We start from the raw sequence: 144179 nt of genomic DNA on the forward strand, positions 1-144179 counted from the left end.
ATCTTCCATTAACTTCAGCACCAAATTAATACACTCTTACACTGAAGCTGACATTGGGTGCATAGATATTACAGTATAGCAGTTAAGTTGTTCGCTCTCTCAGTCATCTTCTTTACTGATCGCACTGCTCTTATCATTTTCTTTTTTTTTCTCCTTCATGTGCTAGCTGCTACGTGACACGCCATTCAGCACATTTCAGTCTGCACTTAAAATCCGAATGAGTCATTACTCCATCTGCTTCGAAGAAATGATCTGACTCCAAACACCTTGTTTTCCGGTGTAAACCTGTGTCGAAATATTTGTGCTGGATGTCAACCGGCGCAGGCGTCGGATAAGCAGGAAACGAGCGTATCCGTAATAGCAATTTCTTTGAACTCGAACAAAGAATGAAATGAAAATCCAAGCACATGATTTCTAATAATGAATACTTTGAACCCACCATGAAATACTGCTAGTCTTAAACATGATATGAATGCACACCCTGAATAATGATTTGTTCATTAATCATCTATTTCACACTGCAGACCAGACATAAAGGAGAAACCTGGCATGCATTCGAATATTAGACATCTTAAGACAAACATGAGAGGATTAATACTAGCCGGATTATCATTATCTAATGTGAACATACGGTCAAATCCCAACTGGCTCTCTAATCCATGTCCAAGTGTGCACTCTGTCGAGGTGCAAACATAGTGTAAGATCAAAGCAAACATTTTGGACAGTATTCAGTATTTTACCACATTGCATGTTGTCTGGATGGAACAATCAGTGAAACAAATCAAGTTTACAGCCATTTTGTCCATTCCTTTATTAAAACATTGTACCACATAATTTATTCCTTCATTTTTTTGTACCACAGCATTTACTAACAATTTACAACATAAATAATGACAAATCATACATACATTTAATTAATTTACTGTTATGTCTTTTTTTTGTAGGTACAAAAATCTCCTTGGTTGTCCTTTATACAGTAGTTAATAAGGCAAATAAATTGCGGCTTTTCGTGTTAACAAGAAACCAAAAGCACTCAGACTTAAAGACTTTTATGCGGTGGAAAACTTAAGACTCGTTTCAAAAATAATAGATAAAATAAACATCTCTTTAAAGAAAAGTTCATATTACCAACAATTTCAAACTTTTTTTTATCCGTTTCGGTGGATCGTCTGTTATACAAGTGAGTTCCTCTAAATTGTTCCCATGAAGACAATAACATACTGGCTTGCAGTCAAAACAATTCAAGGTAATGTTAGCAAAAATAAATAAATAAATATAAATATAATATCAACACCCAATCAGATTTGAGAATTCTAAAGTCCTGTGTTATAAGACTGATATATATCATTAGCTACTTTTACACAGAATCAGTTGAGGTGTATATTGTTAGCTCTGGAAGAAATAAATAAACTACTTTCACTTGAGTTGTTGATCAGCGACAAGACAACAGAAAACTTCGGCTTTGACGTCACTACCTTGTTGTTTCTGTTTTGATGCGACAGGCTCACTGATGTGTGTTTGGGACAGGCTGTGGCTTTCTCCAGCCCTTCTTAGCACATCTCTATCTACCTGCCAGGATCAGCCACTTTGGCCTTAGCTGCACTGAAAACACAGAGAGACAGCACCTGTCTGTTTGTCTTCCAGAGAGTGGCAGGCGTCACAGACGATTTAGATCTAAACCACGTGTCTCGTCACCTTCACCAAGATGAAACCAAGAAGCAAAATATGTCAGAATGAAATGGAGACTGAGATATGGGATGACATTGGGGTCAAGTGAATGCCCGAACGGTCCAAAATGAATCAGAGCATCTCACGAAGGTAGGCTTTCACTCTCAAGCTTGATCTGGAAGGTTTTAGTCACAGGTGCTACAAGGTTCAGTTCTTTATTCTTATACATCACAAGGAATTATAACCTTGGAATAAAATCAATGATGGGAGATTTCTTGTGCAGAGATCTAAATCATAAGCTGCTCAAGCTATCGAGAGCCTTGTCAGTCTCTACATTAATCTCATGTCTTATTAATATTTAATTGTGTCTTGTCTTGCCACTGTACTTTGTCTTACTGCCTCACCCAGGAAGGAGTCATAATTCTTCTGTGACTATTAAAAGGGGAATACTACAGAGTCTTTACAGAAGATCAGCTGAGAGTGTATAATACAAAGGTCTTCGCCTGGCCAAGTATTTCAGTACTGTACATTGAACCTAGCTCTTACTATAGCTCAGCTATCGTTAGTTCAGCAGGTCGTTTCAGTTCTAAATATGAACCATCATTGCTTCCCAGGCAGTTCCTCTGATGTGCTTTATCCAATCACATGCATTTATGTAAATGATTTAGCTGAAGGCAGCTCACCAGACCGGAGAACTACTGTAGCTACAGGGTTAGAGACGTCAGCTCAGAAATCGAAGCGTTTTCACAGACTTTCATGTATTTTTATTTATTTATTTTTGTATTTTTTGCTCTCTTTTAAAACATGGCTTGTTTAAAACAAAACGTCAAAAGAAGAATGGATAGCAAAGAATAATCAAACATTTTGTGCTAATTCATTTTGGTTTTAGTTGCTGGATTCGGAATAATACTTTCCAGGCAATTTCCACATCTACATTATTTTAACATTGAACAAAAAGTCTCAACTTATAAATGGTCTTTAAAGTGCATTATAAAAGAGCACCGTTTAAATTTACTGAAGGGACAATGAACTGACAGTGAAATGAATGCTTTGACATTTACATTTAGGCAGATGCATAAAAAGAAGAAGAAGAGGAAGACAAAGAAATCAAAATGACTTGAGGCAGGATCCAGTCTAACCACAGAGCTGATCAGCTGAGGATTTGATGCCTTGTTCGAGGATCGAACAGAGGCTCTCTGGCCAACTTTTCTTTACATCCTTTGCTGTCAACATCTAATAACATGAGTGCTTACATTAAAGATAAGCTTACAGATATAAAATTGGAGTAATGAAATGGATGGAACAGGAGCATAAGTGGGGAAAAAACACACACTGTGCCACAAGGCTTAGATATTTGAGGTCCTGTCTAAAGGTTATATGTGTCCATTATTCAAAAAAACATTATTTTTCATTCTATACTCTTTAAGTTGTGCTCATATTTCGTGCTCTTGTCTCTTACAAAGAAATGAAACATTCATTTTAAGCAGAGAAGTCAGTCTTTGAATTGGAAAGGACATTTATGCATGACTTTGACATTCATCCAATATAGATTCTGTTCTCCTTCTTATTGGATTTGAAAATGAGATTTACAAAGCACAGAGGATCATTAGAAGACGGGGAGAGATGGGCATTTTTCTACTAATAGCATGTAATTAAAACCATAAAGTTATGTTTGGCGGGATTAATATTCTGAAAAATTCTGCCGTCATTTATTAGAGCGGTGGAAAAGTTAATAAGAGATTATTTATTCATGCTCACATAAATATTTAACCTATGTATTAATATTCATTGGCACCAAGCTTCATATTTATCATGAAAAGTAGATTTATTGTGAGGTTGAGAGTAATTTTGCTAATTTCAGCCTTTCCTTACAGTGAGAGTCCAATTCCCATCTAAAATGTTGCATTGTAAAATAATCTAAATAATATGGTCATATTACCAAGGGAAAAGAGTCCAATAATCCCCTGTGGTCATGACGAAAGCACTAAGGTAGTTGCTTTGACGTGCAAGTGTGTGTTTTTAGATTTGCAAGTGTGATGGAATTGGGTGGGTTTGAAAGACTTTAAAAGTATCTAATATGAGCTTTTTGAGGGTTGTCTCAGTGGGATAAGATGATAAGATGAAACTCTAGATTTCGATCTGGATCCTAACAAATCTAAATCTAAATCTTCTCATACAACTGAATGAATTGCAAAGTTCAAAACACCCTGCTGTCTCTTTCAACATGGGATCTCTGAACATTCTATTCTGTTCTAAGCGACAGACAAAGGACTATTAAGAGTTTTAGTTTCCATGAGTTTTAATTTTTTTTTTATTTCTAAAATATGTACACTAATTTAGAACTTCTTTGACTTGCTCCTCTAGTGGAAGCCTTGAAACCTTCGTGTCTAACCTATAACAATGTTTTAAACTCTTGAATTTCTTTATGTTTATCATCCAAGAACCTTTGATACGTATGTTTGTCAGTTATGGTTGATACACATGAAGCACTGTTAGAAGACACCCCTATATCAGGATTGTCCATTATTTGAAAAGGACCGGTTTTGGTGCAGGGTTTAGTTTTATTCCAACCAAAGCTGGAGCCACACATAAGTGTTTGGAAAGCCAAGATTAATTGAATACAATAAGGGGAATCAGGTGGGACTCCTGCTTAATTGGTGTGAAGATCTGCACCTTGATTGGACACCCCAGCTCTATATTGTTTCAGACCTTAGGGATTAGGTTGATGAGGCTTGGCGATGTGTCCAGGCGACGCCACGGCAATCCTTAACTGCGAGACATTGGAGGAAATTTGGCCTTACAGATAGCACTTTCTTGCTAATATGTTATAATATTCTGTGATGAGGCATGAGCAGCAGTGTGAAAATATATATTCAGCTGGTTGTCCCATAGTCCCACCACCCAGATTAGGTAGCCGGAGTATTACTGTAGGAAAACTAGCTGTTTTGGGGAATTTGGCATGTGACTTAAACATGATAATAATCGTGTAATCCCCTATATAATATGAAAGCTGTATTGTAATTACATTCGTTAGATTAATTTTGATATGTATAGTGTTTTTAAAAATAGACATTGTAAGCTCCCTGAGATGACATGAAGAAGAAAGCTTTGGAGGAACCCATCCTTTTCTGAGTCCTTTACTGGATAGTGGGATTACAAATCATTACTCTTTTACAACCAAATACTATAAAGTCAAACAGTAAATGTTTTGAAAGGATGTCCAGTATGAGTGTATTGTAAATATGGGTCAGTGGATGAGCTCAGGACAGTTTTTATGATCACAGAGGCAGTTCACAGGTCTGTAACAGAATCCTGGTGAGATTATCCACTGAAGCAAAGTTGAGACTTGGAAAGAAGTTTTTTTTTTTTGGAACTGCAATCCGTTCCATATAACACCAGCTTTTTTTTTGGCAGGAAAGGGAGAGGAAATCTTCAGTTGAATAGTTCAACTTATGATATTGAGCAGGTCCTAGAGCAAAAAAAGACCCTGATGGAACAAGTTTGTGTACCTGCAGCTTCATGATCATCTGAGTGGTAAATCCAATGACTCAAAATTCAGACAATCCAATTTACTTCATATGGTTTGAACATTTGCTGCCTTTTAGTGGGACTGTTCCATTTGTTCATTTATATCCCAAAAGGACCAAAACTCAAAATAGATTTAAGAAGTTTCCTATTTTTAGTGTTAAAGCTGTTTTTGCATGTGATCGACTTTCTGTGTCACTGCTGCCATCAGAAGTCAGTCACTTTACCCGTCAGGCATCAATGCCCATCCAGGGCCTTTTAAGAGTCTCTTCAGTATTTCTATCTCAAATTACTCTAGTAATGCATTTTATTTCACATTTAACAAAGAGAATTGGTGAAAACATTAGAAGCTCTTTGGGGAAATTGTGTCACCCTTGATTTGTTTGTTGTGAGTAGATTTCAGAAGGGTCATTATTTATCCATGAATTGATTTTTTTCTCTGGGACACCTCTGAAGATTTGGTTGTAGTCAGTAGATTGGAAAGCTGATATTTCTCAGGATATACAGTATATACTGGAAATAGAGAAACGAAATGGAAATAAAACTATGCAGCAGTGATACGTTGGCTTTGCTTTAAAAGACCAAAGTCTTTTAGCCTTACAGAACCTCAGTGTACTGTATTTGGATGCCAACCATGCGTGGCTTTATGAAAAATGTTCAACATAAGAGTTCATTTTGCCAACAGCTATAAACAAGCGAGAATCTTTGAGACTGCAAGATAGAAATGCTGAAATTGTGCTTCTGTATTACTCAGAAAGAAATTGTGAATCATTTCGTGCATGCATTAAAAGTGTTATTTTAATAACATGACAATCCAATATGCACAGTGACACATATAATGGTTCACACAGTCATCACAGATTTCAGAAAATGGTTCATATAGTTTGTGTACACCTCATCATCACATCTATATATAGATCTTCTATTAAACTTCCCCCAAAGTTGGAAGCATGCGATTTGTTAACAATGTATTTGTATGCTGTAGCATTACAATTTTCCTTCATTAAAACTAATAGGCCCAATCCATGTTCCAGCATGACAACGCCTCTGTGCACAAAGCACACTCACTGAAGACATGGTGCGTTAAGGTTGAAGTGGAAGAACTTGATTGTCCTGAACAGCACTCTGACTCTGACTCAATGCCACTGAACACTTTTGGGATGAACTGGAACACAGACTGAACCCCTAGAACCCTAGCGTCTGATCTCGCTACTACTCTTGTATCTGAATGAACACAAATACCCATAGCTTCCTGAATAAGATGCTCATAAAAGGAAATGTGGGAGTGATTGTGGTTTGAGGTTTCCACAAACAATTGCCTAGATAGTGTACTTTTAAATCTTAGAGAAGTGTGAAAACAAAGAAGCAATCTAGAACACCAGTGCACTCCAAGCAAGAGGATGTGAGAGGCCAGAAACTGTAGGTCAAACTGAGGTGGGAAGCAGAGCAAGGGGACATCCAGGATCTTTGACTCGCTGTAGTGGTTGAGGTGAGGTTGAGAAGAACATACTGTAATGATGTGGGTTTGCTGTAAGCAAAACTTTAGCTCATTTCTCTAGAAATGGTGAACAGAGTATTTGAGAGTGCAATACAGAAAATGCTGAGCATTGAGTTACATGCTTAATGTACTGGTCATTGGTACAAAAAAATGGATATATCACCATTTTATTATTAAAAAAAAAATCTTCTTTGGTTGGACCTTTCGGGGAAAGCATTAATCATCCACTGAGCACTTGACATTATTTCTAAAACTAGGATTTTTTTCCAGTTTTTTTTTTTTCAGTTTAGAGTGTGTTCCAATAAGAAAGAATTCCCAGAAGAACACTTTTAGAAAGATAGAAACCCCTAACAATCCATTTATACAACCCTTAAAAACTGAAGATTTTTTGCAAAATAACTGAGTGTTCAACCAAACAACCATAGTACTAATAATCTAATAATCATCATTTGTTATTACTCATATTATTCAACTGTTTAAAAATGTAATTGACTACCCTAAGCCCTTTCAGATGCCCATCTGGGAGAACCATATTTAATAACATTTGATAAAATTTGCAATATTGTCTGAGGTCAGTTCATTTTCCTCTATAGTTAATTTCCAAAATAATACAGAAATGTAATTGTTTTTTTTTTTTTATCTTTTTTTAATCTTCCCCAGATGTTGATCTCTAATGTGAACAGATAGTAAATTTATTCTGCTTACTCAAATATACATAGTTATTTTGGAACTCGGCATTGTTAACAGATGAACTGATGCTTCTTATATTATTGTGTACTATTGTGTTCACATGTTTTGTACTCATCCCTGATTATGTTGTCTATTTATACCATGATGTATGTTTAGCCCTATACAGATTGCCTTAAAAGTACATGAGGTCCTGACATGGGGTCCTCTGTTTTTTTCTACATCCATCTCTGAGAAAATTACACATGTCTGTGATTTTCTACACACATGTCGCCTCATGTTGAAAAAAAAAAAGATGTTTGCTGCTGTTTAGTCTTGTAGCACATGCATCTTTGGCCCTCCTGCATATATTAAACACTTAGAAAGACGTGAAATGAAAAACGGATGCTTTAGAAGACACACTTAACCAAATACCGGGTCTGAGTAACCACAACTACACATGCTACCTGGGAAAGCGTTTTCAGGTGGACAAAGGAAATAATTAAGACATGTCAGATTCCTCAGGCTGATTAAAGGAGCCGTTACTCATTACGCAGCTACGGGAATAATCCTTTACTTTATGTTACTCTATTTTAAAATGTATATTAAACTTTTTTCCTATAAATGATGACTATTTGAATCACTACCAGTTGCTTAAACTTTGTGCTGTATACATACAGGTAAATTAATACTGTAAATGATATACTGCTGCTAATAGTATACTGTAAACTTTTATGGGGTCAATTTATCGACATTGATATTGGTGTCTAATAATCAGAGAGAGAGAGAGAGAGAGAGAGAGAGAGAGAGAGAGAGAGAGAGAGAGAGAGAGAGAGAGAGAGAGAGAGAGAGAGAGAGAGAAAGTGATAAAGAGAGAGAGAAAGTGATCAAGAGAGAGAGACAGAGAGAGAGACATACAGAGAGAGAGAGAGAGAGAGAGAGAGAGAGAGAGAGAGAGAGAGAGAGAGAGAGAGAGAGAGAGACAGCGAGAGAGAGAGAGAGTGATAGAGAGAGAGAGAAAGTGATAGAGAGAGAGAGAAAGTGATAAAGAGAGAGAGAAAGTGATCAAGAGAGAGAGACAGAGAGAGAGGCATACAGAGAGAGAGAGAGAGAGAGAGAGACAGCGAGAGAGAGAGAGAGAGACAGCGAGAGAGAGAGAGTGATAGAGAGAGAGAGAAAGTGATAGAGAGAGAGAGAAAGTGATAAAGAGAGAGAGAAAGTGATCAAGAGAGAGAGACAGAGAGAGAGACATACAGAGAGAGAGAGAGAGAGAGAGAGAGAGAGAGAGAGAGAGAGAGAGAGAGAGAGAGAGAGAGAGAGAGCGCTTGAGCACTGCATGATAGTCTTTTTCAGAGCACTGGACCGCGCGCGCATTGAATGATGGATACATTTTCTTCCTCCTCTCCTCCCTCACACACACCCCTCCTCTCCTCCCTCACACACACCCCTCCTCTCCTCCCTCACACACACTCCTCCTCTCCCACAGAAGCCTTGGCCACTGCCGTGTCCCCAATCCATGTCCTGGGCCCTGAGGGTTTGTGCGTTGGCCTCGGCGCGTGTTTTTTTTTTTGTTTTTTTTAAATTTATTTTTCTAGAAACGATCTAAATTTCTTCCCGCGCTCCGCAACGTCACCATAACACTTTACACGCCGGCAGAGACATCGTCGCGCACGAGACCCCCAACATACCCGTTTCACCTTAATAAAGTGCGTGTCACGCGCTCTAACGAGAGCCCACTGTCTGATCATTAAAACAACTTCCGGAAATCAGCAATGCGCAGATTAGGACGTGATACATGTAATGGGAGTGTCAAAAACCTGCGGGGAAAAAATAAATATACATTAGACTCTGAAGAAGAAAAAAAAAAACACTGGCACGCGCAACATGAGCATTTCACTCGAATCGGCACGCGCGCGCTGGGTGAAGTTTTAAAAGGATTTCGCAGCTGGTTAACGGTGATGGAGTGAATGCGGCAATCTATTGGCTGTGGGCTTTGTAAATTTCACTCAGAGCAGTCCAATGGCAACTGAGAGAGCGAGAGAGTGAGGGAAAGAGAGAGAGAGAGAGAGAGAGAGAGAGAGAGAGGTCCAGCTTTGGTGTCTCTCCCTTTAATCTCTCCGTCTTTCTCTGTAGAGCAAACTGAATGTCTGCATTTTAATGCACGAGCGCCTTCCATTTATTCATCCGGATCAACCACTGTGTCGCTTCATTCCTTCTTTTCATCGGACTGTTTGGATTGGATTTTTTTTTTTACCCGGAGACCGAAGGATTTTTGGGGACTTTGCTTTCTCTTCTGCTCGCGTTTGTTGCATGTTCATGTTTGGCCATATCCCACCAAGTCTGTGCGCAGCTTCAATAGAGTCCTGTGATGCAGAGATTGCACAGGTAAGAGACACCACTGCAAATGGTTGTGTGTATGTGTGTGGATTTTCTTCTGATTTATTTTGCTTGACTGCTAAATTGTGCTCGTCCAGGTCTCAGTTCTACCCCATACACATAGATAGGAGCTGTGCGGACATTTTTTTTTTTTTTTTTTTTTAAGAGGGGGGGGTCTGAATGTTGGCAAACCTGTTTCATGCATGCTCTAATCTAATGACACTCTATCATGTGGATTTGAGTTTTAAATCTATTTTGCAGTCCTATTACCGAGTTCTTGTGTATGGGAACTATTTATCCCGCGCGCGCCTGGTAATGAGATGCGCTGATTTGCGCTCCAGATTTTATATTTTATTTTCGTTTTTGGAAACGAGGTTGAGAAAAAGTACCGAAGAACCCACAAAAAAAATCCCCAAAATAATTTGCCAACATGACTAACCTGTGGCACTTTATTTATTTATTTATTATTGATTTATTTATTATGATTTCTTTCTTTATTTTTGGAGTGCGACGTTCATTTTCTGACAAACTCGAGGCACCATAAGGTTATTGCCTGGGGCTAGATAAAGTGGGGTATACGGAGGATCAGGATGGCGTTATAAAGCTACAAAGCGATGGCGTGTTTAAGCGAAACTCAGAGGAAAACTCCGCGCACGTCTGCGTATTTGGAACAATCCAGAAAACACACACTTCCGACTCGAGTCAGGAGTGTGACGTGAGTGTTTAAAAACGCAACCCAAAGCAAGCTTTCCCTATCTGCTCTCTTCTAAAGGTGCAGTGTGTCCGGTCAGGTCTAGTCTAACCCTCACCACTGTACACACACACACACACACACACACACACACACACACACACACACACACACACACACACACACACACACACACACACACACACACACACACAGTCCCGCACTAAGCCGCAAGGTGGTACTGTGGACATCTGCATAAGCACCAAGGTGCGAACAGGGGACCCGTCTGGAACCGCGCATGCGCGTTAACCTTCCTCGTCTACTTGCGTGTCTTTCATGTCATCTGACTCATGATTATGCATATAAAGCGTCATAAAATATGACATTCCTCAGAATGTCGGCTAGTGGTGTTGGTGTGCCGTATCACCGGATGGATGATATTTAATGACATGACCTCCAACCTGACATTTTTGTAATGTGTTATTCTCGTGACTTCCCCTGACTTTCCTAGATAAAGTCTTATCTGCATATAGACGAGCGCACGCTCACCCGTACGCATCTCAGAGACGGCTGATTACACGCCTGAAGAAATCTATCTTTACAAGCAGGCGATTGAGACCTATTGATTTCCAATCAGGTCGGCCTACAGCGGTGCGATTTCTTTAAACAGCCGCACAGGGACCTGTCTTCTGGTGTGTGATTCTTAAATGTAATGGTGGATGATTCTTTAGCACCACAGCCTTCTATCTATAAGCATCGATATTTATTTCTGATGCATATCGCAGCAGGTGAAAGGTGCTCAGTCTCCATTGTTCTCTCTCGTTCTGGATCTCCAGCAGCCTAGCACTAGTGTCACCTTTGAATAAGTCCTCCTCTCTATTCACTCTCCTCTCTCTGGGGTCCCTGTCCTCATTCTCTCAATCGTTCGAAAGATGTGGAGGGACCTCTGCTCAGGAAGAAAAATATCGAGCTGCCCATGTTGAATAGGTGATCATGTTGAGCTGGTGTGTCTAGGACAGTGCAACCGTCACTTGCCTTCTTTAAAGTTCACTCAAAGGTCAATAGCAGCTTTTTTCCCCCTGCTTTGTTTCCTTCTTTCTCTGGTCCAGCTGGAAAATAGCTTCACCCCGAGCATGTGGCTGTGTCTCACTCAACACTTGATCGGATCCCTGCCCCTCAGCCTTCTCCCATATCTTTGAGAATAATTAAAATGCAAATGAAAACCCGTTACCTTCATTGAAATTCGTATGAGTTATCACAGACTATCACACACACACACACTGAATGCTATCTTCTAGCTATTTTCTCCCTCTTCCAGGCTTTGGGATGTGAGGTTTAAATGAGGGTAAAGGGTGTCACATCTGAGGCTTCTCTCTGATATCACAGGCTCGTTTCATTCGAGGATAAATGAGGCACTGAAGCAGGCCTTCGAGCATGCCAGTGACACTGTCCAGACATCCGGGACTCAGAACACACACATACACTCATAGCTTTTAGTAGATATCTAAATATTTGACTCTCAAAAAGAGGCACTTAAAACCATTCATCCTGAGGCTTAAATGATCGACAGATAATTTCCAAACAGCAGCTGTCCCAGCTGTGAATTTCCATATGAAGTGCAAGCATTCCGTTATGTGGTTTTAATGGCCTTTATTGTTGTTTCTAAAATCGATATTTGCTGGCATTTATAATCATTAACGCTTTTTGTACATTTTTAATTAAACATCAGCTAAGGAGCATCTATTATAATCATTTTGTTAATTAATTTACTGATCCAATATGGGGTTCTTCATTCATTTCACGTATACAAGTTAAAAAAGTAAAATAAAAAATAAAGATGAATATACAAAGCATGGTTTTGTAATAAAAGATAATCAATCATGGCTTTGACAGACGAAGAAATGAAAGTTTTTCTCAAATTTTTCAGTGCTTTAAATAATGACAGTGCAGTTTTATTTAGACCTTTTGTGACCTTTTATAAATTCATTGTAAAACCGCAGCATTTGAATGGAAAGCCAGGTTTTAATATCAGTTGCTTGATGCATTATGCACAAATACGTTACAGTACATATCTAAGTTTCTTTTCATTTTGTCCCAGCTTCTACAGAGCAGTAGTTCAGATCTATGGTCTTCTTCCATGCATTTTTAACTTGCTGTGCCAGAGAGGTGCAGATAAACCAGGTCTTTTACCTGGAATACATCTTCCAAAGCTAGTTCAAAGCTTACTGATTCTTCTGTAGATGGTGGATGCATCTAGACTTGGTGAAAAGTGGAAAGTTTTTACACTGTTTTTATTTTTTTATTTATTTTTTTTCTTCATTTCTTTACTGCATTTGAAACACTTTTTGCCCTTCTGCTTGCAATGAAGCTGCACCTGAGAAAGGTCCTGAAATTTCAGCCCATAATAATATTCATAGTATTCCTAAGGACAAGTTCTCTCTCTCTCTCTCTCTCTCTCTCTCTCTCTCTCTCTATATATATATATATATATATATATATATATATATATATATATATATATATATATATCCCTGAGAAAAAGTTTTAGGCAAGTGTGAAAAAATGCTGTAAACAAAGAATGCTTTCAGAAATATAAATAACGAGTGTTTGTTTCTGTCGATTTACAAAATGCAAAGTGAGCAAACAAAAGAAAAATCTAAATCAGATCAATATTTGGTGTTACTACCTTTTGCCTTCAAACCAGCATGAAGTGATGGCACGACCCCCACAGAGCCCTGATCTCAACATCATCCAGTGTGTCTGGGATTACATGAAGAGACAGAAGGATGTGAGAAAGCCGACATCCACAGGAGATCTGTGGTTAGTTCTCCAAGATGTCTGGAACAACCTACCGGCCGAGTTCCTTCACAAACTGTGTGTAAGTGTACCTAGAAGAATTGCTGCTGTTTTGAAGGCAAAGGCTGATCACAGCAAATATTGATGTGATTTAGATCTCTCTTTTGTTCATTCGCTGCATTTTGTTCATTTATAAAAATAAATGTTTAACACTTCCATTTTTGAAGGAATACTTTGTTTACAGCATATATATATATATATATATATATATATATATATATATATATATATATATATATATATATATATATATATATATATATATATACATTATATAAACAGTGGTATCTGATTAAACAAAAAATTCCCATGCACCACTTGAAGCACTGTCATGAATATGTAATCTCTGGAGAATGCAGCAAACCTTGCCTAAACAGATGCATTCTGTAGTTATCTTGTTTCTACATTTGTTTAATCCTATACATCTGTGCTGGCACTGTTTATGCTTCCTCCAGTAACCATTGGTATGATTGGTACTATATAGTAAAACATTTTGAGACAGAATGTCCCATGACGAGTTTCATTTAACGTTTGGATTTCAGTTAGTGTGTTATAGCTGCCTCGCTTTGCTTGAGCACTCAACTTCTCACGAGAACTATTATCTTCCATCTGTTCGGATTGCTCTGCATGAAGCAGTACTGCAGTTAACTTCATTCCACATGTCCGCTTTCTTGGAAAATCAGCATATGCTTTAGATATTGTGCAGAAGATAATTCAAAAGGCACTGAACTATGGTCACCTTTGTGGTTTCCAATGTTATAATGAAGGCCTTGGAATATGATCTTGGATCAGACCTCTAGGGCACTGCAGATTCTTGTCTAGTCATTAAGGCTGCTGAACAAACGTCCATGTAACCCCCAACTCTATAAGTCCAATTCAATAATGTAAGCAAACGATTCATGGCATCAACACGCCTTGTAACCGCAGATCTGCTAATCCTGTTGGGTGGGTTTATATGCACAGTTAATTTTTATCTATTCTAGGAAAAGCTTTTTTTATGTACACTAATTAATAAGACATTTTCAAATAGTACCAACATCTTAATTAAATAAAACAGACAAGGAACAGTTTCCCCCAAGGTGGTTACTGTTAATATTGGTCAAAATAAAAATGAGTTCTTAAAACATGGGTAAAGGTTTGACAGGTCTAAATAAATCCCGAATGCTGAAAGATTGGTAGGACGTACACTACTGTATATAACCGGAAGTTTGAGACACCCGACCATCCCACTTGCATTCCTACTCGTACATGTAGCACTACCGTTTCCCTGAACTAAAACCAAGCGGCACAAACCTGTTCCGGCATGGCGATGCTCCAGTGTGCAAAATGAGCTTGAAGAAATGCTCTTCCACAGCAACCTTCTCAAAGCATGACTTTATGGGCTTTGCTGTGTGTGCACATTGGAATTTTCACGATTCAAATCTGTTGAACACCCTTGGGATGAACCGGGACGTCCGCTGCACCCCCAGGCCTCCTTATCTGACATAAGAGATGTCTGATCTCTAGTGGCTTAATTGTCATTCCACATAACCATATTTCCAAAATATAGTGGAAAGCCTTCATACCTAGAAGGGTGAAGTTTGTTATAACAGTAAAGGGGGGTTACTTATTAAAAGGGGATGTTTGACAGGCAGATGTGGATGTTATGGTATGTTCAGGTGTTGGGTATATATTAATGTTCAATGCTCAACATTTATATCTCCTGATAAGTTGCCTGTCGATCTAAAGATCTACAATTCAAGCAATGTCTAAGCAGACTAATAGCCTTTCATCATTAAAGCAAGATGGAACCTTCCTTAAATATAAATCCTTAATTAGTGATCTTGGTGAACTTCTAATTAAAGGGATGACTAATAGATATCAATGGGAGGGTGTTCAAATTAGTGCAGAAGTGAATGAAAGGGGAAAAAACTGGACTGGACATCTTAATTTCCCATCCAAATATCCAACCACGGAGAATCAATTAATCATAGTTAGACATTCCAGGGTAGATAAGTAACCTTTTTTGATTGCCCCAGTTGTAGCAACTGTGAAACCGATCGATTGTGTTTTATGGTTACGTTGCAACTATTCTACATCTAACGTGGATATATGATCTTTATTTTTCTTGACTGCTTACAAACTGTGGGTATCTGCCATAAGAATTATATTTCAAAATGGTAAATCCCATTTTCAATTCCAATCATGTGAGCTGACTTGCAACTGCTGTGCTGAGTGTGCATATACATTGCAGGCTTACTGTCTGGTTTAACTTGTTCGACATGAGGGATTTCAACTGTGCTGTGTTTGTCAGTGTCAAAAAGCATGAATTTTAATGGATTGTACTGTTTGTCCTGCAGGCAAACCATTGAAGATGGAGTGAAGAGTGGAAAGTAGCTATACTGGAAGACAGCCAAGAAGACGGAGCTACCTTTTTTCTTTCCATAAAAGTGTACTGTAGCCATTTGACAGATTTAAACCTACCGGACCAAGCAAGATCCGTTTCCTTGGGATGGGGGGTTCTAGTGTCGGTGATGTGATTGGAGGGTGTCTTGCTTATAAGCTTCCCAATATAGCCTGAGTGAGGGATTTCAGATCATCTGGTCAGGTGGAATTATAGGACCGTAGATACCACCTACTTCTCTCCAACCCCAGGTGGACCATGTCACGGCAAGGAGGAACCACATGGATACCTACAACCATGCTCCAGTCATTTGCCAGTCTACACCGAATCTGTTGGATTGTAGCAGTGGTAGCTTCTTGCTTACCAGTGGCCCAGGGGCAACAGTATCCAGTTGTCACTACAAACTACGGCAAGTTACGAGGCTTAAAAACGTCACTGCCCAATGAGATATTGGGACCTGTGGAACAGTACTTGGGAATTCCCTATGCTCTGCCTCCCACAGGCGAGAGGCGTTTCCAGCCTCCAGAGCCACCCATGTCTTGGCCGGGGATCCGAAATGCCACTCAGTTTGCTCCAGTGTGTCCCCAGTTTCTGGAAGACCGCTTTTTACTCAATGATATGTTACCTGTATGGTTCACTGCTAATTTGGATACAGTGGTAACCTATGTGCAAGACCAAAGTGAAGATTGTCTATACCTGAACATCTATGTGCCCACTGAGGATGGTATGTCAATTTTGTTTGTTTTGACTATTTAAAAAAAAATGTTTGTTAGATTCATACTTGCAGGTACTTGATCTTTGGAAACTTTGGTCCACTCTTTTCAAGCCATCATGGCAAACGATTCTGCAGAATGTAATCTCACAATGTACCAAAATCTGACACAGACACCAGAACACTGAAGGGAAAAAATAATAATCAAACCTCAGAACCCCCACAAAGCATTCGGCTCAATGGCAGGGGAGCTGGTTGTGCTGTCTGCCGAGGCTCTCAAAAGAGATCTTAACAGTATTGATTTTCTTCAGTTGAAGCTCAGGCAGAGTGAGATCTCTTTTACACCAAATATTGCAATACATCTTTTCAAAGGTGAATACTCGCTCGGTGCATGTCTGGGTGTGGTCTATGATATGTATGATATGATATCTTCTAGTCGGTGCAAATGTTAAAGAAAATCGCAGCATCAACGAATCTCATATGGATTATATTTAGTTCTTGACCTTGATATTTATCTGAAAACCCACAGCATAGATGTCTATCGAAGTTTTTAAATACGTGCTAACCGACAAGAGACGAGGGATACAAGTGAATAACACACATTAATAATGCATTAAACCCAACATTTGACAGATTCTGCAGTCATTTCCGTCGTGATGATGTATTGTTATGGTCACATCAAGTAGGTGTTATATCTGATGAGGCATTTTGTGTCAGGGACTCGATTTTTAACTATTTTAAAGGCCTGTATGACTCAGCAGGCATGAAATAATCTTCCTGCTTTTGGTCTTCTGCTTACTAACAGAGATGGTGCAGATAGCTGAGTGGTTAGGAGTGCTGACTAGCAACTGGAGGGCTGCCACTTTGATTCTGGCTGGGCAAATAAGTATGCACCATATACCAGTGCAGTAGGGCTGCAGGAAATAAAGTCATTGCCTTCACAGTGCGGGATATTATTATGCCCTTTGCAGCCACCGAGGCTTTGAGTGAGGCTCTTAAAATTTCAACAGCGTTACAGTCACTTCTTTCCTTAAAGGTTCAGCTATAACTTTGAAATAATAAGGAAAGTCTGAATAATTGTACTTAGAAAAACTACTGGAGAATTAATGTACATCTTTATTTTATTAGTAGTAGAAAATATCACAAATAGGTATCACAGGTACTGTAGGTGTAGACAAAAATAATAATTACGTACAGGATTTGGAAAATAATAATAATGATAATAAGGTTCCTGTCTCAATATTTTTTCCTGGTGTTGGTCATATTGGTAGAGTTTTGATAAGGCTTTGGGTTTAAATCCAAATCTGATACCGATACAGATAGCGGTGCGGTGTTACACTGCTAATGTAGAATGAATATGTAGGCATATGTCTAAGGAGTAATAGAAAGATGCATGATATCTGGTTTAGGCCTCCTTACAGCAAATATGGCACACAAGTGTTTTAATGCTTTGAGCAAAAAGCATTCTGACTTTAAGTTGGCACACCAATCATGCTTTAGCTCTCGTAACTTCACCTTTTGAAATTCCAAACAATGTCAAAACATCTTGCACCTTCAAGATCACAATGAAGCTTGATCCAGATACAAAGTAAGCTGTTGTCGCAACTCAAAAGAAGTTGGAGTACAAGGCTAGCATGGTAAACTGGGTTCAGCTCCAAAAACATTGCTGTTATGATATGAATAAATGAATAAAATATCAGTGTGTATTATGTTAATCAGCTGCGCAAGACATATGACGCTTGCTCAATTCGAATGCTGATGTTGTCGGGTTTGCGAATATATATGGACTTTTTTTTTTTTAATGAGAAACAAACTTTACTTTGGTAACATTAAGACATTACGAGACTTTTTTGATTATTTTTACATGATATAGATAAAAATCAATATTACTGCAGGTCTCTTAGCTCTTTTTACATTAATACACGTGACAGATGTATTCATTTGTAGATTAAGTAAGGACAAGTTAAAAAAAAAAAAAAAATCCTGTATTTTGCACCTTTATGCAGAAACAAACCAAACTGCATATTACACACTAAGGCAAACAGACAAGACAAATCACAATCCTCTCGAGCCCCTCTTAGTCAATCAGCTTGCATGGTATCAAGTTTGCACAGTGTTTTTGTACACCTTTACTGAATCATAGCCTTATTGTCTTGCAGATTGGTGATGCTCTCTAGGCTATTTAGCAATTTGTTTGTTCATTCGTGCATTTTTCCGTTACATTACAATCGGCACCGAAGAGAAGCGAAAGACCCGAACCTAATCCTTTATGCAGCAAACAACGTGAAAGCAGAGGGACAGTTTATTTAATCGGGAATTAATCAGAATGAAAGCCTGAGCATGGGCGGGGCGTGTTCTGGGTGAGGAGACAATGCCGCAGCGGGCTCCCCTCCATTCTTTAATTGCATTCGCTGTGTCCGCTCTCCATCGGGCAGTCATTCAAAACAAGCCATTCACAGAGGCAGAAAGGGAAATAGGAAAAGAGCAGTTCTGATAAATCACTGCTTGTTACCTCCAGCGAGTGCCGACAACCCCCCACCCAACCCCACCAACACCCCCCCACCCCCTTCCGATGGCATAATAGCCGCTTTGTGTAAATACTAAAACAGAGCTTGTATGAAGCATCTCCATGGGATGGAAATGCTAGATGTCACGGAACAGTATGTGGTTCCCATATGGAACAGACTCAGATAGCTATCCCTATTATGTGTAATTATTACAACCCCCTTGCAGAGCAGTGGCCATGTGGTTATCACTGCTGTGATGCTGAAGCCGCATCAATTCCCATTTCTTTATGTTTCGTCTAGTTAGTGATCGGGCACAAGTGTGAAAATAGTTTTAAACATCAAATCAGTTTGAAAAGTGGTTTGTTTGGTTTGCATGGAAATGAAATGAGGTGAATCAGTGGCATGGTGGGGTCACATGTCTATGGCTTTTATTGAGCACAAGACACAGTTAGGTTTCCATTAGGGGTGCCATTACTTTAAATCTTTCCGGTTGGGCATTGCTTAGTGTGGCAATATCTTTCACACAGGTTTCAGCAAGCTTTTGTGTTATATCTTAGGCAGAGACTGTTTTACCTTTTTGCCAAATAATAATAATAATAATAATAATAATAATAATAATAATAATAATAATAATAATAATAATAGCATAAATGTGTGATAGCTAAAAATATAATAAATGCATAGGTTTATCTTCTCAATATCACTCAATCATTAACTTTCTTTTGTGTTCAAGTACATAACTTCATATCTATCTATCTATCTATCTATCTATCTATCTATCTATCTATCTATCTATCTATCTATCTATCTATCTATCTATCTAAATTTAAATATAAGTACAATATTAATCTTATTATATTATTATAGTAGTATTCTTATATTAATTAATATAAAAACAGTTACTCTTGAACCTTTGTATAATGTAGAACCTTTTTGTACTTTTTGCAATATTTCTTATATTCTGTAAAGCTGCTTTGGTTAACTTACAGATGTGTATCATGTCAGTGAGATATAAATACAGTATATCATATATAAGTGTATAATGTAGGTATAAATGGATAAAATGAATCAAATGGCAAGAGTGTTATTATAGGAAAATGTAAAAAATATGTGTAATGATACACCATAACCAACCATCATATGTGGTCCTTTTTCACGATATCCCAGAAGTCAGTTGGCCAAATCACAGGAATAATTGTTCACTCTGCTATTACATCTATCTGTACATCTAACTGTATATATGACAATAATGACAGGATAATCTACAATATCTGTAGATGACAGGTTAAGTGAGCATTGCTTTCTGAGAGGTTTATTATTGCTCATACTGATACACATGCTATGTCCAGACATACCGTATATAGACACATTCCGATGACATCCGTACTAGTAAGCAAGGGCATTAATATGGAGCCTTCTGCTTTAACACTTTATAACCACTCTTATAAAAATCTTTTATCTTTCATTAACTTTCATTATCCACAAGAATGTTAGTAATGCTGGGTATTGTTGATGGTTGAGGAGCAGTAGTGTGCAGTTTTCCTTTCTATGGTGTTTTATTCCTTTTATACAACAATAAGATGCCATTTCATCCAAAAGGTGTTCAGTCATGGCTCTGTGGAGGACACTGGGATAAATAGCTTAACTGTAAGATAATAAAGCATAATAGATATGAAATATAAAATCTACCTGTATGACGGTTTTGTCCTTCATTATCCATCGTAGGTATGCTTTTTTTGAAAGAGGGCATTTTTCCAAGACCTCCAGAAACACGGCCACTTTACATCGTGGTAACAATACCCCTGGAATTTAGTGAATGTGGAGGACACTCAAGTTCTTCCTCTCCAGCCTTAAAACAACATATGGACCTGGCTTTATGTATATTGGGGCATCATCATGCTGGAACAGGTTTCAAGTGAAGGGGAATCCTGAATGACATTTTAGATAATTCTGTGCTTCTTTATCAACTTAATGGATGTGGAGGTCAGGATGTCCACATACCTTTGGCCATATAGAATTATTTTGAATTTATGGTAATCTTATCCTAACCATCATTTCAAAAAAGCAGACAGAATTTATTTTCTTAAGTTTAGATTATTTAGGGCCTTAAACAGTTTGATGAGTCAATCCTGTTAGGTGTTAAAGATATCCAACAGCTCTTGGATTGACTGGAAACACAGACATATAGCCTGAAGCAGGAGGATGTGTTGCAGTGATAAGACGACTGAGGCAGGAGAGAAAGAGTCTGTTGAGTCCTGTCTCTGACAGAAAACTAGTGGCGTGTGAGCTGTGGCAATGAGAACGTCCAAGAGCCAGGCCAGTAAACGAGGGCAGCCATGTATGCACACACACTCTCACGCACAGAGTCTGTGTTTACTGTACCTAGCAGTTCCTCTAAGTCCTGCGTGTTTTAATGATTATTATTCATTGACTGAGGGGAGTGCTAATAAATTTCTCCATTTCCAGTAATTCCTCTCTCTCAGACGTTACCGAGACATCATTATATCCCCGTGACTGATGCTTCCCCGTAGCACGTCGTCATCCTGCTTTAATTATCAGCATAAATAAATAGTGACCTCCGATCGATATGTCCTAGATCGATACGTTCATGGCGCAAAGTAAGCTGCACCTCTCTGACGCATATCGACATAACCGATAATGGTGCAGACATTGTTACTGAGTCATCTCTCTCCCTGTCTCATGATGTCAAGGTCTGCAGCCACAGTCTGGCATGCTATGTAAATTCTTTCAGCTCAGAGGTGTCAATCTTGTTGAACATGTTTTAGCCCAACTGTACAACCAGCTGAACAGTAATGTTCTTGTCAGTGACTTATATGCCATCCTAACAGCATGGAATGATGGGAAAGCAATATTAAATAGTGACCGTTTCCTTTTTTATTCTGTTGCCAATGCAGACGTTGGCTGAGTCACCGCAAGACCGATGATGAAATTCAGAATAATTATTTTGGAGCTTTGCAGATGAATGTTTGCTAAATTCTTCTCAAAATGTTTTTCTAGTATTTAAATCTGATCAGCTATAACTTAATCCGTCCATCTTGTACTGCCAAAACAGCTCTGACCCGTCAAGGCATGGACTGCAAAAGTACTCTGAAGGCATTTTGTGGTATCCAGGCACCACGATGTTGGTAGCAGATGCTTTAAGTCCTGTAAGTTGTTAGGTGTGGCCTCCATAGATCAGAACTTCGTTTGTCTAGCGCATCTCACAAACGCTTGATCTGACTGAGACTTGGGAAATATGGAGGCCAAGTCTCAATCCATTCCTGAACAGTTTTTGCAGTGTGGCTGAGTGCTGCAAGCTATGATGAACTGTGTGTTTCTGACACCTTTCCTCAAAGCCAGCAATAACTTTTAAAGCAATTTTTGCTACAGTAGCTCTTTTGTGTAGCCCGTTGTGCATCAGCAAGCCTTGGGTTCACCGGTTGTCTTTTCTTGGACCATTTTCGTAGGTACTAATCATTGAATACCAGCAACACCTTAAAATACCTGCTGTTTTGGAGATACGCTGACTCAGTCGGCTAGCCATCACAATTTGGCTCTTTTCAAAGCCGCTCAGATTCTTACACATATCCAATTATCCTGCTTCCAACACATCAATTTAGAGAACTGAATAATGAAAGGTCCCTTTGTAACGATATAATCAATGTTATTCACTTCACCCGTCAGTGATTTTAATGTTATGGCTAATCGGTGTATGTGCAGCTAACATCATGTAAAACATGGAAGTAAATATCACTTCTATAAATAGTTTCAGTTCATTTCTATTTGCCTGAACAACTGTATAGAAGACATAACCATATCAATAATTATACACATTATTGTAGCAAAGCAATTTATGTGTAACGTCTCTTACCGTATGTCTAACGTTTCGATAAAGATTCCCGATGGTCATGCTGTGTACTGTGAATTTGTAGTCCGTGTTAATTCTCCACTCTTGTTTGATTATTTAATACCTTTAAATCTTTCCATGCTGCTGACAGTGACTTCATCATGCGTACTGTTTTTAAAATCTCATACAGCATCTTTAGTTTAAAGAGGGTTATACTGTATTATATATCATTTCTTTCCAGGAGTTTTATAATAATAGTCACTAATCTAGGCTATTTGTAAACAGATTTTTGTAAGCAAATTTGGCTTCTAGTTTTAATCACACAATGCAGTAGCTAGCTTATGTACATTATGTTTGGCCTGATGGAGTTCGACTAAAACTAAGACAAAAATTGGCCTGTAAACAAACTTTAGTAGCTCCAAATGTAAAATAGTTTCCCATGAAATAAAATTGCCTAATCTGGCCACTTAGCAGGATGATGTTATCACAGTGCTGAATTTAGAAGCTTAGTAAATGCTTCTTTACTGTGAAGCCAAAAAGAAACACTGGTAATAGAAAAAAAGATTGCTTTTTGGGCTAAAGTATTTATTAAAATATACTTGCAGCCGTACAAGGGGTATTTGAATTTAGCATCAACTCACACTGAGGCTAGAATCTGCCATTTTCTTTGCTGTTTAAGTCTTGCACTACTGTGGCCCTTGTTTTTGGTATTAGCTGGCAGCCAGATATAATTATTCTGGATTAGGTCATGGACAGAGCACAGGGAGTTTGCTATATGCTAATTAACTAAATGTCTGTACTGTGTTGTTGTCCACATTTGGAAAGACTTGATGATCAAAACATAACTCACTGGTTGAACATATGAATGACTATTTATAGCTTCTATTTCATTTCAGCCCATCTGTACATTAGCTTGTTTTCATGACTAGATGATAACTTCGTGTTTACAAAAACATTATGTTTTTGTGCCAGCCTATGGTAGGGCCTGTGGTAGCCTAATGGTTAAGCTGTTAGGCTACCAATCGGAAGGTTGTGAGCTTGATCCCCGGTCCAACCAAGCTGGCACTGTTGGGCCCCTGAGCAAGGCCCTTAACCCTCAATTGCTCAGCTGTATAAAAATGAAGTCGCTGTATAAAAATGAATTTAAGTCACTTTGGATAAGGGTGTCTGCCAAATGCTGTAAATGTTATGTTGCTTAAGACTAAACCGATTTGATAAAGGTGTGTTAGAGCTTCTGTAGTAACCCAAATTTATTGTTACTAGTTTGTATTAATACATACATACTCTTTTTTTTGTGTGTGTAGCAGGGTTAAAAATAGACACTGTTACAAAGCAGCTTTGGAGAAATCCTTACGTTCTTTATAAGCAAGAAAAATTCCCTGAGGTGAGATGAGGTAGAATCCTTGAGATGAAAAGGGAACTCCTCCTCTTCTAGATGACATTTGGGAATCAGATTAAGGCTCATTCCTCATCTACAATCCTATATTATAAAGGCAGACAGGACAAGACCCTTTCTGAATACAGCAGCTGGTACAGATATACAGCGTGCAGGTGAAAATACCCACTGAAGCTTTGGATACAGATGTCAAACTATCCACTTGATTTCTTACCGATTTGATTGTATTTAGGGCATTTTTTAAAAGTCTGTTCCCCATTTATCCCCTGTGTTATTTTTCTCCTGTTGTCGACAGTAGGAGCCAACACTTACAATCAACGTGCTGATTTCACCAATAATGAGGGTGGCGAAGACAAAGGTATTTTTTCTGTCTTTTTCCCCTTATTTTAAAACAAAAAAAAAAAAAAAAAAAAAAGCAAAAGTCGACTCCATGAAGCCTGATACACATGCATGAGAAAGAAACTTTTTGGTTTGGGTTTCCCTGATTTTCCACACCGGAGATGCGTATTTGCATCTTTTGGCTTTTTTCCTTGTTTTTTTTAATCCTCTTTCCTTTTTCGACATACTTAGCACAGAGTCAGAGGACTGTGTAACGGTATGAAACATTATATATATATATATATACATATATATATGTAAACTATTTTAATATAATTAAAAAATATAAGGACCGGGTTCGCCTGTGAAAACTAAATTAACAATAAATCAAATTTCTACTAATTTACTTATATACAGCTATAGTAATCTAAAAGACAGTCCCTTCCCCTGGTGCTTTAAAGTAACAAGTTTTTCCTCTCAAAAGTATGCATGCCTTTTCTCTTTACTTCCTCAGAGAAATTCTGTTGTATTGTTTCCCCCTTTTCTTTCATTGCTCGTCGAAGCATGAACACTAACCTGTGTGTTTTGACGATGGGAATCTGTTCATTCGTAACTCCTGCCACAATCCGTGTCCTATAACTGTGTTTTCTGGCTGTAATATTAAAAGCTCACACCATTGCATGGCTCAAATCTTGGACAGTCAGCATTCAGACAGTTCAAACAGTACACGATATGGTAGTAGTATAAGCCAGAATTGTATATACTTTAAATAGTTTCTTCAAGTTCAAGTACCAGAATTACTACAGAAGAGCCACATTTGAATTTTGGAGGGAAAAAAAAGCTTTTTGTCTAGGATAAAAGCCGTTGCCAAATATAAACATTCAGTGAGTGCAGTCTAGATTTTCTATCCCAGACAACAACAATGGAGGTTGTTTGCCATTTATAACTGCAGAGTTTAGTGACATTCAATCATTTGTGTAAATATTTACCTTTGCAAATAGGTTAGTTGCTAATGGAGATCATGATGGCGGTATATGTTTTGTGTACCTTCGTATGTACCATTCACATAGGAGTAACATTCGCCATAGAGGTCCTTTTGCACAAAAGACACGAGCTCCTCTGAAGCTTCTTCTCAAGGTTTTTGTACACATTTTGTGGGCTACAGTAGAGGCAAATGGAGTCCTGCTATATGATTATATTATGTTTTATGTCAGAAAGCAGTGTGAAGCTTTAGCTATTCTCTATTTCTTATTATATATTTATAAATATATAATGTAAATATTGAAATATTTTTTTATTTGTACATTTTTTTTTTTTAGAAATATCTATTAAAATAAAGACAGATGCAGCTGTAATGTTATAGAGAAACCAAAAAGTTCTGAAGACTGCCCTATAGTGGAAAATCCAAACATATATATTTTTGTTTAACCAACAACCCCCCCCCCCCACACACACACACATAACATCGTTAACCATATTTTTTCTTAAAATATCTTCTACTGTTAGAGAAATGTTGAAATAAATCAACACCTTCCATCCAATCAGAATTGAGAATTGGTAGATGTTACTTTGTGAACATTACTGTACTTTTGCTATAATAACTGAGATGTTGAAGAGTTTACAAAACTGGATAGTTGAAGCATAGGATTTTGGTATTAGGCTAGTGTTTGGGCTGGTTTTTTGTTTGGCCATGATGCTGTTTTTTTTTTTTCATACAGACCTGGCAACCCTGTAGTTAGATTATTTTTTAATGGAAAATACTGGACATAGTAGTAGAAATTGCAATAGATTTGCAATTTATTAAGCCAAATCTTGAAAAATTATGAATTTGTGATGCACTGCAATGTAGATATTTGTATATTATGCCTGCAACCTTCTAAAAACCTTTTAAAAGGGCTAGAAAACATGCTCAAACCTTTAAAGCATAGCAAAAGCAACATTTTAACCTTCCATAACTCGCTAATCGAAATCAGTCAGACAGCAGGCACAAATTTACTTCACTGTAGAATAGATTCATTTAGTATCCAGAACCACTGTAATCCCCAACAGAACCAAATGTCTGGGTGAACCCTGGTTTCTGAAATGCATTTAAACCCCAGTGGTTCGCAGAAAGGCACAATTCATTTTCTCTGACTACATGTGTATCGGCAGTGGCGCTGAATTACTCCGGTTCCCTCAAGGCTCTAGCTTTTCAGAGCTTCAGTACTAGAGGGCCAATCTCATTAATGCACCCGAGATCCTTCTAGGTTTAGTTGTGAAAGAGTATCTAAAAACCTTAATTTTGTCATTTGCTTTGTTTCTTCCTTTTCATTTTATCCCTGTATTGCCTTTGAGAATGTTATGCCGCAAAGAAAGACCTTGTTTGAAAATTAATGGCCACGAGAGGGCTCGTTGGAAAATTAACGAACGAAAGGAGCCTGCCTTGAAGCGGCATCTTTAATTGGTTTACATGCAGATTGAACGGGAGGCCTGAAGTGTTTACTTTAATGGCTTTATTACAAAGTGACATCGTACTAACAAACTCTCAAAGATAGAGGCCGGACGAGATGATATCAGTAACGGTCCCAGGCCATGCTTGACTTGTTTGATGAGGAAGTGAAATCCAACTGGCAATCATTTATTCATGGTGGCTGAAATTGCTGTAGCAGCTAAAGACCTATGAAGGGTATTATAGCTTAGCAAATCTTGTATTAGTGTTACAACTGTTGCAATTTCTCAGTATGACGGTTACTGCTGAACAGGTGGAGCAGGAAGCTAGCATTTGCACAATCAGAGCATCAGCAACCTTCTGCATGGCCACTAACAGTCATATTCATCTGTCCTCTACTAACACTTTGTGAACTGCAAAAATGGATGGAAAATTCAGATGACCCTACTCTGTCTCTCTCCCGTTCTGGCCATATAAGGATGAGTAATGTGTGTGGTGCTGTACAGCCCATGGGGGAATATATTATCCCCCTCAGGCTGTCTTGGCAATGATGAATGTACACAGTGCAAGCGCTGCAGAGTCACCCCCCTGCTCACTCCTTCATTATGACTCCTCTTTCTTGCTTTTTCTCTCACATAATGCCATCAGAGCAAGGGAAATGATGACACTGGAACTCACTGGGATTCTTTGCCATGCCTTCACATCTTCCACCATAAATGATGTCTGTTTGTGTTGTGTGAAAGTCCCTGGTTAAAAAATTTACCTTGTTGTCTTTACCATCCACCAGTGCAGTGGCGAAACACAATATGGCCAAAAGTATATGGACACCTGACCATTTGATCCATAAGTGCCTATTGAGCATCCCAATTCAGATATAGTTCTTTGCTGTCATAAGCTCCACTCTTCACTTCTGGGAGGTGTGGCTGTGGGGAGTTGTGTTCATTAAGCCACCAGAACATTAGTGAGCAGGCCTGGGGTGCAGCTGGTGTTCCATTTCATCCCAAAGCTGTTCAGTGTGGTTGAGGTCAGGGCTCTTTACAGGATACTTGAGATCTCCCATACTAACATTGGAAGGTTTTCAAACTTGTGTGATTTTTGGTCATTTAGTTTATTTACTGTGCCCTCACAATGAATGGAAATTGTTGGCCAGTGTACTATTAATCAGACAAAACTGCATCCATTGGAGATCTGGGATGTTTATCTGAAATAGCACTTTGACAAATTTATGGATACACAATCAATGAGTTTCAAATGTTCAGAGTCACTCTTTGTAGTTAATAAAGCACTGACTGCAATATTACTCAAATACTAAAACAGGAGAGAATCTGTGTAATCACTGCTCCACGTTTGCTCTTCTCATAACATAGGTTAAGGATTTTTTTGTTAAAAAGGAACCGAGCTTCCATCAGCATAATAAAACGCTATCTTCTACCGTGCCCTGAGGAACATCTTCACTAAAGGAGACAGAGCCATTATCTCAGCTGAATAAGAGAGTGTGTTGCGACACTGGAAGTTGTACGCTAGCGCAGAGCTGCAAAATAGATGCCCTCGCATTAGAGTGCCCGTCTGGCTCCTGCTCAGAACCTGACCAAGATTAATCACCTTTCAAGATGGGTTGTTTTCTACTCCCCCAGTCTCTTCCTTTCTATATCTCACTTTCTTTTTTTGCATTCTTTACCCTTTTTTCTTTCTTACTGTCTTATAATTTCCTCCTGCTATTCATCACCCTTCCTCTTTTTTGTGCCATCTTCTCTCTGGCTCCTGTTTTGTGGATTGCTCTGAAGCTCTCCACTTACCCAGAGGCATCACGGGACTGTGCAATCTTTGCACAGAATAAGAGAATAAGGTGTGTGTATGTGTGTATTAATCACCCAGGCCTGAAATTTCATCTAGAACTGAATGCATGAATAAATTCTGAATGGTCATAGATAAGCCCTAAAGTGTCGGCAATAGGGCAAAATAATATATATATATATATATATATATATATATATATATATATATATATATATATATACTCTTCTCCCCTTAACATGGAGAAAAATATGGATTATAAACACCCTGTTAGCTCTTTCATGAACACTGCTAGCAATTATTTAAATAGTACTAAAACACCTTTTAAGAAATATATACTGTTTTTCTGTCACTGTCCCTGGATAAATCGAACCAACAAGGGGCCAGAAAATTCATTACTTTATTTTTTTTAGAATTAATTTGATATTAAAATATATTTTAATACTTTTTTTTTTTTGCAAAGATACTACTAAAGCAAAGATAACGATACTGCTAATATTGCTAGGCTAATATTGCTACTCTTGTGCATGGAGCAACAGACAGCCAAACAGTCATCTAGACATACTTTTTTACATAAATAAGACAAACATATAAAGTTTAATGTCTAATCTACTCCATGTTTATGTTTCATTTATCTAGCAAGCTCAGTGGGGAATGTTTAACCTGGCTAATAAATTGCATGGTTAGCTAGTTAGAGAAACAGGTATGCTAGCTGTTACTCATGAGCTACAAACTGTACAAAAATAGCAGCTACCATAATTTCACCAGTTACAGACATGTTTGATTCATGTAGCACAAATACTTTAAAGTAGTTTATGTAACTATTCAAGTGATAATGTGACAGTATTTCAAGAAATGCCACAGCAAGTAGCTGTCTTATTATTGCACACAGATATTGTTTTATTTTCCTCAGATCATAGTAATATATGTGCTCATTTTATTCGGCTGTAGTTTTTTGAGATATATTATTAGATGACCTCTTTTGGGCTAATGTTTTTCCCACTGCTAGACTACATGTAAGCAAGACCCAAAATGACTAGCAGGCTAACTGCTACTGGTTATTTTATATTTCCAAATAATAATAGTGTGATAAAACGTGCATGCTGAGGGAAGGAGCAAAAACAACACATGCACTCAGACCCACAAGCTACACATCCCTATAAGCTAGCCATGGTCATAACCCTCTCCTGATGGCATTTGCTCTCATTCAATCTGACATTTAGCACAGGCCTTAGGAGGCCTTATAGTGGGTACGTACATAAGCCTCAATAATCAGGAGACGACCCCACAGGCACATAGCCTGTTCATCATCTGACAAACATATTTCATCATACAGTTCTATCCAAGACATCCATGGATTTTCTTCTCATGGTGGAGTTTTTAGTTTCCCATAATGCAATGCTATATATGTTTACTTGGAAGAGCAGTTGGTAATGATCTGTGTAGCTTGCTGGCTATTAGTGAAATGATACCTGTGTCTAGTGTCTCACCAACCTGTTCCTTTATAATTAGCTGCTTCCTCAAGTTTGCCAATCAGACGCTATTTTCAGGCCAGTGGAGAGTCGCAAATAGTCGACTCATCTAAAGAAACGACAACCTTCGGTGAGATTCAGCGCACATCTTTTCGCTGAATTAAACATTTATTTGCTGTTCATCCAGTTGATACATCTACCAAGAGTATTCAGAAAACAGATCACTAAGGGCCTTTTTACACCTGGTCACTTCATGTGTTTTCTCTGATCCGATAGCTATCTGATTTGTTAAAACTGTTCCATTTACATTAGGCCACATAAATGCATCTCGGCGAATCGGATATCGATCCGATCTTTCTACTCCCGCCCAATATGCAAATATATTTTACCTCATTTCCGGGGTAATTGAAATGGAACGCGCTTTGGTGTATGCGGTTGCTACAGTACAAAAAAACAGCATTTACTGTTTGTTGCATTTTCGCTGGCAGCAGCAGTGCATTTTAAGACCAAACGAGACACCTGGGTGAAAGGTCAGAGCCAGCGCTGGTGGGAAAACATATTTGTTTCTGGCGCGATGCACGACTCGAGAGTCACCTGCGAGTGACGTACTTCCGTTTGGGAGGAGTATAGCGCTGACGTATGTGGCTTGAACAACCTCATTCATTTACACCTGTCCAGTTTCATCTGAAATACGTCCCAGACCACCTCCTGAAGTGGTTTGAGCGATCAGATTTATATCTGTCTCAAAACCGTTTCGGAGGGCATTTACACCTGGCCTTTTTACCATCGGATAGCTATCTGATCACAGAAAACGCATGAACTGACCAGGTGTAAAAACCCCTTATGACTATATGTAAAACAGGGACACATTCACCTATATGAAATGTGTAGAATATTTCACAATACCTGTTCAACAGGAAGTTACAGGTGGATTTTCAGAAGATCCATGAAAGAAGTTCTCTTGTTTCTTTTCTTTATATCCAGTGATATTCTGGTTTTGACATTAAGACATTAACATGGCATGTATTTACTAATTTTATCCTAAAAACAGCTCTGTTTAAGACCAAAATGCAGCCAATGACAGCAAAGGAACCTTGTAAAAATGTTAGATTATTGTCCAAGTTGGTTTTAAATGGTTTAATGCATTTTGCCTAACACAAAGATGAATTAAGTTCTACATGATATTAAATATATTTTCAGTAAAATAACACTTACACTTAAGGACATTAAGTATTATGTTATTTCAGATTTACGTATTTTCAATAAGTAGATTATTCTGTTTATTTTGCGTGCAGTTGCTAAAAATCTACACAAACTGCCTTTAAACAGCCTCTAATTTCCAGTCGATTCAGACTTTTAGGAGTTCAGTAAGTGCAGTGATATCACCAAAATGCTTTCATGTAGATAATTGAAATATTTATATATTTATATAGTTATTTGTTTGTTTATTAAATATCTTACTAAGCTACTACATTTTTTTTTATTTCTATACAAGTTTTTGTTTCTCTGGATAATTCTTTTCATTTTTTCTCACATTAAAACATCCAGGGTGTGGAAATGCTCCAAGGTGGAAACTAGAAAGGTCCAAGATGGACAATATCAAGTTCTTAGTTGTCATGAGCTCAACATTAAGTCTAGTCTTTGCTGATTACCTTAAACTCATGGATTATTAACCACCACTCATAATCACGACTGACCACATGTCCCAGAAAACGGTTCTCCCAAAACATTTATATTCATGGTTGATTTTTTTTCCCCCCAGACATTCATGACGAGAACGGTCTGAGGCCCGTCATGGTATACATTCACGGCGGTTCTTACATGGAAGGCACAGGGAACATGATCGACGGCAGCATCCTGGCCAGCTACGGAAACGTTATTGTGGTTACAATTAACTACAGACTGGGAGTTCTAGGTAAGTCTGGCAGTTTGGTTTTATTGGTTAGGCTTCTAGAGAAAAACACAATAACAGTGGCACAATGAACATACAGAGTACAGCGAAGCGAGCACATGATGGTGTGGAATGTGTTGATGATTTTAAACACCACTTTCACTCCTGTCTACTTGTGATAATGTTGTAGGTGTTGACTGTCAGAAACTCAAATGGTGACACAGACCCATAGGGTCATCAGTGGGTGCCATTTACTGTAATTGGACAATTGTAAGACTCGGACAGGATTTTTCCCCCACAAGTAATACACTAAAAACATTTACTGTGAACATATCTTCAAAACTATAATATATATATATATATATATATATATAATATATTCACTCAGCAAAGATATTGCAATGCAGATATACCGTATTCAAAGGTTATGAGAATATAGACATGTTGTTTATTAGATAAACAACTGATAAATTGTTAAAACTAATGTAATGGAAAGAAAATGGAAAATTTGCATGTTCCAAGAAAAATCCTCACATTGACTAGATAGTAAGGAAATATTAAAATAGCAGCACATATTTTTTTTTCCTCTGCGTTTCTGTCATGCTTCGAAGGAGCTGCTCTGCTTACCATTTGTTATCGGCTCGAGCTGTCGGCAGAGCTCCCTATATTTAGTGGCGCCGGAGCCGAGGGGAAAGGTGTTCTGGAAAAAGTGTGCACTGCAGGGAAAAGGAGGAGAAAGAGAGAGACAGAGAGACAGAGAGAGAAAGCTGAAGCCCTCGTTAACAGCATACATCCACTGATTTCCTGACAACACCGAGCGCCAGAGCTGATCAAGACCGTGTCTAAAGTCCAAGTCATCCTCACTCTTCTCCGAAGTCCTATCGAAGGCTTTTAGGAAATGTTTGGCTGCTATTTTATTTTTAGCTAAGTGTCTGAGTCCAAGAGGTTTTACTGTGGAGAAAATACACTTGTCTAAAGATGAAGTAAATGATGTTCATCCCCAGATTATAGCAGAAATATTAGGTCGGATTCATACCTGTTTGCACTGATATTTGATAGTTTTATTGTATATTTATTTATTTAATTAGTTTGATTTGGTTTCACACTGCACACAAAAATAACAACAAATATTGCTGATGGGCATGTAGGGCTAAAAAAGTCTTTCATTTATTGGTCAGAAATAATCCTTATCCCAGAACCCAGAATCCCAAGCTAAACCCTAACCCTAACCCTAACCCTAACCCTTTTGCACGGACAATGTGTTTTTCCTTTTTTATTAGATAAAGAGTGACATAACACACTTTCTCATTTACATCTTTCATGACATCCACAAAACAAGTCTTTTCCTTTATTACACTTTCCCATTATGCAAAACTTAAAGTTCCAGCTTTGCCAAATATAAAGTGCTGACCTTGGAGACCCTGGAGCGTCAAAGAAAACTTAGCATACCAAAAAGTATACATTTTACTTTGTTAAATATTGTCATTTTTTAAAATACATTACTACATATTACCATGTAAAGGATGACATAAAATAATATAAATACATTTGGAAACTTTGTCACTTGTGGTTTTGCTGCTGTGAATCCACATTCATCTTGTCACAGCAGCAAGGTCAACCAATCCCCACCATTATTCATAAGTCACAACTATCCAAATGCTGAGGTGTTATACAGCTTTGCCCTCCATTATACCTTCTTTTGTCTTTACAAGGCTTCAGAAGTTTGCATGAACCACTCATTAATGTGTGGAAGTCTCTAGATCATCGATATCGTGTGAGTTCTCTAATCTCTCTAAAGCAAATTCACCTAATTCATGTTGATCGATCTGCTTGTGATGTGATGCTCACAAGAGAAGACATGGAATTTTTCGAGATTGTTTTAAAGATAGGTGATGATTTAGGGGTAGAAACAGATGGTCTGGGTTCTTCTTCTACCTGATCTTTTTTAATCTTCTTAGATGATGAAATGTTTCTTCATGGTGGGCGTGATCATTTCCTGGATGTCTTCACACATTAGAGCCCCATTAGAACTCACTGAATGGTTTGATATCATCAATTGAGCGAATATCTTTTAGAAGAACGTTGTTTGTTGCTACAGTACACTTCCAGTGAATCGAATCCAGGGTGTGTTGAAGCTGTTATGGTGACCCAACTCAACATACTTAATCAATCTATAATAAAGGTAATAGAGGTTAAATCCCTGGGATGGTGGTTTGATTTCTGCCTCTGACTTGTATGTACAAGGACATGCGTTTATGGGCTGACTGATATTGGTTGGCAGCGTATCCACAATGTCCCCTGCATAGTTCCCGAGGATAATCTCCAGGTTCCCCACAACCCTGTCTAAGATGAGCTACGAAAAATAAATGGATGGATGTAGAGAGGAGCCTTTTTATATGCAACAATGTTGTCCTGGTGTCCTTTTTTGTGTACTGGTGGTAAGAACCCATTTTACACTTCGAAGGTAAATCCTTAGCACTGCTAAAGAATTTTGGTGACAGGATGTGCTGAGTGTGCAGAAGTGTACTGTATGTGTGAGACCATGTAAACAATCTGCTCTGCTTTTTGGCCACGATCCACATGTACCAGTGGGATGTACATAAGGCCTCTGCTGTTTCTAAATCCTGAACGCTTTAATTAATCTTACACACTTGTATTTCTCCTCAGGTCTAGGAAGCATTAGGAAGAGGTCAGAGTCACGTTTTCCACCATTGAAAGATTGCCTGAACTGTATAGCTGAATTGCATAGCTTCAGAGAAATGGAAGGCTGGTGTCATCAATCTATCAAATGTAACAGGGCATCCCTAATAGATGTTATGTATTGTGAGTGTGTGTGTGTGTGTGTGTGTGTGTGTGTGTGTGTGTGTGTGTGTGTGTGTGTGTGTGTGTGTGAGGGAAAGCGAGAGAGATGGTTTATTCCTATTGCTTTCTATAACACAACACCATCTGTGCAACAGAGTGTTTAGGACGAGCTCAACTGAGACGTGTCACTAGCACATGCCCCTCTCTCTCTCTCTCTCTCTCTCTCTCTCTCTCTCTCTCTCTCTCTCTCTCTCTGTCTGTCTGTCTCTCTCTCTTGTTGTACACAGATGTGAGAATTCTATAGATGGCTCTTACACAGAGCAGCATGTGTCAGTCTCTGAGCTTATGGCTGTGGGAATTTTACCTCATTGTTCTACAGTGCAGAAAGATGAAAGCTTTTAGCTTCTACAAGTGGACATTTATTATTATTATTATTATTATTATTATTATTATTATTATTATTATTATTATTATTATTATTATTATTTTCCAGTCTGATTTAGCCATTTTAATCATTTAGAAATCTTCTTTAATTGCTGCATACAGTCTAAAAACTACTGAAACATCATTTAGAAGTCACTTATCACTAAAAATTCTTATAGGTGTCACATTCCATTGTAAATCTTTAGGTCTATATTACTGTATTACAACGACAGACTGCATTACACCCCACGTGTTTTATTCCTTTTATTCCACATCAGGCAACACTGATGGGTTTTTTTTGGCTTGGTGGCATGATGGCTTGGTGATTACTATGTTCGTCTTGCACCTCCGGGGTTGAGGGTTTGATTCTTGCTTCTGCTCTCTGTGTATGGAGTTTCCATGTTCTGCTCTGTTCTTTAGGGTTTTCCTCTGGGTACTCTGTGTGTGATTGTGCCCAGCAATGGGTTGGTCCCCGTCCTTGTGCCCCGAGCCCCCTGGTATAGACAGTGGGATGAAGATGATGGAGGGATGGATGAAAAAAAATCTGTAATGGAGCTTAGCATGTTTTCTTTTTCTTTTTTAAACCATTTTTGTAAAAAAAAAAAAAAGAAAAGAAAAAAAAAGTTAATTAAACACAGGTAAAGTTATATAGATAGAAGATAGTAGAGAGCATATTTTTAATTTGTCATTACTTGTCTGCAATCTAATGAACAGGAAATAAGGAAATAAGTATTGCCTGTAGTGTGCTAGTGTTCATGAAGCGCAAGCTACACTACTCCTTCTTCTCCACCACTGAGTTTAGAAGTGTGCCATTGGGTCTGTTGGGGTTCTGATTCCCCAGAGAGGAAAAGGTTGAGTAGAGAAGGACAGACAGAGCTCAGGGGAATTTAGTCCTGTCAGATGGAGAGAGAGAGAGAGAGAGAGAGAGAGAGAGAGAGAGAGAGAGAGAGAGAGAGAGAGAGAGAGAGAGAGAGAGGTGTGAGAACGAGATGGGATTTTAGTATCATTCAGTGTGCGGAAAAGTGATTGGCACCTGGCCCCTTTCTTCTCCTCTTGTCGTACTTTTTAAGTTCTTGTCAAACCGTGAGTGCAGGTGGTGTGGGTGTGATGAGCTGGAAGGCAGAGCAGTGGTTTCACGGTTGCCTTAATGACCCTGCTGTCTCTCAAAAATGAGAGTGAGGGGTGATGCGAGAGAGGACAAACTGAAGAACAGATCAAGGAGGAGCAGGGGGAGGAGGAGGAGGAGGACAGAATTGGAGAGCAGGAGATGGAGGATGAAGGATGACAACCAGATGGAGCAGGGATGAAAAAGTGGTAGATAAGGAGGATTGATTGGGTTTTCATTCAAAGGAAAAATGTAGATGATGTAATGAGTTTGGATATGATAGGAAAGGAGATGTTTGGGATGGTGCCAAAACGAGTAAAGAATCATAAAAAAATCATTTAAGGAAATTAAAATATTTGGAACATTAAAATAATGTAAGGGTATTGATTATTAATTTATTTGCAAAAAAAAATGTCATCATTAAAAAATAGCATCATTACATCATGAACTATGTTCCTGTTGAGGTATATCGATGCTGGAAAATGACAAGAAGAAAAAACATTATGCAGGAAAATGTGACCTGAAAGTAAGAAGATGTGTCCCAAATTACTTTTGTAGTAAATACTACATTTTGTAGTATAAATAGTATGATAAAAGTGTGTTCACAGGAACTAGTTATTTTTCTAGGTTCCAGAATCTTTTTTCTTATGCTAATGTACATTATGAACAATAGCTAGTTATTTTTCTAGGTTCCAGAATCTTTTTTCTTATGCTAATGTACATTATGAACAATATCGGATGTGTGACAAATTGGAGTTATGTGTAATAAGTATTTCAGACTTGTGTGCTAAAATATAACTAGCGTTTACCTGGAAAGCACTTGTATGCTAGCATTAATGAGGGATATCTGGCAGGCTAGCTAAGCTATCGAAAATCCTGTGTATCACTAAAAATTCTCAAATGACTTATACTGACTTCTCATCATTGCTTGTTTAAAATTTGAGCTATTTAAGTTTATAAACTATTTAAGTTTATTAGCTTATTAACGTTTATTAAGTTACTAAAGTGGATTTTAAAGATAAATAGCTGCTATTTTGTATATTTTGATTATGACAATAAAAGAATTATAAACATGACTATGTAAACTGGATACAAATCCTAAAAACCTACTCTCTGTAAAAAAATGCTCCAAGTTAGCTTTCTAACAGGAGTTAGTCAGCTTGCTAAGTTAGCTAATGCACATTATGCAAAACAAAAACAAGTTTTTAAAGGTAATTTTGACAGACTTTGGCTTTTTTTATACATTAAAGAGGTGTAGAAATATTTCTAGATCAATTAGACATTAAATGGGTATTACATGTTAATGTAACTTTTATACTGTACCTACTTATGTTAATGTAGGTATGTTAACCTTTCTTTTACATAAGCAACATAAGCTAAACAAGTTTACATGACAGTGTTATATGACATTTAATGTGAACTTGTGATCAGACATTGTGATATTCAAGGGTTTTGAGCTCTCAAGTTTTGAAGACAGGCAAGAGTGACATCTCCAGTCTGTAAAACTGTTTGCTAAGTTACAGACACTCATGAAAAACCGATGCTGATTATCTGGGGAAACATTCTCTAACAGCAGTCAAAATGTCATTGTTTGTCTCAAACAAGTTGTTGTAACGTTAAAACAGGAGATCATGACTTACTCTGTGCTCAAAGTGATGCTCGCAGCTCCGGTGGTTTTCTCTGTGGGTGAACGACAGAGTTGCTGAACAATTCCAGGATATGTTTTTTTTTCATTGGTTGTTGCATTAAATCTTACCCAGATACAATAGTGCTATTTTCTGATTGGCTATTGTTTAGCCTCTTTTTATGTGATTGGCTGATAAGTGTCAGGCTCGATTAAGAACTCCAGGGCAGATGCGCTTGATTCCTGCCCGGTTCTATAGAGACAGCAGTGCGGACAGATACTGTACGTTAATTTTTACGTGCTGCGGCATAATAAAAATATGATAAATAGTACGTTTTTCTGCGTGAGAAATACAATGTGTGGCGGGAGAGCGTGAGAAAAGACCAAAATGCGTGACTGTCACTTTCAATGTGTGACACTTGACAGGCCTGTATTTTATTTATCCCCTAGCATTCCACTCCTAATTTAGTGACTAGCTCTAAGGAAAGTTCCTGGCTCTTGGAAAGCAGGTCAGCATATTTTGGTTCAATCCCCGCATGGCAAACGAGTAAGATCTTCTTCCTCTAGGCTGCTACAGGCTCATCCATGGTGCGGGGAAAAATGAATTCCGAATACTGAAAAATAAAAAAAGTGAAAAAGCCATCATTAACAAGACAAATGGAGCACCATCTTCTCTCTCGGTGGTTTTGACAACACATGCCTCTCTTGTGATTTCAGTAATAAAGCAAATCAACAAAGCCCCAGCCTCTAAAAGCTCTGCCACAGCAAAGTGGTCAGACAGCGCCGGCAACCTGAATGATCATCAATCAAATTCTGATTTTATAAATGCATTTTGCTCGTTGGTGTTTGGGTTGTTTTTTTTTTTTTTTTTTTAGCCACAACATGAATTAATACTCGGTCGGCAATGCATAGAATCTGGAGATGATAAAGAAATATGTTTTAAACTTCATGTGAGCGAGCGATCAAGCCAGTAGCTCTCAGAAAGAAGAGACTGGAAAGTGGATGCAAATGCAGGTCAGTTTTCTTAGATACAGGTCAGCTTATTACAGACAGTATACAGCTTATTAGGTATATCTCTGAATATCCAAAAATATCTCAAGCAAAATCATGGCTAAACATGTAAACATTAGCTAGGAAAAAAATAGTCTAGATTAAACAGGCTCGGTAACACAGACACAACAAAAGAACAAAATACAAAAAGGAAAATGTTTTTAAAACCCAAACAAACATAAGAATTAAAAACAATGAGAAGGCAGGTGACTGTGAAGGAGGAAGTGCGGGTGGTTTCTGGGACTTTGTCTGCGGTGTCGTCTACAATAGCAACGTTTGTCTTTTGATCAGTGTGTTTATGTGTTTGTGTTTATGCAAGGACAGTCGACACAATTACATTGTGAAGAATAAGACATGACATGAAAACACAGACAATGTAGACACAACAAGATGAGCCACACTGTCTAGGTAAACAAAAGAAATATAATTTAAATATATTCACGAACACTGATCAATTAAACTAACGAATAACAGCCAATGGACTACAACTTGACTATCATTGTCATGTATTTTAAGCAGAAGTCTAAAAAATGTTCTAAGGCTTTGAAATAACATTGGCATCAATACTATTTGTTGCAGATCTTCTGAAGAAATAAGATATACTGTAGTTTCCAAAGCTGGAAGTCAATAGTAAAACCACAGGCATTTGGCTGTCGCTGTTGGTTCAATGCAGAGGCCGAGCTTTATTTGTCACCGCCTGGCAGCTTTGCCTAGATATAAGACAGAATTTGATCTTTCAAATAACCTTCCAGTTGAAGCAGATGCACTGAAGAGATTTCCCTTATTACTCCAGATGGTGTGATCCTGGCAAGAGGATGCAGAACCTTCGCATCTCCACAGCCAGATCCTGTGAAAAGTATTCGCAGTGCTGCTGCTTGACAGCTTTCCGCCTCTGAATCGTGAACACGATGGCAGCCAGTGGTCCAGCTCAGCTGCTGAAATATCTGCTGCATGCCCAGTGCGTGATGTGTATTATGCTGCTCTTATAGCCATTTCTGCTTTGAACAGCAAGGCCTCGGTGTAGGATAGTAGATGTAATTGCCTGGTGCATTAAAGAGTGTGATTACTAGGCGGCACGGAAAGCAGTTTATCTCTCTACGTTGAAAGAGGATGGAATAAACAGGAATAATGAGGCAGAACAGAACACAGCACTGTAAACATGCTAGTAAGATTACTGACAAAGCAAGTCGAGGCTGAGGGTAAGATAAGGGCTAACAGAGTTGCGGCCATAATGATTGGTCACGTCTGTGGGTCTTACACAATTGCTAGGATATTCGGTAAAGCCTCAATTGAACTATTTCCAGTTAGAACGATTCTACTGTATCCAGTTTGTAAAAAGGTATTCATCCTCTCTAGCTAATTTGTTTGTATGTTCATATGCGGGTCATTTTGTACTCGGGTCTAAAGGCTCACATGATGGCGTGTATCAGCAGGAGTCATGTTGTGCTTTTGTGTTATACACGAGGGGTAAAGAAAAAAAAACATTGTGAACTAGAAAATCAGTCTAAGTCTGTGACTTCCTCAGTTTACAAGTCGATTTGAATAAAAAAATGTAAAACGTCTACGCATAAAATGTGCAATAAAATTGGGGGGCACGGTGGCTTAGTGGGTAGCACGTTCGCCTCACACCTCCAGGATCGGGGTTTGATTCCCGCCTCCGCCTTGTGTGTGTGGAGTTTGCATGTTCTCCCTGTGCCTCGGGGGTTTCCTCCGGGTACCCCGGTTTCCTCCCCCGGTCCAAAGACATGCATGGTAGGTTGATTGGCATCTCTGGAAAATTGTCCGTAGTGTGTGTGTGTGTGTGTGTGTGTGTGTGTGTGTGTGTGTGTGTGTGTGTGTGTGTGTGAGTGAGTGAGTGAGTGAGTGAATGAGAGTGTGTGTGTGCCCTGCGATGGGTTGGCACTCCGTCCAGGGTGTATCCTGCCTCGATGACGTGAGTGAGTGAGAGAACTCTTTTTCCCAGAGGCCATATGGGATGGGAATAGATTATGCTTCTGTTTTGTTGCGTCCAAGTTTGGCTTTGAATGTCTTTGTCATGTCTCACTCCAGAGTGGTGTTTATTATGAAGCTCATATGAAAGTAGACACTCAGGACTTGAAGAATTTGTAGTTTTTCATAATTAGTTCTGTTTTTCCTAAGCCTACTGGGGAAGATATATTCATAGAAAAGTTTAAATAAAACAAAATCAGTTAGATTTTTCCATACAGATGTTTCTATTTTCAAAGTAAATGATGACCCATTTCTGCTCTGTGTGATCCCTAAGTGCTTTTAAAATTTGAAGGTGTTTATCATTTTAGACCAGACTTGTGAAGATAAAATCATTCATTTGTTTATACTGATCGAAAATATCCCAAGAAGTTGATTCTGATAGTGTCATGGAACACCAGTGCATGGGTCCAAAGAAAGTAAATAAGTCTTGAAGACTTAAGCCAATTTACATTTGACTGAACTTTTTGAATATTATATTGAATCGGCTCAATATACTGTTAAACTGTATTGTAAATTTGAGTGAAGCAAAATATCGATAGTTTAACTGTATGTTTTTGTACCGTATCATATACTACATATCCAAAGGCATCATATGCTATAAAAAACAAAACAAAACATCTCATCTTCTTAAAGAAGGCGCTTCACACCCATTATTACACGTAAACAAGCAAGCACGGTTCATCAGAAGTAAGCAAATGCCAGACTGTCAGCTGGTTATGTAACAAGCCTCAGGCTTTGTTATACGTAGAGTTTTTGTCAATATGGTCACACGCTATACACCCTGTGTTCGCCATGCCATGACGGTAGCTACAGTTCTGCGTTTTAATGAAAAAACCCATATAAGCAACAGGAAACTAAGTAAGATGTTTATAATGGTATTAATCGGTAGATGAAAATGTTACAGCCACAGCATCAGCATAATTCTTTCTTTGTGTAAGGTGAAAGAAGAGCTTAAGCGGAAAAAAGAATAGACAAAGACTTAGGCTTGACCTTATCATATGAGCTTGACGTTTTCTATTGTTCTCAATGCCGTGGAGTCTTTTCTTTTCTATTCATGCACTTAGTCACTGTCGACCTCCAGCTACGGAGTGTTAAAGGCACAGTTTTTGAATAAACCCAGAAGATTTTATCCACCTTTCTCTAAGCCTGCACAAATGATCGTGTCTGAATAATGTTCATGATATTATGATCATGTTGTTAATGTGGTAACATTAAGTATGCTTTTTTTTTGTTGTTTTTTTAATTGACTACATTGACTAATTGGCTCTCTGTTTGTAAGTGTTAATTGTTTGCATGCTGTGAAATATAATTGTGCTTGCATTTATCATATAAGTGACACTTTATTACAGACTATAAAATGAGCAGACTTGTATAGTAGTGTTAGCATGTACAATAATGTAAAATGTAAATTAAAAGGCTTAGCAGATGTATATGTACCATATGATGATTTAACATGAATACTGTTCTGTCATAAATAACTGTTTAGCATAAAACACATTTTAGCATCGTTGAAAAATGCTAATTAATCTGACTGCTTATTGCCAGGCAGAGTAAGTGCCACTGGCAAAAGCTCAAACTGTACAAAAGTGCTGCTATTTTTACTCAAAGGACTAAAATTACCAGCACTACAGTACATGGTGTGTAGCATTTTAATGCTAATCTAGCAGTGTAGTGCTACTTTAACAATGATTCAATGATTTTAGCAAATTTAGATTAACATTCAAATCCAAAATTCTACACTACTCATATCCTTTTATTACTTTCTAAAAAAAAAAGTACCTCTCAGGCTTCACTCTTCATTTGCTTTTGAAGGAAAGCAGAGTGTATAAAGTAGCTTATCTCTCAGCAGGATAGCTAGCAAGCTTCGAATGCAGTTCCTCACATCAAAGGGCCCTTCTTTATCCGGCCCACACACACTTTGGCTTCTGACAGCGGATATTAAACGTTATCGGCGGGTTCGCATACTCACGGACACACAGGAAAAGGTGAGGGACATGGATTCACAGGGATTCAGCTTTCTCCACATCAAGTATTGAGCTGGGTGCGACGATTGAGTGACGTTAATCCTAAACGTATTTTTATTTTTTTTTAAAAGGTTTGTCCTTCTGGGGGAATCTGTAACCCCTGGAGGACACACATTATTTAGAATTCTCTTATTCTATTTTTATATTTATTGTTCATGTTATGTATTTAAATATTTCTTATAAATTATTCAGTAACTACAATAAAACATGGAAAGGGATGTAGTTACATGATGGTCCATCTGATGGTACCTGGAAGTTTAAAGGATTAAAGATTTTAAATAAAAACTTAAAGAAAAAGGCAAAACCCCTGACTTTCTTTTTAACCTAATGTATGACAATAAACAGCAAACTGTCTTCATCTATGAGCCTAAATCTGAATCAGTTTTTATTATCAATTTTAATGTAAATTATATTTGTAAATTTAAATTTAATTCTATTCTACTTTATACTATTTAATTAAACTACATGATTTCATTAAATAATTAAATGATATTTTTTTATAATAAAGACAATAGTAATAACAGCAATAATAATGATGATAATAATAATCATTATTATCATCATTATTATCAATTATTGTTGTTGTTGTTGTTCATATTATTATTGTTATTTTATTATTATTATAAAATATGCATTCTTTCTGTTTTATCTAAATTTTTTTAATCAGTTTATTAAATAAATAATTTAATATTGCGAAATAAAACCAAAGAAAATTAATTATGATTGGTTGGAAAATGTTGATTTATTGCTAATATGCTAACACTCAATTTTTTTGAAGCAAATTTTGCCTGTTTAAACAAGGATATACATGCTTTATTCCACTGATACTCATACTCTTATTACTTCTACCACTATTATGTATAATAATAATAATAATAATAATAATAATAATAATAATAATAATAATAATAATAATAATGGTTATGATGTCATAAAGTGTGTATGATAAGGGGCACAGAAAGCTTAGGGGTTGCAGGTACAAGTGCATTTATTTGAGTGTTTTTTTCCTCAAATGCAGGCTCAATTTGCAAAAAGTTGACAGGAAATGAATAATATCTTCACTCTATGCTCGTTAATAGCTGTATATATATTTGTTAATGTGGCTTAGACAGCTGCTAAGCTCAATTGTAGAACTTTGTTGCAATTAAATCCATCAGAAACTCATTAAAATTGACTCACGACAGAGATCCATATTTGTTCATGCAGGGTTACTAGCAAAGTGAAAGCTCAGTGTTTAGTTCCTGTTTAGCTAATTGTTATGCTAGTCACCTAGTATTCTCCTATAAAGTGGAGAAAAAAATAAATAGATAAAAATAATTGAACAGGAAAAAAACAATAGCGCTGGCTTAATAATAATAATAATAATAATACATTTTATTTAAAGGCGCCTTTCTAACACTCAAGGTCACCGTACAAAAGAAGAAGAAAAACAACAACAAAAAAATATATAGTTATACAATACTTACATAGAAAAAAAAAAAATAAATAAATAAATTGGACCAACATTACAAATCATGATCTAGAATATGCTAAACTAAACAGATGAGTTTTAAGCTGAGATTTAAATGATGAAAGAGAATCAATATTACGGAGCTCAGATGGAAGTGAGTTCCAGAGCTGAGGTGCAGAGTAACTGAAAGCTCTGTTCCCCATCGTTACAAGACGGACAGAGGGAACAATGAAATGAGTGGAAGAAGAAGACCTAAGAGTGCGAGTTGGTTTTGGAGTATGAAGAAGATCAAGAAGATATGAAGGTGCAAGATTGTGGATAGCTTTAAATGTTAGAAGAAGAATTTTATACTTGATACGAAAATTAATGGGAAGCCAGTGTAGCTGTTCCAGAACAGGTGTAATATGATGGATAGAGGGAGTACGAGTGATAATACGGGCAGAAGAGTTTTGAACGAGTTGCAGCTTATGAAGGGTTTTGTGAGGAAGCCCAATAAGAAGAGAATTACAGTAGTCAAGCCGGGAGGTTACTAGACTGTGAATAAGAGTGGTGGTAGATTGAGTGGTGAGAAAGGAACGAAGCCTATTGATATTTCGAAGGTGAAAGTATGCAGCCCGAGTAACATTATTTACATGTGAGGTAAAAGAAAGGGTACTATCAAAGATGACACCAAGACTCTTAACCTGAGATGAGGGAGCTATGAGAGATTCATCAATGGAAATAAGAAAATTCGAAAATTTGTTAAGCACAGTTTTTGTGCCTATAAGGAGAAATTCTTTTATTGCTATTTAGTTTTAAGAAAATTTGCTGAAAACCATGATTTTATGTCAATGAGACAATCAGAAAGAGCAGATGGAGGGAGTTTGGAATGTGGTTTTGTGGAAAGGTAGAGCTGGGTGTCATCCGCATAGCAATGAAACTTAACCTGATGTTTATGAAAAATATGACCAAGGGGTAAAAGGTAAGTAATAAATAACAAAGGGCCAAGAACAGAGCCCTGGGGAACACCAGAGGTAACGGAAACTACAGAAGAGGTGAATGATTTTAGTTGAACAAACTGTGTGCGATCAGAGAGATATGAATGAAACCATTTCAGAGGCGTGTTGGTGATGCCAATAGTGGAAAGCCTGTCTAAAAGAATATCGTGGGAAATTGTATCAAAAGCTGCACTCAGATCAAGGAGAAGGAGGATGGATAGTAAACCAGAATCAGCTGCTATAAGCAAATCGTTTGTGACTTTTAATAGAGCTGTTTCAGTGCTATGAAATGGGCGAAAACCAGATTGGAATTGTTCATATAGATTATTGCCAGACAAGTGGATATGAAGTTGAGCAGCAACAACTTTTTCCAAAATTTTAGAAATGAAAGGAAGATTAGAAATAGGACGAAAATGATTAAGGTTGTTGGTGTCCAAACCTGGTTTCTTTAGAATTGGAGTTACAGCAGCTGTTTTGAAAAGAGAAGGAACAGCCCCAGTGGTAAGGGAAGAATAAATAATGTCCATAATAAACTGGGACAGAGAGGAAGCAGTAGCCTTAACAAAGCAGTAGCTTGTTGAATTCATTCCTTTAATCATAGAGAAAAAAAAAAGCCAAAAATATGAATGTTTTGCTAGCTTTAGCATGTAAGTACTAACTATTTGTTAATCTGCGGTTGTTCTGTTTACATTAATAAAATGTGAATAAGTACATTTTTTCCACTTTTTTGAATAATGCCGACACTAAATAGCATTCTACAAAAATGCTAATCATAATTGCTAGCTAACTGAAACAGACAGCGGTATCAAATGATGTCTATATGACTATATGACAAAAGATGTCATCTGACGATTCAAAGAGAAAACTTGAGGTAAAACACAGGTTTAAAGAAAGAAAGATGAAATCTTCTTCAGACACAATACCTCCATAAGCGAATAATTATATTTTGGCTGTGGGTAATCACAGTTTTGATCCTGTGTCCTTCATTTCAAATTACGCTGTTTAGATATGGTGCTCTGATTAAAATTCATAAAAAATGGGCTTTAAATATGCTGTTAACATACATATGAAAGAAAGCTAATGGCTTGACACTAATTACAGGATGATCCCTGCTGAGGACGCTTTTAATTATATGGGCCCGAATCCGATTAGAGCTGTCTCTGTGACTTATGCTTTAGGAAGTTGAGATATGTGCATCATATACACGACAGGCCGGACATTTGAAAGCTAATCTGACTTTGTGGCACTTAACTAGAGAAACGTAGAGAGAAAAAGTGCTTGTACGCAATTACAACTAGTGCACAGCTGAGTAATTCTGACGGTAAGTAAGTCAGAATTGGATGTATAAAAAAGTTAGACATATTCAAGAGATCTGTCAGCTATTTTCTGTTAGATATGTCATTTGAAGTAATTGTGTGTTTGTTTGGTTATTTTTTAGTGTTTTGCAGCGTAGGTTATAGTTCTCTGTAAATTTTTCCATATTGTGGAGTGAAATTAAAATGGAATTATTTGGGATTTTATGGGCTATGCAAAATAATCCATTATGTCAAAATGGACCTACAGTAATTTTCCAAATAAGTTACAAATAAAAACAAAAAATTAAATGTTCTACAGCGGCAATCCAAGAAGATTTCATTAAAGGCCTTGTTGATGATGGACATTATATAGTCAAATGTTTGTGGACACCTATCACCTGCCCTATCACCACATATTTGTATGTGGTTCTTTACAAACTATTGCCAGAAACTTGGAATGACACAACTGTATAGAATGTCTTTGTACGTTTAGCGTTACTGTTTCTCTTATGCCTATTTCAGCATGACAACGCCCCTGTGCAAAAAGCACAAGACATGGTGTGTTAACATTAGCGTGGAAGTCTCCAGTGTCCTGCCCAGAACTCTGACTCTGACTCAACTCCACTGAACACCTTTGGGATGAACTGGAACACCGACTGAACCCCAGACTTCCTCAATCTTACAACATCAGTGACTGATGTAGCGGAATAAACACAAATCCCTACAGCCACACTCCCAACATCTAGTGGAAAGCCTTCCTAGAGGAGAAGACTAGAGTTTATAATAAGAGCAAAGGAGGAATAAATCTAGATGTGATGGTCAGGTGTCCAGTTGGGGGGTATATGGTTAAAGACGTTTATTCACATACATTTTAAGCTAATGAAATTGGATGAAGGTGTTAATATGTAACTCCTTTGCTACGAACCATCCAAAATAGTTAAGAGGTGACTGCTTCACCAGTTTCACCAGTTTTGTGAACAGTTCTCTAAATTTACCATTCAATAAATAATTGAGTAATAAACAATTGCATATTATATATTAAATATATGCAAAGCTGGTATAGACTCATAGTGGGTGAATACTTATGCTTGGCACTCTATATTGTGTGTGTATATATATATATATATATATATATATATATATATATATGATCTAGATCAATTCCCCAATAGCATACGCTGCTCACTCTGCCGTAGTAATCGCTAATCTCATTAAGCGGCTTGGATTTGTAGCGTATGAGCATTTGGATGGAGCACATCTGTGATAAAAAGAGGTCTTTGCCTGAGGACATGGAATAGGAGCCAGTCAGTGCAAACCTTGCAGATGGAAAGCAAACGGATGAACCATAGTGTTGGTTGAGCAAACAGAGGAACTTTCAGGTTAGAGCCAACTCAAATTGAATAAAAAAAAGTTCTATGTAATCAGCGTGTTGAGCCGTGGCTCGATTATGTAACGTAGTGATTCTCAGAATGGGTTCGTTGAAGCATAGCCAGTGAGTCTGCAGTGGGTTAAACCACAAACGTCAATAATTCAGTAAACAAAAAGTATCGTACATGTCTAAATAACAAACTGAATCTTGGACTGATTAGATCACGTCCGTTAAATGAATCTGTACTGAGTTCACACGTGGAATTTTGTCTTATAGAGTAACAGACGAAGTGACAGCAAATGGTTTGAGAATCCTTGATGCAAGGAAGAAAAGACTTGTGTGGGAGGAGTTATAGGAAAATAATCAACAACAAGGTGGAGATTAAGGTGTTGATTAAGATGATTACATTTAGTTCATCAAGTTAAATCGATTCTTTCCAATAACAGTACGGCGGTGTGCTTATGAGTCTCATGTTGGAACTGGAGACTGCTTTCCAAAATGATAAATATTTTCCTCCTTGACAGAAAACCTGACTATTAGTGAATACACACAATTTGTTTCATCTGGTTATATAGTGTGTAAGTTCCATTAATGAAATGTTGGACCATGGGATTCTAACTTGATACTTCACAAGCTGTAGCCTAGCGCAATAAATTCTGCAGTCTTATTCCATTTCCGGTGAAAATCTTTTTTTCAGTTGAGTTTTTTTTTCTTCTCATTAACCAAAGTTTCTGTTTCTGACCCAGGGTGTTGATTCTCAACTGACGGGCTAATGTCATACCTCAAATCTGAGACCTCAGGCCTAGGCTGTGATTTCGTTCAATAAAACCTCCATTCAAATTCCATTCTCTGAGAAAATTACAGTATAATTTGATTTAACCCTATTCTGCCTGTGCCTATTTTTTTCTGACCCAGATTCGACATAGTGTGGTGAAAGAATACATTTCTTCAAGAATATCCAGCTCTGGATTTTGCATATTTGTTTCACTCATGTTGTGAAACACTTGATAGATACGGAACAAGAGATGAACAGGGAATAAGGTGTTTAATAATGCATTCTCAATTTCCTTTATAGAGTACTGGGAGACAAATAAAGTGTACAGAGTTAATAAAGCACCGAATCCAGGAGAAATACATCAGATTGAATAGAAAATTACACAGCCCAGTGTTTCTTGTTTCTAGTAGCTTTGAGACGTTATGACCTTTTGCGATTTGAAAGATAAGGAAGAAGTTGATTTGCTTGAAGTCCTCAGGGGGGCTTTGTTCTCACAGAACGAAGCTGATTAAAGAGCAGCGCAGTCCAGGGACGAGAGATGACGACTATTCCGTGTCTGGGTGGTTAAAACGGCAACAAAAAGCTTTGAATGTCGAAGGGAGACACAAAGCATGGAAAAAATGTAAATGACGTGTATGCGCATACTGTAGCAAAGCCTTCAGAGAAGAGCTGTTCGTCAAAGTGAATCGCCTTGCACAGTGATACTGGATAGCTCCTGACTTCGGGGCTTGTAATAAAGGTTTAATGATGTGCATCTATTTGAGGAGCGCTTCGGTCTTTATGAACCATCCATAATGGTGATCTAAAAAAAAAGTTTAATCAAATTTTTTAATCGAAAACCCAAGAACCGAGATGACACACAGGACAAATGTCCTGCAAAAAGATTACTCAGCCCAAAGATTATCTACATGGTGGGCTGGGAAAACCTATCGGTTGGTAACAGAAATACTGATCTGAATGTATTTGCTAGAATGTTTATTAAAAAATAAACACAGTGAATTACACCATGACTCTCACAAGCATACTGTAGTTTAGACCCTAGTCTCTGCCACAGACGTTACCAGACAAACTTTGTTCTTTTTCATTTTCAATCATAACTATGTCTACTGTAGGTGTCTGTGCCATTGATTGTTGCACAAAAACAGGACAATCAACCATGGCAGAGATGTCCGCTGTGTATAATTGTGGTGGTATTTAATTAGCACGTTCTTACACCGCAAGCCGTGTAATCTGCGATTGTATTCTCACTGGGTTAAAACAACAAAAGAAAGAAATGAACAATACGTTTTTGATTAACGGGTTACGTCTTATTTTTAGCCGTTCATACATCGTGACTGGTGACGGTTCAGATTGGCAGATACACTTGTTTGTTCATATCGCGTGCTCAGTGGCCGTGTTTGTTTCATTTGAAAAGTGCTGAAGGTCCAGGCCTCCCTAAACAACTACACTTGCTGTTGACAAAGAGGATTAGCTTGTGTTTTGACATGGTTATTATTTGCTTAGTATTGATCCACCCTTAATGTGTTGCACTCTGCTCTCCTGCACGGACTGAATAAATAGTCTCAAAAACATAGCAAGGAGTCTCATATCCCTCAAGCATTCTCAATACCATACAAAAAAAAGGGTCGAGGTCTAGTCTGCTTTTAAACCAAGTCATTATTTACAGTCTGTTTATTTGAAATGTTTTCAACCTGGAATGAATGCCCTATTTAAATTTCAGCCACAAGAAACATTATGTCTGTTACTTGTGTAAAGCAGCAATATCTTTAAGTGTAAAAAAGTTAAATAACGATTACTTTGTCGACGTTTTACTTCAGTAGTGTATACAGTATGTGATTGAAGTTGTGAGGAAAAGTATTTTAATGCTTCCCAATACTTGGTAAAGGTGTTGGACTACCAATTGGAAGGTTGTGAGTTTAAATCCCAGGTCCACCGTGCTGCTATTGCTAGGTCCCTGTACAAGGCGCTTAATCCTCAATTTTCTCAGTTGTGTAACCTTAGTTAAATAGGAAGTCCCTCTGTACGAGGGTGTATGCCAAAATGCTGTAAATGTAAAATTTTCTCCTCGTACTAAAGGGGTTTCTTTAAGGTTCTCCGTTTTCCTCCACAAGTCCAAACACATGCATTGTAGATTGATTGCTATCTCTAAATTGGTATCTCTAAATTGTCTATAATGTGCAAATGTGTCTGTGTGATTGTGCCATGGTAGCATGTCCAGGGTGTCCTGTGCCATGGTACTATGTCCAGGGTGTGTAAGAACGCACTGATAATATTGTTTTTCAAACTCGAAGAGTAAGGGATGTGACAGAACATTTTATTTAGCTCCCGGTTTGAACATGACCATGAAAAGTGCTGTCTTCATGCACTTCAAGCTTGTTCTTTTTAATATTAGCTAGCTGATTTTCCTAGTACTAAATTTCCTGATTTCCTAGCACTAAATAGAGATATTATTCCTGCTACTAACTAACTTCTAATGATATTTTCCAAGACCACACATTATAGCCTGCTTTGCTTTGCTTTGCTTGTCATCATTAGTGGTGAAATAGTTAGTTAGTAGCATGACGGTGTATATTAGACTTACGCTACAGTATGACGTGGCACTGGAGTATTTTTTTTTATGCAAATGTGTATGGAATTAGACTGATACCAAAATTAGAGTCTTGACTGCTTTGTTCACGAGATTTTGAAAACTTTGAATTCAGAAGTGATAAACAGTCATCTACATTGATGGTATTAGACACACTTTTATCTCATTGATATGCTAAATGTCAAGGGTCTTGCTCAAGGGCCCAGCAGTGACAGTAAAGGGCTTTGACCTTCCAATCAACAGTCCAACATCTTAACCGTAGAGCTACCACTGCGTTTTCTAGTTGTTATGGTAACTGTTGGGTTCTTGAGAAAGGCCCTTAACCTTCTCTGACCCAGGGGTGCTGTATCTTAACTGACACTGTGCTTTGACCCCAAATTTCTATACTGGGATATGTAATATATTTTCTTCTTCTTCTTCTTCTAACACCACTGACACCATAGAAATATATTTCTCATACAGTTTATCGACATGAGTCAACAAGCACCCTGAGACGTCCATTAGAAATAAATATTGAGTAAAAATCGCTCAGTTATTTTCTCAGTTTAGGAGACAGTCTGATGTCTGGGTCAAACACATTACAAATGTGATTGCTAGACAGAACTTACTTTAACTTCTTTAAAAGCCCAAATACCACAACACACCACTGTTAAGTAACAGCTTCAATATGTCACTGACGGAATCATCACATTAACGCACCTAATGATTTTTTTTATACCCAACATTTAGCCTTGACATCTTCGGTTCATATATGAATCATCCGACCTTTGATTACACTTAAATATCATGTGGATGTTCAAAGCCGTCGGTATCCCAAAGAATTTTCTTCCACATTGGATGACTAATGTACTGTGTTTTTAAAATAAGGGGTAGGCTGGATTGTGTGAGCCCCCGAGGTTTCTCTGCAGCTTAAGGTGAAGATACGTTGGGCTGAAATGAGGATATCAGATCCGGTATTCCATCAGTCACTTAGACAGGCGTCCTTTCCGCACGCGCTTCACCTTGGCTTGCCGAGTGAGCGATTGCAGCCTCTGAGCTCTTGTGATTGTGGTTTTTCTGAGGGTTACTTACCAGCAGATCTCTGACTGATGGGTATTCTCACTCCGGCAGACATCACACCGTGACCTTAGACTAGTCTGAGGTTGAGCAGAACTGAAAATTCAACTCTAACGTCTTTCTGTTCAAAATTATAGGATGGACTTTAAAAAATAAATTAATAAAATCAAATTAATTAGTTAATTAATTAATTAATTAAATAGAAAAAAAAAACACACACTATATATATATATATATATATATATATATATATATATATATATATATATATATATATATATATATATAAATGAGATCATTGAAAATGATTCTGCTAATTACAGATATAACTAACAACAGCTTTATTCCCTGACTCTTTATTCTATGACTAGCATGATAACATGAGGATATAAACTAGCTAATAGCTAGATGTCATCATGAGCAACTTCTTTATGTATAACTATGGCAATTCAATTAAGCTACGAGTTAATCTTCTGAAAAAATGTAGTTATCTAACAGCCTTAATCAGAGTCTTTCAAATGTAAACTAGCATGATAACTTTGAGGATACAAACTAGCTGAATGCTAAAAGTCAGCTGTCACCTTGCTAACTAACATCTTTACTCAGTCTTATAAATGTAAACTAGCATGATGATAACATAAATTGGCATAAATTCTCTTTCACTCACTCATTTTCTACCGCTTTATCCGAACTTCTCGGGTCACGGGCGTCATCGGGCATCGAGGCAGGATACACCCTGGACAGAGTGCCAACCCATCACAGGGCACACACACACTCTCATTCACTCACACAATCACACACTATGGACAATTTTCCAGAGATGCCAATCAACCTATCATGCATGTCTTTGGACCGGGGGAGGAAACCGGAGTACCCGGAGGAAACCCCCGAGGCACGGAGAGAACATGCAAAATCCACACACACAAGGTGGAGGCGGGAATTGAACCCCCAACCCTGGAGGTGTGAGGCGAATGTGCTACCCACTAAGCCACCGTGTCCCCCTGGCATAAATTTAACAATTTAATCCATTATCTAGCCTGCTACTTAAAACTTGCTAATTAACAACAGCTTTATTCAGTGTCTATGTTAATAACTTTCAGGAAACAGACTACATGAATGCTAAACATGCTACATGAATCACTTTGCTAGCTAACCTTCAGCTTTATTCAGTGGCATTAAAATATTAGCTACTATGATAATTGATAATAACTCTGCTAATTACAGAGCTGTCACTATGCTAACTAACACCAGACATATTTCTTATCTCTGTGATGTTATGATCTTTGAGCTACAGTACTGTTGCCTTGTTCAGCTTTGTGGTCGAGTCTTCATCAGCAATTATTTGACTTCAGCAGGAAGAAATTAGTGTTGCGTCTGTAATGAACTGAGAAATCACAATGACCCGTTAGTTCCTAATGAGCTCTTGGTTGATTTATTTCACTCTACTCCAAACTGTTGTAGAAAGTACATTATTTACACTTACACTGTTTAATGTCCAGTGTCACCCAAATGAGGGCGAGGTTCATGTCTGAATCTAGTTCATCTCAGGTTTTCTTCCTCAGGGAGTTTCCCTTGACCCCATCAACTCAGGCTTGCTTGATTTTAAACTTTAATATTTTATTTTATTCTGTATCTATACTTATGTAAAGCTGCTTTGAGACAATGAGAATTGTTAATAGCGCTACAGAAAATAAATGTAATTTAATTTAATTGTAAGGATCTAGTCCCTGCTAGTAAAATTGCCATCTGATATAATACAGCTCAGGTCAAGCTGCGTTGTGGGGAAAGATTGGGCCACATAGAATGAACAGTGAAGCAACATATCTGTCAGATGGTAGGGGCACGTGGCTTGGCTGCCCTGTGTATCTCGACCTGGGAGTCCCTGATGGATCTGATCGTGCTTTGGGAGGACAGATGGTGCGTGTTGAGGTGCATGTGAATATGTGTGTGTATAGACGCCAAACAAGGAAATTTAATATTTCGTGACCCGATTTTACATGACCTTTTTTTGGCTTGAGCTTTTTTAATTCAGAGCTGTTCATCATTTTTGCTTATTTATTTTATCCAGGATGGGATAAACAGGATGAATTGAGACAGCATCATATATAGTAGAGTTGCTAGATTATTGGATATGTGGGCAGAAAATAAATTCCTAAGGATTATGTTGTCAGGCTAACATTAAATACACGCACACATATTGTGGAGAGAACAAAGCTTGACAAATAAGCTTACTAATAAGCATACTTAGAGCTGTGAGGTTTTCTCTCAGGCGTTGATTGAAGGAGCCTCCAGTCTCATTATTTAACGTTCTAAGTACGAAAAAGTCTTTAGCTCTTTCCAGTTGCTTAGTTTTATGACAAGCTGTGTTTTATTTAAAAGTTCAAAAGAAAAAAGAGGCTTATAAGAGAACGATTATTTACAGCTACTGTAAGTGATAAGAATTCCACAACGCATTCGATGTAACTTAGGTTATTTAATCATAAATCCTCAAATTTCAATTGGTGGAAAACTGAAGTAGCAACAAATCAGAGCACCATCTTAAAACAGCATGCCTTGTTGTGCTTTATTCCTTAATTAGAAGACAGATACCAGACCATAGAGTATAAAAAATACTGACTAATGTGGAAAAAAATGTTAGCAACAAGGCTAACTAACAACAGATTTATTCATTGTCTCTTAAATGTAACTTCGCATGATGATAACTCTGAGGATACAAACTAGCTGAATGCTAAAAGGCAGCTGTCACTATGCTAACTAACAACAGTTTTATTCAGTGTCTGTAAATGTAAACTAGCATCATAATTAATAAAGACTCTGCTAATTACCGAACTGTTGCTTTGCTAACTAACAACAGTTTTATTCCTAATCTCAATAATGTTATCTAGCATGATAATATTGTTAGCTAGCTTGATACTTGTGACAATACAAACTAGCTAAATGCACACAGCACCTTCCAATAACCTCATGCCTTGTCGTGCTTTTATTCCTTACTTTGAAGGTGGATACCAGACCATAGATAGGCACACTTATAAAAATGTGTTTTTCAGCCCACTGAAAACCATTACTAGATCTGCCAATGGCTCTCAGACTCCATCACTGCCTCACATCCCCGTACCAGACCCGAACGAGCTGTCATGAAACACACACACACATATCCTTATCCCAGGTCTAACATGAACACACACCTATCACATACCTGAATGAACTGTCATTGCAGCCAGCCAGCCTGGGGCCTGTCGAGCGATCACAGCACACTATCACCCACACTCACAATCGTGTCCTGTCTACCTGAACGACCTGCCAATGCACTTACACACTTCAGCCGTACATTACAGGCCTCCAGCGGAGCAAAGAAGTGGTGCCGGTGCATCTACAGTCTGTCACGCAAAGGCTGTTCATCAGTCACATAGTCGTTATTGATCCTCATCCTGGAGCTGAGTGAAGAGGAAAGAGGACACCTGTCACAAGGAAGAGCGAGAGAGGTTAAAAGTAGTGATGCACAACAAGAATCAATGCTTTAATGCTTCAAAATAATCACAATAGTACGTTATTTATTTACGTATATTATCGACTCATAGGCATGGATTTTTTTATTTATTGACAGAACAGTATAGCCTGAAGTCACGCCTGAAGATCACAAACAAACAAACTTTAGCTTCAGATTTCTTAACATTGTTGTTGTTCTTGTTGTTGTTGTTGTTGCTTATTTAGCTCCAGTAGACATTTCTTATATTACTAAACATTTGCCTTCAAACTAATCTCCGCAGTCCTAAAAGTCCACTGTTTATGCTCAGTACATAAGATATAAATATTATGATGATTTTAGCTACAGTATAAACTACAATGTTCGACATTCAGCCAAGAAAATATGTAACTCTGATATAAAACCTGTTGAATATTCATTACTACTTCTAAGAAATTCACATTTTAATGTTTGTTTTGAGAGGTGTTAAAAATGCTGATTTTTAATTGTTTTTATTACTCCTGATAGAGTGTAGATATTCAGAATAAATGCTTAATTAAAGTGATACATTGAAGTCAAAGAACAAAGAATAAAACCTACACCCAAAAAAAGATTCAGATTTTCAAGGATAAATTAATGCTTCTTTCAACAAGATACTGAGTACTGTGAAAAAAACTTTATTCAGTGTCTCTGAAACATAAGCTAGCATGATGATAACTCTGAGAATACAAAATAGATGAATGCTAAAAGGCAGATGTGACTATGCTATGCTAACAGCAGCTTTATTCATTGTCTCTCAAATGCTGTCCCTATGCTAACCAACAACAGCTTTATTCCTTATCTTACTAATGTTATCTAGCATGATAATACTTCTGACAATACAAACTAACTGAATGCTAATAGCTAGTCATCACTATCTTAATGAACCACATGGGCTGCTATCATTACTCTGGCAATTCACTTAAGCCACATGCTAATATCTAGTCTGCTATTAAAATCTTGCTAACTAACAACAAGTTTATTCAGTGTCTCTCAAATGTAAACTAGCATGATAATAATTCAGAGGATAGAAGGCTAAAAGCTAGCTGTCACCTTGATAACTAACAACAGCTTTATTCCTAATCTCAATAATGTTAGCTAGCACCATGATACTTCTGACAGTACAAACTAGCTGAATGCTAATAGTAAATAGTAGCTAGTAATAGTCCTATAATGCATAGCTAATAGTAATGCTAGTTGTCACCATCTTTATGAACATCTAGCATGATGATAACTCTGAGGATACAAACTAGCTGAATGCTAAAACCCAGCTGTTACCTTGTTGTGCCACTTCATGTACAGTTAAAATAATGTTAAAATAAAATGAAATCTGTAGACTCCTAACCTGACTTTTTACTTCACTGAATACATAAATATCATGAAAATTCACGAAACAATAATAAGTCAAGAAATATTCTTGGGACTAATGGAAATGCATTAAGCTGAGCACCTTCAGTGATGGATGAAAACAATAATACTGTGTTCTAAAAGAAAATATCGGCATACTAGAAAAACGCACGCAGGCTTAAAGAAAACTGTATGCTTAATAAGAGTTTTAAATTGTAAGCTGCTAAGAGAGAGAGAGAGAGAGAGAGAGAGAGAGAGAGAGAGAGAGAGAGAGAACATACTGTACACCACACCATGAACATACACACATCCTACACATAATATGAACACAGACCGTGAACTTACACACATTCAGAAACTTAGCTGTCAGTTTTTACATGTCATGCAGAGAGAGAGAGAGAGAGAGAGAGAGAGAGAGAGAGAGAGAGAGAGAGAGGTAGAGAGAGAGGATAAGATCAAAAAGCCATCTTTTTTAGAAATCTCATTAAAGATACTTCATTTTATAAGCAGCTGCATTACTTGTCTAATCCAAATGACGCTGCGTAAACTGCATACATTCATCACTGAGAGAGGAAACCTGTTCTGTGGTGTAATTTAGAGCCACTAGAAACTCATCAGTCTGTGGAGAGGATGAGGTTTGTGTGCCTTCATTTACACGGTTACTTATGGCAGTGCTTTAATGAAGAGCTGAGGAGGTTCGATATGAAAAACGTAGAGAGGTCGGTACATGCATGTAGATGGCCGCTGTGTGTGTGCATGTGTGTGTGTGTGTGTGTGTGTGTGAGTCCCGTCCAATACCACAGCATTTTTCCTCTTCAGTGCAGAGCTTTTCTGTCAGAAAGCATGTCGTGATCTCTTGCATGCCAGAGAGAGAGGCAAAGGGCAGTGAGAGGAAAAAGAGAGAGGAGAAGGGCAGAGAAAGGAAAGAGAGAGAAAGGAGAAGGGCAGAGAAAGGAAAGAGAGAGAGGAGAAGGGCAGAGAGAGGAAAGAGAGAGAGGAGAAGGGCAGAGAGAGGAAAGAGAGAGGAGAGAGAGAGAGAGAGAGAGAGAGAGAGAGAGAGAGAGAGAGAGAGAGAGTGTGTGCCACAAGCTTCTGAGAGTGTTAACGATGGTCTAGTGTCAGAGCAACACACCTGCCTGAGGCCACACACACACACACACACACACACACACACACATACAGTACACACACATAAAAAACAAGTGAGTCGTCACAAACCTTTAGCTTCCATATTTTTTTTTCTGCCCAATTTTTTCAGTAATCTCTGTATTTTATATGTATTTATTTCCCTAAATCAATTTATTTCCCTTTAAATTATGAGCATTTTTTTATATGAAGGAAATGTATGAAGATTAAAACAAAAATCCCAGAAATAAATTCATTAACACAAACAAACAAAAAAACTTAATATAAAGGTTTACATTGAGGCAAAAAAGATTCCGAGATGTGGAAACAGAAATAACCCAAGTAACCAATAACCAAAGTGTGTGAATTTCCCCCACAACATGAGAATAAATATAACTGAATTGATTGTGACATTGTATAAAAAATGTACATGTTTTAATACGTTTATGTAGCTCTTATTTTAAATCCCTTGTATAAATGTATCAGGTCTAGAACATTAAAAGAGCGGCTTTAACTCGAAATATCTGGTGGTTTTCACACTGCACACGTCGTTGTGATTGATCCTAGTCCCTCCTGCAGTGTAGTTCTGGTTTCAGACTCACTTGATTCTATCGAACCCCGGTGCATTCGCGTTCATCTTACATCATCCCAGACGCTCATACAGAACACAACTCTGAGAGCCTTACCATATTTCGTTTTTCGATTTTTTTTTTGGTGTTATTATGGCAAATAAATAAGAAAATCATCTCAGTCTTCGGTGTCAACACAATGTTTCCATGATAATTGTTGTGTAATGCAGCTTATAAACATGCGCTGGTTAAACTGTACAGTCCCAGTGCAGCTGAACTCACACCACCTCCTACAGGTAGTTTCGGGTTCAGTACTGAGGTCAATTCCCAATCCATGTGAGAGCGTTCACATCCATCTGTGTGATGCTTCTCCAGCCCACCATAGGGAGCCCTCTCTCGAATACAAAACACTTCCGTGTCATCCTGCCACTTCCAGAATACAGACATTTACACATGCTCAAGCACAGACTTAACACAAAGTATTGCTAATGTTCACTGCCTTACCGAGCCGTTCGATCCCTATTGTTTGTTTGCCACGTTTCATGACCTGTTGCTAAGGTTTTTTTTTGATTAGTTTGCATTGCTAACTATCGCTAACCTCTGCCTCGTTACGGCGATATTAGCATGATCATAATAATAAAATAAACCTGAGTTACCTACTAGTTGGAAAATCGACCAAGCAGAAAGGAGAATTCACCAGGGCTGTGTTTTGGGACATCTTCACCCACAAACTAAACATGTCAAATGAACACAAAGCTTCACATTGGCTCGTAAGGGTTCACTAAATGGTTTCAGCTTGTACACACGCTTGCAGGGGGCATACATGCTAACTGGAGCGTAACATGGTGAGAGTGGTGTTTTAAAAGAAAAAGAAAAAAGGCTCATCTGGTTTAAGAGAATCAGGTGCAACAGAGAGAGCGGCACACACACACACACACACACACACACACACACACACACACACTCACTCTCACAACACCACACACACTCACAGCGCCTGAGAGAAGGCTCTCCCCAAATAGATGTAATGCAGACCGAAAGAACAGATGAGAGAGAAACAAAATGTAGTGTGGTCCAGAAAAAGACATCATCGATCAAAATAGGTCTCTCTGACAGAAGCAGGAAGTGGAACAGAGGAACGGGGTCCATTTATTATGGGGACTGCGTTTTGCTGATGGATGGGAATATTTTCTGCTTTTACACTATCGTACTTCTGCAGCTCTTTCATTTGTGCAATGCTGGTTGGAGCGCGTCCATGTGCCCGAGCCTCGTATTTCAGCCTCGGTTAGGTACATTAGCTACAACACAGAACCCAGAGTAACATCTGAGAAACATCTTTGGAAACGATTGGAATTCCTAAACTCGGAGTAAGAGTTATTACATACAAGCATTCTTACTCTGACCCTGTACAGAAAAGGAAACGTGTTAACTCTTATACACACTTAGAGTTATGTACTCTAGTCCTGCAGAGCACAGTGCAGAGGGTACTTGTTCATATTTTAAGTCCTGGAGGACAAGGCTTGTGTGGGGCTTCCTACAGATTCTAATTACCTTGGCAGAATTTAACGAACATACGTTATCAGATCACACGGGTCGTATATCGCATCCCAGCATGTGTAGAGAGTCGCACGGTTTCACGGTTAAAGCTGACCAATTCCCCGAGCTGAGAGGACACAGATTCTATCACTACACCGTACGCCTTCTCTTTTTTTTTTTTTCGCTCACAGTTGATGATGAAAGCTGATTGTGCATGGGGGATCACAGTCATGCTGAAATGACAGAAAACAATATGACTCTGTTTAACAGATAAAACGAATTGCTTCGCCCCGAGTGAGGAGCGAATCAACCAACTGTCACACTGTCACAGGTTCTGCCTCTGCTTCTCTGCCGAGCTGAATCTAATTCGATGCATGCATATTTCTCTATCGCACTCTTATAGACGTCACAAATATATATCCTGCTGTTCGAACTCCTGCCTCCTCTATGCATGTGTGGAGTATTCTCCATGTGCCTCAGGGGTTTTCTCTGGGTTCTACAGTTTCCTTCCCCAGTTCATAGACATGCATTTTAGGCTGACTGGCATCTTGAAATTGTCTGTAGTGTGTGAATGGGTGTGTGATTGTGCCATATGATGGACTGGAATATGGCTTGTGCCCTGAGTCTCCTGAGATAGACTCCAGGTTGGATACGTAGAGGATGGATGGATGAATGGCTGGATGGATGGATGGATGGATGGATGGATGCTGGATGGATGGATATTTTCAGTCCCACTCTAATAAAATAGACCAAAAACAAAAATAGGACAAAAATACCTTTGGACAGTTCATATTATATGGCCTTAAAACATCAACATAACGTTTATCACCGATTTCATTTCTGCTGTAAAAATATTTCTGCCATTTTGAAGAATTTTTCCGGAGTCCAAAATGAATTCAGATATTATCGATATATCCAATCGTTCACATAAAAAACACGTGGTGATGGTGAGCACACCAAAATGATGTGAGAGCCGAGGTATATCTCTCTCTCTCTATATATATATATATATATATATATATATATATATATATACCAGAATTGTTTGTAAAAACAGTACAATATTAATATTGTTGTTGGAATTAATATTAATATTATTATATTATTAATGTTTTATGGAGCAGTAAGATTGGGTAAAAGTTTATTGGGATAAAGTTTCTATCTATCTATCTATCTATCTATCTATCTATCTATCTATCTATCTATCTATCTATCTATCTATCTATCTATCTATCTATCTATCTATCTATCTATTTTTGCCTTCCATCATGCTGTTTATAAATGTCTATTACTAATTAGTTAGTGAAAGTCAGGCTCCAGTCCTTTTGGACCTCTACACTTGGATGTGTTCAACTTTGGATAAAAAGCATCTGCCAAATGAATAAATGTAAATGAAATGGAAATTGGAACAAATTTTATTTATTTATTTATTTATTTATTTATTTATTTATTTATTTATTTATTTGTTGGCATCGCCCAATGATGGTTTTTCACTGTGCAAACAACAGATGGCAGATCACTAAATATACATTAAACGGAAAGTTAAGCGACGTCTAAGAATACGTGTGTTTATTAACACTGGATATATGAGACCATGAAGTTGTTTGTTCTGTGTCATGGAACAAGAAGTGTGTAATAGTATTTAACCCCCGTGTTTAAAGCTGTACTTGTCAATTCAATTCTATATACACTTAAATAACTGTTGGGAATAAACCAAGCTTTTTCTTCACACATGTGACACTTTTGAGTCCATGACATTAATGCATTCAGATTTCCCCAGTGATCGCAGATCCACTTTGAGAGTTTGGTTTCCCGTTCAGCTGTCAATCAGATGGTATTGTGTTATGTAACCTCAAGCCTCTTGGCATGTATCAGCTACCAAATGCAGTCATGTCTTGTGGTTTGTAGGTTAATGGTTCTGCTCGTATGCCGGCAGACATTCAATAATTGAAACCTAGCTGTGGGTTTTTACGAGCAAGCCGTAAGATGCAGTAGATCCAGAAAAGGAGTTTCTCAAGCTTAATGTAATGGTTAATGCTTCTAGGTTGATAGAAAAGTTCTGCTTCAATGCTTTTTCTAAAAGGGATACAGTCTGGTGTAGGATTCAGTTCAATTTATCAATTTTTTTTTTACGTGGATTTTGTCTGCAACAATAAAAAAAAAAAACTATGGATGAATTGTTTTTAAATGGTTCTTCAAATAGTTAAGGATTAAAAGCTTCCCAAATGTGTTCTGTTTTTGAATCCTTTCAGATTAAAAAAAAAGGCAGTCTATTGTTTCTACACTGATTTTTTTTTTAATGATATATCAGTTATCCCAGAAGGTCAGTCTAAAAAAACTTTGAAAGTTGTTGTTTTTCTTTCGGCTGCTCCATTGGGGTCAGCACAGTGGTGGGATCCTGCTGCTGGACCACCAGGTGAAAACCCCTGAAAGGATTTTTATATATATATATATATATAATCAGCTTCTGATTGGTGGATTCAGAGGCTGTAAATATAAATCACAGGTTTATCTTAATGTGTCAGTACCAATACGTTTCTATGGTAACAACATAAACTGGGGGCAGTCGTGGCGTCTGACTTGTAACCTGAAGGTTGTGGGTTCGAGTCTCAGGCCGGCCACGACTGAGCAAGGCACCGAATCTCCCCCAACTGCTCCCCGGGCGCCGCAGCATAAATGGGTGTGTGTTCACGGTGTGTGTGTGTTCATTGCTGTGTGTGTGCACTTTGGATGGGTTAAATGCAGAGGACGAATTCTGATTCTGAGTATGGGTCAACGTACTTAGCCGTATGTCACTTCACTTCACTTCAACTGGGCAACATAAACCGATTTAAAAATGACGTTATTTGGCATGTCTGAAAGAAGTCTCCGGTGTCTCTGACATGGCAAAATCAAGATATCAAGGTGGAGAAGAGATAACAAGGCAAAGTCAAAAACTCAACAGAATCAAGAAACAAGAACAAAAAGCTCGGTATCAACAAACTCCAAAGGAAAAGAAACGAATACCTCGCAGAGATTAGAAGACACACAGGGGTTTAAATAGACAAGCTAATAATCAAAACAAATGCAGGCAATATAAACACAATAAGGAAAACAACCAATAACAATACAGACAACACGTAGCGTAATTGTAAACACACAGAACAATAACGAATAGCGAAGTGGATGATGTTAGACATCATCCTGTAACAGGTCACCTTAAGGTGTATCAGTTGTATAACTGTATAATGATATGATATTTTACGCTTTATAATGAATTGAATGTACAGTATACATTTATGTAAGTAAACCTCATTTACTTAAATTAGCTACTAAAAAGAAACCTTCTGAATAATAAAAAAAAATCCTCTGGCTGTAAAACAATATTTGTGTCTGTTTGGTTGTTTCCATGTTCAACAGTGTCTGTTTTTATACTATACTAGATACTAAATATACATTATTTTTCCACACAAATCTTTTTGACACATTTTAGATCAGATTCACGATCATAAAATAATTCGCTTGTTTACACTGATTGCAAATCTTCCCTAATGCTGGTACAAAGGGTTAAATTTTTTGCTTGTCATGGTTCTTTGCTGGTATTTTCTGTATAGCGTGGACGTAAAATCAAACATTGGCAGCGCACAGCGTGTATCAAGCTAAGTTTGGTTTGTTCAGACTTGGCAAAGAGGATAAATGAGCTTCGACTCCATTGTGGTGCAAACTCGTCCTGGCTCTTTGACTGAGGATTTCACTGAAGCCTAAGTGTAGATTGTTCCAGCTGTTTGACGGTAGATGTGCGCAAACCTCGGGAACTGCAATGCGTCAGGTTTTGTCTTTCCCTTCAAAGAAGACAAAGCGTGGATTCTATCAGTATTCAATGTCATGTGTTGTGCCAGGTAAATATAGAATTTTAAATAGGTGATGCACCGGAGAGAATAATAAACGAATGCACTTGATTCTGCGAGCTGAGGAAGTTTAAAGATCACAATACAGGTTTAGGAGCTGGGCTGATTTCAGTGGCATGAAAAGGCTTTGTGTGTGTGTGTGTGTGTGTGTGTGTGTGTGTGTGTGTGTGTGTGTGTGTGTGTGTGTGTGTGTGTTTGTGCGAGTGACCTGACCCAGCTCAGTTAATCCGCAATGTTCCCCGCACATCACTCCCTTTGATAATTAACATTTCATCTGGGAACCAAAAGGATTATCTTGCTGACAGCGAGCACAATTAGGAACTATTAACGTCAATCTGTCAGGATGCTGGCTTTCTTTTTTCTTTTTTTTTCCCTTTTCTTTCTTATCTTCTCTCTTTTTTGGATATTGAAATTTTTTAAGAAGATATTCAGTGTCATAGACAAAACGATTCATGCAATCAGCGCTATATCTAAAGGAAGCTAAAGGAAGTGCTGTATTTTAATCAGGGTTTACATTATATATGACACACACACACACACACACACACACACACACACACACACACACACACACACACACACACACACACACACACAGGGTGTGTCTCAATAAGCTTTCAAGCTTCCTAAGTGTGATTTCAGGCACTGATAAGGATCGCGGCTCACTATACCTACTGGAGACACTAATAACTCAATTTCCAGACATTTTCGTCTAACGTAACAAAGTTTTATCAAAATTGTTTATGTCATGATACTTCAAGCAAGATCATAGACTAGCACTTAAAGGCAGGGTCTCAGATTTTTGAGAAATGCTTCAGAAAACCGAGTTGTGCCGAATAATAAACAAAAATCAAAACAAACTTGTAGCCAATGAGCAGAAAGGGGCGGGTCTTGTCAATATGCGGCGGAGAGAGTGTTCAGTGCGCATGTGTGACATTAGCAGAAAGGGGTTTTAACATTGACATGGAGGATAAAAACAAAGAAAGAAAGAGAAGAAAGGCTTGCGATAAGGCAAGAAGTAGGACGTGTTAATATAGGATCAGCTTTCCAGCGCTGGAGAGAACTGAAGGAGCAGGAAGTCGGCCACATATTCACAGGTCGGAGTTTCCCGAGTGAATAACTCCTGAGCTAAACGCTGTTTTGCTTTGTTTCATAGAACTAATAAATGCTGTGTGTCATTTTTGCTTTTTTATCTGCAATCGTATTTTTCTTCCCTTCAGCTATGATAAAGACACATTTCTTTCCATTATTTGCCTGGGTTACGTATGTATGTGTGGGCGGAGCTATCAATACAGGGGGTGGGACCCAGTTCGGTTAGGGGCGTGTTTGTTTTGGTGATTTTTATGTCAACATTGGCTTTCAAAAATTGGAGACCCTGCCTTTAAAAATCACTAATATAGGAGAATACAGTATAGACGTTTTTCCAAGCGTTTGGTTTGTCTGCTTTTTTTTTTCCAGTAAGAGAACATAGCAAGCATCAGTGTTCTCTGTGTATTTTTTTGTTGTGTTTTTTTTTAATAAACATAATGTCGGTCTGTTTATTTAAAGCCTCATCAGCATAGTGTTGTTGATAGAAAAATGATGCCAAGCAATAATCAAGGATTAAAGTGAATATGAAGGTGTCAGTGTTTCTGGCAGTCTAACTGGCTTTATTTTATTTATTTTCTCTCTTGATTTAGGTTTATGATTAGGGTCTGTGCTCTTATTGACTAAGAATTAGCTGGAACTAATTACATTAGCAAATGGCAATGAATGGCAAAAGCTGCCTGGCCTACTGCCTTATTGCTACTACTACATCTAGCTATAGTACAACTGCTATTGATACTGCTTCTGCTACTGATACTGATACTTCTGATACTGCTACTTCTAGTGCTAGTACAACTAATACTAATACAACTAATACTGCTACTGCTAATGAAACTGCTACTAAAACTGCTACTGCTAATGAAACTGCTACTAAAACTGCTACTGCTAATGAAACTGCTACTAAAACTGCTACTGCTACTACTACTACTTCTAGCGCTAGTACAACTGATACTGCTACTGAAACTGCTACTGCAACTACTATTTCTAGCGCTAGTACTGTACAACTGATACCGATAATGATACTGCTTCTGCTACTGAAACTACTACTGATACTGATATTACTGTTACAGCTACCTCTGATACTGCTTCTGCTACTTCTAGCGCTAATACAACTGCTACTGATACTGCAACTACTGTACTACTGATACTGATACTGCTACTGCTACTGTTCCTGCTACTACTGATACAGCTGCCTCTGATATGGCTTCTGCTACTTCTAGCGCTAATACAACTGATACTGCTACTGCTACTGCTATTGAATCTGCTTCTAAAACCGCTACTGCAACTACTACTGCTACTGCTACTATTACTACTTCTACAACTGCTACTGAAACTGCTACTACTGATACTGATACTAGCGCTTACTTTCACAACCACAATTATTACTGTAATTATTACTTTCATTTCCTCCCAGTCCTCCTCCTCCTCTTCCTAATAATAATAATAATTATTATCATTGTAATAATAATAATACATAATACAAAACAAGAAAAGAGTTCATATACTGTACAAAAACAATCTGAAAATGAACCCAATATACAGTAGAACTGTCATGATCCCTGAGAGAGAGCATTCTGTATACAAGAGAAGTGCTTCAGCATGAGTATGGTGTTTGGGGGATTTGCACTGAAGCTAAGTTTTTGAATAATGACCAAAAGGTTTTACGTTGGTCTCATCAGACCGTAACATGTTTGACCTCAGGATTATGGATAACTGTCTCTGTTTTGGTGTATTATAGGCAAAGGTCCATAACTTATACAGTACACATGAAGAATGTTGATGTAAGTCTCCTGGCAGCCTCTCTGATATATCTGGGGAAAACCACAGGGGGAAAAAAAATAGTACAATGATTAATTAGCATAAGTTTATGCACCCCTAAAATACAAACTATACATTGTTGAATTTATTATGCAACTTTTTTTCTGTCGAGAGTCTATCAGCATGGCATATCCTGACATGATTTCTACTTATTTATCACTTTAATGTTGCAATTCGATGGATTACATTTAAGTTAAAAAAAAAACTGACATGATTTATCCACTCTCTATAACCTTACTCTTCACTTAGTGTGTTTCCTTGAGTTGCATTTCTGAACGATGTTATTGTGTCAAAATCAGATCTATCAATCAATGTGAAGGGCAGTTACAAGCAGGTACAATCTGAGGGTTATTGCAATTCATTACACAGCATAACGTTGTTGTTTTTTGTTTTTGAATAAATAATCGAAAAAAGATAGCGCCTTTTTATATAGCGTAATTATGTCCGGAAATGTACGGCAAACAAAGCTCAGGGGAAGGAAGAGGTATGGATTATGTAACAAATCAATCTCTCTCTCCAGCTCAAATCCAGCTGTGCTTAATGATCATTCTTCTGCATAAATAATGTTGTTAAACATGCTGCGTGATTAATATTGTTTTTAGCTGGTAACTGGCCAGAACTTTTAATGCACAGCTTCCAACATTATCAGTCATGTCAGCAGATTTTAGAGGATCGATACCTTTCTAGGCGGCAGCGATAAAAGAGGGAGTACAATGGAGTGTTTAAGGAAGAGCTCTCTCTCTCTCACACACACACACACACACACACACACACACACACACACACACACACACACACACACACACACACACACACACACACACAAAGACAGAATTGTTACAGTTAATCATTCCTCTTAAATGTCATACATTTGTATTCCAAGACCATTTTTGGTGAATTGATAATTTCCTCAAACTGATTTATTTAGCCCTAAGTGAAAGCACATATCTAGTCATAAAAATTTCATTCCTGTTGCATAATTATGTCATTCACGCTTTGTTGATGATGCTAATGTGCTCACGATTGCACTCAATCCAGTCTGAGACAGCAATCACATTGACTGTTTGAAGGGAAGAGTCTGAAGGACAGCTGTATGTCCAGTGTCATTCAAACTGGTGATCTGTCTCCGGTGTTTGGTCAGAGCTGCTTATAATGCTGCCGGAAGCTTCTGGCAGCTTCATTTTTTAATACAGACAGAGATTAGCGAGAACCAGTGAGATAGGGGCAGAGAGCCGATGAAGGCCTAGCCTTAATCCCCACACCGGAGACTGCATTAATGCTTAGTAATATCTCTAACCTGGAACTGCAGTACGCTCTGGAATACCTGAGTGACTCGTAAACAGCTTTGCGAAGGGTCCAGCTGTGGATTTTAGTCAGCTTTTAACAGAAAGTTGGTTCAAGTTGCAAAACAATATACACAACTAGTTACACACAACTAATTTTCAAGTCACATAATATTGGAAGTGGCAATAATTTTGTAAAAAAAAGTAAACCAAATGATTAAAAAAATGTAAAAAAGCATATAAGCACCAAAATTATTTATTTTTTAAACAATATTTTTTGATAGTTAAAAGCAGGGTCTCTTATTTTTGAGAAATGTTTCAGAAAACTGAGTAATAAACAAAAATCAAAACTAACATGTAGCCAATGAGCATAAAGGGGCGGGGCTTGTTAATATGGGCAGAGAGAGTGTTCAGTGTGCATGTGTGACATTAGCAGAAAGCGGTTTTAACATTGACATGCGGGATAAAAACAAAGAAAGAGAAGAAAGACTTACGATAAGGCAAGAAGTAGGACATGTTAATATAGGATCCGCTTTCCAGCGCTGGAGAGAACTGAAGGAGCAGGAAGTCGGCCATATATTCACAGGTTGAAGTTTCCCGAGTCAATAACTCCTGAGCTAAACGCTGTTACTACACAAATAACACCTCTTTTCTATCATAGTAATGTAGAGAGGCAGCTACAACCGTGTTTTGTGTGCTTGTAGCTACATCTCTACATTACTATGATAGAAAAGAGGTGTTATTGGTGTAGTAACAGAGTTTAGCTCAGGAGCTATTGACTCGGGAAACTCCAATCTGTGAATATGTGGCCGACTTTACTTGAGGTGATTTTTTCTTGCTTGTTTTGGTGATTTCAAATGTCGACATTGGCTTTCAAAAATCAGAGACCCTGCCTTTAAGTCAGATAAGATTCGGTATGTATTTGTTACTAATAAATATATATTAGAATTATTTGTTCGTTTATTTTCCTTCTGCTATTCATGGTGAGGTTTGTGGTGGCAACAGGTAAAGCAGGTCAGTCCGTTCCTTATTCCTAGTTCTCCATAGGGTCCTGGTTATACCCTGAGATCTCCTTCCAGTGGTTTGAAAAAAAGCACAAACTGGATCTGACCCAAACCATTGTAACTGGCTAAAAACAACCACTTTTTTTTTTTTTTACCACATTTATTTATCTAAAAATTGTTCTTAGTGTAAAGAAACAGTCAGACATATAAACCTTTTGGTTGGTTGTTCATCATTATGGGTAAAGCTGAAGCTGCCAGGAAAAGGACCTAGGATGCAATCTTGGAATTTAAATACTAGGAATCGAGGATTGGACCAAAATACTTCTGTAAGTGTTTTTCAACCTCATAAAATATTATTGAAAGAGTCTCATTTCTGTTACATGCTACGGTCATTAATAAACATGTGGCTGCCAATAAACCAGGTGCCAAATATTGTAAGTTCCCTTTTTCATAAGTAGAGTTTTTTATGACTTTTGGAGAAGTGTCAGTGTTATGAAGTCTTCATTAAGAAGTCAAAATATTTTGGCAATTCTATCCACACCGAGGCTCCAGGATATCCGTTTCAGGGTTCTAGAGTTGCCAATGTTGTAATCCCTCCAGCCCCATGTCAGCATGACCAACTAAATCTCTCTTCTGCTTACACATACTCCTTATCCTATTTACCCTGAACTGTTCTGGTCTATAACTGCACCCTCCGGAGGGGAATGAGGCCAAGTCTGGCCAAGAGAATGGAGCAGACACCCTGGAGGCTGCTGCGAGGCATTGCTAATGGGTTTAAACCTCTTGGCTAATCTGTCAAGTGGCAATTTTTTGCTCATTGATTATTTAGGGTTGGTTAGTAAGCCACAAGCCGATCACTGCAGTAGCGCGTAATTTGACATATTTGAAGGATTGATATTTGCCAATGTTTCCTTTTGGCTTTTGGAGAAACAAGATAACTATCACCATGCACCCAAGGTGGAAAGATTCCCTGTGTTTTATTTATTTTAACAGATTCATTCCAACTCAACACCAAGAACATGTATGTTCCTTGCCGGATCTGCATCAGAGCGCCACTTTTCACTTAAAACGTCGCCGAGATCATATCATGAGTCCATTCCTTCGAGAAGTCACTGCGTTATAGGAGTCTCTTAAGTGGCACGGATGATTTAGTACTTCATAGACACTGCGAAAGCAATGACATAGGTTCCTGACAGAGCTCTGAAAAAGATCCTGCCATGCTGAGCGTGCATTATAATTATAATTGAGTCATATAATTGAGCAATTTTTTCCCCCTTTCACAGCAAGGATCTCACAAAGGTCGCTGCCAAGCTGTCACTTTTTTCCCCCCATATCACTTGAATGACTTATTTTAAACACCGCGATAAATGGGACACTTTTGGCATTCACGTTTAAAAAGAGCAGCCAAAAAAACGTCAGGAATTGAAATAAAGGTACTGTAACACCAAACCCTTTGCAAGTAGACATGATGGCCAAATAACCGTGTAAAAAAGCGCACTTCGGATGATCTCTTTGTGCATCTGAAATCTTTTTGATCTGGTTGTCAAGGCGATGGGCCGTCGCGATAAGGCGGAAATAAAACTTAGGGAATATTAGGGGCAGCCATTAGTGCCCTCTGCACAGAGCAAATCCTTCAGGCTAAGTTTCAGACATTTGCTGAAACAGTTTGATGCTTTGGCACAAAGGTGAGGAGGCTATTGTGAGAGAATCAGCATGACAAAAAAATAACAAAAAAACTGCATCCATAAATTCTTATCACAGGCCAAAAAGAAGCAAAGCATCTTACATGAAGAAAATCCTCTACAGTGGTGAGGAAAAACACCCTTAGACGGTAAAGGAAGAAACCTTGAGAGGAACCAGACTCAAAGGGGAACCTCATCCTCATATGGGTGACACTGGAGGGTGTGATTATAAACATACAGTCAAACAGATGTTGCATAGATGCAAAAGATCACATGGTGTTCACATCATTTTAGTATAGCAGAGTCTAACGTCTAACTGTAGCTGATAGATCTCTAGATGCCTCAGGATTCACTGAGTCGGCCTCATCTCAGTGGAGGTCCAAAATCTTTATCGCACGGAAGACAATCGGAGCTGGTACAGACCCGGGGGGGAGGAGGACGGGGGTGGGGGTTTGGTTGTGTATGCAGTATTTTAATAAATAACTTTATGCTCATAAAGTCATGTAAACATAGTCTTAGTTAAGAGAAAGCTAAAAGAGAAATAGTTTAACACTAGACGTTTTATGACACTCAATATCCATTACTTTATTATTATAAAGGGTCCGGTGTTAGACTGTGGACGTGGGCAAGTGCTGGCTTTAAAAGGTCGGTGTTGCGAGATGGAGCGAGTAATGTGTAAAAGGCTACACCAGTCCTTAAAGAAAATAACGTGGCAACACGCTTTCGGCCGAAACGATCTTCCATTCAAATGCATCGACCTTGAGTATAGATACTGCAAACAGTCACTATACAACCCAGTCTCACGGCAGTTCGTGACATAGGTCACGAAATGTAATCTATTTGATTCGTGTTCGTGGACACGAATTTCCCTTTTTTTCGTGTCACTCATTTACATTTTTACATTTACAGCATTTGGCAGACGCCCTTATCCAGAGCGACGTACATAAGTACTTAAATCTCTAACATTGAATACATTAATGTTGGCTCACTAGGTTACATACTTAAGATACCATGAGTTTAAAACATTTGTTCAAAGTTACAATGAAAAAGTGTCAAAGTTGTTGTTGTTTTTTTTTTTTTAAATGCACTCAGCACGACTTTCGATCTAATGTATTTCAATAGGAAGCATCTTTCTTGTCTGCACCATTTGGCAGCATTGTTTTTGCTCATTTGTTATTCATTTTTAAACTTTAAGCACTACATTACTCAACATATAACCAGGAGATTTACTACTACTACTAGTACTAACCATTGTGCTATGGTTTCATTTCTGAGAAAAGCCGTATTTTCCATCTATTCGGTGTGTCAAATCGGACAGTAAACTAAATACTACAGTACCCATGAGCCTTATCTACTTTTACTGTATTGAAGACGTCAGCTAAAACTACCTGATGACCCACTGCTGATTCTCTTTTAATGATCTCCTCATCTTTCTCTCAACACATAAACACGAAAAAAATGAAATAAAATAGTCATGTCGTTGTCTGCAAATCATGTCTCCTTCTTTCTCTTGCTGTTACACTGTTGCCAAAACCCAGGTCTGATTGTACAGGATTAACCATTCACACATCAATCAATCCCGGGACTCTGCTATATGCTTCACTACCTCTTTATTTTTTTTTTTAAATCAATTCAACAATGCTCAAATGTTGTTATATTCTGTGCCAACAGGATTTCTAAGCACAGGGGATCAAGCTGCCAAAGGGAATTACGGCCTGTTGGACCAGATTCAAGCATTGCGGTGGATCAAAGACAACATCCAGGCCTTCAAAGGCGATCCGAAAAGGGTGACGATATTTGGATCGGGAGCTGGAGCGTCATGCGTGAGCTTGCTGACCCTGTCCCATTATTCAGAGGGTACGTTAAGTTTAATTACTGCTTGTTTTACTAATCATCTTAGTGTTTGTTTTCAGCGGTATTTGGGTTTCAGATGTCTGACCCAGAGAAAGCATGGCTAGGGGTCTGTTAAATTCGGATTATATTTTTCATCGAGTTCTTGTAGTCAATTGAATGGAATCGATTTAATCTGAACCTCAATAACTCAAAAGCAAGTAGGTCTATAAATAATATCAACTCAATGCTAATATGATCTGTCAGTAGGGCTTCAGAGCCACAATAAATAATCAAAATATGATTGTATGAATTTAAATAATGAGCCTTTAAAGAATAAGCTTCTAATCCTCATTCTGTACTTTATAGATTTATTTTTGAAAGTTAAAAGTCACTCAGATTGCACATTTTATCATCCGAAGAATCGCTTTCATGTTAATAAGATGGTAATGAAATGTCAAGGAACATCTCAAAAGTCACCGTAAACTGAAGCCTGAGATAAAATCTCATGGGTGATATTGCAACAATCCAGGGTTTCGTTTACATTTACAACATTTAACAGACTCTAAAAATATCCACATGCAATTCATTAGGTCAGGATGTGAAGGTACCATCAAGCTCAAACCCTGTTAGTTGAGGTTAGTCCAGAAAAAAAAAAAACCCCACAAAAGTCCAGAGATTTTTTTTTCTTTCTATTATAAAACCCTAATTGCTCAGCTCCCAATCTCCAAGGTATGAAATTAATGAGTGACCACTTCCCAAACCTTCAACCTGCTACATGATCTATAACTAATTTAATATTCACACTTGTTTCACCAATTGTAATGGATGAATTATACAACCGGCACAAAGTGAAGATTCAGAATAAAGCTGGCTATTTTGGAGTGCACTTGCGATGCCATTGTTGTGTTTAGATGCTAAAAATATCGCTCGGAAGCTGTTTAACCACTTAGGCCTTTCATAGCACTTTTCAGACACTGAATACTGTCCACTCTTGAAAGCACTCTGGCAAGTTTTTTTTGTTTTTTTTCATCCCATTAGAATCTATTTGAATGCCGTAGCTAAAAAGCAACCAGCTGATGCACAACATTAGACTACAAAGCTTACCTTTCGGTGGTTAAAAAAAAAAAAAAAACAGATCGAAGTGAAATCTCATAATGGATCAAATGTCCTCTGGCAACAGCGTCTCTTCCCCCAGAACTTGCAATTCAATCTGGACTGAGGATGTGACATGCTTGATTAAAATAATGCGGGCGAGATGCACAGTACCCCCTGCCTGCTTGTCTGGAAGGGTCAGTTATGATTTATAAATATATTTTGAATTATATAATGCCAATACTGCGAACAGCATTTACTAGCACATTATTTCTGCTCTAGCTGCTGAGATCTTGCAAAAGATTGGTTTTAGTTTTTTAGTAATAAACAACTATTAATATTTATTCTTCATTTCTTTTCAAAATTGTCTTGTCTTGTGAATCCAATATACTGGGGTCACACTTGTAAGCCATTTCTTTTATTAAATTCATTCATTCATCCTTATGAACTGCCTGGTCAGTGTTTATACCTTTATATGTTTATACAATTAATTGTGCTAGAACAATATACATAAAGATAAATTCTTTTCTAGAATGTTCCAGGGGTTTCCTAGGGCATAGTCATCAAGATAAATGTTAAAAGGAAGTGGTAGTTGAGTGGTTAAGATGTTGGACTAACCCAAACCCTAACCCTGCCACTGCTGGGCCCTTGAGCAAGGCCCTTAACTCTGTCTGTAATGTAAGTCGCTCTGGATGAGGGCGTCTGCCAAGTGTATTAATATTTACGGCATTTGGCAGACGTCCTTATCCAGAGCGACCTACATTTACACAGCTGAGTACCTGAGGGTTAATTCAATTCAATTCAATTCAAGTTCATTTGTATAGCGCTTTCTACAGTTGACATCGTCTCAAAGCAGCTTTACAGAACATAAACATAGAAGAAAAGGTTATTATAAAGAATAATATAAAGATTAATAGAACACAAAATTCAAGATTCATATTAGATATATTTAAATGTGTTTGTATTTATCCCCAATGAGCAAGTCTGAGGTGACTCAGGCAACCAGTGAGGAAAAACCTCTCTTGTATGGTAAAGGAAGAAACCTTGAGAGGAACCAGACTCAAAGGGGAACCTCATCCTCATATGGGTGACACTCAGTCTGACAAATAAGGACCACATGGAGTTGTCCTTTGCATCAATACAATGTTAAGGGCCTTGCTCATGGGCCCAGCAGTGGCAGTTTGGTGGCAGTGGGGTTCAAACCTTGCGATCAGTAGCCCAACACCTTAACCACTAAGCTACCACATTGCCATTGACGTACATTTAAAAAATAAGTCAACTCAAGAGCCTTTAAGATTTAAGCCACACCCACACACAGTTATTTGGAGCACTTAACAGATACAGATATATGTACTATGCTATATGTACTAGTAAAAACACAGCTTTCATTACATTACTGAAAATATGGAATGGATTGAGGGCTCTGTTTTCCTTCTGTGTCACTGAATCATCATCTCCAAGCCTCTAGTTATCTTTTTTTTGTCTAGGACAAAATCTGCAACACGAATCTGCTGCCACGCATGGCTGATCTGACAGAGGTCCAATACAAAGGTTTTATGTGTTTTTGTCAGCGTTCACCTCAGACGCTCGGTCTCCACAAAGGCTAAATAAAGTGATGGAAAATGAAAGCCGTTATGAAGATACAGATAACTCTGTTCTCACTCGGTCCTCATATTGCCCTGATTGAATCACTAGACTGAGATGATATAAATAGAAAGTATGGGCAAAACATCACACACACACACACACACACACACACACACACACACACACACACACACACACACACACACACACACACACACACACACACACAGAGGAACACTTCCTGGTGTGCTGTGGCCTATTTACAAAGTGGCAAAACAGGGAAAGTAATTCTTATGCCCCAAAAATATTCATGTTGGCAACATGATCCATTCTCTTGCATTTTAATCTAGTTGCACGATGTGTTTGCACAACGAGATTTTGAAGTTACATGTCTAGAAGAAATTAAAAATGAAGCCTTTAGAAATGAAGACCATGTTACTGGACAGTAGTAAATACTACTAAAATGGGGACATGTTTTCCAACATGCTAGATTTGAAATGGAAAAGTGAAGATTACAATAATGTATTCAAATGCAGGATAACTTCTTTAAGATAGCTACTTAGATTAGTTAAATATTAAAGTTGCATCTTGGTGGGGAGAGTAATATGGGAATCCTAGCTCATCTCAGCAGCCGATGTTATTTTTGGTCAGTAGAAATATCTTCAAAAATATTTCGTTCTGGAATACTAACCTGAAATGACCACAGTGATCAGAGTAACTGGAAGTTGGATTCCTCTCATGCCTTTTTCCCTTTGTCCTGGTTTATTCTCTGCACATTTCCATTGAGTTTTAGCATTGATCAGAATAGTTACACTGGTGCTTCAGCTTTTAGCAGAGTGGTCTAAGTGCACTAATGGCTGCTTATTTCTTCCCGTTTGTAGATCTGTTTCAGAAAGCCATCATCCAAAGTGGCACGGCTCTATCCAGCTGGGCCGTCAATTACCAGCCGGCCAAGTACACGCGCTTGCTTGCTGAAAAAGTAGGCTGCAACATGCTGGATACCATCGAACTGGTGGAATGCTTGCAAAACAAGAACTACAAGGAGCTGATCGAGCAATACATAACACAGGCCAAGTACCACATTGCATTCGGTCCGGTCATAGATGGCGATGTCATCCCTGACGACCCACAGATCCTCATGGAGCAGGGCGAGTTCCTGAACTATGACATAATGTTGGGTGTCAACCAGGGCGAAGGTTTCAAGTTCGTGGATGGGATTGTAGATAGCGAGGATGGCGTGTCGGCCAATGACTTTGATTTCGCAGTGTCGGATTTTGTGGACCACCTGTACGGTTATCCGGAGGGGAAGGATACGCTCAGGGAGACTATCAAGTTCATGTACACCGATTGGGCTGATAAGGAGAATCCAGAGACCAGGCGCAAGACTTTGGTTGCATTATTTACAGATCACCAGTGGGTGGCACCTGCTGTAGCTACAGCCGACCTGCATGCCCAGTATGGATCGCCAACATACTTCTACGCTTTCTACCACCATTGCCAGAGCGAGATGAAGCCAAGCTGGGCAGACTCGGCGCATGGAGACGAGGTCCCGTACGTGTTCGGGATCCCTATGATTGGCCCGACCGATCTGTTCAATTGCAACTTTTCCAAAAATGACGTCATGCTCAGCGCAGTGGTGATGACATACTGGACAAATTTTGCTAAGACCGGGTAAGTGAAGTATCTCCTTAAGCTTATGCTGCCCTTTTCCCAGCTGACACCAGTGTCAATTTAATACCTCACCAAAGAATGTTGAAACTCTGCACTTGGAGTGCTTGGAAATGTCCATGCACTCAGGAAGTTATAGTATAGGACAACCGTGTCAATATGGGTTCAGAGTTAGAGCTAATTTTATTTCACCAGTGAGTGTTTTATTTAATAGACAGGCAGAGTAGAGGTTACTAAGGTGTCTTTGAGCCAGCACTTACTGCTAGAATCTCCAAGACGATATAATGCAGTCCATCAAAAACTGATAATCAAGTAGTCAAACAGACGTGTTTTTTTGTTTTTTTTGTAGTGTCAAAATTCCTTTCCATGAACTTAATACAAGACAACAAAAAAAAATCTATCAAAAAGTACCATATCGCCAAAGCAGCAGGTCATCACCACTTTTCTCTTACAACAGATTCTGTTACCATTTCTTTTTTTTTTCTTTATTTGAATTTATTTAAGACTTTGCGCGCTACCTTGTCACATAAGGCATCCGTTTTAAGATAAATTGCTTTTAGCTCCCAAAACTATTTCCCCACTTTTGTGTTTAGATATGACACACTTTTTTTCTCTAGTGATGAAACACTCTAGGGAAATGATCCAGGGTATTATGAAATGTATGAGCCATATAAACTCTTGTGTTATAGAGCACTATCCATCTATCAGGAGACCATTAAAACTATGTGTAGTTCGATAATAGAAAGTTCCCTTTCACAGGAGAGGTTGAAATTAAAACAGTGATAAAAAGCTAAAACCATCAGCACCGAAACTGTACGCTTTTCCACCATATTGAAGTTTTAGGACTCCTTCCATTTCAGAAACAGGTGTATCAAAATTACCTCAGAGTCTCACAGTGGGCAGCACTGTTTCCACCTGTGCAACGTCCCAGTAGGAAACTGGTATTTATGCTAATTTTGTTACCACATGAAGGCTAAATAACATTGCAGATATTCATTGTACTACTCTGGAAAAACCTTAAGTTATAATACACCTTATAATACACTTACTCACATCTTGATGCTAAGTAGCTATCTTAGTTTGCTGACCCTTCTGAGGCCGTGTTAAAAAGTTTACTGGTACTTCTGAAAACCTAGCTTTTTAGCATACAGCTGAAATATGCTGAATTTAAGATATTTCAGAAAATATCTATATTTGTGTGGTCTTCATTAAAACCTCACTTTTAGCTAGGCAGCTATCTATTTACGTATGTAACATAGCTAGCTGCCTAGTAGAAAAAAAATCCACAAAACTTTTCTCTGAGTCACTGCAATGCAGTATATTTGTAAGATATACTGTAAGCTTTATATGTTAAAAGTTTTTAAAGTTTTAGGGCTTTTTAGGCCTACGTATTTTTCCTAATTAGCATATACCCACATAAAGCTGTGTGAACACTTTTGAGGTTGTATATAAATAATGAAGTTTTGTTATATTGTTTAGATAAAAAAATAATCCCTCGCCAGGTCTAATTGTTCTGAGAGTGATCTTGTATAGATACAAATGATGGGATTATAGACTATGTTTGAATTAGCATATTAGCAGCAGCTACAATCATTTTGCCTCAGAAATTAGCATAACAGAGGGATGTCTGTAATGGTTGAAGTTAATACTGTTAAAAAGTTATATTCCTATACATATTGTTGAAAAATATCATAGGTACAGTCAGATTTATTTGTTGTTGTTGTTGTTGTTGTTTTTTTTATCATTTTCACCTCCTTCAACTTTTTGTTTGAAAGTCAACAAAACTATTTTCTTTGTTGAAAGTCATATTTCGTTTCGCAGCTGTTAAATAAAACTTCAATACAACCTATAATTGCTATTCAACAGTAATAGAACTGTTGGTTTGATACATATGAGTTATTGTGTAAAATTGTTTTAATTTATCATTTAGGATTTATTGCACACACCTAGGAATTTTATGCTGTATGCAAAATTAGTTTAAAGGAAGTATTAAACGTGGATAAAAGCCCTCAGAGGTTTAGTTTGAGGTTTAGTGCTACGATCCCATTTACTCGACTCACCCTAAGCTGCATTAACCTACATTATATGAAGCCTGTATAAAACCGTGTTACTGAAGCCATAGTATACTTCAATGGAATAAAATTAAATCTGGCTGTTATTTTCTTGAAATATTCCTGTTTACACAACGCTCTTTTATATTGCAGATAAAAGCCTTGTACAGTAATTCAAATATGATCAATTTTTACATTGGTATTCTTCTGCCGTTAAGGAAATATACATCTTTTTCAGCTAGAATGAACCGTGACTGTGCTGGATGTTGCCTCAAGACAAGTTAAATGCAAAAGATGTTTTTTTTTTTTGTCCTTATATAAAAAGCGAGTCATCGCAATGAATGTTGAATGGTAATATGCCAAGGGCTAAAAGAAAGAAAAAGAAGAAGATTTGGCTAAGTTGCTTTTTTATTTGGATTATGTAGAGAATAATGTAAATTGTGCCTATAATTCATATAATATTTTTATTTTTTCTTAAGAAATGTATTATTATCACTGGTTAACACACAACATAAGTAAAAGCCTCTTTAAAATATTCATTCATTCATTCATTCATTCATTCATTCATTCATTCATTTATTTATTTATTTATTTATTTATTTATTTATTTATTTATTTATTTATCAAAAGCCATTGCAAGGTCCAATCATTATTTTAATATGATTACTTTTCCTTCTTGGGCAAAGTTACAGCTTGATATCTGACTTACACAGCAGTGACACTTGAGACGTCTTCTGAGTGCAATGACAAAATACTCACTGTATCAACAGTCATATGCATGTTAAAAACTAAATGAAACAAAAGCAGTTTGTTTAGGTGGAGCATCCACTTTCCAAGTCCCTGGGTAATACTACAGTATAATAATTATAACTCACATAAAAGAACAAGAACAGAGCCGCGGTTATAGACAATTAACTGATGTTTTGACCAATCAGAAAGCGCTAGCTACATGCACAGCATTTGGCAGACGCCTTTATCCAGAGTGACGTACATTTTATCTTAATTTAACAGGTGAACAATTTAGGGTTAAGGGCCTTGCTCGGGGCACTTAACCTTAACCGCTACTGTAGGTTCTCTCTCTCTCTCTCTCTCTCTCTCTCTCGCTCTCTCTCTCTCTCTCTCTCTCTCTCTCTCTCTCTCTCCCCAAACACAATAGAATAGTGTAAGCACTCTTCTATGACTTTTCTCTCAAAAGTCTTTTTTTTTTTTTTTTTTACAAATACTACACAAACCTTGCTGTGTGTTCACACTGTAACATACAACACATACTTTTTTTATCAATAATACACACCATGATTGTCCTTTGGTGCCTCTGCCCAAGATTTTTCTCAGCCCTTTTTGACGGAAATACAGGAAGGGAGCTAAATCAGTGCTCGCTGCTCATTACGTTATGTGTGAGCGATTTAGAAGCGACCTGACCCATGACGCCCCCTGACATTTATCAAGCATGTTAAAAATTATCTGAACAAAATGTAGTGTGTGTGACGTACGAGCAGGGACGGAGGTCAGTGACGAGCAACAGCTAATAAGCCAAGCAAAAAGTCTTCAACTCTGTACACTCATTCATATATATATATATATATATATATATATATATATATATATATATATATATATATATATATATGTATATTTTATATATGATCTCATTATTTGTAGACTGTAAAAGAGATTTTTTTTTTCAGCTTCAATGATAAAGAAATACTCCTACACAAATACTCCTACTTTTTTTTCTATTTTGTTTTTTTCTGCTTGGTTCACACATACAGAAACCCAACATGACCAAGCAACCAGAGATATTTAAATTTGTTTTAACCAAAGTTTAAGCTGAAAATTTAGTTTTTTTTAAACAAATATTGTTCAAAAACTTAAAAGTTACAGTTTAATAGGTAAAAGTAAAATAGGTGATTAAAATGATTCAATTAGCAATCGTTAGCAATTTTAGGTTTGTTTGTTTATTTGTTTGTTGAAAGATATGTATCGAACTTTTCTTTTGATTTCATTGTATATGAAGCGTATTAGAATTTAGGGGTGGAGCTTCGTTAGCGTGGGCAGGAAAGATACAAATACTGAACCTCCCTAACAATTAAAGACCATTTGTTAATCAATCAAATACTAAAATGAATTATAAATGTGTGAAATAGCTATTTGAATAGAACTTCTCTGGTAATTTGATTTGATTTATTTTTCATACATTTTGTGCGTCAGTTTAGAATCTCTCAAAAGTTTTAGAAACAAAAGATCATCTAAGGTCTAGGGATCCTTTTTGACTCCATGGTTAAAGATTTCTTTAAAAAGTTTTACAAATAGAGTACAGACCAAAAGTTTGGACACACCTTCTCATTCAAAGAGTTTTCTTTATTTTCATGACTATGAAAATTGTAGATTCACACTGAAGGCATCAAAACTATGAATTAACACTAATGTGGAATTATATACGTACATAACAAAAAAGTGTGAAACGACTGAACATATGTCATATTCTAAGTTCTTCAAAGTAGCCACCTTTTGCTTTGATTACTGCTTTGCACACTCTTGGCATTCTCTTGATGAGCTTCAAGAGGTCGTCACCTGAAATGGTCTTCCAACAGTCTTGAAGGAGTTCCCAGAGATGCTTAGCACTTGTTGGCCCTTTTGCCTTCACTCTGCGGTCCAGCTCACCCCAAACCATCTCGATCGGGTTCAGGTCCGGTGACTGTGGAGGCCAGATCATCTGGTGCAGCACCCCATCACTCTCCTTCATGCTCAAATAGCCCTTACACAGCCTGGAGGTGTGTTTGGGGTCATTGTCCTGTTGAAAAGGTGGTGTGTCCAAACTTTTGGAAGGTGTGTCCAAACCTTTGGTCTGTACTGTACATGTTAAGGAATTTATTTATTACATTTAATTTCCGTGTGCTGCTTGTTCTTGTGATTAATTTCCAGTCATAAATTTGTTTACTTTTTTGCCAGAATTTCCGCATTTTTCATCAGCTAATTTGTTCTGTGAGTGTATCCTACTGCTATTTTTTTCTCTGTGTGTGTGTCTGTCTGTGTGTGTTCAAGCACCTATTCTGCATGCAGATCCATGTATCTCCTCTCCATCTTCAGTGTCTATTTAAAGGTCTCATTCTCTCTTTCTTTGTCTCCTCTCCATTTTTGCTATCTCCTCCAATACTCCAATGTAATGAAATCGCAAATCACAGAATCATTGCGGAGGCACTACTAATCACACACACACACACACACACACACACACACACACACACACACACACACACACACACACACACACACGTCTAAGAACATTCTGCTAAATTACTATTGCTATGCTAGTTCATCAATCCGCTAATGACGCTATATTGCAAATGAGTTTGTCAGGTGAATCACTTACTCGTGTTGTAGGACAGTTGTCTGTAGATTATCTGCATTCTGGCAGAGATTTACTGCTTTGGACCAAAGTTAAAATTCCCATCGTGTCCCACTGAGTTGCTTCCAATATAGTTTTGGGAATGAAAAACAGCTGGTGACTCATGAAGCTAGACCTCCATTGTGCTAATGAATATACAAAATAAAGGAGAAAAAAAGAATTTACCAGGTCATTTACCATATTTTGTGGAGCTGCTTCAGACTTTCCTCCAACATCTCTCTCCTCTAACATCTCTAGGAGAAAGAAAGAAAGAAAGAAAGAAAGAAAGAAAGAAAGAAAGAAAGAAAAGCAAAAATTTAGTTTTACATCAAAGTCCATATAAAAAGTTTCTGTTTCTTTTTTTGATATGTTCTGTTTGTTTTTGATTAATCGAAAAATAAGGAAGTTTTATTAATTATACTGTTTTCATTTTTAAATCATTTGCCACATTTTAAACCCTTTACCCGCTCCATCATCTCTCTTCTCAACTTGAAGACAACAAACAAATGCGTTTGTTTATTTTTGTTTATCTCAGAATTTTTTTTTATTATATTTGTACATTTTATTTCGGAATACAAAAGTCTTGGTTGTGTTTTTTTAATGGACGATTGAGGATATGGTTTCAGAAAGTGCTACAGTATATATTTCTTTTAGTTTGCTTTTATTTTTAAACCCACCATAATTTCTCCTCTTAAAAAGATGCATGGTGTGTTTTTTTTTTTGTTTGTTTTAATTTTTAAGCCCACTATCTTCAGCCATCTCATGCCAATATCACTGAATATCCCTTTAACAGTTTCAAAATAAATCAATTTTGCTCATGTACAAAAAACGCCTTGGCAGTCACACAAACCTAGAAGTAGAGCTGAAAAGTGATCAATAAGCAAAAACAAACCCAGTCTGAATACTCTTCTATAATCACAATAATACCCTGAGGGTGACGTGTTGCTCTCACTGGTGAGGTTAATCATAGACTTTTGTTCTCTAATGCGTAACATTTAGTGAAAACCAAAGAGAAATTAGCCTTTAGTTCTTATAGCACATGAAAAATTGTGAGCTCTGCACTTTCAAGAAGAATCTGTAACCTTGCATTCAATTAGGTTTTCATTTTTCCCAGGGATGGATATTATTTTAACCACAATGAGAGAGAGGAAAAAAAACCTTCATTAATGTGGCATAACCTAATTAAGTATTATTTTCTCACTGTAGTTAAATGTTCTTCCTGTCAGCGCTACACAATAACACAATAACGAGAAAAATAAAGCAGATTTTTGAAATGTTGTATTTGTTTTTTGTTTGGTTTAATCTGTTATTCATCTCACCCTAGTCTAATTGTTTCAGAACCTAATTGTTCTGAAAATTCCACTGTAAATGAACAGTTTATTTATTGGTATTGTTTTTGTTTTGTTTTTCTGTACATTTGTATTTCAGTGTTTTGTTTTTCCATACATTTGTTTTATAGTCTTTTTTGTCCATTTGTTTTATTAAAATTTATTTTTTTATTTTTCTTATTTCAAATATTGTAAAAAAAATCTGATCTAATGTTTTGAGAGAAGCAAGGCAGAGGAGTAGAGTTAGTTTTTTTTTCCTTTTTTGGGCATTTTTAAGACCCATTTGAATATTTCGGTACGATTGTGTAGGAGCATGTAATCACCATTAATGGTCAAATAAAACTCCCAGAGTGCATAATCTATGTAGGAGTGAAGCCATTGAAAAAAAAGAAACTTTTATAATGTTATTGCACTGAGATAAAAGAGAAAAAGATATTACTAAACACTATTATAATTCCTATTTAAGGAAAGCACATCTTTATTTAGAAACCTTTTACACCTCTCTGGCATATTTGCCTAGACTTCAAATAAAGTGGACAATTTTATAAGTGGTTGTCTCAAAAGGAAAAGTTTCTGCCCTGAGAGCTGTCATTGTGGTTTCTAAAACTTTGGGGGTGGTTACAAAACTTTCCTCAGAAAATAGTAATAAATGAAGCATGTCAGTTGGTCCTTATCTATTAATATTGAAATTTTTTAATGTGATCTACTAACATAGTATTGATAATTTCCTGAAGGTCCTTCTAAAGACTTACCCACGTTTTGTTTTACGCTTTCTTTTGAATAGAGATCCAAATCAACCGGTACCACAAGACACCAAGTTCATACACACAAAACCCAATCGGTTTGAAGAAGTGGCCTGGTCCAAATACAACCCCAAAGATCAGCTGTACCTTCACATTGGCCTGAAGCCAAGAGTCCGAGACCACTACCGTGCCACCAAGGTGGCCTTCTGGCTTGAGCTTGTGCCCCACCTTCATAACATCAACGAACTGTTTCAGTATGTTTCAACCACCACCAAGATACCACCCCAGGACACTACGCCCTTCCCTTACACCAAACGACTAGGTAAAACCTGGCCGTCCACAACACGCCATCCGGGAATACCCAATTCGAATACCAAGCAAACCACAGACCAGCGCAAAGGTAATGACCTAGTCGAGGACTCTGCTGTGATGATCGAGACCAAGCGTGACTACTCGACGGAGCTGAGCGTGACCATCGCGGTTGGCGCATCACTGCTCTTCTTGAACATCCTGGCCTTTGCCGCACTCTATTACAAAAAAGACAAACGGCGCCACGAGTCAGGTCGCCGTGGAACCAGTCCGCAACGCAATGCCAACTCCAATGCTAATGATGTCTCACGAATGCAGAGTGATGAACTAGCATCGTTGCAGATGAAGCAGCAACAACAGCAACTGGAGCAACAGCTTGAAAACGAGCACCGGCACGAATGTGAGGCGTTGAGGCTTGCCTGCCCACCTGATTACGCTCTTACTCTCCGCCGATCTCCTGACGACGTGCCGCTCATGACACCCAGCACCATCACCATGATTCCCAGCTCGCTCGGTGCCATGCAGCCCTTGCACAATTTCAGCGCCTTTGTTGGGCCTCAGAACAGCACCAACCTCCCCCATGCTCACTCCACCACCAGGGTATAGCTGCACGCTTTCGGAATACCTTCAGACTCCCACCTCCTCTCTGTACTATTCTTAGGAAGTCAGGGTTGGTTTACTCCTGGCATCAAGCTTAAGACTGAAGTCATGGATGAAAAACTGCTCCACCTGGAGATTGATTCTCAGTGGATAAGATTATTTTGCTACACCTACTTTAAGAATATACCAGTCCAATATGATATACTTGTCCAGAGGAAAAAGTAGATGTACTTTATCTTCACGTTGTACTCAGTGGAACAGGAATATTTTACCAAAAGTAATTCTGGACTCTTTGGGACTAGTTTGATTGCACAGGAGACACTTAGAACTTAATGACGAGTCATCAAGGATCTGTTAAAGCTCGGTATTGTTTATCCTATATCAAACAGTGCAAGGACACTGTATTTTGAACAGCTCTACTTTTTCGGTCACGTATTGGACAAGGGAACAGAATTCTAAAAAAATTTCCCAGCCTGAAATGTATTTATGACAAATTTGTAAAGATGAGAATTCTGTACATAGCTGTGAGTTAAACATCCAATACTAAAGAAAATTACAAATGCTTTTATTGTTGTTTTTGGTTCAAAATATTACTATTAACAAGCTTGTGCTTTTTGTTGAAGTGACTGTATATATACCGATCATAATCATTGTTTTATTTTATTTTTTTCTTCAAAAAAGGCTTGTGTTCACATTTGAATTGCGATAGCAAAAAAAAAAAAGAAATACTTATTTCAACACACATAACCACAAGTGTGCAGTTAGTGGTCTTTCACATGTATGTCCAGCAAACAGCTTCATGCATTGACCTTATAAATGGAGGAAAACAGAGTGCGATAGTATTGACACAAATTGGCTATTTATGGTTTTTTTAGATTGTCTTTCACATCCTTGGGATGATAAGTAACCTGGTATTGAAAGCACTGAATCACATAATGGCTAGATTAGCAAACATTGTCAGCGGTGCTCAAGTGTGATCCGATGATAAATTTCTCACGGTCAGTTAGGTTCCAAATTGTTCTAAATGAGAGAAATAATACTTGGATTCCAGGTGTCATCGCAAAACAGCTGAAAACAGCATCTTGTGTCCCCAACAGCTGTAGGTCATTCATACCATCTGCTTCATTCTGTATTTTTATTTCCATAACTTTTCTGTTACATGCACCACTGCCTGAACTGAAGACATGACCAGCAATGTACTGTTTAGAATAACAATGGGCAAAAGAAATAGCCCAGGCAGTGGATTTTGCTATATTAGTTGGATATGTTTGTAAAGAAGTATATGTTAGATATTTCTAATTGTCATATGCTAGCAATATGTATTGTACCAGGCTTGTGATATTTTTGGGTTACAACGCAAGTGAATGAATGTAAATAAAAATAAACTATAAATAATATTTAAAAAAATCATTAACCCTAATATTTTAGTTCTGCATCCTATAAGACAGCTTGGAAGCGCAAGCAAAGATAAAAAAAAAATTAAAAAAACAAACAAAAAAAAACAGCAAATTAAAGTTTATAAAGTTACCTTTGTATATTGAATCTAAGATATTCACCATAAACCCTTCAACTGTCAATAATTCAAGGGTGAAGTATAGGATCCTACATAATAGTTTGTCTTATATTGTTTGCGTTTTTTGCCTTAAGTGATAGATGATATTTCTGGCTGGACACCTATATAATTTTTTTCTGCAACATTTCTAATAAAAATCAATATTTTCTAACTTGGTTTCTATGGACTTTTATTGTTGAGAAAAATGTAAAACCAAAAAAAATAATAATAAATAAATGCACATCATTGTGAGACATTTAATTTCATATGTAATATTTAATAGTATTACAGAATAGTTTGTTGTTGCTGTTGTCTTATACTTGAGTGGTAAGTGATTATGGAGTGTTCAGCATCCTAAGTGGGAACTGCTAAACATGTTTAGTTTACTAACACTTAAAGTTCTGTCAGCTCTGAGAGTCTTATTATTGGAGTAAATTACTGGTGCAGGCCAATTTAGAAAAATGAGTTCAGAGCTGCCAACATTGCTAACAAGAAAATCCTAGCCATCAGAGAGGGGAAAATTACCAGAAATGCAGTAGAATATATAGTTGGAGACGGCTCCGGCATTAACTATTAGCAGCACATTCTACCCAACATTTTTTCACTTAATTTCTATTGGCTCCCAAGGCCTCCATCAACAGCAAAAGTCTGGCTCGTTTCCATTTCGGTGGATCAGCTTTTCCATTTATAGTTTTTAGGTTAATATTTACAAATTCTACAGCTAAGCTTTAAATGTTGGCACATTATCTGAGTTCCTGGGGCCATCCCTTTTATATTGCCAGTGACACCAGTGAAGTTTTAAAGTTAATGGAAGATCTAAAATCTCAAATGGACAGCTGTGTCCTTTACATCTTATTCCCAACACTTTGCTCCCCTGAGTACAGACACCTGTTTCTCGTTCATTTACTTGTTAATGAATGCATAAATACTTCATAGTTTGCAATGTGAGTTTGTTAAAGTCATACTAGGTTGTTATTCAGCGCTAGCAGCATTGTAGTTTGGTTTGGTTTGGTTTAGAAGGTTCCAACCATGCTAAGATCTATCCTACCTCTCTCTCCAGTCTTATCTCTAATTGCTCCTGAACCTGTTCCTGAATCCACTCGGACAAGTACATGGGATAAGTCCTTTTTCTGCCCGAGATCCTTGGCAGTCTCCAAAGCATAGACAGTATGTCTCATTTCTATCTGAATCCCAGTACACATATCTGTTTATCTTATTTTCTACCTAAAACATCTAGTGAATGCTGATTCAAAACAGAGAATACTGCAGGGTTTGCAGAATACTGCAATATTTTTCAGAAGAAATTCTGAACTCTTTTGGATGATAAGGCTTGCACAGGGGACACTATAGAAGGCGGATGGAAACATTCAAGGAGCCATTAAAGCTTTGTTCTGTTCATTCTATATCTGATATCTTTAAAGTTTATTCAAAGACCAAAAAAAAAAAAAAAAAAAAAATTGAGTAATTATATCCTATATCTGTCCAAATTCTGGTACATACTTCTGTTTTTTTTTTTTTTTTTGGAAGCAAAGTTTAATGATTTGCAGTAGGTGATATGTAAGTTCTCTCAAAATGAAAATCAGTCTTTTTATACACTGGTTACATACAAATAAAATAATATACCAAATAGATGTCAGTAATTGCAATTTTTTTAACAGCCAAGATCACAAAGGCTCACAAAGATCACATACAGTACCAACATTCTATTCAGTGTGTGTTACTGGGTCACCCAAAGTGTTCCAGGGATACGCGGTGGATTCCCTATGAATCTTTTACAAACTCAATAGATCAAGTGGAATGGTTGTCCCAGCCTGGTAAGCCAGCATAGCTTTCCTATAGACAAATCAACCGTTCTTTTTCCAATCGTTCTACCAGTGCCTCAGGCCCAGTGGGTTTGGTGATTCATCTGAAAGTATGGCTCCCTGCTTACTGGTTTTGAGAAGTGGCAACTGCCAAGCTATCCATTCCATAGGCATCTCCTCTGGCAATGGAGCATCCCGGTGGTCAGCTCATGCAACAGAACCTTGCATAGAACTACCATTGGAGCAACAAACTTGTGCATGCTTCATTTAAATAAAACACCAGGCCTCCAGTTACTAACAGACATGTTGACGTTAAATGTATCTGATGCTGCTTCCCATAATAGCCCCAAGCTGTGCTGTGTAGGCGCAACATCTGCAGTGAGGACCAAGTATGGAAGAAAAACATTCGTAACTGCAGGGCTGTCAAAGACAATTTTATGCAAATGAAGATTTGATTTAAAAAGGGTTGCTAGTTCTCTATTGGAGGTCAACGGATTCTTAATCAGAGGGCATGGACACCAGCTCATCATCAGCATAAAAAGATCCCTCAATGAACTTGTGCATATCTGATGTTCACATGTGCGTATCACGTTCACTTGTTTTGGCAGCTTGTCTAATACTGTAGATGGAAAAGCTAGCAATTCTGTAGACATGAACCTTTATTCAATACGTTTTATGGTTTCATTGCTCCTGAGCCACAAGAACCTCCAGAGCGATTTGTGGTCATTTGTGCCAGGAAACAATTGAACATTTGCCAAATATTAGTAGCAAATTCAAGCGGCTCTTTCATAAAGAGGATCAGAACTATCAGGGCAAGCTATTATTAAAATCTGTTCATATGATCAGCACACTTGAGTTTGAAAAAAGACCAACCTAATCTGCTCAGGGATTTGACGGTGGTAGGCTCCAAATTGGCAGTTACCAACACTTCTCATTCTCCTCCAGTGGTGTTATCTCATTCTATAATGGTTTTTCCATTGAATATCCTAGACTGGTCTCTCATTTCAGGTTTGTGTAAAAGAGAGATTGCTAGATGCTGATGCATGGTTAATCTAAAGTGTCGCCTAGTAACCCAGCTATTGGTCTTGTCCCTTGTCCTTAATAGCCCATAGTCAATTAAAAGATTGTGTCTTCCATAGAGGGAGACAATTTGTTGTTATCTACTGTCTGGTCAAACACTCTATACCCAATATTGTGCTCTAAAATTAAATCTTTCTACAGACTTCTGGTTTCTCCATGCCATGGCACATTGTCTAGCACAGAAGGGACTAATCTGTAAAACATTGATTTAAAGGATGCTTGGTGCATGTAGCCTGAAGATATATCTCATCCATCAGGACCTTTCACAAATTCAGTCTCCAGCATATTCATTTATTGTCTGGCTTTATACTCCAATCATCTTCGTGCCTATTTGGAGGAAAGATAGCATTTCTAAATAGCTAGGAAAGCATCCATAACTATTTTAACTTGCACTTCACTTGTCATGAAACTAATAATATAAATGTTGGTTTGTTTACATTGGACTTCAATCCAATACATTGTTAGTGCTATTTACAGTTAGCGATAATGACATGCTTCACTGGTTGCTAATTTGCTTTTTTAAGTAATGCGCATAGTAATGTTTGTGTGTAGACTCAGATCAATTGGGAAACAGCAAGGGGCCAAACTTTCACTCAGCAGGATGTCCAATAATGGGGTCATATTCTTTCTACACTTATCCATCAGGAGGTTCTGTTTGTGTCATTCAATTAAGAATCGGGATAATCCTTCTAGATATAAACCGTTCTAAATGAAAATAATAAAGAATATATATAACAAGAAACAGTCTATACTTAAGAACCACAAGCACACAAAGCATTCAAAATTGTATTACATGCAAAAATGTATTGCATTCTCCATGCAGGTGCTTCTGGCGTGATATTAAAGAAAAACTGATAATAAAACCTTTTAAATACACTCATGCAAAGATAAAAATTTATTTTATTGATTGGGTCGATCACGTTTTTGCTGTGCCTCCACAAACATGTTCCCCATGAACAACATTCTCTTTATATAGCGTATCTAAATTTGCATGGGATAAAAACAAGCACACCAGATTAAGGAAAATAAATCGTAAATGCTATCGGCTGTACTGCTTTGTGTGTGTGTGTGTGTGTGTGTGTGTGTGTGTGTGTGTGTGTGTGTGTGTGTGTGTGTGTGTGTGTGTGTGAAAATACTGTATGTCAAATAATTGAAATGCATTTCCTGCATTAGGCTGACGTCTTTCGTTATCTAATATGTATAGCTCTAATTATTTGTTCAAGAAAGAAGACAATACATCAAACAATTACGTTTGAAACCAAAGAACCATGGCATCAGACTGTCACACCAGCTCAGGCCACAAACACTAAACATGCTGCAACTATCTCATGAGTTGTTAATTCATAGATTTGTAATTATCTGTTCATCCTTATCCTGTCTTTTTATCATTCATAGTTTAACTTCTGGGTGTGTGGTTTCTTTGATAAATGCCTTTCTGTATTGCATTCAAATAGCTTATGATGACCTCCGTCATAATACTGGTAATAATCCGAAACTCTTGGATAAACTCAAGGTGTATTGCAATTCCATGTGCTGTTTCTACACCTGCTTAATGCCCCAAAGATCCATATCTATATCTGTAACTAGTAGCCTAATAAATTCAGCACAAAACCCTGACCAAGCATCTACATATGAATCAAGGCGCATGTTAACGTGATCTGACCATGTGTTCGAATACTGCATCTTCTACCTCAACCTTAACATTTATTTGTATCTGTTGGGATTATCTGTTCATTTCAAATAACATCATTATCGTCATTCCGTCATCCCCATTACATCTGTATTATATTCATAAACAAAGATTGGAACAGTTGATAAAATACAGCTAAAGCAAAAAAAAAAAAAAAATGCTCTTTTTGCAGTTACACTGTATTTGATTACTGTTAGAATTTTCAGGTTCACCTGGAGAAGAAGCCTGAGCCGCGGTGTTGCCGCTACCTCGGGGCTGGATTAAGGGAAGAGATGGCCAAAGAATGCAGAGACTGTGATCTACTAGCAAAACTCCTCAGAGGTTACTAAGATTAACAGTGAGTATTTATACAGAAGAAAGGTGTAATATTCAGTGTAATTTACTGATAAACAAAAGCTTCAAAGCAGTCCAAAGACATGCATGGTAGGTTGATTGGCATCTCTGGAAAATTGTCCGTAGTGTGCGAGTGTGTGAGTGAATGAGTGTGTGTGTGTGCCCTGTTGGCACTCCATCCAGGGTGTATCCTGCCTTGATGCCCGATGACGCTTGAGATAGGCACAGGCTCCCTGTGACCAAGTAGTTCGGCTAAGCGGTAGAAAATGAATGAATGAATGAATGAATGAATGAATGATCTAAATTGTCATATGAGGTCATAAACAAATGGTAGCATACAGTCAGCCCTGGACAGGGTGTTTCAAGATATATTTAGAATATACCAATTATTGGTACATACTGTAGGGTAACATGCCATTTTATTTATCCATTGACACCCAGTGCATTGATGGCACTGGCTATCAATAACAATATAGATGCTGATTTACTGGACTTGACTGACTTATTTTTTAGAAAAACAAAAAAACACCATGCCTCTGCCTGCACCGCTGAGATTTCAAAGTACGTACACCCCAGAACTCTGAAGTGACAACTCCAGGAAGTGCAGGCACAGTGACAATGATTTTATTAAAATGGAGTGAGTCCAAGAAATCTATATTTTGGCTGAACCTTAAGTCACTGAGTCACACTATATGACACTTCAAATTGGAAAGAAGCTAGTTATTACACATTTTATGACTAATTTTACTTTTTGAATTTTGTTTTAATGCAGAAAGAAAAATATTGGCACTATACACTGTGAAGTCATGCAATAATGGCAGTTCTCGTTACCTAACTTAAAAACAAATGTGGAAAAACTAGCTGTAAAGAAAAAACTGAAGTGTAAGCATTATACGTCTCTGAGAACACGATTCACTGGATACATTTCTTCGGTCATCGATGTCCTTCACTGTGCTTTGATATGATGCTGGACTCCAAATGCCAAAGTGCATCAGTCAGTCTAGTGGTCTACAGAAATGTTGGTGAGTTAAAAAAGGAGCTTAGAGCTTAGCAGGTATGTGAAAATAAAAGTCTGAGTGATGCCTTTTTTTTACTGCCTCAGTACAGATGAGTGGATGAAACAGAAAAGATGATGTTATTAAAAACCATTCCGCGATGAAAGCAGTTGCTAACGTCGCAGGCTCACAGCGGTCTACAAGCATGTCCACACTGGACTCACCTTCCCACCAGCCATCTGCACTCCTACGCTCACATTCGCTGCCGTTCTCGTTATATTCTTCTGTTTTCAATCATTTGGATATTTTAAGTTTATCACTGCTCAAAATCTCCTTTGATTCAGCTCAGTTACTGAACCTTCATACAGTAAGAGATATTCCGGTTTTAGACCACCACAGTTTAGCCCTTGTCACTCTGTTTGTGCCTCGTATTGACCATGTCCTGAACCTGACCTTGTTTTTGCCTGCAGATTTCTGAGCACTGTTCACACCACTTTTATAAACGCACCTCACACGTGCTCCGAGTCTGTTTCCCGACACACTAAAACTTCTTTAAGGAATCTGATCAAAGACCTGCTGCTTGTTCTGATGTTCTGTAAAAAAGTAAAGTTGGTAAAAAATATGTGCTAAAAATCACTGAATTGCTGACTGAAACGGGTGGTGTAACAGGTGCTGAGTAAACACTCTTTCACCACAGAGTGATACTGAAATTGACAGGATGGAGAAACAAACACTGGAAAATCTCATTTGTATTTAGCCAGGCCTAGCCTGTTTATCTTATGACGCAGCGATGCGTGCATCGAGCGCAAACACGCACGCATTTACACAGTCAGAAAGACAGGGCTAAGTGAACGCGAGAGTCTGCCGTCCTGTTCACCTCATTGACTTCTCAACTGAGAGTTGATCAGCTTTGGCAATCCAGCCACTGGACCTCTAAGAACCGTAAATTACTTTTCTAAATTGTTTTAGTTGAAAGCCATTTGCTGCGTACGCATGAACTCGACTAACATCTTGCGATATAACTCGGCTTCACCTTAGTCAGGTTTATTGATTTGACTTCAAATGACTTCAAAATGACTTTAAATTAGCTTCAGGACTGAGCCCAGGATATCAGGAGCAATAGTGAAAAATTATACGTTGCTTTATATGTCTATGATGACACGATTCACGTGTGAATTTTTTTTTTCAAAAGTCTCATCAAGATAAGCTGCAAAAATCTTTATATAGGATTTGTCCTGTATAGACGAATGAGCAGCCTTCAGTTTTTTTGGTTTTTTTTTTAGAACTCCACCAGAACTTCACCAGAGCTTTGCTTTTGGTCAACGCTGCTTCGTTTTTATGCTGCACAATGTAATATACAGTACAGACCAAAAGTTTGGACACACCTTCTCATTCAAAGAGTTTTCTTTATTTTCATGACTATGAAAATTGTAGATTCACACTGAAGGCATCAAAACTATGAATTAACACTAATGTGGAATTATATACGTACATAACAAAAAAGTGTGAAACGACTGAAAATATGTCATATTCTAGGTTCTTCAAAGTAGCCACCTTTTGCTTTGATTACTGCTTTGCACACTCTTGGCATTCTCTTGATGAGCTTCAAGAGGTTGTCACCTGAAATGGTCTTCCAATAGTCTTGAAGGAGTTCCCAGAGATGCTTAGCACTTGTTGGCCCTTTTGCCTTCACTCTGCGGTCCAGCTCACCCCAAACCATCTCGATTGGGTTCAGGTCCGGTGACTGTGGAGGCCAGATCATCTGGTGCAGCACCCCGTCACTCTCCTTCATGGTCAAATAGCCCTTACACAGCCTGTTTGGGGTCATTGTCCTGCTGAAAAGGTGGTGTATCCAAACTTTTGGAAGGTGTGTCCAAACTTTTGGTCTGTACTGTATGCTTTATCTACGTTTTTTTTAAGTTACTATACCTTGGTTAAGCAAACCAGTGGTTGTTTTTGAAAAGGTTTGTGTTTTTCAGTACATGCGATGATTGAATCGATTCTGGCATTTTCTAAATACCCAACAGAGCACACCATTTTCAAAAAGAATATCATTCCACCATCTCAGTGTGTTGACTTCTTCATATTCAGGCCCTGGGCTTGATCCCTCCTAATTGGCACGGTGTTGTGAAGAGACGACAGGAGGACGAGGTGGAAGTGTGTGTAATGAAGTGCTGTGAGCAGCGATGAATACTCATGACTCGACTGGAAGTTAATTAACCCGGCTTAAGTATTCCATCACTCTTCCGGCTGCCTGGACTGTCATTCATGAATAGGCTTCTCTAAACAACCGTTATCCAGCCGAATTGATCCTTCCATGACAAACTAGCCTAAAAAGCAAAGTGGGAAAAGGGTACATCCATGGATTAGGCTGAAACAGCGATACACTGTATATCTAACGTATTTCCATAACAGTTACTGCTCATTCACAGGGACTTGTATAATACACACCCATGTACTCTTATTGTAAATGTATTTCATTTATTTTATTTATATATTTTTAAAATGTTGATTTGGTGAAATTTTTCTGATGTGTTTATTTATCAAAAATGGAAGTTTCAGTGTCCAAAAAAAAGTCATTACTCAAGTGTGGTACATTTCTTATTTATTTGTTTGTTTGTTTGTTTGTTTGTTTGTTTGTTTGTTTACGATTGTCAAGAAAGGTTCAGAGAGAAAAACAAGGGTGATAATGAAACGGCTGACATACAGATTCTATAATACACGTATGTAATAACACGAGCTAATTAACTTTATTCCAAACTTTACTCCACATCATTAACCACAACTTTAAACGGATAAAATGTGACACAATGTATTAAGTGTCTCAAAAGAAATCACTGTAAATGGATTAAAACTATGATGTATTGTTTAGTAATTGTCTTTTTTATTGTAAACAATTACTATAAAACTGGCAGCATTCTTTCTGGACAATCTGGAAAGTATTTTTTTTTATGCAGGTATTATTCTGTAATAAACATTTACAGTATAGTGCACATTAAACCCTACAGAGAAGTTACCATAAATTACCAAGACCTAGAAACTTCTAGATTAAAAAAAAATAAAAAAATCCCAGAATGCAATATCTACGGATGCAGCAGACTGAAAAGGGGGAAAACCGCTTGTTTTCATATTTACGGGCATGACTACTTTATGCATATATGGTAAAATACTGTGAGAGATGAGCTGTAAAGTTACACTTTAACTAAAGGGTTACAGGGTAAGATGATTTAAATACTTTAAATGATGGATGTACTGTTCATGAAACAGGATCAACATCACGGACGACGGACAGCACTTAACTTCGTTAACACCACGTCGGCTCTGAATATCGGCCGTATGTCCGTTGCTCACATGACATTTAAGACTTCTTAGTGTTTGGATAACTGTTTGTTTATTGGTTCTCTTTCTCTCTCTCCTCTCTCTCTCGCTCTCTTCATTCTCACACCCACAACTAAACATGAATTAAGATTCAGGTAAATACCTCCACATCCATGCCAGTTGATTGCCTTCACTCCCTCTCTGGCAGGGCCCTAATAGGTGAATATGAAATCTTCTGAGCCAATATATATGCTGAACAGTTAAGTGAAGAGGAACGTTCATCAGAGTCACAGTGCTTCGATAATGAATATTGCCTGAAGAGACTCCTTTTCTTCTTCTTTGCCCCCCCATTCCACATTTATTCTCCTTTTTTTCCCTCCCTTCTTCTGATCAGCATCTTGCCGTGTAAATATTTTGGCTCATCTCTCTGGAGTGGTGACGAAGAAAAAAAACACCCAGAGATGCTGGAGGACAACGATGCTGTATATAGTAAGTAGTCCAATAATCATTAGCTCAAATGACTTTGGTGGAGAAAAGGTCCCATATTTGTAAGGCATCGATAAGCAGAAGATCACGAGACACCGTTCATCCAGGTGAGCTACTTTATGCAAATTCATACCACGAGGCGCTTAATTCTGATTGGTCGGAAGTTGTTGTTTCGTTTTTTTTGTAACAGCAGCTCGGGTGTCATCGTGGCTGTAATTCAAATAATAATAAATAAAGCGCTTATCCTGAAAGGTTAGAATATATCCAGGTTTACTTTAAAAACATACAATATTCGAATCATTTCACTGCATTTCTGGACAAAATAAACATTACATTCTGTATTCACAGGACATTGTTCAACTAACTGTTTCCTCTGAGAAAAAACTCTTTACTTTAATTTAATTAATGAACATGGACCAACTTACAGGCACAAAGTTGTATGTTGTTTTTGTGATATTTGATTGTTTACTAGTTCATATCACATTTATTGTTGTTGTGTCTTTAATTTTGTTGTCTTTTGCTACCTTGTCCATCAGGTCAGTCTTGTAAAAAAAAAAAAGATCCAATGTACTTTCATCCTGTTTAAATAAAATAGAACTTACATAATCATTTATAAGAAGCTCGGTGCTTTAAAATGGTCAGTAAAATTTCCAGTAAAAATATTTGTATTTTTAGAGATAAGCTATGAAATAACTATGAAATGAAATGGATGGAAAGTGAAAATAAATTAGGAATTGGATTCATTGGCAAATGTCTGTGGTAAAACACTTCAGGACATGGTACTGTATATGGGTGGGAACAGCAACTTATCATCATCATCATTATCATCATCATCATTATCATCATCATGATCGCCCCACCCAGTTGTTCATTATTTTTGTATAACAGCATGATTACACATGTTTACTTTGTGTAACTTGCCATTAATCTCAGATTGGTGCTCTGTCTTTAAACTCTACCTTACGCTACATTAAATATTTCCCAGAACACACTGCAGCAAACAAACATGGCTGCCATAAAGTATAATCTCCACACACACACACACACACACACACACACACACACACACACACACACACACACACACACACACACACACAAAACACTTCTTCTTTTTCACACGAATGTTCAAAGTAAATGTCATCAAACCCATTTCTGCTCTCTGAGATACTCCAAGTGCAAAAAAATCCAGACAAAATTTTCTATCAGACTTAATAAAATAATTCATTTGTTTAGACTGATTGAAAAATATTTGATAAGTCGAATGCCAGTGTACTGGTAAAAAGACTTAACAAGCACAATGGATTACTGGGAATCTTTTATTGGCCTACAAAATTTCTGACAGCATTCAATACCATAGTAATCCCGTAGGGTTATTTGGAGCGGCACCAAAATAGCAACTCACACAATGTCGCTGAATTGCACACTCAGTCAGTGAAAGAGTGGGCAAACACTGACAGGAACTCGAGGCCCTGGTGCTATCCTTATCCTGACAGGATTGGCACTTTAATTAAGCCAAGGGTGATGTAACCAGATATTTGGATCATGGAATATCACAAATGCTGTGCTGTTGTGTAGTAATAGCAGATGCCATGTGCACTTGGTTCAGTCAGACTCCAAAACCCAAAACAAGCAAAATAACCAGAGTGGAAAAGCCACAGCAGGTAAGCGGTAGTTTAAGTTTGACCTGAGAAAAGAGTGAATTTCCCAGAATGGAATCTATCCTAGACCAGACATGGACCTGATGTCGAAAACAGCGAGACAGGTGGCTCTGCTGGAACACACAATTCCCTGAGAAGTGCAGATGGAGAAGGCAAGATTGTAGAATCACAGGCTGTAACGAGAGCTTCAAGATGGCTGTGTATCAAGAACAGGTAGTCATGGACGACGCATTCTGTTTTAGGCAGGGGGAAGGACAGTAGGATTGTCAGTGATTTGTGAGGAACTTGCTGTTTCAAATGGACACATCGATGATCAGTGAATTGACCTGCTTTAACATTAACATTACCAAGACTTAACCTACATAAATCAGGCATTGGCTCTTGACACACAAGCTAAGCAAATTTATTGGATGTTAGACTGGAGTATCACACAAAGAAGACTAAACTACACAATAAAAATTTTGTTTGTTTGGTAGACTTCATATACTGTAGCTAACTGTTTTTTTTTTTAAGGTAAGGTAGCCTAATCACTAAGCCATTGAGCTAGCTTCAGTTCTAGCTAATTACCAAATTAAGACAATTGTTGTTATTGTACATATATCAATTTGTTTCAAATTGAGTTTACTTTCTCAGGGTTAATGCTTCTTAGATCAAATTTAAATATAATCCGAGGTTTGTTTATATTTTGTGCCATGTGTCTTTGTTTATGTTTTGTGCACAGGCATGTTTGCGCCGTCCGATCCTTATCCCGTACGCTTGTTCCTCGTGTCTTGCTACTTACCCTCCCTATTTATTATTGTTTCATGTGTGCTTTTGTGGGGGGCACGGTGGCTTAGTGGGTAGCACATTCGCCTCACACCTCCAGGGTCGGGGTTTGATTCCTGCCTTCGCCTTGTGTGCGGAGTTTGCAGGTTGAAGTACCAAGAAACAAGTTTGTCGTTCAGATTTCTCTTTAGTGTTTTCCTGTCTCCGATGGATTGGATGTTTTATTAAATATATTACTTTGTCTTCTATCCCTGTGTTTGGGTCTGGATTTTGTCCCCACAGAGGCATTCGGCCTCAGACAGATTGGTTCTTATTTTCCTGTGAAAGATGACGTGACTGTTCGGTTTCTATAAAGCAGTCATATAAAGTTCCTATTATCCATCAGATCGAATAAAAAGAACCTTGGGTTTAGAACCTATCCTCATTTTCAGCGCTGAGTTCTCAATCAGCTAGATCACTATGATGACCATCATGTGGTATGAAATTTTTTAAATTCCCTTTGTTATGCTTTTCCTTTCCTGTATAATACTGATGTCACACTAATTTGGTTCACTTTTATAAAAAGTTCAGACACTGCAGTCATTTCTGTAGCATTTTCCATTAGGTCCGGTGTAGTCTCGCATGCAAATTGCCTCTCGTAATACACCTGCCTGACTGGACTATTATCCTAATGGACTAGGTAGAACTGGTTGAATGGTCCAACACCAGATTGGCCATAAAAATAGAGGGCAGCTGCGAAATGTAAATGCCACCAGAGAGAACGAATTGGGATGTGTATTTGAAAGCAATTCAACTGTGGCCCATTTCTTGAAAGGGTAATGTTTATCAGCGGCGCATGCTAGTTATTCATGGGAAAGAAAAATTTGTATTATACAGTGAGTTTGCTGTAGCTACAGATTTAAACTCCTGTCTTAAAAATACTGGGGTCTGGATTCTTCTGGGGAATGTATCCGGGTATGGATAAGTCTAAATTTTACAATTATATTTACAAATATATATACAATTAAATTACAAATTTTATTATTAAATATCAAAACAGGACTGTACTTTAAATAAATAAGGCATTGTTGCTAACATATAGTGCTAAGCTATAGCATTAAGTGTTATTGACGCGGGGGTAAAAACGGACCCAAGTGCAGGATAGCGTAAATTAAACAAGGATTTATTAACAAAAAACACAGAACAGGAACATGGACTCACGACAGGACAACAACAAAAGACAACAGAGGATTCCACGCTGCTCAAGGCAACACGGCTCAACTAAATAATACAAATAATTAATCAGACATGAGGGACAGGTGTGCAGAAGCGGGGAGGAAAAGACAAGGGCGGGGCAAACACGTGAACACAGAACATTAACAAAAAGGCACATGGCCAAAGTCCGGGTAGATTCCTGACATTAAGAACTTTTGACCAGTATGACATTTTATGTAAAAAAAAAAAAAAATTTCCCTTATTGGTTGTTTCATTTTATACAGTTTTTTGTGTGTAAAATAAATATGTTTTTAAAAATGTACAGCTCCTTTTTCCAAACTCACAGAGCTTACAGTTAATCCGTCTTTTATTAGTTTCTAGTTGTCAGCCAATCATCATCCAGGATCAACAGAAGATCCAGGAATTATTATTTGATACACACATGGCTGGACCACCGTTTCATTAATAATTATTATTTATATAATTCTTTTTGTAAAGTTAGAAAGAAAAAGTAAAAAAAAAATATCATGTATTTAAACCTTTACTTTAATTAAAAACGTGCATAGGGATTTGACAAATGAGAAACGGCATTAATTGGACAGAATGTGCAAAAATAGTAATGTATAGTCAAAATATGCAGTTAGGTCACGTGTAGAGACAGCAGTTTATATTTCTTTACTTCTTTACTGTTAGTATTTTCCTGGGAAAGCTTCATTCATTAAAGGTACTTTATGTTCATATTTCCAGATCAAAGATAAGTAGCATCCATTTCTGAGTGTGTACTCACACACACACACACACACACACACACACACACACACACACACACACACACACACAAAAAAAAATTTCCATACCTAAGGATCCTTTCCATACTGTACTCAAGGTAGTGTGTGTGTGTGTGTGGTGTGTGTGTGTGTGTGTGTGTGTGTGTGTGTGTGTGTGTGTGTGTGTGTGTGTGTGCATATAGGTGAAAGACAGTGTGTGCAAATAACAGATGGCGATCATATGACTACGATTAAATCACCTTTTGTTCCATATTTATAAGGAACACTGTGCATATCACCCTGCAAATATTAAAGCTCTTGTTCTACAAATAAAGACTTTTTTTTTGCCCGTTCGTCGAGTCGAGCGCACAACCTCAACTTCTATGTTACAGAGACAAATTATATTTAATGTTGTTCCACTTAAAAAAAAAAAAATGTGACGTTATTCAAATCAGAAGGTGACTCTTGAGTTGAGATAGCAACTAATTACTAATTATTTGATAATGTACTAATACTTAATTAGTGTTAAGTCTGTAATGAAGCCAGAAATTACGCTGACCCATTAGTTCCTCAGGCTGCTTGACTGCTTTATTCCACTGGACTATAAACTGTTGTAGAAAGGACATTATTTACATTGACATTATTCCCTGTCCCAAATGAGGATGAGGTTCCCTTCTGAGTCTGGTTCCTCTCAAGGTTTCTTCTTCATATCATCTCAGGGAGTTTTTCCTATCCACCGAGATAAATGTTAGAGATAAATGATAACTTAATTTTAAACGTTCGATTCCCGCCTTCGCCTTGTGTGTGCGCGGAGTTTGCATGTTCTCCCTGTGCCTCAGAGGTTTCCTCCCCCAGTCTAAAAAGACATGCATGGTAGGTTGATTGGCATACTTTATAGTTTATAGTGCTTTATATATACTTTATAACATATAGTGCTAAGCTATAGCATTAATTGTTATTGACGCAGGGGTAAAAACGAGTACTCAGTGAGTTTAATTTTAAACGTTCAAATTTTGATTCTGTTTCTGTCCTTCTGTAAAGCTGACATTGAGACAATGTCAAGTGTTAAAGGCGCTATACAGATAAACTGAATTGAATGAAGTGACGTTAGAAACACATGAAATTATATGACGCGTTTACAGCAAAAATAACAATCAAATCTCAGCATGGCATTTTAGTTTAAAGTTATTTCCTTATTGATCTTTACATTTTCATGAGTTTTGTTTTGTGTAAAATTTAAAATTCCTCTTTTTAAAACCAGGTATCCAAGGTTTTATAAAGTTATATCTCTCAGCCAATCATCATGCAGGATGGACAAAAAAAAAGGAACTGAGGATCTAAACCCTAACCCTTACCTTAACCTTAGCCCTAACCCTAAAACTTGTTTGTATAGTTAAATGAAACATAATTAGATAACATTTACCAATATAGTCATTATCTATTTATTCTTTTTTTCTCAGGTCATGGGAAAATAAAATTTTTTAACTTAATTTTAATTACAAACAATTTCGAATTCAATTAAAATCATTTTTAAGTTGAACTATTTCAACACCTATTGATTGATCTTATGAACAATCTTACAAAAATAACATTTTTAGGAAACATTTTTGGGAATACAGATACCATATTGTTTTATATTTTTTTTCAAGTTAGAAAATAACATGTTCAACAAGTTAGAAATTACAAGACAGAAAATGAGAATAAAGGAGTATTTTATTCTTAATAATGTTTCATGAATATGGTCTTCCTTTGTCATGAAGAGATTTGGTCTGCTTGGGCCCCTTAATCGCTGCTGTAACATTTCTTATGTGTTTAAATTTGGGTTCTGAACTTTCTTGACAAAGGCCACGTTCACACTGCAAGTCTTAATGCTCAATTCGGATATTTTGCTCAGATCTGATTTTTTTGTTTGGCTGTTCACATTACCTTTTAAAATGTGGGCTATATCAGATACCAGCGTGAACAGTTTGCTGTTTCGAACTGACCCGCATGCGCAAACGAACAATAACAATGACGTCACACGCAGCACGCCGTTGCGCTAAAAAGTTGGCGAGGTTATGGAGGAAGTAATGTGATGTAAAGTAATGCAAACATTATGAGCTGGTTCACGTAACCACTTTATATAACACTCTTAACACACACACACACGTTACCAGTCACGTTTGTGTCACGTTTTCGTCGGCGCAGAAAAAAAAAAAAAGGTCTGATCGGAAGGACGTAAAAGTCGCATCAAATCCGCCTTGGTTGTTCACACTGTGGCCACATTGCAAAAAATCAGATTTGGGTCTGATTCAGGACCACAAATGGGATTTGAGTGTTCACACTACTCCTGAAGAAGTTTGACCCCAAAAAAAATCGGATTTGATCCACTTTTACCTGTAGTGTGAACGGGGCCAAAATGACAACAGTTACGTTTTATTTTACATTATGACTTAAAATGATACTTCTGTATGTTTCTCCAGTCCTACAATTGTGATACACATCCATAGTGGTGTATGAAGTTTTTAGGTATTTAAGGGCAACCTGCGCAGACGTGCATTTCATTTTGCGGATTGGATTTAAGCTCGAGCTACAACATCATTAGCTCCTGATACATGCTGTTTTTATGCTCATGCTGTTGAGGCAAGGCTTAGTTCACCATGATTAAAGATGTAGCTTGGGGAAGACTTCTTTGGTCATAAAGAGGCGTCGCACTTGGAAAAACCGGCGGTCCAGAGCCATGTGTGTAAGGCAGTTGGACGAGGCATACCACTGGGAAGAAAATCGTTGAACTCTAGCTGCAAATCAACCTGGATCGAGTTTTTTTCTGAAGTCCCTTTTCTTTTGTTCAGGGAAAAAATATCTTTACTGTGCGCGTTTACTGTCTACATTACCTCTGGAAATGCTGGAGCTGCAGCTTAGATGAGGTTTTCACACCCACGTATATGTTTCCTGATATTAAAGTGATGCAACGCTCAATTTCCTTCTGTATAGGCAATGTCAGAAGTATAGCTCTCACATAACTCTCTCCCTCTCGTTCTTTCTTTCTTTTTTTAAGTATGACGCCTTTAAACAGAAACTGTCCCTTCGGCATTTCCAGATTGTCTGATGTAATCTAAAGTCTGAAGGTAGCAAACACGAAAGAGGCTGTTTGATGAATGACAAGACCCAAACAATGACATAAAGAAGCGTCGGTTTATCAAAAACCCGTTCAAAATTCATCGTGCATCTAAAAGAAGGGACCTTAAAAAGACATCACCCTGCAGCAAATGATGTGACTGTGTTATTTATAAAGATAGAATAATGTTTTCCTGAAGCACGGTGCAAGAACGGGCCTAAGCTCAGAAAACAATAGCTTAGAGAAACATCACTGAAAGGTATTTTCTCTCTCTCTTTCAAACAAGAAGAAGAAGAAGTACCAAGAAACAATAGCTGAAAGACCGAAGACTAGATTAGAAAATTACTCAGTGAGTAAACATATTAGCATTGTGGGCTGTATTAAAAATCATGAACTCAGGGTTCAAGTCCCAGCAATGCCAAGCTTGGGTCAGATTGGGGTCAGATTGGGTCTCCTTGGTCTACTGTAAGGCGTGTTAGAGTCCAAAAAAAAAAAAAAATGGCTTACCCATTGTCCCAACCAGACGGACCCGTACGCAGGATAGCTTCAAAGGAATGGGGTTTAATAAATGATAAAGACAAATACAGTAAAATGAGGAGGACTAAAATAAAACAAACGACGACACTTAAAAAGGACGAGGGTAACTTAACGTAACCACAGGTAACCAATGAATCCGCGCTGCCATCGGCAACGCGACTCACATTTATACATAAGACAATGATGACACAATGAGAAACAGGTGTGAGGACAGGGAGGAGCAGACGAAGGCGAGGCAGACACGTGACGAGGAACAATAATAAACACACATGGCCGAAAGTCCGAGCTGATCCCCGACACCCGTATGTACTCTTCAGAGTATGGAGGAGCTTATTTATAAGTGCACCAAAAGATTCCAAGATCCAGCAATCCAGTAGTGAATCTATTTACACTGTACTCATTATGGATAAATTGATCAAGTTAACAAGAATGAACTTAAATGTACCTCCGATGTTCCCAGATTCTTCAGGAGTATAAATATCCCATGCTAGTGTTTAAAATACTGTCAAATATTTGAGCTTAATATTAGTCCGGGATAGAAAATACAGGCTGAAGAACAAAATAGTTTTTCGGATGTAATGTAATGTTAAACAGTATAACATATAAACGAGGAATAAATGAACAAACTAAAAATGGAAACGATTTAATGGCACAGGAAGATAGCAAGCATTAAGAAAACATCTAATAGAAGTCTAGATATCTTGTAATTATCATATTAATCGCTACATGTCTTGTGCTCTCGTTAACCGGAGCTTATATAATATCACTTGATTCGGCATGTCTTTTTATTTAGCATTTGATTTGATTAAATTGAATTCATTGTAGCCAGGAGATGCAAAATTGAGGTCATGAAATTATAATGTGTGTGTGTGTGTGTGTGTGTGTGTGTATTATCACACTCCTTTCTCACATTCCGAATCTGAGCTTCCAAATGAATAAGACGATGGTGAGATAATTCGATGCTCCTTCGCATTACGCATAGAACATGACCAAGCACTCATTCCTTTATTATTTCATCCTTCTCTGATATCCAACATACATAAAAAAAAACTTTTTAAAACATTATTAATTCATTGATGATCGATTATTAAACAGTGTCATATTTCTGTATTTACTTCTGCATCTCTCACACAACACAAAGTCAACATGGAAGCGGTTCTCTGCCGTTTGTTAAATTTGGAGTCGCAGCAAGAGTCACACGATCTAATTCTCCTTTAATGGCTGGCTGTGTTCGCAACACAACTGTTCACAGGAGAGCGCTGCAGCACACCAATCCGCCATTGCGAGCTTGACCTTATTAGATTAAGCACAGCGTGGTTAATTCACCAATTAACGCTGATCCTGGAGCAGCTACTCTTCATCAAAGCAAGCCCTGAGCAACGCTGCTGCTCCTGTGAAGCTGATCTCAGAGCAGAGCTGTTCAGGCTTAGCATCCTGTCTCGTGGCCTGTATACTTTGTGTGGCGGTAGTGACCCAGTTGTCCTAGTGAGCGCCTGAAACGGTAATACGGCGTAAGCTCTTAGCAGCTGGTTAGGCAGCTGTGTCTCTTTAATGCGCTCGTTTCTCTAAGCGTTTTACTTCCCCCAGCTATCCAATTACTGGCACATTTGACTAATGTCAGTCAATTATATGAACATGAGCAACCAATGCCAGGAAAAACATATAAGACATATTAAAACATTTCTTTCTTTCTATTTATTTGCTCTATGTTGGAAAAGACAATGAGAGATAATTCTGTCATTTGAACGTGTGAGTAAAATCAGATGTACAAAAGAACTATAAATAAACCAATGATTGTTTTGGCAATCAATACACCAATGGAGAAAAAAAAACAGTCAATGGTTTCATAAAGGTTATACCGAAACACTTTCGAATGCTTGATTCTGATTGGACAGAAGGGATCAGAAGGATTTCACATTACTGTGATCACAGAAATGAACATAAAATCAAGCAAACCCAAAACGGCCACAGATTTTCTAAAGATTCGGAGCGAGACGTACGTTTGACCTCGTCGCAACCCACATTCAGCCGAATCTCTCTCTTCCATTTCCATGTGTTGAGCATGATTAAGCTAGCTGACAAAGCAAATGTGGAAGGAGTCTTTAAATTAGATTAGAGCAGGTAACACTGTAAGTTCAATTTTACAGTGTTGAAAATTATTGAACATTAAATGCGATTATTAACAAATAAAAAAGTATGATGTCATTTTTGCATTCTTGTTTCTTTGAATCAACGTCAGGTAAGTCAGCTTTGGGTAAACATTCAACCTTTGACTTAATTACTATGTACTATGTTCAAGTTTTATCTCTTACTGTCTTTAATGACGTTTTTCTGAGTTTAGTACCGTGGGCGTAGGTGAGCTGTGAGGTGAAGAGAAGCTCTTTAGGGTCTTTATAACTATGCTTCTCAAAATGGGCTTCCATATTTAGGAAGTCTGCTAATTTTCAAATTTTGTTATTTTTATTTTTTCTTTATTATGCCTAAATAATATCAACTAGAATGAATGTAAGGCCATTTATTTATTTATAGTAAGAATTTACACATAAACCCCAGTAAGTTCATTCAAATAGCGCATTTCTATAACTTTAGCTTATATTTCTACACGAGTAATGCAATATGATAATAACAGAAGTAGATTAGAATCGATTCATTTTTAAAAATGCTGGAAATGCTGCCAGACCCATGATTCCATGCTATAATTGGTATTTACAGTATATGCGGTAATCAAACATCATTATACCATATTTGAAGCGTTTACATTTGCGCCCTTATCCAGAGTGAATTACATGTATGTCATTTATACATCTGAGCTGTTGAACATTAACGGTCTCATTCAAGGGCCCAGCAGCGGCAGCATGATGGTAATGGGATTCGAACTTATGGCCTTCCGATCAGCAGCCTGACTTCCGATCAGCATCCCATCAAGGACGTATCCCTGCATCGCTCCCAGTATTCCTGGGATCGTCTCCGGATCCACTGTGACCTTGAGCAGGATCGTCAACTTAGAGAAAAAGAAAAAGACTAAGAGAAAGTTAAGCTTCTATTTCAAGGTGGTTTTGGAGTTTTGGAGCATATGGCCAAATGGGAACATTTATATCAAGTCTCTCCAAAGGGCCTGAGTTTCTGTTCATTGATAACATGTCCTTTCAGCTAAATGAGGCACCAGAGGCAAGTTTGTGTTGTGCATTTTTTAGACCTTTTAGTCAATGGCTTTCTCACTTTCTCAGGGTGTGTAATGAAAGCTCTTTCAATGTTAAATGATCAACATACATCTCTGCAGATTGAGGAGATCGGTTCAGTAAACTACACGATCACAATCCAGGACGTGTTTTTTGTTAAACATAACCCGTGATCTATGACACTGAGAGGTTCTCAGCTACTTATAACGCGATCATAATCCATCCTCATCCCAGCAGTTCTACACCAGTTCGCACTTTCGGACTCCAACAACTGTCGGGCGTAATCGAGTGGCATGACGTCATGAAACAACCCCGGTGGTTTTGATATTAAGGAAACATCGCAATTCAACTTAATTCAATTCAAATTTCATTTCATTTCATTCAAGTAACTGTGCTGGCATGAGTCTAGATAGGAAAAATCGAATCTAAGCATCGAGAATACAATAAGCGCCACAATAAAAAGCGAATAGAGGGATAATAACAAAAGTATTATTGCCAATGACGATATAGACAAATAAGCTTTTATGGGGAAATAATCACAAACAGTGTGGTATGATTTGCATCAAGAGGTTATCGCACTGAAGTGAATTATTTTCTAATAACACCATATCCCACAGTGCAGCAATAAACACTCAGTTCCTTCCTCTGTCCTGAAGATTTACCTGCGGTGGCAAGTTTCATTTAAAATACTCCATGAACTTGTTTTAAATCAAATAAAATAATGCTTCACAAGGGAAAATGTAACATCATGTTACAGGTGAAGGTGAAGCTTTAGATCGGGAAAGATGACAAAAAGGATAAAAGAAGGACTGTATCTCTGTGTCTCAGTTCTTCCAGGAGTGATTTTAAGAATTTTGCTGTAAAATGCTTGATTTTTTTGGAGATTCTTATGCATTGTTATGGAAAACTACGCAAATTGGTGCAATTACTAGCACAGGATTCTTCTCCAAGTGTGTGAAGCTCCATATCTAATGACTTTCTATGATTGTGCTCTGTACATGTGAATCGTTAAGGGCTTAGGCTAAATACCCAAGTCTATTCAATTCAATTCAGTTTTATTTATTATATAGATTTTTAACAATGGACATCGTCTCAAAACAGCTTTATAGAATATAAGAGTTAGTAGAAAAGGTTCAAGATTAATATTAGACAAATTTTTAAGATTAATATTATTATCTTTATGTAGGTAATTTTGCAAAAAATGCTTGATTTCATTCTTATTTCTACGATTGCAAAATCAGAGAATGGAGGAACCGCTCAGAAATGTGTCCACACCATGTTGACTTTGTTTTCCACTCAAAGAAACACAAGAAAAATGCTACTCCATTTTCAGAATACAATTTTTTAGACTAATTTCTGGTTGTTTCTCGCGACTTTTAGCTTGTAGTTGAGCTGAAACGTGGAAAACATTCTCTGGAAAATGTTTCTATAGCAATAACACAAATTAGAGACACAGATGAAGGAAATCGGTCATAGAATTCATTAACTTTTTTTTTTTTCCTGAACAGAAACCATTAGCTGCTGCTATGAATTATGCTAATTTTAGTTGCACCTATTTAAAAGGAAGCTTCAAAGCATAGGGCAAATTGCCTTTCGCATGTTTTGCCGTTAACATACGTTGTTCTTGCCTGTGATCAAAGCAGTTAACTTATCATTTAGCACGATCATTTAGCAGCATGCTACGACTGCTACACATGATCAACCGCTAGATTGTGTCTCTTACCTTTTCTTTTAATAAACTACTCCATTAAAGGCAAACATACATCCGACGGTATTAAAAGAGTCATTAGCCCGAGTCCTAAACAAGCGAGGAAACTGAACCACGGAGCAACTGACACTGCAATTAGCCACAATTACCTGCTAATCCAAAGCCCGGAGCTGCTATGTAGGACGAAAGGGCAGCGGGTGATTTATTTATTTATTTATTTTCTACCATGGGGAATGAAACTGCAAGCGATGATTTATGGGGAATCTCAAGAATAACACAAGCCAACAAGGCAACTTTTTTCAGTGGCCCAGCAGATGAACTGAAATTGGGTTACTCACAAAATGCAACGCGGTCTGTCTCGGGCTTACAAACTCAATCAGTCATGCAATCCCTGGAGGTCATTTTAATAACACCCCATGACAGGGAACTCTTGCCAAACAAAATGCAATCTCTTCGCTCTTCTTTTGAAAAGCTAATCCTAATTTTTATAAAACATGGTTAGTAATCTCTGGAAGGAGACCAGGATGAGAAAGAGGAAACACGGGATGGTTTTACATGTAATTTGCAAAAGATCAGTGAATGTAAGAATGAATTTAGTACTCTTTTGGCATGCCACTATGAATTCAATCCAGCTTACGTAGTCTAGTAGCAAATGCAAGACCTGAAAGTATAAAAGACTTGTTTCTCTGTGAATGATTTATTTACATAAAAGACCTTGTCATGCAACATCCCATCAAAACTAAAGCTGATTTCTGGCATCATCTGTGACTCGACTCGTATTTCAATACCAACAAAATCAAGACATCATATTAAAACCTGTGGAAAAAAAAAATTGCCCACATTTTAGACTTTCATGACCATAATTGTATGTCTCAGTTTACTGCACAAATAAAACAAACAAATAAAAAATGAATATGCTGCGCTGGATCAAGTGCTATTTTATAAGCTGAAAAAGAATCAAAATAGAAACCATATTGTTAAATAAATCCAAATTAACGTGAGGACCATTTACAAATGTTTGTATGTTCAAAGTAAATGTTGATATCAAACCCATTTCTACTCCCTGTGATGGCCCGAGTTCTTGTTCATAAGCAGCTAAAATATGAATAATGAATAATATCTACAACCACTACAATTCTTTCAAAGAATAGTCTTGAATCATTTTATATCAGACTTGTGTATTCAGTTGGTATTTTCTAGCCCTGATTTTGTTCTTTATTAACGGTACATAATTAACATTATAGGTTGTTGTCTAGATGCTGTAGAGATTTCCGATCTCTAACACCTGTACTAAAGAAAGAACTAGCAATCTTCTTGTGTTAATCAGCTGCATAAGCTGTGTCAGAATCCACATAACATTTTGGGTAAATGCCTCATAAATGTCCCGAAAGGAACAGATACTTTAGCAGGAACACAACTAGACACCTAGCACAAATTTGCAATTTCATTGAGCAATTTCTGATTATGACTAAAAAACAACCTAACCTCCCCACACCCCCCATCATGCGAAGTCCAAAACACTCAGATATGCTAATCCATACAATCAGTCCGTCCATTTAGCAGCACTTCAGGGAGCTCCTTTGGGACAACAATGTCTCCTTTTTATTGTCTGTTCTGCTGAAGTACACTTCTCCTACGTGGATGTTGATGGGAGCTGCTCTCTATCCGGCGGTTTCAATTTGCAGGATCAGAAATCAGCAATTACAAGCTGGCCTTCCTCGCAGGGACTCACTGATTATCGCTGTGCCTGATCAGACAAAATGCCCCAGGCTATATATTTGGAACAATCCTTCTTTGCTTACCAAAGCAGCTGACTTGTTTATTACCTCTGTGTCATTCTTACCGTTAGCTTTTTTTTTAAACAAAACCAAGGAATTTTCTTGCTGTGAAATCTAAAATATATACGTCTACGTGTACAGAACTACATAAGCTATAATGAAATGTCTGTGCATGTTGATTTGTAAGATTATGCTATTTTTTTCTTGCTTCTATTATGGGATTGCTTTTAAAAAGTAGCATTAATGCTAAGGCTAGCAAGTTTGAAAGTGGCCACACACATGGTGCCTGAAATCTCTGCTCTGTACTGTATGTTTTACTGCTTTTACATGCTAGGAGTAAGGAGGGAATGAACCATGAAAGGAAACTGAATACTAGTGTATCGTTCAGGGTGGAAACGCTTGACAAATGATGAAATGCAATGATGTTGATTTCACACAAAATGAAAATCACATCATGCTGATAAAGTGGAAGGATGAGTGCTGATTTAGTTCACTTAACTGCTGTCGATGTGTGTTACATCTGACATAAAAATGTAAATCAAAAAAAGATGTAAATGCACCTGTTTATATGGAATTTACTTTAGAATATCCAGTTAGCCCGGTAGCTAGGATCAATAGTAATGGTTCTGTACATCATAAACAATGTCTCAATGTACCTCATTTGTAAAATTATATTTTTTCCACCTTCAGTGAACATATTCATAGAAGCAAGCATGGGGCAACATGATTCCTGACCTATTGAGCGTCTACCATGTATTGCAATTCCACGTTTTGACCACTAGGTGCAGTAATAATGGACTCCTTCATTCATTCATTCATTCATTTTCTACCGCTTATCCGAACTTCTCGGGTCACGGGGAGCCTGTGCCTATCTCAGGCGTCATCGGGCATCGAGCCAGGATACACCCTGGACGGAGTGCCAACCCATCGCAGGGCACACTCTCACTCTCACACACTCACACACACTCACACACTACGGACAATTTTCCAGAGATGCCAATCAACCTACCATGCATGTCTTTGGACCAGGGGAGGAAATCGGAGTACCCGGAGGAAACCCCCCGAGGCACGGGGAGAACATGCACTCGACACACAAGGCGGAGGCAGGAATCGAACCCCCAACCATTAAGCCACCATGCCCCCCAATAATGGACTCAATGGAGGTAAATATAGACAACGCAGCATCCGCCAAGGCTACGTTCACACATACGGTGAGTCGATTCGATGCAGATAAACACCATTGAATTATATATACAAATGTAACAACTTCATTTTAGTGCCAAGATAAAAACAAAGTTTATTTCAGTAAATATTAAAAAAAGAAAAAAAAGTGAGGCTTTACTTTATTATTTTTTTTATTTAAAAATATTCTCACAACACAAATGTATTTTATTCTAGTCAGATTCACCCAAGCCCTTTAAAACCGATTACGTTACGTTCTTAAACCAGACCCCTGAAAGAAAATGTCAGATTTGTGTAATTTCGGTTATCTAATTGGTACAGCGTTGGCCCACTCCGGAAGGTAGCCAGACTCTTACATGAGCGGAACCATTTAATTATAATCCTTTCATCTAAATGCTGACCTGGTCACGTCCTGGTACAAGCATTAATATAGTTTAATAAAGGCCTAATAAGACCCGCAGCAGCAAATGAACAGTCATGTCGTACGAGCCATAAGGAGCCCAATACAGAGCCCCGGAAAGAGCAGATTGGCTGTCACGATAGTAATGAGGTCACACACAGCAGCACGGCTCAGGGTTCTTTTAATAATGATGCAAGCAGAAAAATGCCTATTTATTTATTTATATACAATATATATTTATATATTTTGCAAGTACTGCATTAAGATGCGAGCTAGAATACGTGGCTGCTCGAGGAAGCAATCAGGAGCCGTTAAGAGCTTAAGCAGGCGTAGGCCAGTCCGTCAGCTACAGGAGATTGCATCGATTTTCGGTTCGCCGCCATCCCGGCTCTCTGCGACGTTAATGAACATAAAAAAGGCGAATGCATCACACCTCGTAAACAACACGTCCTCCAGCAGGAGACGCATCATCTTTCTGTAAAGCGAAGCGAGGTTAAAGAAAATGTTAAGAGTAAAGATACCACATGAACAAAAACAAGAGGATTGTGCTTCTGTGACATTTCAGACTAACAGGATGTAATAAAATATGTCTGAATGAATTACACCCGAGAAGTACAGAGGATTAGCTGGTGCTCAGTCACGTCACAGGGACTTTGTGTAAGATGAAATATTTACAGATGATAATGGAAATTGATAGTGAGGAGAGGATTGTATTTATACTTCTCTTACATGTTTACGTCTGTGTTTGACTTTCACATCATGTAATCACACACACACACTCACACACACACTCACACACACACACACACACACACACACACACACACACACACACACAAAGACAAGACCAGCTCTTGTAAGAAGAAGGAAGATATGATAGGAACTATTTTATACACTCATTCAAATTTCATTAAATATTCATCTCTAATAAACTTTTATGAAGGCACATGATACGTCTTTGCATTTTAATAATAACAACCTTAAGCATTCTTTATTTTATCCCTATGTGGGGTTTCAGATAACATCCTTAAAATAGCAGGCGAAATTTCACAGTGTTTATAACCACTCGAGGTTATTGGATGTGTTACAGGAACTCAGTTGTTTAACAGAAAACCCCATAAGAAACATTAACATGAAAGTAAATGGAATACGAAGAGAAATCACATTGGAAAATACATCAGGTGCAAGCAAAAAGCAAAGAGTCTTAAAAGCATGTGTACATTTCACAAGTGAAGCCCTTCTCACTTTTCTCTGAGGGTCAGGGTCTCCATTTTGAGGTTAATACACCACCTTGGGATAAACGTTGAGTCTATAAGCAGCATGGCAACCTTATAACACTTCACACCCTCGTGCTCGTGTCACCTTGGAGTGCGAGTGTCCCTGAACGAGCCCATTTCATTCCACTCACTTCTTTTTGATACGCCAATGCAGAGGCAGCCCAGAGGAGGAAATGTCTTGAAAAAGCATCCTGCGCCCTTGAGCGAGGGGAAAGGAGAGAGCGAAAGAGCGAGAGAGAGAGAGAGAGAGAGAGATGTTGTTCTGCAGTGGATCATGCAGCACCGTGTCACAGAGCGGAGGAAAGCTGTCAAACAGAATCACGGCCTTGTGCTGGTCTTCTTCATGCACAGCTTTGCAGGAGATGTCACGTCATGGTGCAGCTGAGGGCATCTAATTGGAGAGTAATGGTCCTGACGGCCGTACGCGTCGCAGCGCTGCCTCGGGAGCCACCGTGAACATGCCGCATTTTCATTTTTCAAGCCGCAAGGAATTATTCAGGAGTAATGATTGGCCTCATGCTCCATTGACCTTAGTCTAGAATTCACTTTGGTGTAAATGGAGCATTAGATCTGTGTATCCTCTTTGGCTGCTGGTGGAGATTAGGTTTAGATTGCTCCATTGCCTGCTAGATGTAAAATATGTTAATTAAAATACGTTAATATTGGCCACAATGGATGAACTTACTTACTCTTCTACAGGTTTTTTTAAAAGATAACTTTACCTTTGGTATTATTTTATCATACCGTGTTCTTCCTTTGAGATGTTTACTGACTACTTTACCGAGAATACCATTAATAATGATGCCAGAAGAGACTGATGCAGCAGCGCTTTACTTCTGGCATCCGTCAGACACCTTTATCCTTTCAGAAGTCTCTATCAGTGAATATATCCTGACACTGGATCACTAGGTCACAGACTAAGAATAAGAATATGTGCTAATTTTAGTACTATAGGAACACGTAAGTCTTTAGATGTCGTTTGAAGTCAGCTAGTGACTCAGCTTTTTGGGCTTCATGGGGAAGTTCATTCCACCATCTAATAATGTTGGAGGCAGAACATAGAAGAGTCTTGATCTACGCCTTCCTCATACCCTGAGAGATGTGGAACTGATGATGCTAAAGCATGGAGCAGGAGCATCGTAAATGGGTATTGGTCTGTTTTTGCCTTTGAAGGTAAGCGTCAATGTTTCAAATAAAGAAATAATATAATCATCAAATTACTGAAATACAACAACAAACAATTATCAGAATCTAAAATCATAGATTTTTTGCTTTAACAACATATAACTAGTTCCTGATTGTGTGTGTGTGTGTGTGTCTGTGTGTCTGTGTGTGTGTGTGTGTCTGTGTGTCTGTGTGTGTGTGTGTGAGTGTGTGTGTGTGTGTGTGTGTGTGTGTGTGTGTGTGTGTGTGTGTGTGTGTGTGTGTGTGTGTGTGTGTGTGTGTGTGTGTGTGTGTGTGTGTGTGTGTGTGTGTGAATGTCAATGTCCTGATCTTTTCTCCTACACCTCAGGAAAACAGCTGCTCCATCACACCAGTTTTTTTTGGTTTGTTTTTTTTTCCTCTTATTTTTTTTTTATTCTATGTTATTTATTTATTTTTTATTTTTTACTTTACTGTATGACATTTAGTGTAGACAGCAAAGTAAGAATTTCATTGTGCAGGGAAACATGCTTTCTGTCTGTGCATATGACAATAAACACTTCAGATCAGAGCAAATTACAGACCTCGATCATGCAAGGTTTTCGAAGGGAAGCCTTTATTTTGTAACGTGCATAAATGTTGAGTTAATGAAATCCTACACGCAGACAAACAGATAACAGATAAGGTTGACCGCTAGCTCATTAAGAGGCTATCCATTTATCACGAAGCTTCGTTCTCAGGAACAGTAGCTATACCCTGCTTGATATATTTGCTTTCTCTGGGCATGGGATTACTGATGAGATCTTTTTTTTTTTGCCTTTTTTTTTTGCCTTTCATCGTATAATAAATTGTTCGATGTGTTAAGAGAAGCTGATTATAGATGAACATCCTTTTGAATGGATTTTTGAATAATAGTCCAATGACAAGAACTGCTTTTATTTCAAAGCTAAGGATTATTATTCAAGAATAGACCAAGAAACCCTTAGGCTGTAATGTGAAATCCTAGAGCCAGGATCGAGGCTTAAATGAGATGAGGCCAAATTATAAATATATAAAAATGATACCAAGTCTAAAAATCATTGCTTGCAGTTTGTGGCCAAGCCTTTAGTTCATTTAATTGGGCTCATTTATAATTTGCACCAACTATACTCCTGATTTCTAAAAGGAATTACCTGTGGAAAAAGTCAAGACCAAGACCATGTATAGCAAGATCAATACGCAAGTCTGAAACACGCGCAAGCACAAATGCCACTAAGGTTGAGACGAGTCTGATTCAATTCAGAGAACTGATTGCAGAACGCAGTCCAACCTTGAACACATGGGAAATATAACTGAACAAAATGCCCTACATTTTTTGTAATTGTTGTCTCACTATGTTCAATATCTTTTTAGAAAATTAGCATGGATTTTTTTAAATGGGAGTCAGTAGAAATATAAAATACAGCACAGTGAAATTCCTCCCTTCACATAACCCAGGATAAGAGGTCATGAGGGTCAGTCATGATGCAGCAGCCCTGAAATAGATAGGGTTAAGGGCCTTACTCAGGGACCCAATAGTGGCAGATTGGCAGTGCTGGGGCTTGAAAACCCCACCTTCTAATCAACATCCCAGTGACTTATGATTGAGCCACTACTAGAAGTACTACTAGTAGTAGTGGTAGTAGTAGTAGTTTCGGTAGTAATAGTAGTGGTAGTAAATAGTATTGGTAGTAGTAGTAGTGGTAGTAATAATAGTGGTAGTAAATAGTATTGGAAGTAGTAGTAGTAATAGTATTGATAGTGGTAATAGTAGTGGTAGTAGCAGTAGTTGTATAAGTTGTGGTAGTGGTGGTAGTATTAGTAGTGGTGGTGGTAGTAAATAATAGTGGCAGTAGTAGTAGTGGTGGTAGTAATAGTAGTGATAGTGGTAATAGTAGTGGTAGTGGTGGTAGTATTAGTAGTAACAGTAGAGGTGGTGGTAGTAAATAGTAGTGGCAGTAGTAGTAGTGATAGTATCGGTAATAGTAGTAGTATTAGTAGGGGTGGTAGTATTAGTAATGGTGGTGGTAGTAAAGTAGTGGTAGTGATAATAGAGTGGTAGAATTGGTAGTAGTAGTAGTAGTAATAGTAATGGTGGTGGTGGTAGTGGTATTAGTAGTAATAGAAGTAGTGGTAGTAGTAGTGGTGGTAGTAAATAGTAGTGGCAGTAGTAGTGGTAGTATCGGTAGTAATAGTAGTAGCAGTGGTGGTGGTGGTAGTAATAGTAGTGGTAGTGGTAATAGTAGTGGTAGAATTGGTAGTAGTAGTATTAGTGGTGATGGTAGTGGTGGTAGTAGTAGTAGTGGTAGTGGTCTTAGTAGTAGTAGTAGTAGTAGTTGTTGTTCTGGTAGTGGTGGTAGTAGCAATATCAGTAGTGGTAGTAATAAAGGCAGTAGTAGTAGTAGTATCAGTAGTAGTGATAGTAGTATTAGTATTAGTAGTGGAGTAGTGGTAGTAGTAATAGTAGTAGTCACTCATTATTTGATATTTTTTTTATACATTAATTCTTAATATTAATTCTTTCTAATGTAGAACACAAAGCATCAATGTAGACAGAATATATTTTTTAAATAGTATATATTAAATATTAACAAGTTTACAGTAAAATTGCTTATTAATGTGAACTATATATAAACCTGTCTGTTTTTAGCTATTTAAGTTGAACATACACCGATCAATGTTATTTTACATGAATTAACTCAAAACATTCATCATCTATTACGACAGAGAGCGAGGCGAAAGAATCGTGACGACGGTGAAGTGAAGGTTAGTTCAAATCTGAGAATTGAAAACACTTGCACGGCTGTCAATCATTCCAGCTTCTTATATTAATTTGCTCATCTGATGTTGTTCTTTGGGGAGGAGAAAGATCGTTTGTATTTTGAATGACAATTGAACGCTATGTAATTTGATATTAAAAATAAAGTTTGTACTCCAAATGCGTAAAAGTTTGCGGGTCTGAAAATGTCATGGCCTACGTATATCCTGCACACCGTGCTATTCTGTGTACGTAAGCTTTAAAGTTTTAAATCCGAAACAAAGCTCAAAGGCAAAAGAAGTAAGGCTGTTTATTTAGATAACATGATTAAGCTTCCGTTGTTGGGCAAGACAGAGATATATGGGTCGTCTTGTGTTAATTGCCTGCACTGGGCTGGACAGCGAGGGCTTAGTCAGGAGGCCAAGTGGTCAGCGTTGTCCCTGTAGAGCCATAACTCACCACGAAGGATGAAAAAAGAGAAAAAAGAAAGGAGAAGTGGAAAGAAGGTTGTTCAAATGCACTAATTATCGCATCTCCTTAAGTGTTAATTGCCACAGTGAGAGACTACTTATCCGCACTGTATCATTTACTGCAACACCCACACAATCTCTCACACACACACACACACACACACACACACACACACACACACACACACACACACACACACACACACACACACACACACACACTTACATAGTTCCATGAATACTGCTGAAGAACTCCAGGTAGATTTCTCTGCTCATTTGTTTTCACTTTGTTTTCTGACAGATTCTTTCATTTCATTACAACTCAAATGACTTTTACACATATTGTGTAGGAACTCCACATTTTAACGTCTCTTTTTTTTATCATCGAGAAAAAGGTTTGCCGAAACTAACAGCAGTTAGACGGAGATTTTTCAGTAACAGCTTTATGGTAACCTTTGGGAGCGTAAATGAAGCTGAATGAGCTGTGCAGGAAAATCGCTTTCAAATTTAGACGAGGTTTTCATCAACCTCTCACAGCCATGTTTATTGGGGTTTAAGCGATTCAGTGTTGATGCAATGCATTATACTCTGAAAAAAAATATCATAACATCAGCTTTTCGTTTTTAAGTTCTAATGATAGATTATTTTGCAACCTTTTTAAAGAAAAAGTAAAGCTTCTAAATACGACGGCTTATACCTCATGCTTCTACTTAGCTCTTACAGACTCTTGGAGACGAATGTTGTCAGGTCAGGCGTAACATTTTCATCCATTATTTTTAATTACTACCTCATTACAACACTTAAATAAAATTAGTACTTCTTTAATATTTATATAAAAAGTTAACAGACAAGAATATCTATCATGCCGCTGAGAACTGGAGCTGCAAACGTGGAGCTCGTACGATTTAATAAAGAAAAAATAAAGACACTGTTTACGGATTCGAGTAGACTTCCTGGGGCTTAGACTACTACGATTTCTTTAAACCTAAGTAATTAATAAAAAAGCTCACAGCTGAAAACGAATAAATTGAATCATGATGTGTTTATCTTTAATTCATGACTGCAGAACAGTGTTTACACTCATGATAGAGCAGACCAATAATTAAATCTTGAGAAATGAGCAGGTGTGACAGCTAACATAGGGCTCTGACGTGCTAAAAATCCACTTGGCTAATGAGGGTATGCATTTCTATTTATCAAGGGAGCCACCAATATTTTTGTAATTGAGATGCACTAATTGTTCCAGTTTATTAGGTACTAGGTACGCGAGCTTAATAAGCTGGCAGCTTGTATTTATATTCTTTTTCGAAGAAGTAAACACCGGAATTTTTCACACAAATATTACGGATTGTCTCATAAGACAAGACCTACGATGGTAGATTTACAATGAAGTGCAGTCAGTAACTAAATGAATCAGATTGCTGTCGTAATGCTGTTTGTGTAATGTGAGTAAGGAAACGGAGGCGATCTCCTCTCTATGTGTGCAACATGCTAGCGGTGGGAGAAGAGACAGAAGGTCAGCCCCTTGAGGCCTTTTCTGAATGTTAATGAGACCCGTTTCAATTCATCTTCTTCTTTTCTCTACTTTCTCTTGGAATCCTTTTATTTATTTATTTATTTATTTATTTATTTATTTATTTATTTATTTATTTATTATTTTTTTATTTATTTCTTTTATTGTTTCTTATCATTAAACCAGGCTTGCAGTGCTGGCTGCTAGTCTTGAGCAGGCTGCCCAGGAATCAAAGACACAAGGCAATCTGTAAGTGATTTTTATTTATTTAAATATATTTTATTATTAGAGTTGAATAAAATAGAATAGAGTAGAAGGTTATATTTGTCACATATACATTGTTGCACAGTGAAATTCATAAAAGCGAGTGAGCTTTTTTTGATTGACAAACGATTTGCATATTTTTTACATTATTATCATCATTCGCAAATGTGTTTCATAAAGAAGTGACATTTTCTAGGATTTTTTTAATTCTATCAGAATAGCAATAGAAGGAAGTCTTTGGTCAGGACATCACAAACAAACTATTGTATGTATTCACTAAATAGAGATAAGCCATTTATTTATAATTTAATAAAATGCAAAATTGTATTGTTTGTATCAAGTATGGAGGCAAAAAAGGCAGTGCTAGTTGGGAATAGACAGAAAATAATGATAGCCAACTAAAAGAATTGGTTATGCATGGAATACGTCAATAGATGATTAGTCTTTTGGAATGCTGATCAGTGATTGTAGGAACAATGGGGGATAGTGATTAGTTACTGGGAACAACGATGACTGGTTGTTGAGAACAGTGGTGATCAATGATAGGTAATTGGGAGCAGTTATTGTCATCGATTGACCACTGGGAATAAAGGTGTGGCCACTAGGAAGAGTGGTGATCAGTGATTGGTCACTGGGGATGTTTTTGGTCAGCAAGTAGTCAATAGGAAGACCATGATTGTTCGTTGGGTTTAGTGGGAATCAGTGATTGAGCATTGGGATCAGTGGTGATGAGTAAGTGGTTAATGAGAAAACAGTGATTGTTTGTTGGGTTTCAGTGGGGATTGGTGATTGGACATTGGAAATCGTGTTAATTCGTAAGTGCTCAATGGGAAAATCAGGGATGATTGAGCACTGAGGATGGTGTTAATCGGTAAGGGGTTATTGGGAAAACAATACTTGTTTGCTCAATCACTAATCCCCAATGAATCCAACAAACAATGACTGTTTTCTCAATAGCCACTTAGCGATTTACACCATCCTCAGTCAGACTGCACACTGTTGGTGAGTCAAGTCAACCTCCTCTCTTTTACATGGTGTAACCAGCACTGATAATATGACTAAATAACAGAAAGTCATAACTACTGTATCACCATTACAGACTAACAATGCAGGCTTTAGGATCAGACACAGAAGACTTCTTTACATACGTTTTAGGCTTTTAAGTTGTTTTATTTAACTTTCTAACAATAGATCATTTTATACTCAAAACTCAACCATAATCACAGTAATGCCAATTTTAGCAAAGTTAGCATAGTTGAATAGCAAAGTTTTTATTATCATGACCAGTTGTCATGGATCCTCTCCATCTTTTCAATATCCTTCAGCCGGAGATAGAGAGTTCTTGAAATGTGTCGTGACCACAGCTTAAAATTTCATATGGGTTTCACATTGTTTGTACCATGTAACATTTCAGTACTGAAAAAGAAAAAAAAAATACTCTCCTTGCCTTGGCAAGGAAGATACTGTGGAAAATAATGACTACGAGGTGAGGAGGTATTCTGCAGGGAAATATACATAAAGAATTGGTATCAGGGAACGATCGTGACTTGACAGACTTGAAATTATAATTGTATATGAAAATATGTACAGGATCTCTGAAATGACACTTTCTATAAACCCCTAAATATAGCGGAATGTACAACAACGTTCATTATCACATGCTCTCATGAGATTATACCTAGCATACGACTGTATAGAAATTGGCAGTACTGTATGTATACTATGAAATTCAATATCGACAGCTCCTATCTAAGTAAGTTGTAAAGCAGCTGATATCAATGCGTTAAGGCTGAAGTGTTTCCAATGGAGATATAATTGCTTTATGCTCATGTTCTTCAGTGTCCATTGAACCATGTTATAACTGTGCAATGATTAAATTGATTTTTTTTTAAGCTGGCCAACATCTTAACCCTTTTTACCAATGGAAAATGGACTTATGGGAATATACATTTATAGTCATTGTAAACAAGGACACAAGTATGACATAAAATAAGACAGGGCCTTCTGTTGATAATCTTACACTAAATTCTAGTGGTTGAAGATAAACACCTTTAAATTTTAGCTGATTATAAACAAGCATTTTGGGGCATTTTGGGTTTGATAGGTAGTTTTTGTTTATTGGAACTTTTCTATGAATATATTGCTCATAAGTCAAAATATAAATACATTCAGAAAACTATACATTTTTAAAGCCCCGAGTGTCTACTTTCTCGTGAGCTTCATATTAATTACCACTGTGATGTCAGACATGACAAAGACATTCAATGTTGAATATGAACACAACAAAACAGGAGCAAATCAAACATTTTGGTCTCTGGGAAAATAAAAAGACGCAGGTAATGGACATAATAACTATACATTTCCAACTATAGATTTCAAAGTGACTAGATTTATTAATTCTACCACAAGCGCTGTTGAATTCTCAAATCTGATTGGTCAGAAGGTATTGATTCTGTTTCTCGCGTTCTAACAAGGTATTGTTTCAATAGAACAAAAAAAAAAGTTTGTAATGTTGATATTGTTGAAAATGGAGTCTCCACTATCAGCAATGTCAGGGAAAGCTGTAACTTTACTTTTTATTTTTTGTTTTGTTTTTTTTAATGTGTCAAGCTCAATTTTTAACCTATTCGTTTTAAGTTTAAGAGTAATTGAGAAACTAGTGTTAACTGCTTTAAACCAGGCCGCTTGCTTTTATACAATAAAGTCTAAAGGGGGAAAAAGTAGTAAACAAACACACGATTGAATTAGATTTAATAACATTTTTTAAAATGAAAAAAAAAATTAAAAGTAGCAAATGCTTTACTTAGAAATGTATAAATAACCATGTTGTTAAAAAGATTTCAAGTATAATTCAAGTAAACAAACCTTTTGACAAATTTTATTCTCCATTAGCCTGTAAGAACCAGAAGACAACAATCTGTTCTCTTTCATATTCAAACACGTACCCGGTTCTCTAACAGCGTCTTTTATGTAAAGACAGCTATAAAGTTACTATATAAATCCAGGAGAAATATATTGTTATTTCTTGTAGACTACACCACAATTAAACTGTATCGTGATCCTAAGTGAGTAATAGTGCGATATGAAGCAGAAAGAAAGAGAGAGAGAGAGAGAGAGAGAGAGAGAGAGAGAGAGAGAGAGATTTCACTCTGCACAAACAGTTGGTGCTGTTCCACTTGAGACTGCATGCTTGGTTAGAGTGTGTGAATGTTTTTCCCACTGTAGCCCCGATGTTGACCTTGATGCTCCACTCGGCGCATGACATGCTCCGTGCACATGACAGTACGGCCTCCCCAGACAAGACGTGAGAGAATCGATCAAAATTACACAGTCACTTGGTGTTAAGAAAACAAATGCGTGGTGCATCTGCGCTGGAAAACGAAATGAATTTGGAGCTCATGACAGCCGGCCCGGACTTCCTACTGTACATCGGATGACAAAACATGAACTTTTGGTGAATGAGTTATATTGAATGAAAAAACAAAACAGCTTTAAATATTAACGTAAATAATTTCATTTTACGTGTCTGTTCTAGCGATATTAAGCAAACATGATGTTAATTTTCTTTAAATGAGGTGGAAACAAGCTTCCTTAAAAAAATAGACAAAAAAAAAACAATGGTTTGCCACACAAAGAGCAGTTGCTGGGCCCCTGAGCAAGGCCCTTAACCCTCAATTACTTCCCTGTATAAATGAGATAAGTGTAAGTGAATAAAGGTGAATAAGGTAAAGCTCTGAATAAAGGTGTCTACCAAATGCAATGGATCACAATTTTAATCTCAAAAGCTAGAATTTACATGGCAGTAGGATCAAGCAACGGTTCGGGAAGATGACGTTACAGCAGCGGAAAGCGACAACAAAAGCGACAAACACGCCGCTCCGTCCGTCTGCAGCCGGAGCGCTTCCTATTCAACCGGATTTGTATCTGTTTAGAACAAAATATCTGTTCATTCAGAATAATGTATTTGTATTCGTTCACATCTGCTCTGTGCATGTGCCTCTGTTCAATCCACAATCGCTTCTCGCCTGTATTGCCAATTACATGTTGAAATTGAACTGCTGCAGAAACAATCCTTCCTGTTTGTCTCTCTCTCTCTCTCACTCTCTCTCTCTTTCTTTTTCTGTCTATTTTGGCAGAACCACTCTATTTGCTCATGGCTTGCTCTGCAATATAGTGCATGGATTGTGGATCTTAGACACCCTTCAGAGTCACAGAAGCCAAACAAATTGATTTTCGACTAAGATCAGGCCTCACATACATCCACAGATCTGCGAAATGGAAGAATCATTAGGCTTTATAGACTAAAATTTGCTTTCGTTGCAACCTACAGCAAGTCTTGCGAATATTTGAGAAAAAAAAATGCTACCAAGTCAATAGAGCAAAGCAAACAGCCACATGTGGTTGGTCTGAAACTCACTCCAGCACCAATCAGGATCTCATGAGTCGTACAAACACGCAGCGGGTCGTGGACTGGAGTGTACTGGGATCAAACCCTATAGACATTTAGGACATTATGTATAGAAATATGTGCAGAGAAACAATTCCTGATACAAACAGGGTCAAAAATATCAATCATAAGGTAAGAGTTTTCCAATAATAAATCATTTTCTAATATTTTTTTTTCAAAATATCTTAAATGAAAAAAAAATATATACTATTTTTAATATATAATATCTAAAAATTCTATATATTTTTTTCTCTTTTATGTAATGTACGGTTTACGATATTGTAATCTTCTTATCCGTTATTGGATTCTGGTCAGTTTTAAAGTCGTGTAAATAAGTTTGAACCCTTCATCGTTTTCTGTTCTCTTCTCTGTCTTGAAGTTAACAATAGAAAAAAAATGTATATAAACTATATGAATTATTTTTAATTGAATTTACATGAGTTAATTGTACATATAAGCTACTATATGAACAGTTACTTTTCCGTTGATGTTGAACGTTTTCCAAAGTCTTACGGAAGAAAACGTTTTAAACCTGTGATTTACCTCGTCAGTACTGCGTCGATGGGAAATTTATCCACCAATCAGAATCGAGAATGTCACATGTCCACAAACCTTATTACGATCATCGATCACAATGAAAGGACAGAAGGAAAAAAAACATATTACAGACACACTCCTGGACATCTAGTATTAAACAAGGTGACTGTAAATCAGCCTGATAAAATAAATAAATAAAGAGGAAAGGCAAAATCTACCTAAAGGGCAGAATAATGAATCTACAACAGATAAAGTTCACGCTGGCAATTAACGGCAAAGTGATGCAGATTACAGAAAAAGGTCATCTATCAGGACTTTACAGCTGTCAGTGAGAGCACTTCAAATTAACATAACCAGAGCGCATACGCTCCCCAACCTGTGACATTATTAACACCACGTTCATTACCAAAGTCATGCACTCGGTCTGGCTGGAAACCTCATTTTCACAGGAAACGATACAGAAAAACACGTTCGATTTCTGCGTTATTTTGGTCTTAAATTTAATTCATTCGTTCATTCATTCATTCATTCATTCATTCATTCATTCATTCATTCATTCATTTTCTACCGCTTTTATCCGAACTTCTCGAGTCACGGGGATCCTGTGCCTATCTCAGGCATCATCGGGCATGAAGGCAGGATACACCCTGGATGGAGTGCCAACCCATCACAGGGCACACACACACTCTCATTCACTCACACACTCACACTACGGACAATTTTCCAGAGATGCCAATCAACCTACCATGCATGTCTTTGGACCGGGGGAGGAAACCGGAGTACCCGGAGGAAACCCCCGAGGCACGGGGAGAACATGCAAACTCCACACACACAAGGCGGAGGTGGAAATCGAACCCCCAACCCTGGAGGTGTGAGGCAAACGTGCTAACCAATAAGCCACCGTACCCCCCGGTCTTAAATTTTGACAAAGTAATTCTAAAAAATATATATTTTTAATATAATTGTTTGTAGATTAATTTGTTTATGGGATACTCTGGCTCTGGACTACATTGCCCATCAGCCCATGCATGTCACATGACTCATTAGTGACACACACCTCATGTCTTTTCTGTGTTTCCTCTAATCAGCAATCTTACTGTATCTTACTTACTGTAAGTCTTGCTTGGTGTGAACCTCACTGGCATGCTTTTGTTCATGTTGTGTCTTGTTTGTTGATTCTGTAATTTTGTTCGTAGTTTGTGTGTTTTATTATTGCGGTTTGTATTCACTCTTCAAAGCATGAATTAAAAAAAACTGCAAAATTAAAACCTAAACTTAAAAAAAAAAGCTCTGATTAGGTTAGTGTTTTCTTCCTATCTTGAGTTTTGTAACAGGAAATTAAATTATTTCCTGTCCAGTGTCACCCAAATGAGGATGAGGTTCCCTTCTGAGTCTGGTTCCTCTCAAGGTTTCTTTCTCACCTCATCTCAGGGAGAATTTCCTCACCACCATCACCTCAGACTTGCTCATTTGGGATAAATGTTAGAGATAAATAGCAACTTTAATTTTAAACGTTCACATTTTTTTCTGTTTCTATCCTGCTGTAAAGCTGCTTTGAGACGACATGAAATGTTAACAGCGCTATACAAATAAATTGAATTGAATTAAACCAAGAAAAACAGGTAGTTAAAATGCTTAGATGTTAAAATAACCTTGTGTTGTGTTATGTTCTTATTTATACTGCGATTTTTAAAATAGGGAAAAAATGAAAAAGTCTAAATGCTTAAATTTGTGTTTTAACCTTTTGAGCCAGGACAAAAATAATAAATCCTGTCTTAAGCATACGAAGTCTGAATGTACGGGAATAAGCCTAGCTATAAGACAACAAAGACCGTTTTAACCCAAACAAAACACGATTCCAACAACAAGCGGCTAAACCGACAGACAGAAAAAATGCGTAAACATTGAGCATGCAAAAAAAAAAAAACTGACACAAGCGGTCAGCCATTACACATCTCACACACACAAGCAGATTCTGCATATCCCAACGGTATAACGATGAGACCAAAACTCACAGAACCTGAAGCAAAAAATATTTTATTTTGTTTCCTGCGCTCCATCTTTTCTTACTCTGACCTTCTGACATTCTAAATACCAGAATTCTTCTTGTAGTTCTTGAGATTTGCTCTTCTAGCAAGAGACTGAAAAATACCCCTGGTGTTGAACAGGTTACGTTTTAAGGAATGCTTAAATGTTTAAGTGAAAAGAATGAAATATGCCTTAAATATTCCTCAGGTGTGCTGTTAAAGAGAAATACTCATGTACTCGATGTTTATATGGTGGGGTGTACTGTACACAGGTGTAATAAAGATGTCTAAAGACTTCTCCGACACCAAGTACACACAGTTTTATATATATATATATATATATATATATATATATATATATATATATATATATATATATATATATATATATATATAAAGATGAAAAACCCTGATGATGTGAGTTGTTATAGAAAAAAGATTTAATAAGGAGGTGGTTTGATACAAACCAAGTTATTAATATGTAAAAGCCCAGCTCATGTTCTGGACCTGGTTTTACCAAGTTTCGCCTGTAAAAGTCGCTGTTTATTTATTTGTTGATTTTCTTTTTTTCTCGTGGTTTTACCATCTCGTTTTTCCACCCAGTCCATGCTTTTAGCAGGTGGTCTAGATGTTTTGGATATCTCTGGGTACGTTGAACTTCATTAACGCTTGTGTGTGAGTTTTTTCAACCCAAAATTTGGCAAATTTTCTAAAAAAAAATGTAATACATTTTTACAAAATGTGTTGAAAATCATGCTCGATTTTTGAGAGCTATATATATATATATTTCGTGTTTCTTTTGTTGTTCATCACCTGGATTTGATAAATCAGTTCAAAATAATAAACATTCAATGAAACATTATGTTTATTAATATTGTTTTCTAGATTAAGGTCAAGTTTTTTGTTATAGTTTATTTTGAGACAAATGATAACTTCATCACGAACGAATGATAAATGTGTTGTTATTTGTGATGTAGTTAAATGTAATTATTACAAATATTTTGTTATATGTTTTGTATTGAGATAGAGACAATATGTGTAAAGGTATTTAGCATTTTATTTTAAATTTGTTTTCATTTTTACATTTAATGGTTATTTCTAATTTTATTTTACTATACTGCTTTTAAAATTCCAATAAAATTCCAATAATGCCCCATCAGTGCTCCAGCTGATGTTCTAGTTAACAAATAGATTCTGACCAATCAGATTTCAGCAACCAATTCAATGGTTATTATGTTAGTGAAGAATCCAAATAAAAGTGTGTAATCGTATACAGAAAAAAAACAAAACAAGAGATGTCAAACTAAACTATGGCATCATTTCAGCTCTAAACTCCAGAAAGCAATTATCGAGATCTAGTCAGAGATTTGGCAGGATTTTAAAAATAAACAACAAACAAGCAGACCGAAAAAAAATGCCTTCTCAATCCAGTGCTGGATCTTATTTTGTAGCCAAGCGTTGCTCAAACGTTTCGGACGTGACGACGTATTAATCTCCGGACCACGTGTTAATTAATAAAGGATATCGCTTTTGAATGAACCTTACTGCTGGAATACTAATGGCTCTAAGAGTTACTCAGCTTTTCCTTTTTCTAGCCTTTTCCCTGCATGATATAAACAAATGAGCTGCCAGAGATCCAGGAGAGTGTTGTGCATAAACACGGATAAATAAATCATAATCAATCAATCTGTCAATCAATCAGGAGCGACCATATACTTCTCTCCACTCCGAGGAGTACAGATGCTGGTGCAGAGTGGCGTGTAATGTGTTTCAGGCTGTGTGTGTGTGTGTGTGTGTGTGTGTGTGTGTGTGTGTGTGTGTGTGTGTGTGTGTGTGTGTGTGTGTGTGTGGGAGGTTGTACTGTCTGTAAATGCTGCAGCGTTAAATTAGTCCCTATAGGAAGCCATCAGGAGACACGTTTATACCCAGCAGGTATTAAAAAAGCAGCAGGTTGAGCTGCGGTTTGGAGAGAAAATAGAGAAGAGTTTGTGGCTGGTGAGTAATAATAATAATAATAATAATAATAATAATAATAATAATAATAATAATAATAATAATAATAATTCTAACACGTCTTAATAAAACACATCCTGAAAGTCCAGCATGAGTCGACACTTAATAACTCACCTGGAATCATGAACATGATCGTGGATTTGTGGCTGAAGAAAATAAAGAGAGAAACTAAAATCTGAAGTGTTTAATCACATCAGTGTTTGGTTTATATCGTGTCCAAACCACGTCATATGACGCCACTCCTGGGCACAACCACCTCGTGTGGCTCGTGACCTTGCGTTCGGTGCAGATGTGCTAATTGAAGTGGTGAGAGGATTGAGATCATGTGTCAGTCACAATTTGGGACTAATGAGCTCAGACTGAATGTCTGCGCACTCTTTAGGGAGACTGTAATAATCTTTCTGAAAATGTTTAAAACTGTCAGTGGGAAAAAATGTTTAAAACTGTCCATTTTTATAGATTATTATTAGATGAGATCAGGGACATTTGGAGCATTTTAGATTGAGTTATAGATATATTTATATTCATCATCATGGGGAAGGGCTACGGGGGATTACAGGTTAGAGAGGTCTGCCTGAAAACTCTTGGGTTGGGGTTCAGTGAGTGTATCTGTGTGTGTGTGTATATGTATGTGTGTGTGTGTGTGTGTGTGTGCGAGTGTGAAAGAGTGTATATGTGCATGTGTGTGGGTAAATGTGTCATTAATGTATGTATTTAGTGTGTGTGTGTGTGTGTGTGTGTGTGTGTGTGTGTGTGTGTGTGTGTGTGTGTGTGTGTGTTTGTATGAGTGTTTAATTAATGTATGTATTTAACGCTTGTGTGTTTGTGTGTATATGAGTGTGTGTATGTGTGTGCTTTCTATGTGCGTGTGTGGGTGTGAGTAATTAATGTATGTATTTAACGTCTGTTTGTGTGTCTGTGTTTTGGGGTGGTGAGTGTGTATTATGGTGTGTATTGTGTGTGTGTTGGAGGTGAAGAATGTGTTTGTGTGTATTATGGTTTGTGTTTTGGGGTGGTGTGTGTGTGTGTGTGTGTGTGTGTGTGTGTGTGTGTGTGTGTGTGTGTGTGTGTGTGTGTGTGTGTATTATGGTGTGTATTGTGTGTGTGTTGGGGTGAAGGATATGTGTGTGTGTGTGTGTGTGTGTGTGTGTGTGTGTGTGTGTGTGTGTGTGTGTGTGTGTGTGTGTGTGTGTATTATGGTGTGTATTGTGTGTGTGTTGGGGCGAAGAATATGTTTGTGTGTGTGTGTGTGTATTGTGTGTGTATTATGGTGTGTGTTTTGGGGTGGTGTGTGTGTGTGTGTGTGTGTGTGTGATAGGCATTATAGGCTACATATAGTCTGTATTTCCACCCTGGGCCCCTGAGTCCCCTGAGATCTCTGTTTTTGTCTATCTTGAAGTTAACAGGAGAAAAACCATTGACATTAAAGCAATCCCTTGTAGTTACACAGAGAACATGCAGAAAGTTTGTTTACACACAACATGTGAGTTGGTGGACTGAGTCTGGTGCTGCACTGTTGCTGTAATTACGGCGTGTCGTCACCTCGGCATTGACGTGTTCGGGCTTCATAAATCACCCTAACATTAAAAAGGTTCGCAGCAAAAGCCGTGGCTCTGTTTAATCTCTCAAAATAATCTTCAATTTTCACATTTTTCAGCACCAGCCAGACTGCCATGTGTCTGACCAGGGATTGGTTTATTTATTTATTTATTTATTTATTTATTTATTTATTTATGAGAAGAAGCAATTTCACTGTCAGACTTTTGTCAAAATGCCAAAACCCAGCAGGTGGTTCATTAATAATCAGCTTCATTTGGATTGGGAGACATTTGCCAGGGTGGTCCACACTAAAAAAACAAGCACGTCTGAGACTTTAGTTGTTTTAAGGGGGAATCTGAAACGAAGCTGAAGGTACTGTAAAGAACCAAGAAGGAAGAACCGAAAGTAAATATCCTAGAAATGAAGGTGAACATGAGGTAGTTTGTGACTGTGTTTTGGGCTGTAGGTGGGTGTGGGTTGCTGGTGTGGGTTTTTGAAGGTGTGGTTGTTATGTGAACGACACAAACAGGACACTTGGAAAGTGAACTTTAGAGAGCAATTTGTGGACTGGACTGAGTAGAATTACAGTAAGCACCCAAAAGCTCCTGAGGAACAAACAGGTCAATCATGAAGACCATGGAAATCCACACAAGTCCAAGAGAAAGTTCTGGAAAAGTATCAGAATCAGGAAAAAAAAATCCTAAATTTTAATCATATGTTGGCGCATCCTTCCGCTGAAAGCCAGTGACCAGGTAGAGAAAGGATTAGTAATGGAGGAAACCAAATGTATGAGAGGAATTCTCAGCATGATGCTGCCACCATTTTATTTATTTATTTGTTTGTTTGTTTGTTTGTTTGTTTGTTTGTTTATTGTAGCTTCATGCCATTCCAAATAAATTCAGTCTAAAGTTCTATAAAAATCTAATATCGAAAAGTTTATTAAAAGTGAAGGGCATAAGTCTAAGCCACCTGGCTTTGTTTTTATTTATTTATTTATGTTTCTTCTTCTTTGGTTTGCACGGACGTGAACTAATAAATGCGAACGAGTCGAGCAAGTTGTTTAATGCAAGGACGCTTTTTAACTGAATACAGAATTACAAGTGTGGTCTCAAAGGAAACGACCTTGCAAACTAGAGCTCTGAGCTAAAAAGTGAATCGAAAGTGTAATGGCCAGCAGCCCAAATAAACAATGATATATCGTGGGGTTGGGGGCTTGGGGTGGTGGTACGGGGGATGATGGGAGTATTGGCATTGGGGTTTATCTTGTCTAATTATGCGTTTGTCTTAATGGTGCTGTGGTGACAGGATCCGACAGCATCAGCTGGATCTTTCTGCTACGGGCTTTCTGTTCGGTCTACTGACGTAGCCATAAATAAATAAATAAATAAATAAATAAATAAATAACTGAAAAAGAATAAAATCCATGTTGCCGTGACAACGGGTGATGAGTATTGGGGCCCTGATGCTCTGAAGCATAAATTTAGATTTGACATTATCTTGTTATTTGGAGGTTCTTGCTAACAGGATGCAGGGGCATCGATGTGTCATCCTGGCATCATGAAGCAAATGCAGATCCACCTAATCAGCCAAGCATTAAGCCAGTTATGTTCTTGTGTTCTGCATCTGTGAGCCTGTGTGTGTGTTCAGTGTGTGTGTGTGTGTGTGTGTGTGTGTGTGTGTGTGTGTGTGTGTGTGTGTGTGTGTGTGTGTGTGTTTGCATTAAGATCTTAAGATTATGGACATGATTTTATGCAACATTACCCATTACTGCTCGGCTTTATTGAATTGCCCGAGCTTTATACAAACCGCTGACACATGTCCACGTCTTATTTCCACGGCACGTTATCTATATAGTCGATATAGCATTAGACGTACGTCGGAAGATGTTTACCTGCCATGCTCAAATACACAATCAATCAGTGACCACATCAGCCAGTAGGCATCAACGTGTCAGTGCCCATGCGTGTCCAGTAGGTACTACAGTAACACCCATAGTAATGAGTAATCATTTTAACATCATCCTCCATAAGATTTATGTTCTTATATCACTAAGCACAGTTTTGGACTTTTCTATGCATTTTGGACAAAAATTTTAAAAAAGTGCAATTCGTGCACTAATTGTAAGTGTCATACACTTTTACTACCAACTTCATCTCCATTCATATTTACATATATATATATATATACTTTCACACTTGTGTAAAAAAATTCTATTTTAATTGTCCAAATTACCCAAATATTTTTATGTTTTTAGGTATTTTTCTTTTATTCTTAATAATTTTATACTCTTAATTCTGATTGATTATATCTTTTAAATCGATGCAATTCTCTGTATAGCACTTAATCATTCCATAGTCTCAAAGCAGGTTTGCAGAAATATAAAAAAAATCAGAATAAGATATTTTATATATAATATTTATGTGAGACATAAAATTTTAATCGAAATGAAATGGAATTTAATTCAGTTCGGTTCCACTTTAAATAAGGAATCTGATGTTCGGCTTTAATTTTATTCGTGACTTATCTACAGAGTTTATTTTTGCTTTGAACGTAAACGAAAATAAAACTGCTCCGGTTGGTATTTGTTAGATTGTATTTTAGAAAAACAAATCAAATAAAACAAAAATTTGGATCGATCACTGGAGACTAAAATAACCGAAATATCTCTTTTGTTGCTGAGCTTTTTCTGCAAACAGGGTTTTTAAAGTGTAGAACTTTCACCTAAATTCATTTCACCCAATCTTCTCGAGAGTACCAACAATCGTTAAGTCTTTTCCGGCTGATGGCCGTGTTTTTGTGTTGGAGGCCGACTCAGCTCGTCTCGTAATTGGCTCCTGATGTCTGCTGAATTCCTTTTCGCTGAAGCACCTTTGTGAGAAGACTTCACTGCCTCGCTCGGAGGCAATCCCCTTATTCCCCTGACCAATTTCTGCTCGTCAAAGTCAGTGTCGATCAGGCAGGGATGAGTGACTAACCCGCTCATTATTTTAAATGTGGAAGCTGCATGCTAATGTCATCCTTCCTTCCCTCCACTCTACACTAAATTAAAGTGGATTACAGCCTTGATGAGCATTCAAATGAATAACGCTGACACTTTCCACCACGCCCCCGATGGTGTATCGTTAGGTTGTGTTGTTGCCATAATAGCCTCGAGTATGGACTGTATATGCAAATCATGTTCTTCATTCATGGTCTCAATTGGTGTTTTCTTTGCGCTCAGCTGCTAATCCTATTGCGGTTAGCATAGCCAGTCTCATCACCATTTGGAGGCAAAACGTCCCCAAACATGGGCTTCAGATCTCATTAGTCTCCTACTGTATCTTCTTTCTTCTAGGCGAAATTGACGAGCATTAAAGACACTGTTCTCTTTTCCACACAAATTACCATGCAGGAGAGCCAACCACTGTTTCTCTCTATCTCTCTCTCTGTCTCTTTCACGAGGATGTCATTTCAGTCCACCAGTCCACGCCAAGAGAAGGGCTCTTCAGCTCCCGCCAAACGGATGATACGCTTTGCCAAGCATCCCTCCCCTCCCTTCCCTTCCCCTCCCCTCCACCGCTCCTCCACCGAACCGTCTCTTTCAGACGACTCATTTCAGGGAAATTATTCATGGCCCTTGCACTGTAATCGCTCCTCCAGTTCCAGGAAATCTCCACTGGTGGAAAAGTGTCCATAAATGAATTTCTAGATTAGCGTTATGAAGTGGTAATATTTGGATGGGCAAATTCATACGCAGAGAAAAATGAGCCGTGTTCACGTAGCGCACACCAAATCTAACAGTCCTAGGATCTCCATACATGTTGAATCTGATCTAATGAGAGGATCAGGATTTTTTTTTTTCTTGCTCAAATACATTTTCTGGAAAAAAAAAAAGTTTCATAAACAGAACAAATTGTGGAGCATTTAAATAAACTATAGCAGGAAATTATGTTTTTTTTTTCTTTCCAGTCTATACTAAAGAGCTAAACACATCTCTAGTCAAAAACGGCCAAAGATCCATAAACCGTGATTTAGTTTTCAAAAAGTTACTATTATTGTTGAATGTCTATTATGCATCGAATGTCTTTGTCATGTCTGTGATGCCGCTTGTAAGGTGCTTGTAAAATACTGTGTGAGGTTATTAACATAGGGGTAAAAAAACACCTCACACTGAAATGTCCTTTCACTGAAAGCCAACAGTCCCACCTCACTTTAGATCAGACTCTCAGCCAGAAAATCATTCACTTTTTTATACTGGTTGAAAATGTCTGAGGGGGCATGGTGGCTTAGTGGTTAGCACGTTCGCCTCACACCTCCAGGGTTGGGGGTTCGATTCCCGCCTCCGCCTTGTGTGTGTGGAGTTTGCATGTTCTCCCCGTGCCTCGGAGGTTTCCTCCAGGTACTCCGGTTTCCTCCCCCGGTCCAAAGACATGCATGGTAGGTTGATTGGCATCTCTGGAAAATTGTCCATAGTGTGTGATTGTGTGAGTGAATGAGAGTGTGTGTGTGCCCTGCGATGGGTTGGCACTCCGTCCAGGGTGTATCCTGCCTTGATGCCCGATGACGCCTGAGATGGCTCCCTGTGACCCAAGAAGTTCGGATAAGCGGTAGGAAATGAATGAAAAAAAAAAAAGTCTGATAAGTCAAACAGCAGTGTACAGGTAAAAAAAAAGGGGTTAAATAAGTAGTCGATCGAGAGCGGCTGTACTGTACGTACAAAATAGTTAGCAAGGCTAAGGCTTGCCTTTTCCTAAGATTAAAAAACACATCAGTTTCACAGCATCCATATTAGTTTATTTAAAAATAAAGGCCTTAAGGCAAAATATGTTAGACTTTTTTTTTTTCAATCAAGTGCAATGGTGCTCATACACCAAAAAAAAATATGTACAATGGTATGAAGTGGTGAGAAGCAAGGTTAGGGCTATCGAGTCATGCAGCATATCAGAATAGATGTAGTGCACATGTGCACAAATAATGCAAATCGAATCAAATTGCAATGCTTTCGGAATTCATTCAAAAATTGTTCGTGTAAACATACGATTTAACATATATCAATTTAACATTTTTCTACAGAAATTATAATGAACTGAACCACAGAGCTGATGTTCTTATATAATAAATCATCTTCTGACCAATCAGAGACAAGGATTTGACAGCACTGTGGTACAGTATAGTGAGTTTTAAAACACATTAGCTGACTTCACCTAAGGTTGCTACTTGAAGAAGCTTTGGGATCCATATGCAGTGGTTTATTGGACCAGATCCAAAGGTCCATAAAAGTTATAATCTAAAATGCCAGAACCAGAGAGGAATTCACTGAGAGTATAAGTAAGACCTAGTACGCTCAGATAATGAAACCCCAATCTGACAAATCTCAACTTTTAGCATTTATCCACTGTCTCCAAAACCTACACAAAGAACCTCAGGCAGATTCTGGAAACTTCTGCATGAACTCCAGCTAAGCTTCACAAGGTCTGTGTCCTTGTTTTTTTGTTTTGTTTTGTTTTTATATCTCTGTGTCCAAGAGAAAGCCTTTTCTCTCAAACTCAGATTTAATAATAGAAATACTCGTCATGTGTCAGTTCAATTCTGTTTGCCGTGCTTCAGATTACATCAGAATAATTTGAGTAAATTGTTTACATACTGTAGCTACAAGGAGTTAGGCTATATAGGGAAATTGTCTCATTACAGGAACTAAATAGTTATCGGGGTATTGATGCGTGTAAGCGTGACTATTCCGGGCCGTGGATCACACGCGCTGATAATTTGGTTGTGCGATGAGCCGTAACAGGTGTACGTACGAGCTAGCTTTGATTTCTTACTATAAATTCACAGGGTCTGTTTGAGAGCATGGTGGAAAGGATATTGCACATTAATTATACATTACTGTTGGATCCAACGCGAAAGGAGACTAATGAGCTGCGATAACAATATAGGAAAAAGAACCGAAGAGGAATCGTGTGAAGAGAGCGGACGTCTCGAGGACAAAACGGGTGAAAGGTAGCCTATATTTATAACACAACAGCGTCTCCAAACAAAGTTGCTGACAAGATGAAAAACAAAACTACGCATGCCTGATCATTCAAAAAAAATAAAATAATGATAATAAAACCACACAACCAAAGCCTGCATAGCTTCCAGAGTTCTCCTTATTAACATTTGTTTACCGCCATTAAAACGTTACGTTCTTGGCCTGAGAAAGCCAGACATTGGAAATAGGTCACATCACAGCTTAATTGAATTTTCTTCTCACTCTGCCTGCCAAACTGCGAGCGATGTCTTGTGACTCATACAGCCTCGCCGATCGCTGCTTAAAAGTGTTACGGCTGTCTGGACTTTCTATAATGCCTCAGCTGCAGAATTATATACAGCTCTGCATATGACCCCAATTCGTAACCCTGAACTAATGAATCATGTTCAGCATTATATCAAACGCAGCAGTTGACTGCAAGATGAATGCATTTGTACCCTCAATCCTTAAAGACGTCACTATCACAATGTTATTAAACTGTGTAATGTAATTAATAAGACATCTATCTATCTATCTATCTATCTATCTATCTATCTATCTATCTATCTATCTATCTATCTATCTATCTATCTATCTATCTATCTATCTATCGTCGTCTAATAAATTAGATTCGGCTTACATAACCATTTATAAAGCATGTATTACAATATGATTAAGGTAACTTCTATATCATTTATTACATCAGCAAGTTTTGTGATTAGAACTTTATCTCAATCTCTGCTTATAGATTATCTTTGGTATTAGAGCTAAAATGAGCACTATTTATAGAGTATTTCTTAGACTTTAGCTAATGGAAGCCTATTTCCTGGAGGCTTGATCTAAATTAAGCACTGTATATACTGTAATGCTGCCATCCATCCATTTTCTGGAGATATTTATCTTACACAGTGTCACAGGGAGCCTGGAGTCTATCACAGGACACTCGGGGGACAAGGCAGGGGGACACCCTGGACCGGGTGTGAAAGTGACGACGACGTGACGTACTGTACGGCTAAGTACGGTGACCCCTACTCAGAATTTGTTCTCTGCGTTTAACCCATCCAAAGTGCACACACACAGCAGTGAACACACACACACACACACACACACACACACACACACACACACACACACACACACCATGCTGAACTGAACCCATCACGCACACAGTGGACTATTAAGAGATACTGTAGCAGTCTGCATACAGTGTTTTGTCTTCAGGCTGGTGAAGGAAACTAGAGTACCAGGAGGAAACCCTCCAAAACCACCATGCTCTCTTGATGTAATTAACCATTCTTAGCGCATCATAAAGCTTAAATGTAAATCAAGACTACATCTGAATTTTTTTTAAAAATATTTAACAGATTATAAATTATATAATTTATAATCAGCATTTAATTTTCTGGTCTAAACTTGTGTGTAGCCTTTATTTATAATCCATTCAGAAACAAGTAGAAAGAGAGAAATACACCAGGGGCAAAAAAAAAAAAGAAGAAGAGAGAATAATTCGATGTGCCCTGCCTGAACAGACCCAAAGCCTCTAGTCTTATCAGCAGAGATAAGTGAAGCCAGTGAAGTGTTGTTCATGTTCATGCTCCTTTTTTATGACACAGAAATGGAAGCTGTACTTTGTCGTGAAATGAAGTTTTGTCCTAGATACAAGGCCCGTCATTGCTACTCAATAGGGGCTTGTGTTCTGAGCTCAAATGCTGCCAGGATGTACAGAGCTCATACAGAAGTCTCTGTTTATGAATGCATCTTAACATCTGGAGTCATGACATAAGAAATGTCTTAAAGCCCACTCTAAAATTTATATTCATATGCAGTCCTCAAGGTAACCATGCAAAAAAAAATAATAAATCCCCCGTGATTAATTACCACTCCGATTATTCAAATAAAACCAGACGAAGATAACCAGACACTAGAAAGGTTGTTGTGTGCAGATAGAAAATTCCGGAAAGATGTCCGCATGCTCAAACAAATTACTACCTTTTAAAAGTGACGTGACATACGGCTAAGTACGGTGACCCATACTCAGAATTCATTTTCTGCATTTAACCCATCCAAAGTGCACACACACACACAGCAAGCAGTGGGCAGCCATTTATGCTGCGGCGCCCGGGGAGCAGTTGGGGGGTTCAGTGCCTTGTTCAAGGGCATCTCAGTCGTGGTATTCCCGGCCCGAGACTCGAACCCACAACCTTAGGGTTAGTAGTCAAACTCTCTAACCATTAGGCTACGACTTCCCCTTTATGATCAGCATATAAAGGATAGAGCTTTTATTCAGCAATGGTGTCATCCTACAAGGTGAATCCGTAAAGTCTATCGATAATATATATTTAAAGTTAATGTAAACTATTAAGTAGAAAGATAGTGTCAAGATCTTGGACTGTTCCTTAGGGACCGCCCTTTAGACCTATCCTGTTTTCTGCCATCTCTCCTGTTTCTTGCTTACCTTGATGTACTTCTTTATACTCTATATGCCTCGCCAACAGTAGCAAATGAGACCCACTTGCAGGATTCAGTACATGCACTCCTTTATTAGGATTAAAAAAAAAATGGAAACAAAACATGACTATGAAATGAAAACCCGGATATAACAACGTCCGACCTTTCGGCTCAAGCAACACAACAAAGGCTCACAATCACAAAGACAACAAGACAGGCATATATAAAGTCCTAACATCAAGAAAACAAGAAACAGGTGAGATGGCAGGTAAACAGGATAGGAAAGGGCGTGGCACAGCCCAGATGGAAACAATAAAAAGGTGGGCGAGAGAAAACACCTACCAGCCCCCCCTCTGGTGGTCTGTCATGGAATTGTCCAAGATCCTGACGGATACACTTTTAACATTTTAGCTAGCTTGCTAGTTTGTTTAAATTAATCAGCTTGCACATTTGCTAACCAACACAGTGTCATGGTTATGGGTATTACCCATAGCATGGGTAATACCCATACCATGGGTATTACCCATCAGCCCCTGCAGATCACATGCTTCAAATACCTTTACTGTGTCCCGTTTTTGTTTAAAAACAAATAGAAAAAAGTTATTATTTTAAAACAGCATATTTTACCAGCATAACTAATGTCTTCAATTCAATTTACTGATAAACTCCAAATAAATTTCAGCTGCTCTTGTAGGAGATTGCAGACTTCTTCTTGGTTGCATCGATCTCAAATGTTGGATGGAACCAGGAGGATCTCAAAGGTATTGCTCAAAAGAGGACAAATAAATCAATTCCTAAGGCATTAGATATACCTTGGAACAGAGCGAAGACAGTCATGAACACTGTGGGTGACGTTACCAAGAACAGGACATCGCTCCAATACTGATGAGTAGACAAAGAGAAAACTGGTCCGGAAAGCTGCCAAGAGACTTACAGCAACATTAAAGAGCTGCAGATCTTTCTGGCACATACTGCTAGCTCACTAAACGTGACAGCTATAGCACACATTCTTCATCTGTCTGGGCTACAGGCCAGGGTGGCAAGATACAAGCTTTTTCTGATGAAGCCTGGCTAAACTTTGCAGAAACATATATCAAGTCTTACAAAACCATGTGTAAAATTGTGTTTAGCCTGATGAGATCAAGTACAACTTTTTGGCCACTTCTATAAAAGGTATGTTCGGTGCAAAAACAACACAAGAAAAGAATACCATCCTAACGGTGAAGCATGGTGGTGGCAGCCTCATGCTTTGCACTGCTGTTCTTCAGCTGGGACTGGGGTTTAACTGAAGGTGCAGGGAATCATTCACTCACTCATCCATTTTCTACCGCTTATCCGAACTTCTCGGGTCACGGGGAGCCTCAGGGAACTTCTCAGGCGTCCTCGGGCATAGAGGCAGGATACACCCTGGACGAAGTGCCAACCCATCGCAGGGCACACTCTCACTCTCACACACTCACACACACATGTGTGCTTTGTGAATCAAAGCACACATACAAATCAACAAACGAATTTCTTCAAAACAATAAAAAAAAATAAAAAAACATACAAATGATTTGGAATGATTTGAATCCTATAGAAGTTCTGTAGAGGGACCTGAAGTGGGCCATGCATGCACTGGAGATGCCTTTACAATCTGACAGATCTGGAACATTTTTGCAAAAAAAAAAAAAAAAAAAAGTGAGAAAATATTCCCAAGTTAAATGTGCCATGCTGATAGACTCTTATCCAAAAAGCCTGAGTGCTGTAATAAATTCAATGGGTGCTTCAGCTAAGTATTAGTGCAAGGGTGTGCACACTTAAGCAATTAGGTTATTCCAAGTTTTTTGAAATGTGTCATTTTGGTTTTCAGTCACATTGTTGCATCTGAAATGATTTATTTTTCTTCTGCTGTTTAACAAAAACAGGGGTGTGTAAACTTTTTGCTTCTCACTTTTATCCTTTGGTCATCATATTAACATCAAGAAAAATGGGAAAGCTTTTTTTTTATTTTATTTTTTTTATATATAGCTGCTATAATATGTAATACCAGGCAAGTATATTGTTTTGTACATTAGTCTAGTGTATACAGTATAGAGGACTAAAGCGCTTCAGTATGTACTGGTGTATTGTTATAGAAAAGAATCAACATCACACCATCGTGTTTTATTCTTTAATTCAGGGCAGCTGTTTCAACATCTGTTGTTTGTATAAACCTTTAAAATCTCCCATCATGTTGAGTGTTGACTCAGATTTTTCTTTCTTTTTCTCAGTGCAGGAAATGATTATGCTATTCACAGATACACTGCATGTGTGATGGATGGAATCAAATAAAAGCCTTTTTTTGTCGCATACATTACAGCACAGGTCTGTAATGTGGACTTTGTTTGGAGGTTGGGGTAAGAACACAGAGTCAGCCATGATACAGCACCCCTGGAGCAGAGAGGGTTAAGGGCCTTGCTCAAGGGCCCAATGGTGGCAGCTTGGCAGTGCTGGGGCTTGAACCCTAATCAACAACTCAGAGCCTTAACCATTTGAGCCACCACTGCAAATTGGGATGATGTAACTGCTTTAAAGCACAGTTCTGAAATAAATATCTGATTCAAAACCATGAACATTGACGATGATTGTGTATATAAGATACAGTACAGACCAAAAGTTTGGACACACCACCTTTTCAGCAGGACAATGACCCCAAACACACCTCCAGGCTGTGTAAGGGCTATTTGAGCATGAAGGAGAGTGATGGGGTGCTGCACCAGATGACCTGGCCTCCACAGTCACCGGACCTGAACCCAATCGAGATGGTTTGGGGTGAGCTGGACCTCAGAGTGAAGGCAAAAGGGCCAACAAGTGCTAAGCATCTCTGGGAACTCCTTCAAGACTGTTGGAAGACCATTTCAGGTGACAACCTCTTGAAGCTCATCAAGAGAATGCCAAGAGTGTGCAAAGCAGTAATCAAAGCAAAAGGTGGCGACTTTGAAGAACCTAGAATATGACATATTTTCAGTCGTTTCACACTTTTTTGTTATGTACGTATATAATTCCACATTAGTGTTAATTCATAGTTTTGATGCCTTCAGTGTGAATCTACAATTTTCAAAGTCATGAAAATAAAGAAAACTCTTTGAATGAGAAGGTGTGTCCAAACTTTTGGTCTGTACTGTAGCAATAGAGAGATTTGATGGAATATTATTCAAGACTCAAGATTTTAGGTTTCACACAAAACAGATATACAGTATATAATATACAACATGCTGTGAAATGAAAGTCTGGTGCATTCCTAGTTCCTGCATATACGTATATAACCAAATAGTGTGCAATATGTCGCAGAATGTGTAAACATTACAGGATGGAAAGTGATATATTAAGGCGCAGGTGAGTTACATGAAGTAGCAGTAAAACCACAGTGTGCAGAATGACAATGAAGTAAAGGAGACTTTATGGAGTCCTGAGGGATCTGTAAGATGGACATGGTCCGTGTTGAGGAGTCTGATGGCCTGAGGGAAGAAGCTGCTACTTACTGTAGCTGTTAAGATTTAGCCATGAGACTAGTTGCCTGATTTGTAGATGGAGCACACTGAACATAGAGTTACTGAGGTGGGTGGAGACTCTGGTGATTTCAGCAGCTTCGGAACTGCATCGTCGTTGCAGGCTCAGGGATGTGCTCGGCTTTGCGCGCCAATCTCAGCTGGACTTTGTGGACCTTGTGCGTTATTACATAATAAGTCACATTCTAATGGTGTTGGTAAGGTTCTACAGTCGAGTGCAAAAGCTTGCACAGCATCCAATGTAAGGATACATCAACTTTACCGGGTTAGACTTTATCACAAATTGTCAAATACCGTATGATTACATACTGTATCAGTATGCTGTGTCATGGTGAAGTGAAGCATTATAGAGTACGTACTGCCTTTCCACTGCATAACAAGTTTAGAAATGTTGCATGAATATCTACAAAATTTGAAGATTGAAAATAATATGGAGGCCACGGTGGCTTAGTGGGTAGCACGTTCGCTTCACACCTCCAGGGTCAGGGTTCGATTCCCGCCTCCGCCTTGTGTGTGTGAGGTTTGCATGTCCTCCCTGTGCCTCGGGGGTTTCCTCCGGGTACTCCGGTTTCCTCCCCCAGTCCAAAGACATGCACGGTAGGTTGATTGGCATCTCTGGAAAATTGTCCGTAGTGTGTGAGTGTGTGAGTGAATGAGAGTGTGTGTATGTGCGCCCTGTGATGGGTTGGCACT

At 37.8% G+C, this 144179-nt stretch overlaps 1 protein-coding gene across 2 annotated transcripts; it reads left to right on the forward strand.

Annotated features, from left to right (window-relative positions):
- The first annotated feature begins 9157 nt into the window (after positions 1-9157).
- On the forward strand, positions 9158-87713 carry nlgn4xa (neuroligin 4 X-linked a). 2 transcript variants are annotated; one of them, XM_027164084.2, is made up of 7 exons: positions 9158-9742; positions 15620-16387; positions 24421-24483; positions 31900-32052; positions 73065-73250; positions 76787-77576; positions 85122-87713. In XM_027164084.2, exons 2-7 carry the CDS (start codon positions 15922-15924, stop codon positions 85993-85995), a joined length of 2532 nt encoding a protein of 843 aa, XP_027019885.1. In that variant the 5' UTR covers positions 9158-9742; positions 15620-15921; the 3' UTR covers positions 85996-87713. The 2 variants fall into 2 exon arrangements, with proteins under 2 accessions (XP_027019885.1, XP_027019902.1); XM_027164101.2 differs by lacking the exon at positions 24421-24483 and having other exon boundaries at positions 9163-9742.
- The last annotated feature ends 56466 nt before the right edge of the window (positions 87714-144179 follow it).

Source organism: Tachysurus fulvidraco, chromosome 18 (genome assembly GCF_022655615.1).
Source record: "Tachysurus fulvidraco isolate hzauxx_2018 chromosome 18, HZAU_PFXX_2.0, whole genome shotgun sequence".
NCBI classification, from domain to species: Eukaryota; Metazoa; Chordata; class Actinopteri; order Siluriformes; family Bagridae; genus Tachysurus; species Tachysurus fulvidraco.

What these genes read in the sequence shown, in the direction of transcription:
- nlgn4xa (XM_027164084.2), top strand. Translation starts at nt 15,922, where the DNA reads ATGTCACGGCAAGGAGGAACCACATGGATACCTACAACCATGCTCCAG. An exon ending in TGAGGGTGGCGAAGACAAAG is followed by an intron (nt 24,484 to 31,899) that starts GTATTTTTTCTG and finishes TTTTCCCCCCAG; the next exon opens with ACATTCATGACGAGAACGGT. An exon ending in CTACAGACTGGGAGTTCTAG is followed by an intron (nt 32,053 to 73,064) that starts GTAAGTCTGGCA and finishes CTGTGCCAACAG; the next exon opens with GATTTCTAAGCACAGGGGAT.